The 110,800-nt window shown below is 36.4% G+C and overlaps 3 protein-coding genes across 7 annotated transcripts; 2 read left to right on the plus strand and 1 right to left on the minus strand.

The window, feature by feature from the left end:
* Positions 1-18,935: 18,935 nt before the first annotated feature.
* LOC148944457 (protein lifeguard 1-like) lies at positions 18,936-46,294 on the plus strand. The gene is made up of 3 exons (XM_089099764.1): positions 18,936-19,034; positions 40,934-41,195; positions 44,927-46,294. The coding sequence occupies exons 1-3, from the start codon at positions 18,967-18,969 to the stop codon at positions 45,293-45,295; spliced, it is 699 nt and encodes a 232-aa protein (XP_088955890.1). The 5' UTR covers positions 18,936-18,966; the 3' UTR covers positions 45,296-46,294.
* Positions 46,295-48,979: 2,685 nt separating this feature from the next.
* Positions 48,980-103,738, minus strand: Daao2 (D-amino acid oxidase 2). 5 transcript variants are annotated; one of them, XM_089100236.1, is made up of 7 exons: positions 103,655-103,712; positions 88,109-88,278; positions 83,244-83,444; positions 69,472-69,669; positions 65,351-65,641; positions 59,158-59,374; positions 48,980-49,329 (listed from the first exon to the last, which is right to left on the minus strand). In XM_089100236.1, the coding sequence occupies exons 3-7, from the start codon at positions 83,432-83,434 to the stop codon at positions 49,210-49,212; spliced, it is 1,017 nt and encodes a 338-aa protein (XP_088956362.1). In that variant the 5' UTR covers positions 83,435-83,444; positions 88,109-88,278; positions 103,655-103,712; the 3' UTR covers positions 48,980-49,209. The 5 variants fall into 5 exon arrangements, with proteins under 5 accessions (XP_088956362.1, XP_088956364.1, XP_088956365.1 ...); XM_089100238.1 differs by having other exon boundaries at positions 103,644-103,662; XM_089100239.1 differs by lacking the exon at positions 88,109-88,278 and having other exon boundaries at positions 103,655-103,738.
* On the plus strand, positions 95,481-96,392 carry LOC148944459 (uncharacterized). The gene has a single exon (XM_089099934.1). It carries the CDS (start codon positions 95,481-95,483, stop codon positions 96,390-96,392), a length of 912 nt encoding a protein of 303 aa, XP_088956060.1.
* Positions 103,739-110,800: the final 7,062 nt, after the last annotated feature.

Below are 110,800 nucleotides of genomic sequence, written 5' to 3' on the forward strand. Positions count from 1 at the left end.
TGTTGCTTGTGCTCACCAAAGTTCCATTTATGCAGACACTGATTTGATGAAATAAATTATGTAATATACAGTTTTCATAGGATATTCCATCAGCTCGAACACTCCATTGTCGGATTTCTTTACTATCATATGTAAATCTATAAATGTCGAAGACGTGTCCATAAAGTAATCCTCATTGGAATAAATTTGAAAGTGGATATTATCGGAGAGCACTTGTTGTGGATAAAATTGTTCATTGTATCCATGTTTTACACTCACATCAACATTTTCTGCATTGAAGAGATTTAAAGATGAAGTGATTGAAGGTTGGGAATCCTTATGCGGTAGATATGCCATTGTTCAGTCTATGAAAAGAAATCCAGTTTCGATCTAACAATTCTCTTCCTGGGGCTTCTTCTTCTGTTTATTGTACGTTTCGTCTTTTTCTTTCTTTTCTATGAGAGGGGTGACGTCTTTCGTTTCTGACCTGAGTAGAGACTGATGAGTGGTGCACTGTTTCTCAACATTTTTAAACCTTTTCAATTTTGTTGAGATTTCAATTGTTCGCCAAGGCACTGGACTTAAGATTTTCCGAAGCACTTTTTTTAAAATCCTTGCCCGAGCTCCAATCGTATAGTGTAGAAGATGCAAAATCTGTCGCAGCCAGTACAATATATTTTTTTAGCCAGAGGTAGTGCAGAGCGAGACAGCTTAGCAAACCAACTGCCAAGACCATTGCCAGACATTGATGAACGACCTTTGTAATAGTCCATTCCATTGCCCAGTTGTCTTGGACCAAGAGTATTAACATAGCAGTCAATATCAGGACAAATGAATACCACTTTTCTATTAGACATCTTGTTTGTTTTGAACACCGACAACGATGGGTCGAAAATGGCATGTAACTACAGCCAAACCTTTCGATATTGCTAGAGGGTCACCTAATTCAGTTCTTAGCGTTAACTGGCAGAGTTCCAAATAGGAAGTGTTTACGGGGATATACTGAAGATGCTTTATATTGTAATGATGAATATGATCTTGATTGGTTTTTGTTAAAGAACTCGTAGGAGGTGGATATTACTATTGCCAACTCTGGATGTTTCAAAAAATGAAGCATAGAGAAATATACAAGTGTCCGTGGAGAAGGCTGGCGGGTAGTCAGCAAAAATAAAATTAGTGTTTCCGGCACTTTTACCATTGATTATACAGAGGTTAAAGCCAAGAACATCTTTTTGATTATCATTGAGAATAACCTTTTCACCAGCAATGGGTGAACTAATGTAGATCTTATCCTCTTCCTTTGAATACTTGAAATGAAAGGCTCCTTTTTTACGAGCGGAAACCCTTTTATTGATAAAACGACATAAATCATTCATTCAAGTGAGTTCTTCGTATGGTAATTCAACATATGGATAATCCAACCAATTGGTCATTTGAATTTTATGCTGTTTGCTATCGGGTGGTGGCGGCCAATCATAGGGTCTAATTTTTATATTATATTTGTTATCCTTTCTCAGGGTATCATAAGTATTTTGAGAATACAGGTGACAAGAGCAATTCTATGTTCTCCGTCGAATTTCATAGTGGGAGAGAGTTTCGTGAAAAAATCACTTGTTTTATTCAAATCACTGTAGAGAGGGTCGGAGACATTGGACTTGAATGGCACATAGAAATAATTGGGCATTGTTAATGTCTTCAACTGCAACCCGAGAATCAAAATCAGAGTTGTATCCTAGCCTACGAACAAGCAACTGTCTCTTGTCCCTGCAAGTACGGCTCTTTAATATCTTTTCAATTTGATACATTTCACTATTGTTTCTAATTTTTTGTAGTTCATATTCATAAAAACCATCGAGAATCTCATTATCTTTGGTGTCTCGTAGCCGATATGTCGTGAGTTCGCTGTCTAGGATTTTAGACAATTTAAAAAGTTCAGTGCTCCATAATTAATTCCCCTTTTCAAAAATATTGGTGGTTCTATTAATTCGAACAGTATCGCCAACATTGAACTTCTTCTTCACATTTTTTTTTTTTTTTTTCACTGGGATATTGTCTAAGAAAAGTGTCAAATGTTTTTCACTGCCATGATCTTCCTGAGGGCTAACACTGGACAGATATCGATTTGGTCGTTGGTTATATATTTACATGATTTTATCTAAATCATGAATAAAAGCAGCAGTATTTTTCAGTGTCCAATATCTTGAAAGTAATAGACGAATTGTTCTTATCAATCGTTCAGCCAATGCAGCCTTTATCGGACTGTGACTACGATAGAGTTTTGTATTATATTTCAATAGAACCTTTTCCACATGAGGATTAACAAATTCGCTACCGCGGTCACTTTGAATTTTTCTAGAGCAATCTTGTTCAATAATACTTTCTAAAGCCTGAGCAACTTCAACACCACTCTTTGATCGCAATGGATAGCATATGCATAGCGACTAAAGACACTGATTGCCACTAGAATATATTTGTAGGGTATATTGTGACGTCTTTGAATCACATCTAGAGTTAAAAGATCTGTTTGCATTATATGCAGAGGGAAAAAGGCTTTAGCTTGTCGATATTGTTTGCCACGAAGCCTACGATTCCGATGCAGAATTTTACTCGGTTCATTTTCTAGATACTCTTTTGCATTTTTTTAAGTGCTGCCACCTACATCAGAGGCAACTTTAGAAAGTGTTGTGGGGGAACTTAGACTTCCCACTTCACCAATATTTTCATAGACATGTTTTAAAACTTCATCCATTTTGAATGCAAATATGTACCGTAATGTCCAGTATCCTTTTGTACACTGGAGGGTGGTGCCTGTGACGGTGAGTTGATATCAATACGTCTTTACTTTTGTCTAGCCGTCATCATTGGTGTTGTCAAATCATTGCTGCTGCTGCTACTAGGAGTGCTAGTATTTTCCATGATTGATTTAAAATCTTCTTCTTCTTCTTCTTTTTTAAATGGTGTTGTTAGAGGGCCGACACCTCTACTATATTCCCTTAATTTCTTTAGAATTTATTTCTTTAGAATTTCTTTATTATATTTCCCTTAATTAGCTTATTGCAAATAAGACTTTTGGGAAAGTTTGATGTATTTAGAAAGTTGTATAGATTATTGTCAAATGATAAAAGTCCTTTACAATTTGTAACCATATCACAAATTAAATCGAGTAGATTATAACTTTTTCCCTGAATTATATTTCGTTTCTCAGTGCTATCGACTTGAACTTGATCATCACCACTTTCCAACATGAGATATGTTACTACTCTTTTACTCTGTTCCCGATAGGTCAATGGCAATAAGTTTCCAATTGATGCCACTATTGAATTCAATTCCTTCTCCTTTGATTGTGTTGCTGCTGCAAAATCTTGAGATGTTTCCTGTTTGGGGTGGGGCGGGGAGGGGGATCTTTGACTGCGACGGCAGTGGGTCTCTCGCGATAAGGCCTATGTTTGTCCACGCGACGTAGTGCATCTTGAAGTAAAACTAGCTTTTTATCATCGGCAATATTTTCATCATTAATTAATTTGTTTAGATTGTCCTCAAAGTGTTCAACTGATGAAAGGACAAGTTCTATTGGAGTCAATTTATAGAGTTTGGCCATCTAGAGAAAACTGTTTACAAGTCCTGCGATTATTGGTAGTAAAAGTGTAAAAAAGCTACCGCCCGCCTAAAGGAGATATTTTCTTTTATAATTTTATCCTTTGTTTTTCAAAGCCAAGGCACGTAGAGTGGAACGATGTTGCTTTGTCTGTTGTCTAATGCCTTCTGGCAAGTGTAAAATACCCTCAGTTAAATTTAAACAAAGTTCAGATATTAGATTAAAATTCTTTGTCAACACCATGTTTGAGTATGGCCTTCCTGAGTGGGAGTTTTGAAGTGCTTAGAACGGAAAATAAGTGTCTATTTTCGTGTAGTTTCTTCAGTGTCATGATGGCAAGTAATAACCTTTTCTACTGTTCACCAGAAGATATACAGTAATTTCTTATTCGATAATATCTGTGACTACACGCAGATCGTCGGGTGTATTCTGATTAAGATCTAGCAAAATGTACCCGTAGGGGTTATTTGTCGCCTGACTGTACGCTGGAAGTAGAAATTTGGGGGCACCGGGATATATTTGTTTATTGAGAGTTATTAGAGAACTTTAATCATGAACAACTCGGTAGATAATATAGATGGTCCAGTTCAAAGCAAGGATCCTCATACACTTACTCTGATGAAACAGATTGTGTAGAACTAGGGCTATGGAAATGTGTTCATGATGACAGTGAACTGTAAACAGTTGTAGCATTCCCTGTGAGAACAGTTACATGGATTCAGGTAAATGATCAATAATCAGCCATGAGTTTGGCTCAATACTATTGAAAACGTCAAGTCCCTGTGTTAATTGTATTGGCATGGATGTAGCAGTGGCAATAGCTTATATTTGATCATAGGACTCCTGCCAAATACTAAAGCAATAGTAAATTTTCTTTCGTTTTTCCGAAAACATTTTATTACAATTTTTTATTATTTTAGCTAAAAGTGTCGTTTTCCCCGACATTGACGGGCCACAGAGCGACATTGCCGGGACACATACTGCTACTGCTGTTGACAACAGTTGGAATACAACTAACTGCAAACCATACTTGTCTAATGAATAAATAATAACAATTTTCCCTTAGATCTACCTAGTACGTTATTCAATAGCAACAAGAACAACAAAAACATATTTTTTGCTTTTATTAACAACACTTTTTGTACAACAACAACAGCAACAATAGCAAAAGAACAATTTAATATTTTTCATTTATTGACAAAACAAAAGAAACTTAAAATACAACAAGAACAGCAAGAACAGCAATAGCAGCACAGTTGAACATATTTGTAGATTAATAGAATAAACACTATTTACAACATTTAAAGAAGGAGAATCCCCCCACCTCCAGAGCCAAAGGTTGGGCCGGGGCCGAAGGCCGGCCACGGTGGCACTTATTCGCAAACATCCAACTTATTCGCATAATTTGTCGAATGTCCAACTCTCAAGCTAACGCTTTCAAATTATACACACCAAATAAATCATTTCAAGAGCTAAAGCTTCACTAAATCAAAGTCCAACTGACCGTTTTTGAACAAAAGGAAGCTTTAACCCTCTCAGCATAATTTATGCGCCCAAATCCGTTTGATTCCAAGTATTTAAGGCTCTTTGTCGGGTGATAAGCAATTTGAAACGTTGGTATGTAAAGTATTCAAAGGGACTGCAGTCAGCAAGTGTTTTTTATAAAAATATGCTGCAACTGCTTCAATAGAATATTTTTTGCTGTATTTTTAAGTACCAATTACGACAATATTGACTGCAGCGATCTTGCAGGCAAACCCAAAATAGGTTTTTGAGTTTTTTTGGGATTTCAGGAAAAATAGGTGTCGGATTTAGCATTTTCCTAAATCAAAATGTTCACCTGATTCTATTCTATTAGAAAAGACTGAGACCGCCTAACTGCCTCAACTATTAATGTCAGACAAACTCAAAACGCTTACTATGGGAGAGATAGGAAGGTCGCTTCAAGTATGGTCGCCCCTTAATATACAGATACTGATATTTATTCCTTAAAGTCTTAATATTAGTAGTATCACCACTCTGCTTCCGACCGGGGCCCATCCTCTTCGAATCCCAGTTCGGACACTTTTTTTAAGAAAAAACTTGTAAGAGAGTAAGTATTAGGCTATCCCCTGGGAGCCCTGTTACGTCATGACATCCCTGTCCAGATTCCGACAACGCCCCTGGCAAGATTTCGAGCGCATACCATGGCAAGATTCATGGGATTCCAGATGACGCAATTTTGCTTCAGTATTGGCAAGATTCGGAGCGCAGCCCTACATAGGATTCAGCCCTATAATATTTCCCCTAGCAATTGCCATTTGTCGCAATTTGTAACCATTTTTGGCAGATTATTTTTTCTGGAGGACACCCAGGATTCCAGGTGTCCCATTATTTCTTCAGTATTAAAAAAGAGTTCAGTGTGTCAAAATCAAAATTGATGCTTACACAATACTGGATATTGAAAGCGTTAGTGAGATGGAACCTAGAATGTCTAAAGTAGAAATGGATATTACAAGGGATTGCCGACTAACCCTAGAATGGGACAAGATGTAGGCTGGATATGTTGTATCATTGAGCAAATTATAGTCGGAAGAACAATTATGCTTTGCGGCTAAAGTGAATAGAGTGCATATACACAGACTACAAGACAGATTAAAAACGTTATCGAAATATATTGAAGAAAACAATCTGTTTTAATCCACTACTTAGACGGCCATTTTGTAAGAAATCATGTCTAAACAAGTTTTTTGATTTCACTCCTACTAGAAGACATGTTATTGATCCTGAGTCAATTTCTTTTCTGGAAGTGAGACAGTAAACATCAAAAAATGTTTTACACATGTCCATTATGCTTGTATACTTTGGGCAGCTGGTCATAAGGTGAGAATTGTACTTTTGCTGATGACTTTAATGAAAAGTTTAGATTATGTAATCCATGTAAACTGCATAAAGAATGACATTTATCATAGAAAGCACAATCGCGCTGCCTAAGTAAAGAACGATGTTGGCACAATGTATTCTTTATTATTTTTTTATTCCATACCAGGACACTTCGTATTGAAGGAGTTGTCGTAGAAACTTTGAAAAGGGCTCAGTCGATTGAAAATTGGAGTGACTTGTGCCCTTTTTAATAGTCGAAAGGGATTGGAAGGCAACTAAAACCTCTTCCACGCCCACAATTTCCCAAGACACATCCAATAAAAATTTTGAGATGTCCATTTTGTTCAGCGTAGTTGATTTCCAGATAGAAATTCTGTTTTTGAGGACACTCACCCCAAGCCCTCAGGGGAAGGGTTGTAAGTTATGCCCTGGGGGCTTATAAGGTTTTTGTAGAAAGTGTTGTCGTAGAAACTTTGAAAAAGGCTCATTCGACTGGAAATTCAAAGGCCTAGTGCAATTTTTAATAGTCGAAAGTGATTGGAGGGCAACTAACACCCCTCTCACGCCCACCTTTTACCCAAACGCATCCAATCAAAACTTTAAGATAACCATTTTCTTCAACGTAGTTGAAAGTTCTGTAAGTTAGGTCTTTGAGGATGACAACTCCCACAGCCCTCAGGGCAAGGGTTGTAAGTTATATCCTGGGGGCATATAGGGTTTATATAGAAAGCGTTGCCGTAGAAACTTCAAAAAGAGCTCATTCGATGCTAAATTGAAACGGCTAGTGCACTTTTTAATAGTCGAAATTGATTGGAAGGTAAGTAACACCCCTTCCACGCCCACCATTTCCCCAAACACATCCAACCAAAATTTTGAGATAGCCATTTTGTTCCATGCAGTTTAAAGTTCAGGAAATTATACCTTTGAGCAGGACACTCCCCCTACTTTCTTCAGGGCGAGGGTTATAAGTTACGCCTTGGGGTGTATAAGGTTTTTATCGAAATCTTTGTCGTAGAAACTTGAAAAAGGGTTCCTTCGAATGGAAATTCAAAGGGCTAGTGCCCTTTTTAATGGTCAAAAGTGATTTGAGGGCAACTAATATCCCTCTCTCACCCACATTTTCCCCAAACACATACAATCAAAATTTTTAGATAGCCATTCTATTCAATGTAGTTGAAAGTGTTGGAAATTAGGTCTTTAAGGATGACAACCCCTCCCCCCACAGCCCTCAGGGCAAGGTTTGTAAGTTAAGCATTGGGGGCATATAAAGTTTGGGGGCATATAAAGTTGCAGAAAGCGATGTTGTAGAAACTTCAAAAAAAGCTAATTCAATTGGAAATTGAAAGGGCTAGTGCCCGTTTTAATAGTCGAAGGTGAGTGGAGAGTAATTAACCCCCGTCTCACGCTCACCATTTCTCCAAAAACATTCAATCAAAGTTTAGAGATAGACATTTTGTTCAACGTAGTTGAAAGTTCTTGAAATTATGTATTTAAGGATGACAAAACACCCAGAGCCCCCAGGGCAAAGATTGTAAGTTATGTCCTAGGGGAATATAAGGCTTTTACAGACAGAGTTGTCGTGAAAACTTCAAAAGGGGCTAATTCAATTTGAAATTGAGATGGCTAGTGCCCTTTTTAATATTCGAAAGTGATTGGAAGGTAACTAACGCCCCTCCACTCCCACCATTCCCCCAAACGCATCCAATCAAAATTTTCAGTCATTTTTTACAACGTAGTAGAAAGTTCTGGAAATGAGATCTTTGAGGATGACAGCCCCCAGCCCTCAGGACAAGGGTTATAAGTTATGCCCTGGGAGCATATAAGGTTTTCATTGAAAGCATTGTCGTAGAAATTTCAAAAGGGCTCATTTGATTGGAAAATGAAAGGGTTAGTGCATTTTTTAACAGTTGAAAGTGATTGGAGAGTGACTAACGCCCCTCTCATACCCACCTTTCCCCCAAATACATCCAGTCAAAATTTTGAAATCGAAAGCCCTAGTACCCTTTTTGATAGTCGAAAGTGATTGGAAGGCTTGAAATTTTTATAGTAAAGATCGATGTGGGTATGAAGTGTTATTTTTCTGTTGTTGTTGTTTAGACTAGGGCACTTCGCATCGAAGGAGTTGTAGTAGGAACTTCTAAAAGGGCTCATTCAATTGAAAATAGAAAGGGCTTATTTTCTTTTTAATAGTCGAAAGTGATTGGAGGGCAAGTAATCATCCTCCCAACGCCCAACCTCACATTTGCCCATTATGTTTAAAAACTAAATGCTGCCTTAAGATTAAATCAAAATGCCCTGTGTTAATGCTAATTCCCAATAAGGCTTCTCAGCAGTATCCCAAGAACGACTAAGGGTATTCTATTCAAACTTTCGGAGCTACTTCTTCTGTTGAAATTTAACCAAATCAAAATAACGTAAGTGTATCCAAGCTCTCAAAGAAAGCAAACAGACTTATTTGCGAATGGTATCAAGTTTTCCATTTCAGGTCAATTAGAGGAGGTATGAAACTAAATTAAACACTAATATTTGTGTCCAGATTTTTAAAAGGGTCTATGTTGTTAAAAAATGCTGAACGCTTTTCTCCAGAATACAAATAGCAGGCCAAACTATAAAGTCTTAAAAAAACGAAAAGATTTAAAGTACTATTTTCTTTTTCCCTGAAAAGACTATGTCAATAAAAACCGAACAAAAATTAATTTAGAAAATTTTTTCCACAAAATAAGTTTTTCAAAGAAAACAAAGAACTCCATTAAAAAAAGAGCAAAAATAAAATCAAACAATCCACCAAACGTGACACTACCAGAAATCAGTATCGATTAACAAATGAAACCCAAAACGAATAGAAATTAAAATAAATAACCGAGTCAAACTCAAAACGAGCAGAAATTAACATAAGTTGGGCTCAAAACCCCCTATGCCTTACCAAGGCCAGAATATAGTTTAAACTTTACTGAAAAAAATATAAATGAATGTGCATTGTCATTTTAATATACATATACTGATATTTGGTAACCAAAATGTTAATATTATTTGATTGATTAAAGTTCTGAGAATAAAAACATTTATATTTTTTCACTAAAGTGCAAATTATGATCTGGCCTTGGGAAGGCCTAGGGGTTTTGAGCCATACTTTTGTTAATTTCTGCTCGTTTTGAGTTTGAATCGGTTATTTATTGTAATTTCTGTTCGTTTTAGGTTTCATTTATTTATCGACGCTGATTTGTGGTAGTTTCACGCTTGGTAGGTTATTTCATTTTATTTTTGCTCATTTTTTGTTTAATGAAGTTCTTTACTTATTTTTGAAAAACTTATTTTGTGGAAAGTTTTTTAATTAATTTCTGTCATGAAGAGATTTGTGACTCTCATACTAGAGGAGTCTTATGCTCTAATTGTCACTTTGATAAATTTGATCAACGGAACAATACTCACCCTGGCATGATCGCGAAAACTATAAATATGAGTTCAGTTTATTTTTAAAAGACTGGTATCGTCGCCACTAAGAATTGTTTTGGGAAGAAGAACTCTGTCTACACTTCAAGTGCTGGAATAATAAAAGAGTCTGGTTTTCACGACATCGCAGTGAAGAGACTGGCTAATTTGATTATAAACCTACAGACTTTATTTAGCTATTACAGAAAGGGATTCTTCATATGATAATTTTCTGTGTGACATTGCTTCAAATAAGCAAATTGAAACACGTGAATTTTATAATATGAATCAGAATAGGATATTATTGACTTTACAGAGATTTAATAAAAATGAAGTCATATTATACTGTAGAAAACGTTACCCTGACTTTGCATGCCAAGATGAATACAATTTATACCCTGATGAGTTGCTGCCACTTATTGTTTCTGATGATTACCTATACTTAGAAGAAGAAATCTAACCAACACAGTGTTTTTACATACAAATTTTATTAATAAACAAATGTAAATGCATTTTTAAAGCATTTCACTATTAGGGCACCGAAATTTATATTGTATAGGTAGAAAAGACTATTTTCAACTAGCAAGTCGTTCAATCAAGAATTGTTGCCGTAAATCTTGAGGATTTGACTATAAGTATATCCGCAATATCGGAAAGTAAAATATGACTGAAAAAACCAGTGACTGAAAACCACAATTTTTGGTGATAAATATTGTACCAGCTTCTGATTTTGAATTAGATTTTCCACTCTGCTGAAGAAAATTTTTAATGTGAGGCGTGTAGAATGTATACGGTAGACCAAGAGGATCAAAAAATTATATTTTCTTTCTTGTTTGGAAGGTGCATAACCAATGTCCCGTCTTTACAGTTGGTGGACCGCTATTAACAATGATAAGGGTATTATTAACACTTTGAATATGCTCCAGGAAATCCAAAAGTATGCAATTGGATTTGTATTTGGACATGTAAGGATCCAAATTAAATGCATTAATTATTTGATTTGTTTTCCTGGCACCAAGTCTAATAGAACACTGCCATCAGGGGTATGAGCACTTAACCTAGTCTAAATTAACCTTAAAAATGGAATAAAGCTATGTCCACTTTGCATGTCTCTAACTATGTATGCTTGCGGCTTTAACAAAAGTACTCTATGCTTGCTCTTACATCGGAAGCGGCTTTCCCAGTGGTACTCCATGGTAGGTTATCGAGACTACCTAGTTTATTGCATGTATTAAATCAGTAAATTTCACTCATTGGAGGGATAAACACCGGTATAATATTTAAAAAAAAGAAGGGAAAATGAATTATTCGAGGAAAGTGTGTACATATGATAAAGTCATCGTTGCCTTGAATGCTGATAAAGAGATATATTTTAACTATGACACATGTGGTAGTGGAGATCTCATTGTGAATATATACCTACGTTGTCATGACAGTGAGGAGTTAAATTCATTTGGAGTACCCAAGAATTTCCATTATGCAAATGGTGGATATGTGAAAGTATCATTTCCAGAGGAGTTAGTACTCAAAGAGAATACAGACATAAAAATAATAGTTGATGAAGAGGGGCAACTTCTAGCTAATGGTTCTGGTAACATGTTCCACGTTGATAGATCTGATCGTCATCTTTCCAGTATTAACTTGTGAATGAAAGCAAAGGAAAATAGAAGACATGCATACTGCTGTACCAACATCATAAATCATATCTTGTCAACGTGCCAGAACTGTTACCTCTGTAAAAATAATGTGATAATAAACAATGAAATCGCTGTCAAAATAAAAAAGGTGCATTGGCAGACAAAATCACTAATGAATATACAGATAAATTAATGGAGAATAAAGCAAACGTGAACATTATTACAACCAATGACCATATGGTCAATGAATCAAATAATACCAAGGATGAAACGTGTATTGAACCTGTATGTGACATCCCAGTAAAAATTGTATATGACTCAAAATGGAATAATGATTATTCTAGTGTTTATGAACTAAGAGAAGCGAGTAACTCTAGTATCAAGAGAGAACATGATGATTTTTTTATGGAACAGATTCAAAATTTCTTAAGTTGCTCAATAATATTGATAATGTATAATAATGTATGTAACATATTTTTATGTCAATATTCTGCATGTCGTTATTTCAATAAAATTATTTTATGAATTACTTTGTTATATCTCTATTATTTTTAGGATATGCTAGCATGTCAGACGCTTAGAATGTTTATTATAAAGTCGGAGATTTTTTATTTTAGAAAAAATTAGAATTGGACTGTAACTTTTTTCTTTTCTTTGAGAAAATTCAGAAGAGAACTTGAACTTTTCTTCACTTCGTTGTGAAAACTCAGAATTAAAGTGGAACCTTTTCTCTTCTCTGGGAAAACATTCCGAAGAGAACTTGAACTTTTCTTCACTTCTTTGAAAAAAAATAGAATTAAAGCAGAACTTTTTCTCTTCTTGGAGTAAAAATTCAGAATCGAAGTATAACTTTTTTCTAACTTCTATGGAAAAATTTAGAATTGAACTGTAACTTTTTTTATTTGAGAAAATTCAGAAGAGAACTTGAGTTTTTCTTCACTTCTTCGGGAAAACTCAGAATTAAAAGTGGAACTATTTATCTTCAGAAGAGAGAACTTGTACTTTTCTTCACCTCTCTGAGAAAACTCAAAATTACAGTGAAACTTTTTCTATGTTCATGGAGAATATACAGAATTCAACTGTAACTTCTTTTCTATCTTCTACGGGGAAATTTAGAACAGAAATTTCAAATTTTTTTCATATCTGAGAAAATTCAGAACTGAAGTGGAACTTTTTTCTCTTCTTTGGTAAAATTCGGAATTGAGCTAACTTTTTTCTCTTCTTTAAGAAAATTCAGAAGAGATCTTGAACATTTTTGCAATTCTTTGGGAAAACTCAGAATTAAAGTGGAATTCTTTATCTTCATGGTGAATATTAACAATCATAGTATAACTTTTTTCTATCTTTTAGGAGAAATTCAGAACAGAACTTTAAATTGTTTCACCTCTTTGAAAAAATCAGAACTTAAGTGGAACCTTTTTATTTTCTCTAGAAAATTTAGAATTAATCTGTAACTTATTTTCTTTCTTTGAGAAAATTCAGAAGAGAACTTGAACTTTTATTCACTTTATTGAGAAAACTCAGACTTAAAGTGGAACTTTTTATCTTCAGAAGAGAACTTGAACTTTTTTTCACTTCTTTGAGAAAACTCAGAATTAAAGTGGAACTCTTTATCTTCATGTTAATATTCAAAAGCATAGTATAACTTCTTCTATCTTCAATAAGAAATTTAGAACAGAACTTTAAATTTTTTTTTCACTTCTTTGAGAAAAATTAGAACTGAAGTGGAATCTTTTTATTTCATTTGGAAAAAATAGAGTTGATCTGTAACTTATTTCTTTTCATTGAGAAAATTTATAAGAGAGCTTGAACTTTTCTTCACTTCGTTGAGAAAACTCAGAATTAAAGTGGAACTTTTTATCTTCATGGAGAATATTCACAATCGAAGTATAACTTTTTTCTATCTTCTATGGATAAATTTAGAACAGAACTTAAAATGTTTTATTTCTTTGAGAAAATTAAGAACTGAAGTGGAACCTTTTTTATTTTCTTTGGAAAAAATTATAAATGAAGTGTGACTTTTTTCTTTTCTTTGAGAGATCTTAGAATTAAAGTGGAACTCTTTATGTTCATGGCGATTAATCGCAATCAAAGAATAACTTTTTTCTCTCTTTCACGAGAAATTTAAAACAGAACTTTAAAATTATTTTTCACCTCTTTGTGAAAAATCAGAACTGAAATGGAACATCTTTATTTTCATTGGAAAAAATTAGAATTGATCTGTAACTTATTTTTTGAGAAATTTCAGAAATGAAAAGAGGAACCCTTTTATTTTTGAAAAATTAAAATTGATCCGTAACTTTTTTCATTGAGAAATTTTTCAGAAGAAAACTTGAACTTTTCTTTTCTTTGTGGAGAACCCTAAGATTTGAAGTGGAAATTTTTATCTTGATAGAGAATATTCACAATCATAGTTTGACTTTTTTCTATTTTTAATAGAAAAAATTAGAACAGAACTTTATATTTTTTCACCTCTGAGAAAAATCAGAACTGAAGTGGAAGCTTTTTTTTTGGAGAAAGTTAGAATTGAACTGCAACTTTTTTCTTTTCATTGAGAAATTTTCAGAAGAGAACTTGAACTTTTATTCCCTTCTTTGAGAAAACTGAATTAAAGTGGAACTCTTTATCTTCATGGTGAATATTCGCAATCAAAGTATAACTTTTTTCTGTCTGTTACGAGAAATTTAGAACAAAACTTTAAATTTTTTTAACCTCTTTGAAAAAATTAAAAACTGAAGTGGAACCTTTGTATTTTCTCCAGAACAGTTAGAATTGATCTGTAACTCAATTTTTCTTTGAGAAAATTCAGAAGAGAACTTGAACTTTTCTTCACTTTATTGAGAAAACTCAGAATTAAAGTGGAACTTCTTATATTCAAAAGAGAACTTGAACTTTTGTTCACTTCTTTGAGAAAACTCAGAATTAAAGTGGAACTCTTTATCTTCATGGCGAATATTCACAATCATTGTATAACTTTTTTCTTTTTTTTCTTCGAGAAAATCCAGAAGAGAACTTGAACGTTTTTTCACTTTATTGAGAAAACTCAGAATTAAAGTGGAATTTTTTATCTTCAGAAGACAACTTGAACTTTTCTTCATTTCTTTGAGAAATTTCAGAATTAAAGTGGAACTCTTTATCTTCATTGCGAATATTCTCAATCATAGTATAACTTTTTTCTATCTTTAATAAGAAATTTAGAATAGAACTTTAAATTTTTTTCACCTCTTCGAGGAAAATCAGAACTGAAGTAGAATCTTTTATTTTCTTTGGAAAAAATAGAATTGATCTATAACTTATTTCTTTTCATTGAGAAAATTCCAAAGAGAAATTGAATTTCTATTTACTTCATTGAGAAAACTTAGAATTAATCTGAAAATTTTTTTTCTCTGTAAAAAATAGAATTGATCAGTAATTTACTTCTTTTCATTGAGAAAATTCAGAAGAGAACTTGAACTTTTCATCACTTCATTGAGAAAACTTAAAATTAAAGTGGAACTTTTTATCCTCATGGCGAGTATTCACAATCAAAGTATAACTTTTTTCTATCTTCTATGGATAAATTTAGAACAGAACTTTAAATTTTGTATGTCTTATAGAAAATTAAGAATTTATCTGTAACTTATTTCTTTTCATTGAGAAAATTCAGAAGATATTAATAAAATCACATGTATTTTAAACGGGGTTGGTCATATTTCTGAAAACTAAAACCAAACTTAATTTTAAAAAATCAAATATTATTAATAAAATCAGATGCATTTTAAACGGGGATGTTTGTATTGCTGGAAATTAAAATCCAACTTTATGAAAAAGAATCAAATATTATTAATAACATCTGATGTATTTTGAACCTTGTTTTTCTTATTTCAGAAAACTGAAACCCCACTTTGTTAGAAAATTAAGTATTATTAATAAAACCAGATGTATTTTAAACGTGGACGTTCTCATTTCTGAAAACTAAAACCCAACTTTATTAAAAAAAGGTCGTAAAGTACTGTTGGGAGTGAAAAAAGATGTGTACTTTAACTTGTAAAACAGGTTTATGAGGAATAATAAGAAAAGAACTTGATCTGAAATAATATAATAAAGCCTTTTGAAAAGAATTTCTTGGTGTTGGGGTATGCAAAAAAGTCGTAAGGTAATGTTGGGGTTGAAAAAGGATGAGTACTTATACTTGTAAAACAGGTTTAGAAGGAAAATTAAGAAAAGAACTTGTTCTGAAATAATATAATAAAGTCTTTTGAAAAGTATTGCTTGGTGTTTTAAGGGTTTAAGGGGCCGATACCTCAAATTATATCTTGTATAGGTCCGGGTATGATTTGGAAAACAGTCCGAAGTTTTTAAAAATAGAGAGTAATTATATTTTTTTTAAGTTTTAAACTTGTTCCCTGCTGACGCTGACTTTAGCTGAAAGACCTTTTCTGTTTGTTAATTTCTGTGTTTCAAGCGCGTCGCTTAGAAACAATAAACTATTCAACGTTTTGTAAACGTTTTTCAAACTGTATCTAACCCGTAGACATTTAATTTAGCAGATCGGTCAAAAATGTCTATGAAAATAGATGTTTTAGTTGTGTCTTAATTTTTATATTGACGGTAATTTCTTTTAATATGGATTTTATTGTATGTTAGGCAAAAAGTATCAAAATTGAATGTTCAAAGCATCCGCTTGTCTAAGTCCCGAAACATGAGCTCAGAAATGACATTCTGATAACTTTTTTCTTATACATTTTCAACTCTCAATGAAGCCCCTTTATTGAAAAGTAGGAGGTTACCAAAAAAGTTGGAAGGGAGGAGGGTTCCTTGGATGTTGGGGAGAGGGGACCTTGGAGGTTGAGGTCCTTGGTGGTTGCAGTCCTTGATGGTTCATACTCATAATCGTCTCACTAGTTGATTTCTAAGGCTATTTCTGAATTTCTTTATTAAAATTCTTTTCTTGGCATCTACATCTTTATTAGTAACAACTTTTATATTGACAACGCTGCTTAAATGGTACTTGTGTATTATACAGAACACATTCGAGAACCACACAAATAAAAAATAATATGTACATTTTAAATTCCCATGAAACCTTCCAAATTTATAAACATGTCTCATGGAGAAATTGTGTCAATTAGATATCTTGCCCCGTCAGAATCTCTATCTCCCTGATTAGAATGTTCACGAAGTGAAATTTCCTTATCTGATGATGTCATCTTGTTATCCCAGTATTTCACACCAGTGATCTTGTACTAGCAGCATTCTAGTTCATTGGAGGTCAATGATCTTGTAGTTCAAATGTAAATATTCATCCATACTACTACATTAGTAGCATTTCCGCAGCGGGCAACTATCATACCATATCCCCAACATTCAAGCACCTTAACAAGGCCGTACCCAGAGGGGTACGGGTTAGGGAGGTTTTAACCCCTCTCGAAATGTTTTTTGACACGTAAAAACGTAGCAAAATGGATATAAACCTATTTTGTATGCCTTTTTTTAGGTTTTTTCGTGTAAAACACCCCACGAAAAAAATCCCCTCCAAAAAAATTCTGGGCACGGCCTTGCACCTTAATGCTTCCAAACTTGACGCTTTCAATCACCATAGCTCCAAACTTTACGAAACTTGCTAATATATAATAAAAACTTCATTAGCTGCAATGGGCGATAGTTCCGATGACAAGGCATCGTGTAAAGAAAAAACAACTACTGGACAAAATCGACTCGGTCCCTTTGTCTCAACTTTACACATAGTGGAAAAAGTGTTAGTCATACGACGTCCTAAAATGCAGTAGCCTTCGAATGATCTTATTTCATACAAGGTGAACTTCCCCTGTCTTTCCAAATGGTTGGGAAATAATGCCCTGGGGGGTTTTTACGGTTCCACTTTGTGCTAACAATAATACTAATAATACTAGTTTAAAATACTCATATGATTGCAGTTCAAATAAGGGGCTATATCTACGTTTTTAGAGAAAAATTGCCGGTGGACGTGGTGTTCGAGGGGTTAGTGGCTTCCTTTGGTTCTCTTTTCAAGCAAATTGAAAATTTGCCGATAACTTTCAGTGAATTTGGTTCAAGCATGGTACAGCTTGCTTGCCTTTGATGCTGAAAAGTTATCGGTGGGATGGACGGGGGGACGTTAGAGGGACCACAACCCACTTTGCCTTAAATAATACATATCAACAATGCTTACATAGTTCTGCTTCAAATAAGGTATAACATGTATACTTTACTCCTAAAAATTAAACTAGGAGAGGGGCAGGAATGACAGATGCTATGGGCCTACTATTTGCCTTTTGCTCATTTTATTCACCGAAACAGTACTTCACTCGTGTTTGCGAAGAGTCATTGTCCGATTTTTTATTTTTTCGATATGTACCAGAACAATGAAGTTGTCACCGTCTCAAAATTTTCAAAATTGTGTAACAGTCTGGATCATATTTTTTTACCAAAAAACAGATTTTATGGACTTTCTTCAGCTATTGAAGGATTGTTGATATGCTTTAACATAAACTCTATCCTTCTCAGTTCAAAAGTTAATTGCCTTGCCGTGGGCCAGCATTCTAGCATACCTACTAAGAAAGGAGCAAGGGGTAAGCTCTAATTTCCTTAGCACTGAGAGAATTATTGAAGTTTAGGGAGCAGATGCGATACCCTTCCTCTACCTCGGTGTTAAACGCTAATAATAAAATAACAAACGCAACGAAAATCAGACACACCAATGTCACACTTAGATAGGAACAATTTCGGACTCATGAGAAAATGCTCCTTTTTTGCATCTTTAAATTTTCTGTTTATTATAAAACAAAGTTTCACCAATAGGGCCAGAGAACCAACTCATATCTAAAACACTTTTAGATTTGATTCCTAACTTCAAATTGAAACTAGTGTCTGTTGAGCTTAAAAACATAATGGTTCGAAGAAATAAATGGTAAAAGGAAAAAATTTGGCTAATCGTCTCTGACATACACAATGGAACTTCACTTCCCCTAGCACATTAAATACTATTGCTGGAGGACATGCGACAACCATCCTTTTTACCACAGGCAAGAAGTATATACAGTTTATCAAACCATAATTTCATATTAATCGACCGGACCAGTTTATACTTCCCCTAAAAACTGCCGAGCTTAGAAACTTACCTAAGTCCCGCAATAAACTGAACACGGCGGCAATAATAATAAAAAAAAAAAAAAAAAAAAAAAAATAACCTATTGTAGAAGTGGGGCTTCCACCACAAAACATTGATTTTAAATTGTTGACCCCCTTCTCCTTTTAACAGGTCATATAGCTTCGAGCTTTCAAAAATTTCTGCCGTCTACAGCTTGTTAACGATGCTCTGTATTAGAAAAATACGAGGTGATAACATATACTATAATGAAATTTTGTTTGTTCAAGATAAAAATCGCTAGATAATAAAATAGAGATACAAGAGGATGACAGAAAAAAACACAGAAATCAATATTCAGTGTTTATCGAATAGTAAACATGGATACATTTTCTGAAGAAGAAGTTTTTGAATTTACTGAGAAAAAAATTAGAAATGCTTTTATACGGTAAGCTTCAAATGCATTATGTCATTCTAATTATATTTCATAATCAGAATTCCTTATGTTCCATGACATAAAAACAGATAAGAGGAAATATACAGAAGGTCAACATTAATTCATATATGTTCCGAAGCAAAGTGTAGGGGAAAACCGATAGAAGAAGAAAAAGACAAAGAATAAAAAATATAAATAAGGTGGAACAAATCAAGAGGACAAAAACATTTGTCTTCAAGAAAAAAAGCAACCCACATTAACTAACTTTAGCCAGTAATGTCCTTAAGCAAATTTCAAACTTAAAGACAAATATTCTTTTTTGCTTATCTTATTGATCTAATTTTTCAATTGCTTTACATTGAACCGGAAATAGAAGACGCGCAAAAGCAAAAAAAAAACAACAAGAGAAGTTGTTTTCTTTTAGTATTTTAGTTTCTTAGTTTTTATTTTGGTCTCTACATTTTCGTGTTACTTCGTATGTTGATTAAAATGAAATTTTTAATAAGTCAAAGTCAAATTTAATTGATCAAATTTAAAATATTTGAGTTGGGCTGGGTAGCCCTGAGCTGTCAATGATACTAGAAGCTTTTAATTCATATTATGTTAAAGTGACAAACCTTCCTTTCTGTTCAGTTTCGTATTTACTGTTGTTCTGCTGTAAATTGAACTGGACTTACACTTACTAGTTAACTAAAGCATTTTTCTTTCGTGATTTCAGCACTAAATCTGTGACCTAGGATACAAAAAGATGTTAATTATGAAGTGGGCTAGTGCTCTAGACCAGAAGAGTTGCAAATGCCTTTAATAGTGCCTCACTCATTCAGAGCATTGCCTCCAGTCCACTAATTTGAGAATAAAGTATTTGAGCGCAATAAACTTTTACAAGAATTACAGTAAGGCACAATCTGGAAAGAGTATAAATGAAGTGGAAGTTCTAGGGTAGCTATCGCATTAAGTATACAAGTAAGGTTCAACGACTGTCAAGACAAAGTGGCTGCTCCCTTTAGTTTCAGTTTTACACTCGAAAAAAAAACATAAAAATGAGATGATAAAATAGTCAATTATGAGTTCTAAAAATTTTATGACGTGAAGGTCATTTTTAGAGGCTTGGGAATAATTCTGTTTCTGTCTAAGAAATAATCTAATAATTTCTGTCTCAAAGTATTTTTTTTACATCAAAATAATCACTACCGTCACCATCCCATCGTTCTTCCCCATACCTAGGAAATCGATGCATTTGACCACAGTCGAATTATAGTCCAGGACTTTTAGGGTTTGACCCGGACAAAATTGCAATATAAATGAAAATGGTACCAAAATGATCAAAAAAAATTCTGTACAACATACTAAAAGTCCCCATAAATCCTAGTGGGGCGAGTACCCGGAAAACAGGGGAAAAGGGGGAAATACGGGGGAAATTGGGAAAAATGCCGAAAATGCCCAGAAAATAGTTCAAAGTGAGTTTTCTGGGGCTTTTCCATACGCTGATCACGAAACTGACATCTAAAATTCAGTATAGAATAAAAGTACTACGGGAAACGGGGGGAACAGGGGGAAGAGGGGAAAAAAAATTAAAAATACAGGGTAGGGGTAGAAAGCACTTTGAAATATGTTTTCTGGGGTCTTTCTATCTGCTGATCCCGAAACTGACATCTAAAATGAAATAAAGAACATGAGCCCCACCATAACGGGGGAAAAGGGGAAAAGAGGGGAAGAAAAGGGACAATTGAAGTCAGGGGTAGAAATCAGTTTGAGATGTGTTTTCTGGAATTTTCCTATCTGCTGATCACGAAACTGACACCTAAAATGAAGGAAAGAAAACGAGAACCAAGAAAACCGAACAAAACTGGAGGAAATAACGGAAAAGGGGAAGGGAAGCCTGACTCCTGAACCAGCTGCTAATGGCTAATAAGTAGGCCTATGGACAAAATAACTCGCTTAAGTATCAAACTTTTACTTTCTTGAATCACAGACTTTTCTTACAACCATTTGAATTACTAAACATAAAGAAAACAACCGCTTGGCAGTGATCACAGTATAAAACTTCAGCTATTATAGGTAAAATTTGTACTTTCGAAGGCAATATCGTTGAATAAAAAACAAAAAAAAGAACTTCAGTAACTATAGGTAAAATCTTTTTAAGGCAGTAGAGTTGACTTGAAAAACACAGCATTGATGTCACTAGTCGAGCTCCTCGTCTTCGACAATCTCGTTGTCCCTGTTCAAACAGTTGATACCCTGACATTCTCCGCACGCGAACGTACACGCTAATCCATTTTCTTGCAGCTGCATCGCGAGTTCTCGCAGCCAGTCTTACAGTTGCATCTCACGACACTCAAAAGAGTCTGAGGTGCGGGCAACAAATCGGTCATCACAGGTGAGTATTTATGGTCTCTGAGGACCCAACCCCAGTCAGCTGGGTAAGGTCAGCTGGTTCCCCTTTCCAACGGGATACCTGGAGGCGCACTCGCTGGGAGTGGAATGAAGCTGCAGCTTCGGTTGGCGGAAGCCTTTCAGGCTTAACAAACACCGTAGTATTTGACAAAGAAACTTTTTCCAAGAAAATTCGATGTTGCAGCTTAGTGAGATCTTCGTTTGGTCGTGCTTTATACAAGCTGAGGAGAAGATATTCACCCGCTTTCACAATTTCATCTCTAGACGATGATTCATCCAGAAACACTTCGCATTTTTTTCTGAACACTTCGCTCTTCTTCAAAAGAGGTAGCACAGCTTGCTTTCCAAGTCCGAAAACTCGTGAGGTCGTGTCACATCCCAAGAGTGCGTGCCCTACCAGAAGTAGCCTGGATACTTCTCCCATTTTTTTTAACTTCGTTGAGGCACCAGAACCGTGTTAGTGCTTCTTTTGCGTTCGTTGACGATTCGAAGTAAAGTGTTTTTGTATGAGGCGGGAGGTGATACAAGAGTAGAATCAGAAGGTCAGTGTCGTTGCCAAGAAGTATTGTTTCAGAGTTTTCTGCTTTCGTTACGGCAGTCTTCACGATTAGATAGTCAGCATCGTCCTTCGCATGGACGACTTCAAATCCTTTGGCTCTGAGTTTTTCCCCGATGTAGCTTGTAATTCGCTGTTTATTCTGAGAGTTGCTCAAAAACTCTTCCTTCTTTTTCTGGAGCTTCATCCCTAAACTGAAATCGATCACTTGATGCTGGTTTCCCTTACACCGTCGGTTGTGGGTAGCATCTTTCATGGTTGTACCAGCGCTGTATCCCTCGAAGACAACAGGAGGGGAGGTACAGCGTCAAGTAACGAAACTAACAAAGCTGTCACAGATTGAATCATAAGTATCACCAATCTTCCAAGGTACTTGCTGAAGCAGCCAACCTCCGTCAACTACAGTGGCACGATCTGACACTGGCAGGTGGTGAATCGAGTTCGTTTTCGCTTCTTTCCATATCGCTTTCGCTAGTGCAGGTTTGTCTGGCTGACGCATTATGCCAAAATTCTCAAACAAAGCGGGCGGATAACTGCACAGTTCGTAACGTTGAGTTTCTGCCATGTCATTTTCAGATGTATGGGCAGCAGTCTAAAGACGTTGAAAAAGCAGTGCAGGGTCGATATGCAAAATCTCGCCATCTATACTTATGTTCCCATCGGATGCCAGTGTAACGACTTTGTCTTTCTTCCTGAATGGAAAACTTTCGATAGATTGGTCATACATGCGCTGGAGCATCAGCTCACCTACAGCTTTAGAATCCTCTGCATTGACGCCTTTTTGGGCAATCAGCTCGGAACCTATACTTCTCAGCACTGTGGAACTAGTGAAAGGACAGTTCTCTAGAAGGAATTCAAGAAATATCAGTAGATCCTTAGTATCTCTCTTTACTCGTGCTGCGGTTGCAGTAACGTGCTGTTCACTAGAACTGTATTCTAGGCCCGTCAGTTTCTGCATTAGATCATTCACTGAAGCGAGTACTGGCATAGACATTGTCCATATGTTTCTCTGAAGCTCAGTCATCCCTTTTCCTCTTGTCAGCCCTCCATGTGTTTTTAGGCTCTTCATCAGCACTGTCTTGATGACGAGGTCTGGAGCCAATCCAGCCCAATAACGATCACTTCATCGGGCAATAAACTTGACGCTTGCAAACTGTCCGAAGAGCTGTGGATTCGATGTTTTTTTTTTTGCCTTTTCCGAACCTATGGGGTAGCTGAACCTCAATAGATCTCCTGTATTAACACTTGTAAACACTTCCACATGCTTTCTACCTCTACCCTGTATATTTCCCTTTTTCCCCCCCTTCCCCCCCCCCCCCATTTCCCCGTTTTAGGTTAATCAATTTTTTTATATCATTTTAGTTCTCAATTTCGTAATCACCAGATAGGAATACCCCAGAAAATATCTTGCAAACCGATTTCAACCCCTACCCTGTATTCTTCTCTTTTCTCTCCTCTTTCCCCTGTTCGCCCGTTTTCCGTAGTACTCTTTTTCTATACTGAATTTTAGATGTCAATTTCGTAATCAGCGTATGTGAAAACCTCAGAAAACTCACTTTAAACTATTTTCTGCGCATGTTCGGCATTTGTCCCATTGTCCCCCGCATTTCTCCCTTTTCCCCTGTTTTTCGGGTACTCACTCCACTCGGATTTATGGGGACTTTTGGTATGTTGTAAAGAATTTTTTTCTGATCATTTTGGTACCATTTTCGTTTATATTGCAATTTTGTCCGGGTTCGACACTTTTTTGAGCTAAAAGTCCTGAACTATTAGATTTCACAAACTTAATTTATTTCATTAAAATCTTGAAAAGGGAATCTTGAATATCATTAAACAGTTTATCTCATACTTGACGAAAATCAACACAGCCAAAATTCGATTTTTGAGCCCTTGAAGTATTTTTTTTTTTTGGGGGGGGGGTCCAAAATAGTAAAAAAATTTCACGATGATGTTTAGCAAGAAAGGCCCAAACCAAAACTAATAAATTGAAGGGTGCTAGCGTAGTTTGACACTTTATTGGGGTGTGGATCACTGCTACCAACATCGGTAGGTGTGGGGACATCACTTTGGTATATATCACCATACAACGCTATTAAGGCCACAGGGAAGGAAGCCTCCGCTTAGTACGATAACGAAGACTTCGCCGAAAAACTACCTCTTTTAGCTATCGTTTTTATTGCCTATAATTGCCCGGCCATACATCGCGGAAAGAAAAAGGAATACCCTGATATTCCTCCTCTCTAGAAAATATCTTCAGCAAAGCAGAAGCGATCAGCAGTAGAAGAAGCTTTTATACCACAGGGCGAACACCTGATATGGGCATTGACCTACTAATGGGAGTGACGCAACACGTTCAGTGAATACAGCTGGTACAAGACCACTTGCTTCTTTCTAGGTCAATCACCGGTTAGAATACTGGGATAACAAGGTGACATTACCAGTTATCGGAGAATTTCAACACTGGATTCGCTCAAAAGCTCTAAGAGGTTTTGTCACGCGCAGCTAATATAAGGAAGCATTTTCAGTATAGTTGTTATTATTGTGGAAATAGAATTTGTGAAGAGAACAGTTATACTATACTCCTATATTTATTCATTGAGATATATTTGCAATAATGAGTAGAATGTCTACACTATTAGAAGTTGATAGTGGAGTTGGTAGCAACAGCAATGATACAAGAGCACCAAATATTGCGGTAGAAATCACGAGAGGATCACGGCTTTGTCTTGAATGGAATGAAGTATATGCAAGATAAGTTTTATCTCTGAGTAAATTTAAATTGGAGGACCAATTATGCTTCATTGCAAAAGTTGATATAGCACATATGAATAGACTTAAAAGTGCTTTAAATGCAATAGTGAAGTATATAGAAGACAATACGTTATATCGGCAATTGTATATGTGTAGTATATATTATTGATGTAATTATAGACGCTCAATAAAATTATTTCGACATCGAAAATGTTCCTTTCTATTTTTAGATTTTTTTTATGTTATCGAATATTCTTGAAGAAGAACGAATTACGGTTAGTCTAGAGTCAGCAATGAGAGTGTTAACATTGAAAAATGAATAAATTTGCGAAAGAGAGAATTAAGTCGAATCTTGTGATTATGGAAAAAGATTTGAGTCTGGATGACGATTTTCTCGAGTTATCTCTTCAACGGAAGATATTCTCTCAGGGAACATTTGACAATAAAATGAAAACTGACTCACCTCCATTGGACTTTTGTATGAAGCTTTTACGACGTGACTCAAATGTTTTTACTCATTTTATTGATATATTAATTGAAACAAAGCAGAATAATATCGTGGATACTTTTGAAACAATACCATAGATTGTATGTAGATGGCTCTCTCTTCGAAACAGGTTATGTAACGTCACAGAGTTGCTACTCTCCTATCCCCCTCTGCATTTATCGAACGTGGATCACTGGATCAGTTTCTTTTTATCTGTGAGAGAGTTCACACCGGAAACCAAAAATAATCTATACATGTCCACTATGTATGTACACTCTTGACAGTTGGTCATCATGTGTGAATTGTACAATTATTGATGGATATAATGAAAAGTGCAAATTATGCAATCCATTTAAATTACATAGAGGATATGCAGTACAAATTAAAGGCTGTAATTCATGTCTTGAAGAGATTTGTGAATCTCACCCTATAGGGCAACTATGCTCCGATTGTCACTATGACAAATGTGATCAGTGGGAGAATACTTACCTGGTATGATTGGAAAAATCCTAAACGTGATTTTAGTTTATTTCTACGAGATTGGTATCGTCGTGGCTTTAAATTATTTTGGGAGGAAGAATCAGGTCTACGATTAAACTGTTGGGGTAACAAGACAAATTGGTTTCTGCGTCATCGTTGTGACAACACTGCCTATTATGACTATAAACCTAGTGATTTTTATTTGGCTGTTACCGAATGTGATTCACCACTTGAAAATACTGTATGTGATATTGCTTCAAATAGACAAATTGAATCAAGTTAAATTCACAATATGAATGTAAATAGTATCATTGACTTGAAGTTACATTGTACTGTAGAAAATGTGACCCTGACTTTGCAGTCAATCAAGATCAATATACAGAGAATTCAAATGATCTACCAGCATTAGTGGTTCTCGACAGTTGCCTATACACCGAAGAAGAAGAAATCTAAAGTGTAGAATAAAGACATTGTTGTTGTATACATTTTTTTTATTAATAAACAAATTCACATACATTTTTAAGCACTTTACTCGTAGGCCACTAACATCAATATTATACAGTCTGAGTGGATATTTTCAACGATAAAGTCGTTCAGACGTGGATTGTCTACATAAATATTGAGAAACTGCTTGTAAGTATAGCCGCGACGTCTGAACACGAAATATAGTAGCGCATGGAAACCGCAACTTATAGTCGTTAGATACTGCACTCTCTTCCGATTTTGAATAATAGTTTTCCCACTGCTTTCAATACAGTTGTTGATGTGTGGAGTGTAGAATGTATAGGGTTGGCCGAGAAGATCAAAAAATTCAATCGTCTTCATTGTTTGAAAGATGCACAGCCAATGGCCAGTATTCACAGTCGACAAACTGCTATTAACAATGATCAGGGTATTGTTGGCACTTTGAATTTTTCCAAGAAAGTCTGAGGGTAGACAATATGATATGTATTTGGACATGTAGGAGTCCATATTAAATACATTGATTATTTGACTGGTGTTCATGGTACAAGGTCTAGTAGAACACTGCCTTCGGGAGTGATTTCCCAATAGGTTTCAAATTGTTTTAATGAGACTGGTGCAATACTCTCAGGTAATGGGTTGGCAAATGTACACTCTAAACACACACTCCTCGTTCGTACTATACTCATATCCTGGGTGCAAGACAGGTCTAGTACAATGATACTATGTGTTTTAGCGAACATTTCTTCGGTTTAACAATTTTCAAATAGTTGTGAATCATGATCTAGGGTTCGCATTGTCAACTCATACAAAGTCCTATAGGATTTATCAAAAGATGGATTGTAGAGTGGGATTCCATTTACTTTGCAGACAAGAGATGAAAGCCCAAAGATCTCAAATTTATGTCGGCATCCAGTCCACGTTCCTATTGCACTAGCGCTTTTTACAAATGCCAATGCCAATGCCAATTTCGCCATTGATAAAGGATGAGTCGGTAAAGATGCGTGAGCCTGTGGCAATATGACGTTGATTGGTGATTGTATGAAGAACAAGGAGTTTAATATTCCACTGACTCTCAGTTTTTTCCACTGCCAAAGCAACAGAACTCATAACCTGCTGCTTTCGTACATGTAGTATTGCCGAGGTGAGAGAGAGTAACATAAGGATTGGCAGGAAGTTCCTTTCGTAAAATAAAATTGGATGGAGCAAGCGTCAATTTTATATCCACTTTAATATTTGGTGGTAGCCATTGGGGTATATTCAATATCTCATGATATATTTTCCCAACTAGATGTAATTCACTAGTTGTAGCATTTTTAAGTGCATCTGTACTATTAGTATCTACAATGTATTCATATCCATTGGAGGTGCCTCTCAATTCCTTGTATGACTTGGGTATCATCAACATGAACTGCATATAGCTTGTATAATTTGAGAGATTGTTGCTTGTGCTCACCAAAGTGCCATTTAGGTAGACACTCATTTGACGAAATAAATTATGTAATATACAATTTTCATAGGATAATCCATCAGCTCGAATTGGCATTCCATTGTCAGATTTCTTGACTATCATACGTAAATCTATAAATGTCGAAGACATGTCCATGAAGTAATCCTCAATGGAATAAATTTGAAAGTGGATATTATCGGAGAGCATTTGTTGTGGATAAAATTGTTCATAGTATCCATGTTTTACACTCACATCAACATTTTCTGCATTGAAGAGAATTAAAGATGAAGTGATTGAAGGTTGGGAATCCTTATGCGGTAGATATGCCATTGTTCAGTCTATGAAACAAATCCAGTTTCGATCTAACGATTCTCTTCCTGGGGCTTCTTCTTCTGTTTATTGTACGTGTCGTCTGTTTCTTTCTTTTCTATGAGAGGGGTGACGTCTTTCGTTTTTGATCTGAGTAGAGACTGATGAGTGGTGCACTGTTTCTCAACCTTTTTAAACCTTTTCCATTTTGTTGAAATTTCAATTGTTCACCAAGGGTTCGCGCACTGGACATAAGATTTTCCGAAGCACTTTTTTTAAAATCCTTGCTAGAGCTCCATTCCTATAGTGTAGAGGATGCAAAATCTGTCGCAGCCAGTACAATATATTTTTTAGCAAGAGGTAGTGCAGAGCGAAACAGCTTAGCAAACCAACTGCCAAGACCATAGCCAGACATTGATGAACGACCTTTGTAATAGTCTATTCCATTGCCCACTTGTCTTGGGCAAAGAGTATTAACATAGCAGTCAATATCAGGAAAAAAGAATACCACTTTTCTATTAGACATCTTGTTTGTTTAACGCCGACAACGATAGGATAAAAATGGCATGTAATCACAGCCACACCTTTTCATATTGCTAGGAGTTCACCTGGTTCAGTTCTTAGTGCTAACTGGAAGAATTACAAATTGGAAGTTTTTACGAGAATATACTGAAGACGCTTTATATAGTAATGAAGAATATGATCTTAAATGGTTTTTCATTAAAGAACTTGTAGGAGGGGGATATTGCTATTGCCAACTCTGGATGTTTCAACAAATGAAGCATAGAGAAATATACAAGTGTCCGTGGAGAAGGCTGGCGGGTAGTAAGCAAAAATAAAACTAGTGTTTCCGGCACTTACCATTGATTATATAGAGGTTAAAGCCAAGAATATCTTTTAGATTATCATTGAGAATAACCTTTTCACCGGCAATGGGTGAAACAATGTAGATCTTGTCCCCTTTCTTTGAATAGTTGAAACGAAAGGCTACTTTTTTACGAGCGGAAATTATTTTATTGGTAGAAGGACATAAATCATTCATGCAAGTGATTTCTTCATATGTCAATTCAACACAAGGACAATCTATCCAATTGATCATTTGAACTTTATGCTGCTCACTATCGGGTGGTTGCGGCAAATCATAAGTTCTAATTTTTATATCATATTTGCGATCTTATCTCAGGATATCATAGGTATTTTGAGAATACAGTTGACAAGAGCCTTTTCATATGCGCCATCGAATTTGAAAGTGGGAGATTTTCGTCCACAAATCCCTTGTTTTATTCAAATCATTGTAGAGAGGGTTGGAGACCTTGGACATGAATGGCACATAGAAATCATTGGGCATTGTTAATGTCTTCAACTGCAACCCAAGAATCGAAATCAGAGTTGTATCCTAGCCAACGAGCAAGCAACAGTCTCTTGCCCCTGCAAGTACGGATCTTTAATATCTTTTCAATTTGATAAATTTCACTATTGTTTCTAATTTTCTGTAGTTCATATTCATAAAAACTATCGAGGATCTCATCATCTTTGGTCTCTCACAGCGGATATGTCGTGAGTTCGGTGTCTAGGATTTTAGACACTTTAAAAAGTTCACTACTCCATAAATAATTCCCCTTTTCAAAAATATTGGTGGTTCTATTAATTCGAACAGTAAGGCTAACATTGAATTTCTTCTTCACATTTTTTTTCGTTTTTTTTTCACTGGGATATTGTCTAAGAAAAGTGTCAAATGTTTTTCACTGCAATGAACTTCCCGAGGGCTAATACTGGACAGAGGTCGATGTGGTCGTTGGTTATATATATGCATGATTTTATCTAAATCATGAATAAAAGCAGCAGTATTTTTTAGTGTCCAATATCTTGAAAGTAATAGACGAATCGTTCTTATGAATCGTTCAGCCAATGCAGCCTTTATCGGACTGTGACTAAGATAGTTTTGTATTATATTTCAATAGAACCTTTTCTACATGAGGATTAACAAATTCTCTACCGCGGTCACTTTGAATTTCTCTATAGCAATCTTGTTCAAGAATACTTTCTAAAGCCTGAGCAACTTCAACACCTCTCTTTGATCGCAAGGGAATAGCATATGCATAGCGACTAAAGACACTGATTGCCACTAGAATATATTTGTAGGGTATATTGTGACGTCTTTGAATCACATCTAGAGTTAAAAGATCTGTTTGCATTATATGCAGAGGGAAAAAGGCTTTAGCTTGTCGATATTGTTTGCCACGAAGCCTACGACTCCGATGCAGAATTTTACTCGGTTCATTTTCAAGATAATCTTTTGTATTTTTTAAAGTGCTTCCACCTACGTCAGAGGCAACTTTAGAAAGTGTTGTGTGGGAACTTAGAGTTCCCACTTCACAAATATTTTCATAGACATGTTTTAAAGCTTCATCTATTTTGAACGCAAACACGTAGTGTAATGCCCACTACCCTTTTGCACACTGGAGGGTAGTGCATATGACGGTGAGTTGATATCAATACGTCTTCGCCTTTGTCTAGCCATCATCATTGGTGTTGTCAAATCATTGCTGCTGCTTCTGCTAGGAGTGCTAGTATTTTCCATGATTGATTTAAAATCTTATTCTTCTTCTTCTCTTTTACATGGTGTTGTTGGAGGGCTGACACCTCTATTATATTCCTTTAATTTCTTTAGAATTTGCTTATTGCCAATAAGACTTTTGGGAAAGTTTGATGTATTTAGAAAGTTTTATAGATTATTGTCAAATGATAAAAGTCCTTTACAATTTGTAACCATATCACAAATTAAATCGAGTAGATTACAACTTTTTCCCTGAATTATAATTCGTTTCCCAGTGCTATCAACTTGAACGTGATCATCATCACTTTCCAGCATGAAATATGTTAGTATTGTTTTACTCTGTTCTCGATAGGTCAATGGCAATAGAGATCCAATTGATGCCACTATTGAATTCAAGTCTTTTTTCTTTGATCGTATTGCTGCTGCAATATCTTGAGGAGATGTTTCCTATTTGGGGGGGTAGCGATATGTGACTTCGACGGCGGCGGGTCTCTCGCGATAAGGTCTATGTTTGTCTACGCGACGCCATGCATCTTGAAGTAAAACTAGCTTTTTATCATCGACAATATTTTCATCATTAATGAATTTGTTTAGATTGTCCTCAAAGTGTTCAACTGGTGAAAGGACCAGTTCTATTGGAGTCAATTTGTAGGGTTTAGCCATCTAGAGAAAACTGTTTACAAGTCCTGTGATTATTGGTAGCAAAAGTATAAAAAAGCTACCGCCCGCTTGAAGGAGACGTTTTCTTTTAAAATCCTTTCCTTTGTTTTTGCAAGCCAAGGCACGTAGAGTGGAACGATGTTGCTTTGTCTGTTGTCTAATGCCTTCTGGCAAGTGTAGAATATCCTCAGTTAAATTTAAACAAAGTTCAGATATTAGATTAAAATTCTTTGTCAACACCATGTTTTAGTAGGATCTTCCTAAATGGTAGTTTTGAAGTGCTTATAACGGAAAATGAGCGTCTATTTCTCTGTAGTTTATTCAGTGCTATGATGGCAACTTATCGCCCTTTCTACTGTTTACCAGAGGATATACAATAATTTCATTGTCGAAAATATCTGTGACTACACGCAGATCCTCGGGTGTATTCTGATTAAGATATAGCAAAATGTACCCGTAGGGCTTATTTGTCGCATGACTGTACGCTGAAAAAAGAAATTTGGGGGCACCGGGATATATTTGTTTATTGAGAGTTATTAGAGAACTTGAATTACGAACAACTCGGTAGATAATACAGATGGTCCAGTTCAAAGCAAGGGTCTTCATACACTTACTCTGATGAAACAGATTGTGTAGAACTAGGGCTATGGAAATGTGTTCATGATGAGAGTGTACAGTAAACAGTTGTAGCATTCCCTGTGAGAACTGTTCAATGGATTCAGCTAAATCATCAATAATCAGCCACGAGTTTGGCTCAATACTATTGAAAACGTCAAGTCCCCGTATGAATTGTATTGGCATGGATGTAGCAGTGGCAATAGCTTTTATTTGATCACAGGACTCCTGCCAAATACTAAAGCAATAGTAAATTTTCTTTGGTTTTTTCAAAAAAATTTTATTACAATTTTTTATTATTTTAGCTAAAAGTGTCGTTTTCCCCGACATTGACGGGCCACAGAGAAACGATCTGAATGGTGTTTTAAATTGATACATACTGCTGCTGCTGTTGACAACAGTTGGAATACAACTAACTATAAACCATACTTGTCTAATGAATAAATAATAATAATTTTACCCTAGATCTACCTAGTACGTTATTCAATAGCAACAAGAACAACAAAAACATTTTTTTTATTAACAACACTTTTTGTACAACAACAACAGCAATAATAGCAAAAAAACAATTCAATATTTTTCATTTATTGAAAAAAAAGAAACATAAAATACAACAAGAACAGCAAGAACAGCAATAGTAGTACAGTTGAACATATTTGTAGACTAATAGAATAAACACTATTGACAAGATTTAAAAGAGGAGAATCCCCCCACCTCAGGAGCCAAAGGTCGGGCCGGGGCCGAAGGCCGGCCGCGGGTGAGGCCCCCCAACCCTCTCCGGGGACGAAGGCTGGGGGCCACAGGCGGGGCCAGAAAGGGCGGCCAGCTGCTGCAGTAAAACTAATTCTGTATACAATAGCAGCTGCAGTAAAAGTTAAATGATGACGATGATGGCAATGGAATGAAGATTATATTGAGAAATTGTTGTTGTCCCCCACCCACCAAGTACTATTTTTGAATTTAAATTAATCTATCCAGACCAAGCTGTTTTTGATAGTCCATACATTCAACTCGATCTGAAATTCTATAGTGTCCATGGGGGAGTACCCTTACACCATTCACGAGTACATAGACCATGTCGGATATGCAAGAAATGGCATTTTTTTTTAACTCTAACAGTATGGTTCTTATATTGTAGAGATAGAATTGTCAGTACTTTCGCTTTTGGCACTAGACAACTGTCCACACAGTTTCTATAGACACTCCTGTTGAAATTATTTTTTACAAAGAGTGTAAGCCCTCCTTTGCACGTTTGTTTTACATCTTTCTCGTGTGTTTCCACACAGTATACTTTTGCACCGGGGAACACCCCATTGGATATTAAATCGCTCCCCGTCTCTTACTTTAACATTAATAGTTGATTGGGGGCCTGGCGTTTCACCAACTCTGGATAGATGCTCTCATTCCAATTGCTGTAACCTCTCCACGGGCCAACGTGCACACCATTTTCCAAATCATCCAATAAATTCTCGGTTTTAACTTTTAAAAATAGAGAATCTGTGTCCCTATAGTACACTTGAACCTCCCCCTCCCGTGGCCATTGTACCTTACCACATTGTACAAGAAGGTCAACATGAGTGTCTTGGAAATTTCAAGTACATAACTCCCCCAAGATATTCTTATTCAGATCAACATTTCTCTTTTTTCTGTACAGCAGAACCATATTCGGGTCTATAGTTGTGAATGTTGTAAAGTTAGGATCAGCGACAATTCGTGCACATTCTTGTGGGCAGGTTACAAAGTCGCAACGTGATCTGTTTCGCACGCTTTCAGATATTTTTCCAAAAGCTGAATTTAAAATGAGTTTATAAATTTGTTTTTGAACTATACTTTTTGACTGAGAACGTTTACTGACAAAAGTGTCAATAAACGTTTTCAAGTAGGGTTTCTGATAGAATTGCAGGGCTCTGTGTATCTTTGTGACACTGAAACCATTGGTCACCATCCACCGCAATAGCACATGGTGAACAACAATATTCTGTTTTGGGCCCAAATCCGTAATTAGTTTCTAATTGGAGAGGGTCCAATGCATCCCCAAATCCTTGACCAAAGACCGATTGAATGGACTTAAAGAGTCCTTGGTAACCGGTCTATTTACACACGGAAAAACAAAATCTTTTACAGTGTCGTGGAGTTTCAATGGTATGTGACCGTCAATTTCAAGAAACCATCCTTGGGGACTATTCTCCTCGACAGTGTGAATGTCAGGAAAATCTAGGGCACAAGGATTTTCAAGCCATTTGTAATTGCCACACGGTAAACTATAGTTAGACATCGCCGAGGGGTAAAGTGAATTCATGTCAAGAAAAAGAGTATTGTACTTTACATCATCAACAGAGTTCTGTCCACTTGGATCAGTTGTTAGGATGCGATCCCCGTGAAAAGCATATTCCCACCTCATAGATCTTTCTACAAATAGGTGTTGATCCACATCGGTGATCAAACCTATTTCCTCCCTACTGATTTTTATAATTAAGTCCATGACGAGGTACGGTGTTGAAAAATAATAGCCAATGCCTAGTCAAAATTCTGAATAATTTTGGTATGTGTTCTTCCAGAAAATGTCTAAAACAGTTAACACATCGCTTGCCAAGTAGATTCTAGAATAATCCCAACTATTTTTACAACCACCCTTAGCCCATACTCTCTTGGCAAATTCATAGTCCTTGGCATTGTATTCACTATCGGTAAGTGAATTATAGAACACTTCAATTGGAGGGAGTTTTTCCTAACTCTACGTTGCGCCAGAGTTGTAATATTCAAACGCATATTTTCCTTTAAAAGTAAGTCCGTAATTCATTTATTTTATTATCTGGAAAGCACTGGTTGAACAGAGGGAAACTATTGAAATCGTCACTTTTCTGCACTTGAATTAGTTGACTCACAGCCTTGGGGAAAAAACTATATGAATCTAAAAAACGAATTTTATTCCAGCACGTATGCCCATTATCCATTGCCTGCCATTTGAATTCTACAAGCAACAACTTCTCAACAGATTTGGGTATAATATTGTAGGTAAATGAGTTATTTACCCATGGACCATCTGCACCCCCTCCCTACCTGTGCATACGTGCCAAAGCCAATAAGATAAATTTCAAATCGTAATTTGAATTGTGAATGAAAACTGGTATATGCTAAGCCACGTAAAATAATTACCCCCTGAGGATATTTCCAGCCACAAGTGATCATGATCTCTGACTTTCCCCTTCCCTCCCCCCTCAGTCTTTTTCCTCTATTCTTACCTCCCTTAGCCTCCTTCTCAAAATCCCCCATGATCAACCAGTATCTTTTCTTACTTCTGGCGGTTAGGTGATAGTCAGCTTATAGTGTTATGGGGTAGTTTGTGTGTCTCAAGAGAGAGAAAGCTCCCTTTACAGTGACAATTGATTTATCCTATGCTTTGGTCATAAAATCTTTCTTGTCCAACATCTCAAGTATTTATAAGAGACTCATAGTGTTACTGCAGTCTCTCTGCGCATGGACATAGGAAACTGCAATAGCTTGATGTTCTTAGATACGATTTGGAAATTGTGGGTCACTCTGACCTGTGAGCTTGGCCTTACAGTCTAAACTTATTTTATCACTTTGCATAAGTGTATTCTGAAAATTTCTAAATCGTAAAATTCCCCGGTCACCAGCAACTGTCTCCAATGATTGATAGTCGTGTCTTTTGCAGTGTTTCATGTGATTTTGTTGATTCAATTCCCTACGAAATCAAGACACACACATTGGGCAATAGTAACATACCCCCTTCTTCTTACCCCCCCCCCCCCTCCAATTCTACTAATATCCGTAATGGTATTGAAATGACCGATTGAATTAGGTTCACTAGGCGGTGTGTACAACATCTAAACCCAGTGTTTCACAGATTCAATAGATGGCGCTATTACTGGAAATAATACCCCTTTTTATGAGAACGCACACCCTCTTCAAATTCTGTTTCATATTGCAGCACTGTAACAGCAATAATTTAAATGCGCGTTGGCCCGTTCAAAAATATCTATTCCCCTGAGTGTTACTTGAAATTTTTATGTTAAACAAGAGAAATTTACTCGGGGGAAATCAGACCCTTCTTTTCCATGCACAGCCTAGTGGTCCAAATTTTTCTTTGTAGCTTCATCTTTCAGAGGTGGGAAAGCCGATATGAGAAATGTGTACATGAAACATTTTTGGCCTGTTTTGAAACAGATTTGTTGAAAGCCCTTGCATCCTTCTAAATCAGGATTATATTTTAAAACTATAGACCTCTCCTCTACCCCACCTCCTCTTAAAATATTTTTTTTTTAATTTACATATATTTACACTTAAATTCCCAAACAATAAAACCACTGAACCACTAACATTCTCATTATAATTGTCAAGATGTGAGACAGTATTGTCGACCCATTGCATAAAGACACTCTCATAATTTTCCAAATGAGGGTACACCACCAACGTTTCGGTGTGCATATAGTGATCATATACCTCACCATGATTTTCACATAAATAAAATATTTTTAAAACAATTGAGGCCTTGATGCTGCCCCCCCCCACAGTTGAGTCCGGTTTTCTAGTAGTGCACAAATTTTCTCTGCATATTCATGAATAATATCTATGGGGTCGGTTTTAATATTCCCTGCCATCAGTGTATTAAAGGGATCGCAAATTTCGCAGTGAAGACGTATATTGTATTCAGAATTGAATTTGTTTACTGAAATTCCGGTAGCGGTGAGAATTTTATTTCATCACGTAAACCCCCTCCCTCTTGTATATCATTATTTAAACCCCCTTCCCCACTTTGTTCAACAATAGGGCTGGTGTTTGGAGTAAAATCTCCCAGTTCGCTTAACATAGCCTCTAGTGAGTTACGACTACGAGAGTCAATCCAAGCGATTTCATTTTCTTTTTCAGTTAAATTTGATTGAAAATGAGCAATATTTATTAAATCTGAGGGGGGAAGGATGCTCATTTAACTCGCGATTAAAATTGTCTAAAATTTGCATGGTATTTAGGCTCAACCATGGTAGATCACTCTGTGATATAACTGCATTCCCTCATTCAACTATGCTCTTGTCTACATCTAAAGTATTACAATCAACATTGAAATATTTTCCCAACAAATTATCCGTCCATTGTGTGTCTTTAAAAATATTATCAGGTATATCTTCCAAATCACCACTACCATAACACCCCCCTAAGAATTTACTGTATCCTTCACTGTTATGCGATGGTGTTTTAACAATGTCACGAAATTGTTCTGGTGCATCAATTTGGATCATTTCATCAATGCGATCATATGATACGTGACTTGTTTCTTCGGGTTCGAGTGAAGGTAGCAATGAAACTGTTCTAACCTATAAAGAAAACAGCCACTTAATTTCTATGTACATAAATCACCCTATTTTTTAAGAAGGTTGAAAATTGGATTAAACATTAAGGAGTCAATAGTCCTTTGTTGACACATTGACGGTTATGAGAGGTGACATGGTCTTTCAATCACGGCTACTAATATATTTGCAAAGTGATAGCTTAATCAGTCTATATTGACTCACTAATTAGTTTATTATCTCAAGGTTGAATGGCTGAATGAAAAGTGTAAAAGAGGTATTTCAATTCCATGGTATAAACAATGCCCCCCCCCTCATCTCCCCTACTGCCCCCCCCCCCCAAAAAAAAATGCTTAAATTGCGCCCATGCTCTTTCCAACTATTGCAAAGGGGCGTCTTCCTATTTTCATTATAGCGATAAAATAAAAATGTGTATATATGAAGGTTTCATAGAATATGAAAACCTTACTCGAAAAGTACCTTTTCTGCATCAGAACAGAAACAGTTTTCTAAGAAGCTTAATTACCTGAACGACCAAAAATGATGAAAATATTTGTAAGTCTAGATCAAAATTGCTTAAATTGCGCCCATGCTCTATCCAACTATTGCAAAGGGGCGTCTTCCTATTTTCATTATAGCGATAAAATAAAAGTGCGTATATATCAAGGTTTCATAGAATAACAATTATTGAATATAAATACTCGAAAAGTACCTTGTTCTGCATCAGAGCAGAAACAGTTTTCTAAGAAACTTAATTACCTGAACGACCAAAAATGATGAAAATATTTGTAAGTCTCAAGCAAAATTGAACTACCGACTTTTTAACGTCGTTTTAAATTACATTTTATTTTTTCCAAGTGTCAATTAAATTCATGGCTCATATGTTTTCTTTTGAAACTATGGACTGTAAACTAATCACATTCCACACACATACTAGTTTACGGTTAAGGATGCTGACATCAGACCATGACAGTTCTGAGATAATAGACAGCCTGTTTAATTATCATCTCTAATCTTATTATTAAAATATTACATTCTCCAATTTAAACGGTCATAAGACTTTATCTCAAACCGGATATTAGAATAATGAAATGTGTATTAACCAAGCAAGATGTATTTCCTTTTGGGAGAAAAATCTTTAGTGAAAATATCGATAAAATTTTAAACTTACATTTGTTTTTTGCGAGATTGTCACACCCGTAGCCATTTCACCTTCTTGCATATGGGCTCTCGCGTTCTCTCCTTGCGTATAGGATCTCAAAGAGCCAATGTAGTGAATTACTGTAGGACATAATTGCTTCTCATCCTCAATTCGGGTCCTTTTGATGGCAGGAGGATCCCATTCTTCAATATTATCCTTAGATGGAAACTGAATCAGTTTCCTTAAAAAAAATCATTTTTACAACTTTTGAAGGAATCTTATCTTTGAAACTATTTAAAAGTTGCTAATTCTTATATCATCCCCCCTAATGTGAAAATGTATAAACCAAATTCGTTTCTTAACTATTATATTTTCATCCTATTTTATTTCATATTAGCCGAACTTGACTTCTTTCGCGTGTCATATAATGCATAGTATCATGTTTCCTTAACAAAAGGCCTATAGAACAGAATGGCACAAAAAAGCCATAGTATAGCATACAATCCTGTAAATATCTTAGAAATTATGCTTCTAAAAACCAGGTCTAATGAAAAAACATAGAAGGCTAAAAAGTCTAAAACCCGGAATTGTGGGGGGGGGGGGTAATTGTCAAATTTAGATAGCTAGGTAGGCTACAGACCCATAACTTTCAAAATTTTACAAGCTCTAGAAACAGGGGGTATTTAGATATATAGGATTGATAACAAAGTTCCAGCATATAGGGTTAAAATTAGATAGAAAAATATCGTTAACATACACACTTCATGTAGGCTTAAAATGTATACCAAAACGACATTTTCAAAATCTAGTCTAGTAGAAAATTGATGCGATCAGATAAAAAAATTCTAGCTGGTTTATACTTAACAATGACTTCATGCAACCCCACCCCCTCTAATGTGCAAATATATACCATGAATTTGAATATATTGGTGTGGTGGAGCTAAAATTCATTTCCGACAAAAAAATGATTATATTTAGAAAGAGCAAAAAAGGCATCGAGTGCTATAACCAAATTAGTCATTAATATGTTTTGTTAATAATTCACCTTGTAAATATCTCAATTAATTATTTATATACAGAACTTACATTATGAATTTGCGTTACAATAACTTCTAAATCATCCATTGTTGGTGTTTGCTCCATAATTCTATGAAACGTACTGTCACTTTAGCCTCGAAACGCGAACAATATAAGCAATGTCTCAAGGTGGAATTTTGATATAACAGAAAATTACGTAAATCCATGCTAATGAATTTTCCAGAAGTCTGCTCTGATGTCACCTTGTTATCCCAGTATTTCTAACTGGTGATTGGTCAAGAAAGAGGCACGTGATCTTGTACCAGTTGTATTCAAAGGACATTGCACTCCCCTTCAAAATGACAATTGAATTCTAACGTCCTCACTCTAAGTAGTTCAATGCCCATACATGGTGTTCGCCCTGTGGTATAAGGGCTTCTTCTACTATCAGCTCTGACAAACTTTGCCAATGCGTCTCGGGTAACGAAATAATCACTCGTGGAATAAGAAAGGGACTCACTTTCAATTGTCAGACGACAGTCAGGACAAAATTGAACCCGTATATGACGCTTCTAATACTGGCAAAAATTGGTATAGTTCAATATAAAGAAAAGTGCAACCAAATAAAGAAGAATTGGTCAATTAAACTCACGTAACACAACTGTATCCAAAAGGGTACTCAGCCACATAGTGATTATAGTGACTAAACAACGGAATTGATATGAATCATGCAAAACCTGATTTAAATCCAATTTAACGCTTAAGAAATATTAGATGGAGAACCGAATGTTACTTCTTAAAGTAGAGCCAAAAGACTTTAACATCAAGGCATTTAAAGAGTAACAGAAAAGCGAAAAGGCGAATTGATACGAAATGAGACAAAATTTATCTGATAATAAAATGGATATCATCTATGACATCCAACACACTCCATTCGACGTCTTGACGGAAGGCACTCAGTTCTAATCATTAATTGAGTTTATGTCATCTATTAAACTAGCCTAAGGATTATGAAATAGCAATACCTGCTACTCCCTTAAAATCAGTCCAACCCCACGAGGGGTACCCCTCAAAATTTTAAAAAAAAGGCCATATTGATGGAACATTGCCGCCCGATGTGAGTTCCGGGTAAGCAATATCCATCAAGCTGTTCATGTTCAATTTTGGCAAGGGGCGCCTATAGTCGGTACAAGACGAAGTCCAAGGTAATTAATTACTTGTGCGTCTTACTCCCAATCGTTTGTCTCTGCATGCTTCCATCATTGAGCAGCTTTTCTACAGTTGCCATTAACTTTATATTTTCACATTATTTTATTTGACCTTTATCTTACCCTGCTATGATAATTCAACTTCCAAAAACGTGAAAAAAGAATTTAAATAAATAAAAAGGTCTAAGTAAATACTGCCAATACGATATTCTACACCATACATTTGGGCCTATATTTTGGAATATAGGTAGAACATTCCAAATTTCCTTCTTTTTTTATTATTTCTATTTGTCGCACTTCCTCTTTGACTGCTAAATGGTGAATGTGATAGACATTTTCGAAGGGATAGGGGGATTTCTGGGGACCCCCTCCCCCGTCCGTTCTGCATGCAAAATTCGCCTACCACCGTCAAAAACAATTATGTTAGTTTTTATTCAGTTTGAGCTTATTTTAAGTTTCACCGTAGACAAGCAGATCTCAATAAAGAACTTTACAATTTTACAAATTTCATATTTCAGGAAAGTATTTACCATTCTAACTATCCAACTTGCGATTACCGCTGGGCTTATCGCCGTTTTCATATATTCACCTGGGGTCAAACAATGGACATCTCAACATCCAGGACTAGCCTTAGGTATTATGATTGGGACAATTGTATGTATAATTGTATTGGCATGCTGTGATAATTTTCGAAGAAAAACTCCTTGGAATTACATAGTCCTGTTTATTTTTACTGTCTTAGAAGGAATGATGCTTGGTCTTATGGCTTCAAGTTTTGATGTAAGTAAAACTAATCCGCATATCTGATTTTAATGTTAACATTTCTTATGGCTATGTCTGATTGTATTCAAAATTCTGGATCTTTTTTTGTAATTTAATCAATTATTTCAGAAGAGCAAAAACAGTTTTCAAAAAGAACAAAAAAGAAAAGTTGCTTTTGTTCAATTTATATTTTGGAGCTATTTTACAATTCCTCTCTTACCCTGTTTGGTGCTTGTTTATTAGTGATCATTCCCTGTTTCCTGGTTACTTAAGAGTAATCGCACGAGTGGTTACGTTTAGTTGTTAAATTACAGTGCTATAATTTGTGTTTTAATTATCGTTCATTTTACAAGTATTTTAGCTTTATGGATCTTGCTCTTCGATTCACTCTTCCTGAAATCATGCGGTTTGGATAAATCTTCAATAATTTTAATCTACTCTGTTTTTTAAATCGCTAGTGCGAAAGATTCCTATATACTTATGTTCAGTGGTCTCAACTCATGGAAATGTCGGGAGGGAGGGGGGGGGGGAAATATCTTTCAAAATCTAGGGGGGAGGAAATTTTATTGGTTTTTCAATGAAAAAGTCATTTTCCAATTAAAATACGAAAATAAGTGGGCAACAAAATCTAGGAGAGGGGCAAAAATCTTGGGATGGGAAAACACCCTCCCCCCCCCATTGACGCCATTGACTGGGCTCTAGCCTATACCTCTCTTCTCGGAGGACACTTAACATAGGAGGGGGATAGGGTCCCTATGGTCTAAGTCTGAAAGAGACTCAGTTCGAGATTTTGTGATGCAGAAAATTCAATTAGAATTTGTTTTTTTGTATTGACAAATATATTTTATTTTTAAATTTTACCATTTTTCTACTTAATGAAAAATCATTTAGTATTACAACCAGTCGTTTTCAATTTTTCCGAGTCTTTAGTAATATTCCCATAATTAATCTAGGTTAATTCGGACTTATGATACTGCACCTCTATTGTTAATGGCTCTGGGCATGCGTAATGAATTAGAAATCAAAAGAAATCTTGAGTCAACAAGTTCGAAAAAACACTAGGCCGGAATATAAAACCTACAAAAAATCACCAAGCTTTCTCCTTCCAATCAGCGCTGAAAACTGGAGTACTTTTGCCCAAAAGAGATACTTGACAGCATATTAAAAGCCACGGTTTCGTTTGACGTTTCACGGAGACAGCGGAAAGTATAAAATCACAAGATAATTACATTTCGATGAAAATTATTCTTTTTGTACTTTTAATAATTGATTTCCTTTCCGCTAAATCCGTAAGACACCAACTGAAAACGCTACTAGAAAAACAAATCACTATAGGGAATCCTTCGTTAGATAATTTGCTGAAATCAGAATTAGTTGAAAACAATTTTTATGTTGAAAAGTACATTTTCTCATCAATGGTTTTAAAACATTTTTGTTTTCTAAGCCAGTAAATATACCACAAGTCATTGCATAATCCAAATGTAATCAAAGACATGGCACAGGTGACTAATTGAAATACGAAGAATTTCATTACAGAGGTCAAACTGTTGGCTTGTTTTCTGATCAGCACACCAGAGGGTAGACTAACTGCACTTTAATACAGGGTCCCCATGGCATCATCAAAGTTGATATAATTTTTCATGAAATTGCTCACCATAAGGTTTGTCCCACTCACACAACAACTTCACCTTTTTGATTTTACAGCATTTTTCAGAGCAAATAACTGAATTAAGCGGACATGGAGCTGAGAAAACCGTTTTCTTAATATTTTTTTTTTCCTTTTAATAAGTTAGACTTATTAAATAATAAGTTTATTTTATAAGATAAATAATCTTATAAAATTTAATGTTTATTTTAATAACATTTTAATAAATGTAATAACATTTAATAACTGTTTATTTTAATAAGATAAACAAAATTTTTGTCTAGCCCTTACTGTTTTACCAAGCAAAATACTTAAACAACTATACACCATTATATACGAAGACACCTATTTGTGTGTGGTTTATGTGAACTTTTCCACAAGTCTTCGCCTATTGCCTGAACTTTGCGGACTTTCTTGAAAAAGTTAAATAAAGTTCAACTTTTCCTAACAGCAATAAAGTCAACAAAGCTATGCCAGGAAAATGGCTTATTAACTTTGTGGACAGCTTTATTAACTTTATTTGATGCCGTGGGAGCCCCATATAAAACTTTTTGTGCCCGATAACAATAACATGAGCTTGAAAGTTCATAATACTCAGAACAAGAGGAATGCGACGAAGAATTACATATGGTAACATACCCTTATGGTTCACAGGGTGTGCAGCATTACAATTTTAAACGGAGTGAGATTAAATACTTGGGTAGGCTTCCTAACTGTAACCAGACATTTGCACGAATGAATGCAAATTCCTATAGAAAGTGCTTGAGACACTATTATATTGGCGATAACGCTGACAACCAGGTCCAATGCATACACGAAATGAAAAGTTATTTTTCGAGACAGTATCCTTTTACCTCATAGATGGGACTATATTTAGGGGAAGAAGGGATTGCCTTTCTTTAATCCCAAAATATTTTAAATATTCTCTCAGATTCATTTTACCTGAAAGAGAGCAAAAATACTTTGAATTTAATGTATCAAATGGGATCTTTCCATTTTGATTGTTCCAAACAATTTCAATCCCAGGGTATCTTACGCAGCCTAGATTTTTTTTTTCAGTGTTTTTAGTTGTGATAAGAGGAAAGAAAATTAAAAATATGTAAAGCATGGTAAATATGAAAAAAGATTGTTCTTTTCATCAGGTTTTATTTTTGGATAGGTCGGATGGGCTGTGGCTAGATACTACAATGGTCCTTGAAAACAGAAATTAAGATGGTATATAAACCAAGATTCTGCAATTAGTTTTCATAGAATGTTTGGTTTTTATTCCAACGTTACTGCCTTCATCTCAAAACTCAGGATAAAGCAAAAAGTCGGAGACACTTATTTACTCTTTACTCAAAAAATTTTCAGATTTGCTAGGTTTACGGGTTCCTGAGATATATATTCATTATATCAAGCTACAGTGGTTTTGCTTGCCGTTTCCGGATACTAAAAATAAGCTCATTTTGGATTCACATTAAAGGACCCTTAAATCCTGTTGCATTTGGATGGGACTTGATAAGCTTATTTCAGGGATAATTTTGCTCTTATGCATGTGTTTTACGAGCATTATCACCTTAGAGGAAAGCAAACCCATTTCGCCCCTTTAAGTTTACATTTTATTTGATTACTTTGGTCTACAGTGAACCTTAAACAATAACCAAATTGCAATTTTCATAATTAATTCATGTTGTTATTTAAATGTAATAAAGTCCCATTACGTCTGGGTTTTTTTTTATAACAACAAATGAAATCGTTCAATTTTCATGATTTTAGAGTCAAATGCCCACGCCAACCTCTGCTGGCAACCCTGTAATCCAGCCTTATTTAGTTGTTTCCGGCGACATAAAACAGAAAATTTCTTTGTTAAGAGCGGTCGCGTGCTTTAATAGTTCAAATCGAAAAATAGCAGGTTCTCAGCGTAGATGTTGCAAAACGACCTCTGATGAATTTTGTTACATTTGTGGACGTTTTTTATTAAAACCACAAAGCAGACATTTATTACAAGAAATGAAAAAAACCTTATTTTCTGAATTTCGGGTACAGCTTTTGACCATGATAAAAGCTGGGCCTTCACTGATAATCTCCTCTTCTGATAATTATCAGATATTATTTTTTTCAGGCGGACGACGTCTTGCTGGCAATAGGAATCGTTGCAATAATTACACTGGCACTCACATTATTCTCATTTCAAACTAAAATCGACTTCACTGCAATGGCTGGAGGACTTCTGTGCTTAGGCATTTGCTTACTGATGTTCGGATTATTTGCTCTTATATTTCAGTCAAAAATTTTACAAATTCTTTACGCTTCATTGGGCGCATTAGTTTTCTCATTTTATCTAGTTTTTGACTTACAAATTATGATGGGTGGAAAACACCGGTATTCCATTTCACCAGAAGAATACATATTTGCTGCGCTTAATTTGTACCTTGATATTGTTAACCTATTTATTTATATTCTCAGACTAATTGGTCTACTCGGTGATTAGATTCGACTATCAATGCTAAAAAAAGATGGGGAAAAATCTGGCAAAAAAACTGGTAACTATGGACCCTCAAAAAATTGTATTGAAAGTGATTTTGAAAATATTGATTAAATTTTATTAATGGGTCACACGGTCAGCTTTTGTGAAACGTTCAGCCATAACTTTAGTAGCAAAAGTTTGTCAAAACGCTTAACAAAGAAAGGAACATCTGATACAAAGAAAAAATTGAAAAACAAACTAAAAAATAACCTTTTTATGTACCTTTGGTAGCTTGACGGCTTATAAGATGTTGTGATCCCAGAAGTATCCAGAAGCTTGGTAGCTCCAGTAATTTTATTGGGGGGGAGGGGTCCATATCAAGATAATCAAGGGGCATAGGATATATAATAGTTTTTGTCTCCAAATTACTGGGGGGCAACCACCCCGTTGCCCCCCCCCCCCAAAAAAAAAAAAACGCCCCTAGAAGTACCCTTGAGTTCATTCATAAAAATTAACACTAATTTTTGTTTAGTTTCCTTTACATCTGTTTTAGCAATTTTTGCAACTGTTTCCTTTTCTTTTTGCTTAGGGGAGAGGAAGGGGTTCTAAATACTATTTCTGTAAGCGCTACAATTAACCTCCCTGTTTTATAGACAAAGAGTAGAAGATCAAATACCAAATAAAAATTCACGATAAAAATGAACTTCAGTCTTTAAAGACAAAAGAGAAAAAAATATCAATAAATAAAACTAATGAAATCTTAAATGCTGTTGGATGAACAACGAAATAATGGTTGAATGTTGACTGGTTAGCATCCTCATATATGGAAAAAAAATGTTTAAAAATAAAAAGTAAAATGGGTTTACTAAAAATTACCAGTTAAAATCGAAAATCCTAAATGAAATGATATGAATACGAGTGCAATATTTATGTCGAGTTTTGATAGCATTACTTCTATTGTTGGATAACGTTATATATTTGTGTTGTATTTTATATTTCCAGAATATAATTTTTGGTAGCTTTTCTTGTTTTTTTTTTTTTTGTGTCGTAAAAAGAAACTGGTAGAGGTCATAAATTTGACTGAAATTCATCCATAAAATAGACCCTTAGTATACATCATATTTCTAGAAAGTATTATTGGGCTATATCAACAGGCAGAGGTATCTTGCATTTATCAGATTTAAAATACCACTCGGCCCTATTAGCTTCTTTAAATACTAGCCTACTGGTCCCAATTGCTACCACTAAATAAAATGCGAAAATTTCAACAATAAAAAATTAGATAAGAGAGAATGCTTACTAAATATTGGATGAATGTTTCACTTTTTTCCCTGGCCTTAAACCACTTTTTTCCCTTGCCTTTGTTATCAATTTTGATAATTCATATGAAAAGGGGAAAATTTCCTGAGATAAGTCAGACGATGGTGTACATCAAAGCAGTGACTTCAAGAAGTCCAATGACACTAGATTCAACAGTCACAAGAGCTGTTACCCAGCTGCCCCCCCACTTAGCCGGCTTATTTGATCATAGTCGAAACAACAGTATAGAATACATAAAGAGCGATGTATCCCCAGTGTTTTCTTTTCTTCTGGCGTCGTCGCATGCAACGGATGATCGCAGAAAGTTGGGACAGGGCTTAGACGATTAAAAATGTGGTGATTTCCCTTGTTAATCGAAAACAGACGCTGGGGCAGTCGACCAACCTCTTTATGCCTCAGGGGTCCAATGACTTTGAACTAAACATGGAAAAGAGCCGTTTTCCTCAGAATGGTCGAAAAGTCTTGGAAAAATGCCTCTACAGCTGTAGTACATGCAGTACACAGCAGTATGTAGTACATGCTATCCCAGGGACAAGGAGGCAAAATCAATCCAAACACCATTTAAAAACCAAAGCTTTATAGATTCAATATTATAGAAAGCTGAACACTTTACACCTTTTTGAAATCAAAATCAGGCGAGGATTGATACCTGTATAGCTGGAGGGCTATGTTTAAGACCTAGGGTCTGAGGCTTTTCCTACCTCAGCAAAATGTACCATCGCGCACATTAAACTCTTTGGAATCAAGATCTCCTGGGATTAGTATAGGGAACATTCAACTAAATCCAAAAGGCAACTCGATATCAGATAACTCAACTAAATATACTTAATATAGGGCAACCACAGTCCACAATTTAATATGCATTTAAAACCACGACTATTTATATCGGAAAATTAGGTTTAGGAAACTCGCATGCCGCAAACTCAACCCAAACAGCCCAATGATTCAGACATAGCAAGGTAAATAAGAATAGAAAACTCATCTCATGAAACACAGACAAGAAACTTAAGGGAACAATCAACAATCAACATATTCAATACAGTAGATTCAATATAGACAATCTAATACATCAAAATCTCAATCTAGTCAGTTCAACAAAGGAAATCCATTTTAGAAAATTAAAATCAAGAAACTCAACATAGACGTTACAACACACACAGCTTAAAAGAAGAAAACATCCCGTTCAACTCAACACAGACAACTAAACACATCAACAGCTCCTCGTATGGGCTCAACACATGAAATTCAACGAAGAACAACTCAACACGCCAGAACCTAAAAGTGTAACTTAAACTTACGACACAGTTAATTTCAACACTGGCCGACTCAAAATACCGACCACTATAAATGAACACTATACTAGAAACAGTTTTTGGAAAAAAAGTGAAAAAATAAAAACGAAACAAAACCAACAAACAAAACGAACAAAGGAGACAGTCACCTCTATTTTATAGGTCAGTCTTTCTGGAAGAAAGGTCAGTCAGGAATCAGGAATATGGTAGTTCGTGGCCCACTGCCAATGGTCCTATTCTTTCTGCCAATGGTCCTACATTAGGGTCCATAAGCTCGTCATTACTAATGAACATCGTCGTGAAGGAGCCTTCCAACACAATTGTGGAGACAGAGGAGCAGTTGGTAAGACAGTTTTGGACATATAGTGGCGGGGGATCTAGTCATTTCCGGTTAGGTGGTATATGAAATAGAATTTGATGGTGATAAAGATGATGGTCACGGAGCGGATTTCCTTGAATAAAGAAATAACACCGGTACAACACCATTTACAGATGATAATTATACAGGAATAATAGTTTTTTTGAGACGGGTTATAAATAAAATGACGATGATGATGATGGATACAATGGCTGTGTAAAAAAAAAAATAAGTGAAAGAAAAACTGAGCGTAATCTTACTTAGAGTAGAACCCAATTTCTACAAAGCTCAGGTGCTGAAGCTGATGCGACAGCTTGATTTCATCGTTGCAACAACATTGTCACTATTCTCCATACTCTTCGTGCTGCACATAAACAGAGGTTTCTCCCAGGTAGCCGTCACCAATAATTTTCTTAAAACAATATTGTGAATGATTCAGCAACAGTCCTTGTTTGGAGATACGGTAAATTCCACAATTGTAAATGAAAATCTATTAAACAGTAATATATTGAAACTAATATAGAATGCCTACTTTGAATGACCATTTAATAAAGCTACAAGGGTTCTGGATTTCAAACCAGAACCCTTCATTTGTTGACTTGGTCTTGGTAGACAAAAGCAACCAAGATAATTTATAAGCAGCGACTTCATTTGTTGACCGTTTCCTGCAATCAAACTTGAACTGAAGGATTGATCACGGCAGTAATAAATAAAAATCAATTGATCATCAAAAGGAATTTTTTTGAAAATACGAAAAAAGATAATTTTATTTCAGTAACTGCATCAACAACAAATAAAATCTGACGAATCAACAATGAAAATAAACCCAGTAAACACAAACGACGAAAATAATGCACCCATGGGCAGTGAAAAAAAGGTAAAAATACAAATGAGACTGTTGCACTACACTTTTTTCCCCATAAATATTAAGGCACCGAGAATAATTTTTTGCGTGTACAACAGTTGCCTCAAAGCCTAGACCTGAGAAGTTTTGAGCTCAAAGCTTCACCAACTAAATCAGCAGCTTCTTTGGCACAACCCCAGAAAAGAGTGACACCTGAACCGCCGTGCCCATAGTTGTGAATTACCTGTAAAATGTAGATATATAATTTTCATAAAAGTAAATAGATGAAAATTACCTTAATAGATAAAAAGTCTTTTTCTATTTCTGTCCAAAACAGCCTAAAAGTAACGGGGTCTAGTAGTGTCTTCAAAATGAGTTAATGCACTCCCAAGAGTCTTTAGGCTCATCCTAGACATTTGGAGAGACTTATCTTCTTCCTCGAATGAAGATGACACTCAAAACTTGTACAATAGAAATAAAAGTACTTTCAAGACATACAAAAATATTTACTCGACTGTTCGATTTCTAAACTATATTTCTACATAATTGCTTTCGACTTCAATGGATTTAAAAAACCTATGATTGCGCTGCCAAAGTAAAGAACGATGTTTTCACAATATTTCTTCATAGCTTGCGAGGCTGTTTTCGTTAGATAACAGTTTTTTTTTAGATTTTTTTCTTTAGCCAGTAGACATAATTTATCTACATTAATTTTTGTATCAGACTCGTTGATAGTCAATGTATAATACTTGTTTTCGCCATATTTTTTCCAGTAGTGCTGGATTTTCACATTTTCTGGCGCATTTCTTCCATTTTATTCCAGACCATATTTTGAAGCTTGGGTTCTGGGTTTGTACAGGGAGTCCTTGTCTCATATCCTGTCACAACACATGGACAGAGAGCATCACCTTCACAGTCAAGAATAGCCAAACATTAACTGCGGCGCAAACTCGCAACTGTTTGTCGTTTTCAGAAGAAAAAGCTGGAGCCCCCCTCACACAGACTTTACATAACTTAAGGTTGTCTTTCCATATTGCGGTGATTGAACATCTTTGAACATCAATTCCAAGAGAACATCACCAATAATACACCATCTGTTTCCTATAATATTCTTTTCCACTGCTACAAGTAGTTCTTTTGGTTGTACCTGTTTTAGGTCTTTTTGAGAGTTAATCCCCGTGAATGTTAGAATATCCCTGAATAAAGTTTTCACAACATTGCAGCAACATTTGCACACTCATTCAATTTTCGCCATGTACTGACATTAGGTCCTGATTAATTTGCTTTCCTTTGTAATTTTTTAAAAAAAAAAAACGCATAATTGTGCATAGCTTTGTTTTTAAGAGATGTTTTAAGAGGAGTCTCCAAGATTAGGGAAAAATTTTTCCTACCTCATCGAGAATGGAGCATAAATAGCAATAGTGAATACACGTAAATTCACAGAGCGAATATCACAGATTTGAAGCAGCTCTTAATTGAGTGCATCAAAGTTATACCACCAAATAAATACCATGGTTTAGTCGCAACGCTTATTTAGCTTTGCCATCAAATTTAAGGGCCCAAAATCCTCTTTTTGAAAGTGACCAAAAGAGTGTTCACTTCTGAACAATGGTGAGCCAAAATCATTAACATTTCCCGATAGACTCACAAATGCATACACATATGCAAACAGGTAAATAAGCTTTATAGAGGCTATGTATATTAAAATACCTACCAGCAATTTACAGATTTACAATGTTTTTTTATCACCTTCTAAACAATTCACACTCACTGACAATTACTAATCGATAAAACGGAAATTGCAATTGATAGTACCTTTTTCAAAAGTCGAAAGTAATCAGAGGGCAAGTAGACCCCTTCCCAAGCAATTTTTCTCCTTAAGCTTCTTGCTGCGAAACAAGGTGTCGCGTCAAAATTTTTAGGTAGCCATCTTAAACAGAAAGGTCAAAATACAAAAAAATTACCTCGTCGAGGGTAGGAAGTGTGATCCTAGGATCCCCTAGAAAAGGGCCCAAAGTAGTAAACACTTGCTTATTTCACACAAAACGATTTATAAATAAATTTTCGAAGACAGGTAGTCTGTTATACATCGTTAAACTTAGGACTGAACGTTTTGGTCAAGAGCAATTTAGTTTTTTCCAACGATATTTCTGGGAATCTACCCAAAATTATATGAATGACTAAAGTCAAATTAAAAGTTTTCAAGCGAATTGCTTTGGAAGGATAAGAAGATATACTTAGTTGGAATTTGGATCTTGTTGGATCTAGACCTAAGGGCTAACTGATAACCTTTAGGAGAAAGTTGAGCATACTGTAACATTTTGAATTTAACTTTAAGAGCAAATGTAGTTCTGAGCGACAGAAGGAGCCTACGGCCTCCTTCTCCATATACACCACTAAAACTACGATTACGGGGCAACCTGAATCAAATCTGCGATCGTACAATCTTAGAATAGAAGTCCTTCGAACGGAACTTCTGAGTTATAGTGTGTTTTTTATGAGGTGGAATTAAATAAGGGTAATAAGATCCCTCCCTGCCTTTTCGGCCCAGAATTCCAAATTAGGAAAATATCAAGGGAGATTGAAAGTCAAATAATTATTTCAAAGAGCATTATTCAAATATACTAACTATGTTTCTGGAGGCAAATATCCTGAAAATGATATTAAAAACGAATAAAAATTAAATGTTGTGATTCTTTTAAAAATTAAATTACAAATGAAATGAACATACAATGAAATTACAATTTGTTTTAAGTTTTAATGTTACTTCTTACTTCCAGCAGTAAAAAATTTATTTGTTTAAAATTCATTTCCTGATCGTTTTCAGATCATGCCAGGAAATCCCCTTGCCTCCCCTCCCCCGTGTCAAGACTTCCCAAGGAAAATTCTGCTGTGAAACTTTGCTCTCCATGGAGAATTTTCACTGTGAAAAATCCCCCTCCCCTGCGGAGAATTCCTGCCCAAAAAATTCCTTATGTTTCCCAATAACAAATACTGTATGTGAAAAATGGACAAATTGCATAACTTACAGCCCGTTCCAACAGGACTATGGCGGGTCAAGTGATCCCCAAAGGCATAGTTATTGGACCTTTCCACTATGCTAAATCAAATGGCTGTCTCAGAATTCTGATAGGATATCTTTGGGGAAAAAAGGGGCGTGAGATGAGGCTAGTTGCCCTCCAATCCTTTTGGTCACCTAAAAAGGCACTAAACTTTTGATTTAAGTTCAAATGAGCCCTCTCCCGATCTTTTGGGACCATTAATTTGATATGATTACTGCTGGAAAAGTAAAATAAAAATAAATAAACACACATCCGTGATCTTTCTTCCGGCAAAAAAACACAAAATTCCACATTTTTGTATAAGAGCTTGAAACCTCTACAGTAGGTTTCTCTTAAAGGCTGAACCTGATGGTGTGATTCTCATTAAGTTCGCTTGACTTTCTGGGGTGTTTCCTCCCAAATTTTCGAAGACCAGGCAACTTCTTTTGATGACTCGATTTTTATCAAAATTCACTTTTTAGAGTTTCGGTTAATATTGGGCCGAGTTGCTCCTTACTTACAGTTTGTTACCACGAACAAACTGTGTCATAATTACGAGTAGTCCCAAGCAGTCATAGGTCGCAGTTGCAAATAGGTTTGTAAGAAACCTTTCAAATTTAATTCTGACTGAGCTCACTTTTAGAGGCTGGTGTCAAAGCGCTTAATTGACTCTTAACTTTATATATTCCGAATGATATCCTTTAGAATAAGAATTAATGCTTAGAAGCAACTAAACCCTTTTTGCGATCCAAATACAAAATATTTTTTAGAAGCTAACCAGACGAAGTCCATACTAAATACACTTAAGACTAGGCAAATAACCAAGGATTGCATTAGAACTTTCATCAGGAGCCCAACCATATTGACGATATTATAACAAAGAAGGCATAAAGCTAGGTCTTACGATAAAATGTTATAGAAAGGAAAAAAAAATAACTACCAAGCTCTTTTATTTACAAAGTTCTTGCGAAGAAAGGCGATCCCACTTTTATTTATTTATTTATTTATTTTTTAACCCGTCACTACAAAAAAGCAAAAAGACGGAGTACAACATAATACAAAGAGAAAAAATAAAAAACAATACTGAAAAAATATTTAAAAGCGCTACATCGGCACTACTGCCACAGGGGGGACGACCACTCGCGCGATAACCTTGCGTTAAAGTTGTCAATCTGTTTTCTAACAGCCTGACATCGTTCTGTAACTTTATAATGAATGCTAATATATGAGTTACGCGTCCACAAAGGTAATCTCAACAGATACTTCGCATAACGAAAGTAGCAAGACCGAATTTGCTTAATGTCAGATTTCTGGAGCATTCTCCAGAAAGGTGCCATATATAGAATATGTGGCAGCGCAGTTGCGTTATACAACCTAGCTAAAACCATGCGATTAAAACGAAGTTTATTTGCCACAATGTTGCCATATGACGCTGAAATTCGCTTTTTCAGGTGGCTAACTATGAGCGAGCGGGTTGCTCGCACGGAAGTTCCAACAGGGAGACCCAAATAAGTTAACGAAGTCACTGGCTTAACGGTAATATCACGAAGTCTAATAGATACATCAGTCAAATTATTCCAATTAAAGAGAACAATTTCAGACTTAGCTGCATTGAAACTAAGGCCAGTTTTCCGGTATTCATCATTTAACATTTTAAAATTCTCCTCGAGGCGCGCAATGGTCCGACAAGGCATAAACACGTCATCGGCATAACAAACCGAGAACTATGCATGAACATTCAATTTGCAATTGTGGCTCTATTATTGCATTGTTGAAAAAATCAGGTGAAACAATAGATCCCTGTCTCACTCCCTTATAAACCGGTAAAACAACATAAATATCACTCAGACCAGGAATATAAATATGGACCACGAGATTACCATATAAATCACAATAAGCTCCTATCACCGAAGGGTTGACCCCCCTCTTATATCCGAATACAAAATATATTCGTGGACGAGCGAATCAAATGCACGGTGCACATCGTGGCTACCTGGTAGGATTTTTTTTCCGCTTAGAAGCAGTTTATTTTTTTAGGATAGGCATATCTAAAATATAATAGGGACGAGTCAATTTTTGTCATTAAATAAAAATTTCCGAAAAAGAAGTTTTTCAAAGAAAAGTAAAGAGTCATATTAAACTTAAGACCGTCCGAAACAAATTCCTATAATAATTCCAACTCAAAACGACAAGCAATTACTACTAAATAATAAATGAAACCCAAAACGAACAGAAACTACATTAACAATCAGAGCAAACGTACAGATAACAGGTACTAATATAAATAAATACTAATATAGTAACACTAATTTAAAAAAAACCGCAATCAAAGATTTTACTTCGCCGCAATTTTCATTTTTCAATGTTGTAAATATAAAATAAAATATCTGTAACATACTTCGTTGCGGTATAGCACGTATGATGCAAAGAGCTTTAGACTTTTACGGTTAGGAGAGGGCGAAGGGGGTAGCAGTCAAACTCATGTTATAGTGATTTCTGTTCGTTCTAAGTTCAATTCGAATATCCAACTTAATTTTCACCCGTTTTAAGATTTAGTTATTTATTTATATTGGTATCTGTTATCTGTATGTTTGCCATGATTGTTCATTTAATTTCTATTCATTTTGGGCTTCTTTTATTCTTTAGTAGTAATTTCTGGTCGTTTTGAGTTTGAATTATTGTAGGAATTTATTTATGCTGTTTTTAAGTTTATTATGGCTCTTTAGTTTTCTTTGAGAAATTTCTTTTTGGAAAGTTTGTATAAATAATTTATGTTGGTTTTTGATTACCAAAATTTTGTTATTCGTTAACATAGTGAATATTTTCAGTTTTTCACGTCTCCGGCATAAGATGTAAAATATCTGATTCTAAATGCGTTTCTGACAACCAAGATGGACATGACATCTTTTAATTGAGCACAATATCCCCCTCAACATTCTCTGAAAGTTTCAAATTAATATCGTTAACTGTTCCAGAGATATTGCACACACCATTTAAACAAGGCGAGTGTACATAATATCTTTTGATTTATTTCAATCCTCTGAAAGTTTCAGCTAAATACCATCAGCCAGCCAATCCTAAGATATTGCACACGCGCAATTTTGACAGCCGGAATGCACATATTTTATTTTAAGAATACCCAACATACCCCTCACTATCCTCTGAAAGTTTCAACTTAATACCCTTACCTATTCCTGGGATATTGCAGACTTGCAATTTTGACAACCAGAAGGCATAAGGTGTCTTTTGATTTAGTTTAACATCCCATTCAACATTTCCTGAAATTTTCAACTTAGTAATTGCAGCTACGCTCAGTAAAAAGTGGGATGCACATAGTGTCCTGAATTTCAACATTCCTCTCAACAATCTCTCAGTGTTTTAGCTTGATATTCTTTCCTAACTACTCTTGAAATATTGAAGATATTCTGCTTCGACAAACTGGATACATATAATGTTTTTTAACTTTATTCAAAATACCCCTTAGCATATTAAAACTTTTTCATTTTAATACCCATAACCGTTCCTGAGATCAAAACATATATCCTCAGATACGTTCTTTTGACAACTTGGATGCACCTGGAGTCTTTTGGTTTAATAAAATACATTTAGTTGTAACAGTAGAAGTTGTAGTAGTATTTGCAGTCACAATCGCAGTAGCAGTTCTAATAGTAGTAGTCAAAGTCGCCAGCGATACCAGTTGCATTCACAGTCGTAAGTTTTCAGAATCGCAGATAGTGTCAGTTCCAAGTATTTGTAGGCTTAAGTACTCGCAGTCAATAATAGCCATAGTTGGAAGTAACCACGTGTCGCAAGTCATGACAGTTGCAAATATTCTCAGTTTCAAGCAGTCGTAGTCACAGTTGCAATCACAAGTAATCTTAGCCACGGTCGAAAGTAATCGCATTCACTAGTATACGCAGTCACAAGTAGTTATAGTCAATACAAATAGTCACAGCCACAGTCATAAGTAGTCACGCTTGCAAGCGGTCCCAAGCAGTGATAATCGCAGTTGTAGTCACAGTAGTAGTAGCAATAGTGGTTCTGAAAGTGTAAAGTTATTACCCTTTGGCGCTCCTAAGATATTGCAGATATACCCTTTTAATAGCCTGGATGCATATAGTGGACACAATACCGGTCTCAAGCAGAGGTAGTCGAAGTCGCAAGTAGTCACACTTACGAGTAGTCCCAAGTAGTCATAGGTCGCAGTTGCAAATAGTCAAAGTTGCAGCCACAGTACTAGAAGCAATAGTGGTCCTGAAAGTGTAAAGTTAATACCCTTAGCCACTTCTAAGATACTGCAGATATACCCTTTTAACAACCTGGATCCACATAATAGACACAATACCGGTCTCAAGTAGAGGTAGTCAAATTCGGAAGTAGTCACACTTACGAGTAGTCCCAAGTAGTCCTAGGTCACAGTTGCAAATAGTCAAAGTTGCAGCCACAGTACTAGAAGCAATAGTGGTCCTGAAAGTTTGAAATACCCTTAGCCACTTCTAAAATATTGCAGATGTACCCTTTTAATCACCTGGAAGCACATAGTGGACACAATACCGGTCTCAAGTTGAGACAGTCAAAGTATCAAGTAGTCACACTTACGAGTAGTCCGAAGTAGTCATAGGTCGCAGTTGCAAATAGTCATAGTGGCAGCCACAGTACCAGAGGCAATAGTGGTCCTGAAAGTGTAAAGTTAATACCCTTAGCCACTTCTAAGATACTGCTGATATACCCTTTTAACAGCTTGGCTCCACATAATAGACACAATACCGGTCTCAAGTAGAGGTATTCGAAGTTGCAAGCAGTCATAATTACGAGTAGTCCCAAGTAGTCATAGGTCGCAGTTGCAAATATTTAAAGTGGCAGGCACAGTACTAGAAGCAATAGTGGTCCTGAAAGTGTGAAATACCCTTAGCCACTTCTAAAATATTGCAGATGTACTCTTTTAATAACCTGGATGCATATAGTGGACACAATACCGGTCTCAAGTAGAGGTAGTCAAATTTTCAAGTAGTCACACTTACGAGTAGTCCCAAGTAGTCATAGGTCGCAGTTGCAAATAGTCAAAGTGGCAGCCACAGTACTAGAAGCAATAGTGGTCCTGAAAGTGTAAAGTTAATACACTTAGCCACTTCTAAGATACTGCAGATATACCCTTTTAACAGCTTGGCTCCACATAATAGACACAATACCGGTCTCAAGTAGAGGTAGTCGAAGTTTCAAGTAGTCACACTTACGAGTAGTCCCAAGTAGTCATAGGTCGCAGTTGCAAATAGTCAAAGTGGCAGCCACAGTACTAGAAGCAATAGTGGTCTTGAAAGTGTAAAGTTAATACCCTTAGCCACTTCTAAGATATTGCTGATATACCCTTTTAATAACCTAGATGCACATAGTGGACACAATACCGGTCTCAAGTTGAGGTAGTCGAAGTCGCAAGTAGTCACACTTACGAGTAGTCCCAAGTAGTCATAGGTCGCAGTTGCAAATAGTCAAAGTGGCAGCCACAGTACTAGAAGCAATAGTGGTCCTGAAAGTGTAAAGTTAATACCCTTAGCCACTTCTAAGATATTGCTGATATACCCTTATGATAGCCTAGCTGCACATAGTGGACACAATACCGGTCTCAAGTAGAGGTAGTCAAAGTTTCAAGTAGTCACATACGAGTAGTCCCAAGTAGTCATAGGTCGCCGTTGCAAATAGTCAAAGTTGCAGCCACAGTACTAGAAGCAATAGTGGTCCTGAAAGTGTAAAGTTAATACCCTTAGCCACTTCTAAGATATTGCTGATATACCCTTTTAATAGCCTAGCTGCACATAGTGGACACAATACCGGTCTCAAGTAGAGGCAGTCGAAGTCGCAAGTAGTCACACTTACGAGTAGTCCCAAGTAGTCATAGGTCGCAGTTGCAAATAGTCAAAGTGGCAGCCACAGTACTAGAAGCAATAGTGGTCTTGAAAGTGTAAAGTTAATACCCTTAGCCACTTCTAAGATATTGCAGAAACACCCTTTTGATAACCTGGTTGCATATAGTGAACACAATCCTGGTCTCAAGTAGAGGTATTCGAAGTCGCAAGCAGTCATAATTACGAGTAGTCCCAAGTAGTCATAGGTCGCAGTTGCAAATAGTTAAAGTTGCAGCCACAGCAGTTTGCAGACACTTGTAAGAATGTAAGAGTTTTTACCTTTAGTTCCGTTTGAGAGTTCCGTTTTTGAGTCTGATATATGTGGTTGTGAATACAGATAAGAAATCTTTCTTTATATCTTTGACCTATTTTACTTGGCCTAGGTAGGGTCGGCAACCTACAGCGAGACTGAGATTAGATTAGCTTAGTATAGAAAAAGAATCGTATACTAAGCCAGAGATCTTTCCTTGGGGGGGGGGGAATTGGGGAGTTGGATCTTTATGGTATCTGAGGCCAAATAGTGTGGCACACTGAAACCACGGGTAGAGTATACTTGCCAGAGAACCCTGACGTTTGTTTAAGCCACCAGAGACGGGAAAAGCAGAAATCCGTCGCGCGTAGAAGTTACACTGGCTTTTGGGGTACCGCCAGATTACTCTGGTGGCATTAGAGGTTTTTCCCCCAATTTCAGTGGCGAAGAACAGTCGTCATCACCCTCCCCCAATAGTTATAATTTCCCTCAAATCTTTCTTTACGACATCCTCCTAAGCCACTGAGGGACGACCTGCTTTTCGTCTGGCCCTAGATGGTTGGTTGAAAAGGACAATCTTTGACAATTGGTGATCTGTAGCAATCGGTCCTAAAAATAATAGTCTAAATTTCTGGATTTGTAGCAAAATAACAAGCCAAAATCGTTATTTTTTCCGTCAAGAGATCCAATTCTGTATAAAAGAGCAGTCATCAGTGGATAGGATTCTGAACCTAACTTGTCCGAATCATGCTTAATATGTTTTCGAGAGGATATTAAATATTTTTCTTGAAGAGACTTTAACTGGTAACAGCTATGCCAACAGGGAATGATCGACACCGCAATCACATAGGAATTTCTTAATGGCAAGAAAAAAAACTTACAGTAACTTTTCGGTTTTTTACTCTGACTACCTCTCTATCCAGCCGCACAGAGGGTCTTCCCGGCCTAAGTCCAACCCATTCACGCTGGACTGGGACATGTTCAAGTGCTGGAACTAGTCTTTTACAACCGTCTAATATAAACTGGGTATCCTCAGGATATATGTTCATATTCCAGTCTCCTTCTTGGTGGGTTCCTCCGAGTACTACAGAATCCATGCTAAAAAAGGAAAAATTGTTTTAGATTTTTTTTTTTTTTAGAAGATCTGACTCCGTTATGGTAGTCCAAGCACAAAAAAATCCATGCTCAAAGGGGAAAGATAGTTTAGAAAAGAATATAAGATCTGTCGCAGCAACCCATCGTCGTAGCGACGGTGAGCTGGATTATGATGATGGGCGTCACCTGTCTTCATTGACACCGAGAGCATCACTAAGAATTTCAATCACCAAGCTGTGTTTCCACGCAATAACAAAAGTTTGAAGCGATGCACTGCTGGTACATATCAATTTCAAAAAAATAAATCGTTGGTTAGATATTTCGGTCGATTTTTAATCAAAATCCAAAGTATGAGGAAATAAACCAGCGTAGTACATCATTTGATAAGTTATAATAAGTTACTTCCGTAATTATTTTTTTTAGTTTATACATGTCGTTGCGTTTTAAACATACCTTTGTGCAGTTTAAAATTTCTCTGCAATTTCTAGAAACGTCACCTTTATCATTTGAAAATACTTTTTCCGCTAAGTTTTCGTTTCTCCGAGCTAAATTTCTGCTTTCGAATAGAAAGCTTAATTCAAGCAGGTAGGGCCCAATTTCAATTGGAAGGCAGACTAAAATCTAAAAGTGCTTAAAATGTTCAAGGGGTGCCTGGCTCCATCGTTATAATATCATCTCATAATAAAAACAGGAAAATTTAGAGATCCAAAGAAGGAGCAGTTTCTCATGGATTCAAAAGCGCTACCATCTACAGTTACTAGTCATTTTTTTCATGATTTCGGCTAAGCTTGTCATTTCATTTTCCAACCCTGGGACTGAAGCTGTGAAATGTTATCACAAGCCTCTTCTAAAGTTTAATAGTTCTCGTATAGGTAAAAGAATTGGGGCTTTACCTTCACTCCTTTTCCGAAAGTGTTACAAGAAATTAGCCCATGATGAAAAATAAAATTTTACCCAAAAAGTTTTTTTTTTGCAGTAGACAACAACCCTTGATAAGCTGACTAAAGTATACGGCATAAATTTTTTCGTATAAGAATTTGCCCAACATTTTCGAGAATTAAGAGGAGTTGACAGCATCAACGTTGAGGTACATGTTAGAAAAAGTAGTATGGGATAATGTAAATAAGGTAAGCAATGGTTCGGTTCAAAAATGAGCTAAGGCTAAGGTTTGAAGCTTGTAAAACGTGGACCCATGTCCCCTCCAACATCCCTTCACAAATCTTTTAGTAGAAAGGAAGGCATGTTGCCACTTTTTTGAGCTAGAATCACGCAGTGATTTCAATCCGTATGATTGGAACAAAAAAATAGGCCAGTGGCCCCTCCGATTCCTCCCAATCTTTTCCTCATTTACCAATAAGGAGAAAAGTAGGCATAATACACCTTGTTTGAACCCAAATTGTGCCAAGGCTTTCAATCTGTGTGACCATGGAACAAATATAAGCTCTTGGTCCCTTCAACATCTCTCCCCCGACACAGTTCGGGTCGAAAGGCAGAAACACGTATTATTAGAAGATATTTATAGAACGCGTCACCATTTCTCTTTAAAAAAAAATCTCAGATTTATTATTTTAAGATTTTCGAGGGATCCACAATTACAGAGTTGAAATAAAATCGATGGCAAAGAAACATAAGCAAAGTTTAGCTTGCGCAACAATTTGCCCGACCAAGGGTGCTACAGCTCTTCACACTACCCAGGTAACGTATTTCATTTCATCCGTGTGATAATAAACACTACGAATTAATTGTTTAGAAATGATAAGCAATTAAATCAAAGAGAAACAACAAACGAACTTTCCCAAAAACAAAGAACATTTGCGAGAACAAACTAAAAAGGATCCTTAGACAGGTTTTCTAGACGGGGTTTTAGACAGGTTTTCTAGTCATGGGACCATCCTTGTTCCCAATATACGCCGAAAAACCAAGATTCTCAGGCATTTAAATTTGTCCACGGGGATGGGGGTCTTACCACCAATTAGAGGATGAACAGGCATTATCCCATTTCAAACAGAGGGTAGGCACACCTATAGGTACTATACCTTCTTGTGACTGTTTTTCGCGATCCATGGAACAAATTTATTTGCCGATTACTTTAGAATATTTGAAAAGGTACTTGTTAATTATACGGAACACACCCAAGAAGTGGAGTTACGTTAAACCTAATGAAAAATAACCTTTAGTTTATATAATAATATAATTCGGGCTATATATTTGCACATTTGGGTGGGTATGTGGGGGGTTGGTCTTATGTAAATGGACATCGCCCCTAGCCTAACCCCGACCCCCTAATGTGCAAATATATAGCCCAAATTACAGAAGTCCAATGCATTCTGTCTAAGTCCAATGCATTGTATCACCCGTCACTTGTCTTTGTGGCTATGAAACCGGTTTTCTGAGATCTAACCTAAGCGTAATTCTTGAGTGTGTTCTGCACAATTAACAAGTACCTTTGAAAAAGAAACCTAATGAAACTCAAACTCAAGATTTGATATTCAGTCTCTCTTAATTTCCATCAAAAGAGTAATTCCAATGTCGCTTATAAACTCAATTTAAAGAATAAGTAACTTGAGAATGATGAATTCAATTGATAATTTTGAAGTTGCTTAGACATTCTCGCAAAAACCATGCTTCGACAGCCTCCCAAAATGTCTTTTAGCGTAATTTTCTTAAGATTTGAAATAGCTTAAACAAAGGGTACTCTTTAACTCCTACAACTGGTCAAGATAGATTGCCGATTTTAACTGTTGAAGAAAACAAGACAAGTGAACGTAGTTTTGCAAGTGGCATTCCGTCCAAATAATCAGAAACAAATTGACTTGGATTACAACATTATCCGCTACGTCAACCGTGGCTGAATAAATGACACTACACCTAACCTAACTGCTGTATTGAACTTCATTTTGAAAAGACGGAAAAAAGAAACAAGATTCGGTATTGCCCATCGGATCAACTTTTAGTTATAAAGAAAAAACATAGCCCTTGCGTCTTTATTGAGCATATACTTTTGGATGAAGAGTTTAGAGCACATGGAAGCTTATAGTAAATTTAATTTCTAATGTACTCAGTTTCTAACTTTAATTTATCTGCTATTACACAGAATCTAAAATCTTCGCAGCTAATATGGTTCAAAGACCCTCCATAACTACAGATAATGTAGTCTATAGTGATCGTGTAACTACTCCCTAAAGAAAAGTATGTATCTGACAGTTTAATAATTTAAAGGATACTGAAACATTTCCTCTCGGGCACTCCTTTTTAAAATACCGATAGTAACAATTGAAATTGGAGTCTCTAAATTGGTTAAGTGGAAATTGTTAAATATAATAAATATATAATTGTAATTGTTAAATATTGGTTAAATATAAACGTCTTAAAAAATTGGAAAAATCCGGAACTTAATTTTTAATGAAAAATTTTTAATGTTTACTATTTTCAAATTTAGGGAGGGAAATCTGCAGTTTTTTATTTTATTTGAATAAAAATGCCAAAAATGTATTTTTTTTAAATCAAGAAGGAACCATAGAAATGTTTCTAGGCGGAAAAGGCAATTCTAATAAATTTCCAGGAAGGAGCGGAAATTTCCAGGAAGAACCTCCGTAGGTACAGATAATGTAGTCTATAGTGATCGCGTAACTGATGTTGTCAAAACTAATGTGGTTGATCAGGTTAAGTATCTAAATCAGGTCAGGTTAATGTGGATTAGAGAGTTTGTATATATCTTGGTTTAATTAGAAATCTGTTACTCCCTAAATAAAAGTATGTATCTGACAGTTTAATAATTTAAAGAGGAGCGAAACGATTTTTTTTGCACTGTAATAAAGGAAATTTGTAAACATTACTGTGTAAATATGAACAAAATATGGTTTCATTCGGATATAGGGTAACATGTCGCCTTTAGGACAGACAACTTTCAACTCTTTAACTCCATAGAAAATGACTAGAACATAAAATTATTGATAAAAAGCATATGGTGCAGCAACTTTTATCCTTTTGACTATCCAATGAAACAGCATAAACCTATTAATTGTTTCAATTTACCGCAAAATATGTAAGTTGTTAGCTACCCTGGTTTGCTTTCCTACAAACAACACAGTAATCAGAGGTATTCCTAAAAGAAATTTTCCATGGCTGCAAGAATCGTAAACGCTGGCACCTAAAGAAATAAGTTATGTCAAGTGGCAAACGTAGCACAAAACTAATGTGCTATGATCAAACAGTTCGTGGTAACGAACTGTAAGTAAGGAGCGACGCAGCTCAGTAGAAACGAAAACTCTATGCTGATTCCAAATATATAATATTCATTAAGCTTAGTGTTACACATCAAAGGTTATGAGCCTTAGAAAATTTGCCTATTTTCGAAAAAGGGGAGAAAAACCCCCTAAATGTCAATGAATCTTAATAAAAATCACACTTTCAGATTCAATTTATCAGAGAACCTCACATTAGAAGTTTCAAGCTCCAATCTGCAAAAATGTAGAATTTTGTATTTTTTGCTAGAAGAAAGTAAGTGTTTATTGCACGGATGCGTGTTTATTTGCTTCTTTTTCCAGGGGTGATCAAATCGAACCAATGGTCCTAAAATATCGCAAAAGGGCTCATTCGAACAGAAATTAAAAGTTCTAGTCATTTTTTAAAATGACCAAAAAAAAATTGGACGGCAACTAGCCCCCTCCCACGCCCTTGTTTTCCTGAAAGTAGTCTGATCGAAATTTTAGATAGCCATTTTGTTCAGTATAGTTGAAAGGTGCAATAACTATGTCTTTGGGGATAAAATAATCCCCCAGAGCCACCGGAGGAAGGGCCGTAAATTATGAAATTTGCCCATTGTTTACATATATAATATTTGTTCTAGGGAAGCATACCGACATTTTTTAGGGGGGGGGGAATTTTCTGGAGATAGATTTTTTACGGGAAAAATTTCCCATTGGGATGGAGGTTTCCGGGAGTGAACTTTCCAGGAAAATTTTACACGGGGGAATTTGCCAGAACTCGTATACGAAATTCTTTTTATTTGTCTTAGCTTCACGTTGGCGACTTTATTTTGCATGCGGAGGTGCTTTGGGGGAATTGTCCGGAAAAATTCTCAGCGGATATGGAATTCTCTGGCAAAATTTTACGTGGCGGGGAGATTTCCCATGGGAAGAAATCTCCACGGGGGAATTATCATCGGGAGAAATTATCCATGGGGAAATTTTCTGTGGGAGAGACTTTCCATTGGGGGGGCAGGGATTTCCAAGAAATATTTTCCACGCCGGAGGATTCCCCATGACCTTAGAAAGAATCAGAAATTAAATAAAAACAAGTCTCTCTTCAAATGAGAGTTAGTATTTTTAGCCGAAATCATAAGCAAGAAATTTTTTGGGAGGAATTTGCAGCGAGGATGGAATTGTCCGGGGGTAATTTCCCGGCAGAAGAATTTTACGAAGGAGGAATTCTCTATGCGGGAATTTATCGTGCAGTATTTTCCACGGAGGGAGGGGGGTGGATTTCCTAGGTTCATTTGAAATCCAATCAGAAATTAAATAAAAAATGATTAAAACCGAATAAACAATGATTAAATAAATAAGAAAATTAAAAAGCATTAAAAATTTGTTGATATGCATTTTTGTTAAGTTTCTAGAAGTCGGGAAAAAATTTGGGGAGGGGGGGGGGTCAAACCCAGTACCTCCTCGCCCCTGGATACGGCCTTGCGTGGAACGTCTACCCTGCTTCGTAAGTAGCAAATACCCGTCTGCATGCACGAGCAATGCATAAAAAAGAACTAAAACAAAAAATGTTTAGAAGTTGCCTAGAGTTCAGCCTAAGATAAAGTGGCAGATACACCCTTTGGCTTATGGTGAGAAGATATGCAATCCATAAAACTAAGTATTATGTGCTGTTTATAAATTCTATGTAAATGTTTATATAAAATATTTATAATAAATTTTATAAGTATTATATACTGTTTATAAATGCTTTAAAAACAACTATTTGTCTACTTACTTAGGGATCACATAATTGCCATCGTCAGAATCATCTAAAATAACAGCTTTGATCCAGGGAGCTGTTACACGCATTACCTGGCCTCTTTTTGGAGCCACTGACCGATCACCAGCCAAGTCTCGAGCCCTTATTCCGCTACAGTCAACTATAATATCGTAGGTATCAACGAGCTGAGCCCAGTTTTTGATTGTCTGCTCAACCACATTGCCGCGATTTTTCCGGAACTCCTCAAGAAGATACGGTAAAAACTTGGAGCATTCACAGATGTATGTCACAAAACTGATTCCTTGCCTACAATTAACACATATTTTATAGATGGATTCGAAACCATATTTACAGGACTAGCACGGGGAAGGGGAAAAAGAGAGGGAGAGGTGAAGCCTTAATAAATAGTCTCAAAGGGTCAATCTTTTTACTAAAGCTTAAGCATTTCTATTTCAGACCTAAGAGCTGGTACATTATTTCACTCTTTAACTCCATATTCATTTTTCTATTCGTATTTACACCTCCATCTATTTCTGAAATTAAGTTTCAGTTACAAACGGATGCTGAAAACGGCAAAACACACACAGTTAAGTATAAGTAGTGGAATATAAAGTTATTCCATGAGTACACGTAGATTTAAATAAGAAGTACAGCATAATGTTGAAAAATTACTAGAGCTAAAACTTCAATAAATATTAAGCACCACATTGATCCATACCAAGGGTGGCATCTAAGCCAAACCATCTCTCTTCAAGTTCTCATTATTCTTTTAAGTTTCCACACAACGCTGACATCTCCAGATACTTTCACAAATGCATCCCTCATCCCCCCCCTTGTCCCAAAATAGATTTCCATACATGCAAGTATTAAATTACTTCTAGACTTTGATGTTAAGCGACTTTACAGGGAATTTAATATAGTTTTTCAATTTATTCGAATGAATAAGGATTATAAAATAGCCACAAAGACAGCAAGTTGGTTGAGTAATCTTTAATAATGAATAATGTTTATCATTGCTACTCCTGTCTCAAAGGTAAATACCATCATGCTTAGTTTTATTTTATTTGCTGCAATTTCAGAGCAATAGCCTTCCTTGTGTCAAGCTCTGGGCTAATTTTTCCATTACAGATGCTTTGCGTGGAAAGCCTAAAGAGCTGAAATCCAAACAAAATATAGTGGTTTGAGCTTTATTTGAGTTACTTATTTTTTGTTGTCTTTTTTTAGGCTTAATTTCTCTGATGGAGATCATGCACAAGTTTACATATTACAAAAGGTATAGACATTTTACAAAGGTGTTATTAAAATAAAGCTTTGAAGGATAGGTTAATTTCTGTTGATCCACTTTTCCGGTCACCCTCACAAGGGAATTTTGGCGTCCCCCAGGGATCAGTTTTAGGGCCTGTGTTGTTTTTTATTTATGCAAATGATCTTTATTATGTTGTAAAAAAGCAGAAACTTATTAATTGCTGTAGACTTTGTCATCCTAAACCTTCCCTTGCCCATAGTGGCAACTATAGTTTGCCTTCTTCTGATGTCCTTGTTTGTTTTGCTGATGACAGCACACTTGGCACTTCGAGAAACTGCGAATCAGAGCTTCAATTAAATTTGGAAAATTTGTTTGAGACGGTAATTTTGTGGCTTGATGCTAATTATCTTACCCTATATTTTTCGAACTCCAGTTTTTTGATTTTTTCACGTGTTTCTCAGGTTTATCCCCAGTTATCAGAAATTCACCAACCAAATGGGATAATTCATAGATCTAAAGACCAATATGTTCGTTTTTTGGGCATTCTTGTTGATGAAAACATATCTTTCAAACGTCAGATTGATTTTATTAAAATGAAGATATGCAGGAGTCTCGGTATTTTAAGGAAACTTAAACATACTTTTCCTGGATCAGTTTTGAAAATCCTTTTTCACTGTTTGATCCAATCTTACGTTTCTTATTGTCCAATAGTGTGGATGTCAAAAGTGGATGTCAACCTTTCCTTCACTGTTAAAACCACTTTCTAAGGTTCACAATAAAGCTAGAAACCTCATTCAGGAATCTAATCGTTCATTAGTTATCCCATTACTTGATCTTGAGTCACTATACATTCTTTCATGTGCATGCTTTACTTTTTCTCAGCTCCATGGTGACCTCCCCTGGCCCCTAAGTGTTCCGCTATCTTTCTGATCAAAATAATTATAATCTTCGCAATATGACAAATCATGTTCAACTTCCATTTACTCCTTGCATAGGGTCAGATTTTAATCTTCTAATGGCGTATCATATTTTTTTTTTTGAGTCTATTTAATCTACTTAATTAATTTAGTCTATTTATTCTATTATTTTTTTCTATAGTTTTTATTTTATTCATATTTTCTTTTCTTCTCCTTTTGCTCTTCTGTCTGTGAGTAAGTGACCATTTTAAATTTTCTTTTGTTTTTCATCTCTGAGTAAGTGACTCACCTGTCTTCCCCCTTCTTTACAGGTCAATGAGCCTTTGGGGGAATAGTAACATGTAATATTGTATGTGTATTTAATGAAGAATAAACCTTATCTTATCTTATCTATGCATTTGACTTACGAAAAATCACTCAGCCCCAGTGTGCTTCTTTCCTGACGCTACACTAATTGAGCGAACAATTTATTTGCTGCATACATCGGTAAATGGGTCCATAGGGATTGTCAAGGGTGATCTTTACATTTTACGCTGGAAATTTAACTATCTTGGGTAAAATTACTTCAGAGCATTGCTAAGAAATATGATTACCCGAAAATCGTAAATCTTGCTCCATTTTCAATTAGAGAGCAGAAGCAAGAAATTTGAGAATTTCTTTTCCAATGTTTTAAGTTGTTTCTTGGGTAGTCAGAATATTGATAGCCTGTTAAACAACGTCGACGCAGTATGAGAAATGTATTAATGCCCTCGACATTGCAACTACATAAAGAAAATATTCCTAGTCACAGATTACAGTTTAAAAATAAAAACCTCAGTATGCAGAAAAGATACTGCCGTTTATACTTGACTACCCCGAGACCTAATCACGATTTCGCACTGGTAATGGTCCATTAATAATTTACACCCGATTTTGAAAATAAACTCGTATTAATTATAAAAAATCGTTTTATTATTTATACTTTTCTTCAAAATTCATAGTTGAATAAGCATAGAATCGCCCCCTGCATAGGTTAAGATATAGGGGTATACTCATTCCTTTGTAATTTTCGGAGTATTTTACTGTTACCAACTGCAAAATTGTAAGACCCTACCATCAGCCTCCCTGATCATATACAAATACTTAAAAGAGAACCATTGGCAAATCTAAATTCACTAGAAAACAAGTTTTGAATAATTGCATCTTGAATTTACTAGGTTGAGTCTACATCATGAGATCAAATATTAGAATTCGAACAAGTATAAATCAGAAAGGAGGTATCTTACCAGCGTCGCCTATCGAAATAACACCAGTGCCGCTTACCGAACACCGCATGGTGATATGACGCATTTAACTAAAAGTGTTCTTTTTTTTTGTAGAGATTTTGTTTTGATTTTAGACAGGGGCATCAATTTCCGATATATAGAGGGGAACGGTAAAATGTCTTTTTCAAGATCAAACAATTAATACGATTTTTTTTTTCAGTGAAAACACTAAAAAAGGTATTTTTCAATAAAAACACAAAAGAGACATTATATCGAAATCTAAAATGGGAGGGAGTATTTTCTCTATTCTATAGTAAAGTTGAGTAAAACATGGCATTTACTACGCCTCCAAATGAGCAAAAAATAGCCACAGCCTTGCCACAAAATTAAGGCGAATATTATGTATTTATAGAATATGATAACAATATGTACGCCTTGGGATTCATTTAAAATAGATGTAAACACAAAAGGAAAACAGAACTAACAAAAAGTCAATTATTGAGTTAATTGTTTCCTGGTCTAAGGATGGATTGGCACAGAGGATCGGTCCTCATTTCCTTTTCAAGAGCTAGCAAAAAGTCTTCGTAAAGCATTAAAACAATACAGGATGTTTGCAGGCCAAGACGGAGGCATTTCTCCTTTTTCATTATTTGTTATACTTTTTGGGAATCAAACTATGGACGCATACAGTGTATATAATCAATAAAGCTATCCAAGAGACACACGTACCTTAATCCAGGCCTTCCTATTTTCTGTATCTCTTCATTGGGTATTTCCCTAAATCCATAAACAGTATTCTTCCACGCTGGAAGAGGTTCGACTTCAACATTGACTCGATAACACGGAATTAAACTTATCCCTAATCTCCCAGCATCTTCACTTTTCCAGAGCGATTCAAGGAGATCATGTGTGGCCTCTGACCAAATCCTAAAAAAGCTCAGTAAAGATTCAGTCATTTTGTTTAGAGGAAAAAGATAGCTTAACTTGTGTTCAACACAGCTTTTTAATAAACTTTTGCATGCTCACAACACTCTAAAAATGACAAAAATCCAGATATTCAAATGCCAATTACAGCGCACCATCGATTAGGGCAAACAAAATTATGGTAAAGAACTCGTCCTTACTCCATAAAGAAGCGCACTTCTCATCTTTTTAAAGGAACAACAAAGAACTAAAGCTGAAAACTTATAATGAACGAAATTTGGAAAAAAGAATCAAGAAAAAGAAAGAAGGAAAAGCTTTTAACTGTGTGTTTAATGCTTTTGACAACAAGGCCATGCCGGAATAAATGTCGATTTTGTACCTTCACCAGATCTTAAGCACTCCAGTAAAGGGACACATTACTTTTACGTATCCAATTCCTTTAAGTCCTCCCTAATCATCTCTTCCCGCCCCATTCGGGGATTACCAGCTTTTTGTTTGGCCTAAGATGGATGCCTAAAAATAACAAGCTTTGGCAATTTGTCATCCTTCATTCGTAAAATGTGTGCTAGCCATTTCAACCTTTCGTTCATTACAGCTCTATAAAGTGGGATATAACTGCATTTTTCGTCGAACTTTTAGTTTGACATATGGTCAGTCAAACGGGTACCTAAAATTATCCGTAGACAATTACTCTGGGAAACATTTAGCAAACGTTCCTCTGCCTTTTAAAGCGCCATACAGCATTGCACTGGATTTTACATTATTTCCTTACAGAAAAAAAATCCCCATGTTAAATTCCGTCAAATTATTTTAAAGTGAACAATTTATTAATGGTTTAAATTGAAAACGTGCAGATTTTCAACCTGTATGATTTCAGACGGGAAATGGACTCATGGCAACTCCAACAACCCCTCCACAAGCTTTTCAGAAAGGTAGATATGTTGCAATTTGTATGAGGTGAAATTACGCAAGGATCTTCATTCTGCATTGACGGGGACGCAAACTGGGTCTCGGTCTAGGACATCTTCAAACTCCCCTAACGGCCCTTACAATGGAAAATCTTTAGCAGAGCAGTAGAGCAGAGCAATTTGTTGCCTCTTGTTGGCATCAAAGAGGTGCAATGACTTTCAATTTGTATGATAGAAGTACAAAGCAGGCATGCGGCCCGTCGAACACCCCTTCCACTCTCACCACCAGGTTTTAAGTGGAAAAGTATGTGCACTCCGCTCTGCATACTGCAGAGTCGTGCCAGAATATTTAAACATTACGATCAAAGGCACGAAGGTTTAGTCCTTCCAGACCCCTTCCCAGGCTCCCATCACAAACTTTTCAGCGGACAAGCAGGCAGAAATTTTTCTCAGTAATCGGTTAGAAATTTATGGAGAAAAATACCCTGAGCCAATGAAACATCAGAATGATGATTTTCAGAGCCAAATTTCCCCTCCTACCTCCGATTCACTTGATTTTTATAGGGTAAGTATTTTTGGGCCAAGAGAACAGAGCAGGCGGATACTGAGAGGCGTCAACCACTTCTGAGGCCAACTTAACGTCCAGACTAAAGTGCCCACATTGAGTTGAAATTTGGTAGGGTACCTACAGCCAAGGAGACGTAAATCAAGAAATTTTTCACCGTTGAGTTCGGCAGCTCAAACACTAGCAGGCTTCAAAAATTCCTTGTTTGAAGATTCTTCCTCTGCCACAAAACTTGATTTGTATGTAAGAATCGTAGGCCTTGTTCATCCTATCCTAAGGGATGAGGGATCATATACTTATGCTAATTGGTTTACCTTGTTTTTGTTTCTGATACAGTTTAGTGTACAACAATTTGTCTTCATGCAAGTGGTTACACAATGATTATAGATAATAATGAAACTATGTAGATGTGCAACGCGTCTTAATTTTTTTTCTTTTTTTAAGAAAAATCTTCTTGGGACATACAATATTTAATTTTGAGGGATTGAAAACTATGGTGCTTAATCGATGATGAAGAAACGAAATTAAAATGTTAATCCCGCGACACATTTTTCACCGATGGTGACCAACAGTTGTTGCAACATTGCACGTCGCCATAGCAACCTAAGCCTGGTTTTCATCCAGATTTAACTCAACACTAATGTGTTATTATAAAAGTAGTTTTTACGAATTCGAAAAAAGAGCTGGGAACCCCTCAAAAACGAAAACAGAAGTTAGACTAAAATAAAAAAGTACACCAATGAAGCCATCAATGTCAAAAATCCATAACTGGAGGTTTACAGTTTCTCAGATTAAACGACAAGGAAAATCACATACCCTTTTTTTAGTATTATAACGGAACTTGGCCATTTAGTTGGATTTGTTATTTTGAGTTTGTTATTTTATGTTGATATGATTCGAATTTTTTTTTACAAGCAATACGCAATCTTTGTATTTATGAGGAAAATAAAAATTATTACACCTGAATGTTAGCGGACTGCAGGAGTTTCTGGATGTAAAACTATTTGAATAATTTACCACATTTTATATCGATTTTTTGAAAAGAAAAACTTAAAAAAATCTAGAAGAAAATATAGAAAATCTAAACAATATGCTTCATTAAGTTAGACTACGATGAGTCAAAAGAACATGACATAAATTAATGATAAATTGAAAATAAAAGACGAGACTTTGATCAGAAGTAAGACATCAATCTGACATTTTCTTATCTAATTTTTAAAATAACGTCATTTATTTTAATCCATATCACCACAGCTATTAACACATACGTGATAAAGACCATGACACACAAATATCAAACGGAATTCCGTCTATTCTATGTTTTTTTCCTTTTTTTCCTTTTGGTTGTGAGTCTGATAACAGAAAATATTGTTTAACTAGAATTTAGTGAGGAGTTAGCCATACACAATTCTTAACTAAATAATATTAGCGATAATAATTCAGCTTTCGATGATTATAAGGCTTTTCCCCACTTCTGGGTATCAATTCTTCATTTTAGAGAATTTCTTAAGATCATTTGAAGCTAAGGGTCAGTCAGATGTACTGATACTAACACATAAGAAACTTAAAACAGGAAGTCAATCGATTTGGGTTTAGAACACCTAATATACAGGCCAGATGGGATGACTTAATTCAACCCATGATGACAAAATAGTCACAGTAGCAGCGATAGCTTCAACTAAGTAAAGATCAAACCTTTAAAGCCTACTTTGTCGCCTACTCCAAAAACTTTATAGTCTACAGGTAATTACAGTCCCCGACCTTGAACAATAAGAGGAATCCCTTTTTTACACGCATAGCATTGATTTGTCATCGTTTTTCTTCTCTGCTTTTTTTTCCTTCACCGGTAACGGGGCCTTGGAACAGCACAGAGAACTGTTTAAGGACTCTTTTAAAACAAGTTTCTTTATATCTAATCGCTTGTTATAAATCTGACTATGTAAACCCATCATAAAGTTTAATATGGCACCCTAAATGTGCACGTTGGGTGTCAATACCGGAATGGAAAGGCTGAGAAGAATGAAAAAGGGCACTATCATAATTTCCATGGTTGAAAACCATAGGCCTGGGGTATAAAATTCTTCCTCTTTTATATCCCCACCTCCTAGCCTCCTTTTTTTTAAATCACCTTAATAAACATCGTCATAAAATGCAATATGGCACCAAAAAAGACACTTCTAGGGCCATATCTGGAGAGAAAATGCTAGGAAGCATGAAAGGGGCACTGCCATAATCTCCATGGTCGAAAATCTTTTTGCTGTGTTTTACAATCTTCCCTCTTGTATACTTTCTCTCCCATCACCTTGTAAGTTCCATAAATCGTGGGCTGACTAGCAGAAATACCAGGCTGCTGTAACATTGTGGAGACATGTTTAATAGAACATTTTATAGCTCGCCTCATTAAGTACGTCTCGATAACTCAACCATAAAGTGCTATAGAACAAAACATAGTATTTTTGGGTGCAGCTTCTGGAATATAAATGCTGGGAAGTGTGAAAATGGCCCCAAACAAATCTACATGGTTGAAAACCAATAAGAAGAGGTTTATGATTCCTCCTTTTTAGTGCTACTTCTCTCAGAACCTTTAGAGAGCTAGTATAGAGCAAACCACAGTCCATAGCAATCGTAAGTTTAAAAACGTGATTTAGAAAAGAAAATGTCAAGCGAGAAAAATTGCCTTTTGAAGCTTATTCCGAAAAAGTAAATATTTAATTTGATTAATTTAAACAGTAAAAATTTATTAAGATTTATTTTCTCCTCTCTTTATCTCTTGTTCAACATTCCAATAGGCTCAGTTAGGGTAAAAATTTGAATTGATTTGATAGCGTAAAGATAAGAATCTTTTTTGGATTTCACTTTCCGGCTCGTAAATCAAGCCCTTATGTTTTAGCTTGCAATTATTAAATCTTAAACTTTTTGCTCACTTCTGCTTTCTGTTTTTAAAAACACTTCTTGCCAAACGATTTTAGTTCTCCTAAAATGTTGAAGTCCAAGAAGAAAAAAATAACGAGAGTATACTTTCTTATTAGAAGCTCCAAATTTTCTGCAGCAGAAAAATTGCAAAAGTAATGACAAATTTTCGTAAATTATATTAACTATGCATTAAAAATTTGTTTAATGATCTTTACTTTTTTACTGAAGGTTTTTACTGAATTGAGTTTTTTACTTATTTTTTTCAGGTTACTTTCAGGTTTTCAGGTTACTTTTTTCAATAAGTTATGGTGTTACATGACCTTTTTTTATACGTCGCGGTTTTTTGGGCATTAATTTGTGTTCTATATTTTTTTTGGGGGGGGGGTAGGTTGAAGTGTGTACGATGAGTTTGCCGATAGTGCGTTTTCCAGTATTGACTCGAGAGGGTTAAAATTCCTTATAATGAGCTTTCAATGTGTATTTTAAGTTTCGCTTTTTGTAAAACGAGTGTGTTTTCAGATTACTTTTTTCAATTATTTGCGTCATTTTCTAATTTTTTTGGTTCAGCAGGTTTTTTTGTGGCTTAATTTGAAACTTATAGGTTTTTTTCTATGTAGGTTACAATGAGTGTGTGTTGAATTTCCAATGGTTAGTTTTCCTGTATTGACTTGCCCTCTATTAGTCCTACAAGAATAACTAATTCTAATTAACATTGAAAAAGACTTCTTTTTTCAACTTTCCTTCTGCTATTCCAGGTTTAATAATAAATAATAATAATAATTTATTTATTACCCAATATAAAAAAGGAGTAGAGTACATCAAGAACAATAACAAAAAAAAGCAAACTCGCACACTTAACAATTATTTACATAAAACGACGTAAATTATGGTGCGCATTAAGACCTGCAGATAACGACAGCTTTCCTGCAAGCACAGTCACTTTTTCCCGTAAATCAGGGAGGCCGAATCGCGGTATAAGATGCCGGTTCCCGAACCACGGAGGGACGCACAAAAGGTACCGAGAAAATTTAAAATAATAAGTCCGGATAGATTTCAGATCTTTAGGCTTCAGAATTGGAAGAAAACCAGATAAAAAAAGAACAGAATGATCGCAAAATGAAGAATATAATTTCTCAAGCGCTTTCCTATTGTACCTCCCTCTATTTGCAACAATTTTTGAATGTCCTATCTGAATTTTTTTTTTTTTTTTTTTTGCATTAGAAACTGTCAGAGCTCGAAGTGTTTGAGACTTCGATAGAGGGCTCAAATAGAGCCCTCTATTTGCAACAATTTTTGAATGTCCTATCTGAATTTTTTTTTTTTTTTTTTTTTTTTTTTGCATTAGAAACTGTCAGAGCTCGAAGTGTTTTGAGATTATTAGTAATGTGAAGACCAAGTCACCAAACAGAAGAGACACAGAGAATAGAGAGAAAAAACCACAGTTAAGAGGGAGACTCGCACTCGAACTAAATGAAGTATATTCGCACTTGTCAACGTTCAACATAAGCCCAATCCGTCTGAACTGGTCTGAGATCCAGCTGACAGAATGTGAGAGCCCTAGAACGACTGACAAGGAGAACACCGTCCGCATAAGCAAGATGCGAGACATCAATTCCATCAGAAATGAAAGTCGAAGGCAAAGATGAAAGGATAGGAGCAATACATAACTTAAAAATACTTGGAGAAAGCACACAACCTTGACGGACCCCACGCGGAAGAAACATCTTTAAATCAGAAACTACTCCATTACATTTTACCCGAATAAAAGAGTTAGAATACCAGTACCGTAACAAAACAACAATAGAAAGGTTAATATTATTGGAAAAAAGTGAATAGAGTGCGTGTGAGTGGACTATACTATCGAAAGCTTTCTAAAGATCAAGAGCACAGATATGAAGAGGAGATTTATTATTAACAGCTTGCAACAGGAGGGAAGCTAGAACCCGATGTGCGTGCTGACATCCTAGCCTTTTTTAAAGCCAAATTAGTTTTCACCAAAATTAACATTTTCTGAAATGAAAGGGAGAAGAATATATTCAAAAATTTTGCTAAGATTGCACGAAACAGTAATTGGTCGATAAGAACTACACCCTGACGAAATTTTTCCCCGCTTCAAAACCGAGATGGTGGTACCACTAAGAAAGTGATCAGGGACCTTAAAGGTAGATAGATATATCTGAAAAAGTAGCTAAAGATGATCAATAGAACCCGAGCAAACTACTTTTGGATTATTAGAAGTAATTCCGTCTTGACCAGTAGAACTAGGTTTCATGTTCTCAATAGCTTAAACAATATCAACAGTAGAAACTGCTAATACATTACTCTGAGAAATACGATTCGGAAAACACGACTCAAAAAGATTACTAAAAAGCTTTTCAACTTCCCGGTTCACCTTGCCGAAAATATCATTATAATACGACACCCAAGTATGAACTGCTATAGGACTTTCACAAAACTCCCTACTAAGCTTATCCGAATTCAGAACATGAGACCACTCCTTTCTCGACGCAGGAAAATCAAAACCAGATACCCTAGACTGCCGTAAACGTTTTTGATAAGCACGCTTGGTACTTTGCTTCAGATCGAAGACAACTCCTCGATTTGGCCGACTTCAAGACGCCTATTTTCGTAGCCAAAAACTTAGCTTTATTCTTTATAACTTTTAATCTTGGGCCCAGCACCCGTCCTGATGTTCTAGTTTAAACTTTAGCCTTGTCCAGTGATACAGCAGTTACCTCTGCCTGTTTTAAGCGCCTGACTAATGCATCGAAATAATCATTGATATATTAAAGATCATTTAAGTAACGGTCAGTAACTTTAAGCAAATTGTAAAAAACCTTTATTGAACTCAATAACGCAGACAACGTAGTAATATAAAATGCAAAATTAGCTCTACTCCAGTTATTCCTGTAAAACCACTTAGAACTTTTTGTCAACGGTCAAGTAGAACGAAAAGTAACTAGTGAAGCAGAAAACGAAATTGGGAGGGGGTCAATATCACGATCGTCTTCATGACCAAGAACAGTCGATACATTAATATTTGGCGAAGAAACTACATGGTCAATATTAGACAAACTTCCAGATTGGTGAATATATGAATAATAAACACTTTTCTCGACTATTTTATAAGCAGAAAAAGCATCAAGGACTATATCGGATCGAACTGACTGACTTGTAATATTTGTGTTGAAGTCACCAACCACTACGAAATCATAACCAGTCGATACAACAGACGCAAGAATAGCCTTAAGACTTGCTGAGGCTTTCATATACGCGTTTAAAGCGGAAATAGTTTCTTTGTTACACGGGAGACACACATTTATCAGCACAATATTACCAAACCGAACCGCAAGGATGAATTTATCACTGTGAAAACACACTGGAGACAGCAAACTCAGGTTATCCTTAACAATGCACACGAGGCCTCCAGAAGGTCTACCAAAAGTGACCTCAGCATTAGTTGTAAAAACGGAATGATTACGACTTACGAACGGAGGTGTTCTTGAAGACATACTATGTCAAACCGGTCACACAATTCATCAATCATATGCTTCATTAAACGAGTACCATTTATATTAAGCGAAACAATCGAAACAGGCACAATCATTTCTTCTTGGCAATGATATCTCTCAGCAGTTTGCATCTAAGACTAAAGGAGGCATGATTTTCACCACAATTGGCACATCTTGCATCAAGCTGACTGGGAGAATCCTTGGTGGAAATATGAGGGCCCGCACAGCGTGCACACTTTGCAACCAAACTTGTACAATCAGCTACTCTATGGTCTGGCGGACGACATTCGAGACAGCACCGAGGTGCCGACAGATGTTCTTTCACAGATAAGTTGTCATATACAAGTTTAACACCATTCTGCATAGCCTTGGCTTTTGACATGGAGTCACAAAACTCAAGCTTAACCGTGCTTTTGTCACCGAGCCGCATTGCTTCCACCACACCTGGATATCCTTGAAAGAATGAGAGGTCTAAGTCCTTCGATATTCCTCTGACTATCCCGAAAAACCACTTAGTGATCACCTTGGATGAAGATTCCTGCTAAAATCACTGAAATTGAGTCTTTGAATTCTACAGCAGCAGATTTTTCAACCATTTGTCACCTCGCGAACTCAGCTTGGTAATTGTATCATGACAGCTTACTTTATCGAGCACTTTTTTGCGTTTTTTCGGATCATTTAATGTTTGTGGCACTTTAGAGACAATAACAGTGGCGTGAGTCAGTTGACGGCGTCGCACGGGCAGGCAGTGGTGGAAGTGATTATCATACGAATCGAACATACTGAAAACAGTCCTTATGAAGTGTTCCATTTTATTCAATTTTGCATTCAAACTCGAATAAACCAAAACACGGATGACAGGGGCATCACTTGGAGAATGAATTACAAACGTTGGTAGGTCTATGTCTTTATCATCACTTTTCACGAATATGCTTAACTTATCCTTCAGATGGCTTTCCAAAGCCTCGGCCCTGTCTTCTTGGAAGCTCAGTCCCAGGTACGGCCGCATCGTAGAGGAGTTTTTTAGCTTCGATTACACTCGGCAAGTCCAGACAAAACTCCTTTCCAAACTTCAGTATTTCGTTTTCATTCATTCAATTATCACGGTTCAGTTGCAAAAAATTTGAAACCGGCGACAAAATAAGTCCATAATTCATTATTCACTGTACATATCAGATAAGAACCAGATACCAATAGAGCCAGATACCAATAAGCGAAGGAAGCGTAGTTTCTTACTACCAGATCCCCGCAGTTTAAGGGAGTAACACTCCCGGCAGGTACAACGACCCTTGGGACAAGAAACTCCCCTCTTCTGCTCGCTTATTAGCAAAATTGAATTATAATCAGATTATCAAATCAAATTAAAAAGATAGTAAAATAATAGAGGACCTTATATGAGTGAGTAAATATATCCAATGGTAAAATAGTCCGTAAATATCAATTTATTATTTCACTTATTGCGAAACTGACGGTCACTGCAATCCACTGTAATTTATTCCAAATTCAATCCGGCTTAAATATCAATAGATGTTCATATGTCAAATGCTAAATGATAATACGTTTCCGGTGTTTTTGGTCTCCTCCAGCCTCATTTAGTCCCATCCAACTTCTTTTACTGCCTTCCAAATTGCTCTAATCCTTTTCCAACGTACTTGGTCTCTTCTAGCTGCTTTAAGGTTATTCCGACTTTCATAGGTGAAAGAGCCGTAAAAGAACATTTTTTTAACCTTTTAGTAATGTCACTAATTCTTCCTTACAAAACATACCTGTCCTCACATCCCAAGTGTCACATAGTTTTTCATTTTCCTCGATATCTTTTCCTGTAACTCTATCATGGTTTAGCAAATTCTCAAAATGTTCTGCCCATCTCTCAATAACTTTTTCCTTGTCACTAATTGCTCCTAAAACTGATGTAAATTATATTCGCTTCTCAATTGGTGACTCTCTTAAAGCTACCAGAAAGCTCCTCATCTGTCATTTTCAGGACCGAACGTTTAGTACCGGGAGCCGGCGTTTACCCTCCTTTCGGGAAATACCCTCGGAGTTGGTAGGTCTCCAATCACTATTGACTTATAATGTTACTCTTTAGTTTAATAATAAGAGGGTGGACCAGAAATATTCCCAGAAATCAAGAGGGATTAAATATCGATTTCACATTTTGATGTGTTGTTACCCCCCACCCCCCCCGAAAAAAATAACCCCGCAAACAAAAGTCCTGGATAAAGTCCTGGGGAGTATATATCCATTTCTACCTCCACCCTCCCCTTGTCTCTCCCTTAGAACTAATTAAGTATTTATCTAACATTCTAAAGGCTCAATGAAAGTTGGAATGTTTTGCTATTAAAATGCACCCTTTGAGATACTTCCACTTTGGGACCTGTCCTATCCAGGGATGGGACACTTCTTTCTGATGAAAGTTCCTGTCTTGAGCAGTGGAAGGTCCGCTTCTGCTTGCTCCTAAATAATACCAGCCATCTGTCCCTCCAAATGTTAGTCTCAGCCAGTCTAGCAGTCAAAGGCTTAAAGCAGATGTTCCTCCAGATGAGCCCTTCAGCCCCTCAGAAATCGAAAATCAATTAAAAGGTTCAAGAATAATAAAGCTACTGGTATCTGTGGCTTAAGCTCCAAAATGCTGAAATATGCAGGCCTTATAATGCTTCTACTCTTCCACACCCTATTCTCCATAATCTGGAAAGCTAAGATAATCTCCGAAGATTGGCGGAAGGCTGTCATTATCCCCTTATGGAAGAGGTAAGCCTCGAGAAGTAACTGCTCAAATTACCGTGGAATAGCTCTGCTGTCAGTCCCCGGAGAACTTCTCTCAATTGTACTGCTGGATTGATGTCGGAATGTTGTTCGTAGGGTTCGGCGACCAGAGCAAGCTGCTTTTATTTCGGACCGCATAACCATCAAACAGATTTTTACAATTGGACAGATAATAGAAAAAAACACGGAGTTCCGATGGAAAGCTTTTTTTTACCTTCGTCGACTTCTGCGCTGTGTTCGACTCAGTGGGCCGAGAAGCTCTTTGGCGGATTTTAGAATCGACAGCCCTCCCTGAGCAATACTGCAGACTCTTCAAAGCTATATACCATGGTACAGAGGGTTGTATTCAAGTCAACGGCCGGCGCAGCCCGTTCTTTCAAATTACGACAGGATTGCATCATGGATGTGCAGTGGCTCCAGAGCTCTTCAATGACATCATAGACAACATTATAACAAAGACAACTTCACGTCTCACTTTTGGGCTCAAGTTTGGAGACTGCGTCATCTCAGATGCTAATTTTGTTGACAACTTGGCCATCCTAGTGGACTCCGTGGATCAGTTGCTGGAAGTGCTTCGGATAAAACAAAAATTATGGATATAGACCCGTCTTCTCCTGCCATCAATTCTCTAGTTAGTCTAGAAAGAAAAATTAGCAGTAAGGTTTTCCAAAGGCTCACATAAATAGGCTCTGCAATTTCTTAAGATGGCTCGCATCACCCCAAACTGCAAGTACGCATATTCAAAAAGTCTTCTGCCATGAGCAAGCTGAACCGCCATCTTTGGTGAAAACCGAACGTCAGTCGTTCAACTAAACTACGGGTTTTCTACGCCCTCGTCAGTTCTGTAATGTTTTACGGAGCTGAAACATGACATGCATCAACCGCAACACTAAAGGCCATCAATGTGTCCCAGACGAAAAGCCTGAGAAGAATCGAAAGTTTACGGTGGTTTTAATTTTCTGAGTAATGAGAAGCTGCTGCAGCTCACTAAGCAGTCTTGGTTTTCTACCCAAGCAGCTGAGCATACATTACGATGGTTTGGACACCTACTTCGAATACCCCTGCACTTACCCACAAAGACTATCTTTGACCCTACGAAAGCCGGTTAGAAGCAGCCCCGCAGTCAACCGAAGTTCCTGGCAATGGCAAACATCCGACCGAGCAAAATACAAACGCTTGCACTGGACCGAAGCGCGTGGAGGAGGCAAATGCCACTCTCTACGCCAAACAGTGCCCGGCAGAAGACTCAAGTAAAGTCAGTTAAGTCTTAGACACATCTCCCTCACTCCCTGACTACAAAACAATTATAGAACCCCATTGTAAAGGCTTAAAACCCTTATATGCGAATATTTGAAATCATAAAACAACAGGAAATTTACCTAAAACAGTGAAATTTGTTTAGACCTTAAAAATATTTTGGCTAGCTGCCGCAGAGGGGAGGGAGGGTGGGAGATGCCTTAAAGAGTACATTTTAATGCCAAAGCATCCCAAGTTTCATCGAGGCTTCAGATAAGTACAGAATTAGTTCTAAGAAAGAGACAAAGGGAGGGTTGATGCAGATATTGATTTATAGTCCCTAGAGTCATGTTCAGGACTTTTGTTTGGGGGGGTTATTCTTCGGGGGGAGGGGGGAGTGTAAAAAAAAATTAAAAACGCATCAAAATGTGAAGTTGATATTTAATTCCTAGAATTTCTGGGAGTATTTCTGGTCTACAATGTTATCATGAAAGTAGAGAGTAACATTAACCCCCAAAATTTATTCTGTATAGGCAGGGGACTGCTCCTTCATTATCCCCACCTCTGTCTCATGGTCATAGAAACTTCAGAGGATGCTCATTTGATCAGAAACTAGTACCAAAGCAAATAGTACCAATGGCAGTAAAGTATTCAATAGACCATTTTTGTCATCAGCAACAGGCTAAACTATGTAATGCTTGCAGACTTTCAAATTTCCAGTGTTTTGCACCTTTTCGGCGTACTTTTTTGACAATGGAAACAAAATAACTTCAGTAAATTTACTACCAGTATTCAAAGTATCTCCTCTGAGTCCCAAATTGGGTAAATAATTATTGGACCTATAGTATATACGGCATCATAGACCCTAATGCTGCCATAAGCAGATGCTTTGAAGCATATAACAATAAAACAAAAAGACACTAATGTTGTTCCAATTTAAAACAACAAAAGTATCGCCTTTGTTTTTTCTCATTATGTACCTTTACTATGTTATGAAATTTATTGTATTTATCATTTCTTGCACAGTGTTATTGAAGGAAGATGAGAAATAAACAGGTCTAACACAACAAACTTACCCTGCAAAGATTGTATGTCCAGAGCTTTGTTTGATTCTAGCTTCGTCTGTCTACCATGACAATAGGTGAGAGAAAGCAACAATAGAGAGCAAAAGTACATATGTATTGCATCTTATTGTTATGTAATGTGATTTATATGATACATGCTAAAAGGTACGTATCCAATTATCAACACAGATATCATACAACCAAAGGGCAGAGGGGTAAAAATACAAAAGAAGTTCATTTTAATAGAGTATTTTTCCAATTCTCCTAGGAGGACCCACATGGCAAATCTAGGAAGGTGGTTACATTTATGGTTCATAATTTTAAACAAGCCAAATGAAACGTTTATTGTTTTATGACTGCCCCTAGACTTTGTAAACAAGTCAATTAACAAAAGCAAGATTTACTGTAAACCCAATTTAAGTCTTAAACCACCATAAACTTTCTGTCAATCTTTCTTAAGATGGGTAAAAAAAACATGTATACACGCTAATATATTAGGACAACAATAATCTTTAATTTATTATTATTATTATTATAACTTAAGTGAAAAAGGGATGGCTTAATGTAACCCCGATTCCCCACCTGCTTCTGGTACAGTAATTTTGGAACATACCTTATTTTTTCATGTGGAGTGTCACCAAGTAAATATGGTCCCCATAAGCCTGCAGCACCATCGCCAGTCGTATTGGGAGAAAACTTATCAGCAATTAGAGTAACCGAAACAGAAGATCCATACCGTTGCTGTATAACAACTGCTGTGCTCAATCCAATTATCCCAGCACCAACCACACAAATATTAGTCATTTGTAAAGATCTAAAAGAATCATGACATATTTTTTTTTGTTTATTGTTATAAAACAGTTTAATATACATATAGTGATATTTAGTAATCAAAATGTTAGTATTATTTGATTTATTAAAGTTATAAAAGTAAAAACAGTTATATTTTTTCAGTAAAGTGCAAATTTTGTTCTGGCCTTGGGAAGGCCTAGGGGTTTTGCACCCAACTTGTGTTAATTTCTGCTCGTTTTGAGTTTGACTCGGTTATTTATCGTAATTTATGTTCGTTTTGGGTCTCATTTATTTATCGATGCTGATTTGTGGATGTTTCAAGCTTGGTAGATTATTTGATTTTATTTTTGCTCATTTTTTGTTTAATGGAGTTCTTTACTTTTCTTAGAAAAACTTATTTTCTGGAAAAAGTTTTTTTTAATTAATTTCTGTTCGTTTTATATTGACATTGTCTTTTCTGGGAAAAAGAAAATAATACTTTAAACCTTTTCGTTTTTTTAGACTTTATAGTTTGGCCTGCTATTTGTATGCTGGACAAAAATTTTGAGCAATTTTTAACAACACACACCCTTTTAACTAGACACAAATGGTCCTGTTTAATTTAGTTTCATACCTCCTTTAGTTGACCTGAAATGGAAAACTTGATACCATTGAGCCCTTTTTCAAGTTTCTATGACAAAGACTTCAATAAAGACCTTATATGCCCCCAGGGCATAACTTATAATCCTTGTCCTGAGGGTTGTGGGGGAGTGTCCTCCTCAAAAATATGTTTTCTATCTGGAAATCAACTACCCTGAACAAAATGGCTATCTCAAAATTTTGATTGGATGTGTTGGGGGGACTGACGGGTGTGGGGGGGGGCTAGGTGCCCTCCAATCACTTTCGACTATTAAAAAGGATACAATCCTTTTGAATTTTCAATCGATTGAGCCTATTTTGAGTTTCTATGACAATGCTTTCTATAAAAACTTTATATACCCCCAGGGCGTAGATGAAACCCCTTGCCCTGAGGGTAGTGAGGGAGTGTCCTCCTCAAAAAGATATTTTCTATCTGGAAATCAACTACGCTGAACAAAATGGCTATCTCAAAATTTTGATTGGCTGTGTTCGGGGGAATGAAGGGCGTGGAGGGGGGGGGGGGCTAGTTGCCCACCAATCAATTTCGACTATTAAAAAGGGTACTAGCCCTTTGAATTTACAATAGAATGAGCCTGTTTTGAAGTTTCTACGACAACACCTTCTATAAAAACCTTATATGCCCCCAGGGCATAACTTAAAACCCTTGCCCTGCGGGTTGTGAGGGATTGCCCTCCTCAAAAACATATTTTCTACGTGGAAAACAACTACGCTGAACAAAATGGTTATCTCAAAATTTTAATTGGATGTGTTTAGGGGAATGATGGGCGTGGGGGGTGGGGGGGGGCTAGTTGCCCTCCAATCACTGTCGACTATTAAAAAGGGCACTAGCCCGTTGAATTTCCAATCAAATGAGCCTTTTTTGAAGTTTCTACGAAAGCGCCTTCTATAAAAACCAAATATGCTCCCACGGCATAACTGAAAACCCTTGCCCTGAGGGTTGTGGGGGAGTGTCCTCCTCAAAAACATATTTTCTATCTGGAAATCCACTACTCTGAACAAAATGGCTATCTCAAAATTTTGATTGGATGCATTTGGGGGAATGCTGGGCCTGGGGGGGGGGCTAGATGCCCTCCAATCACTTTCGACTATTAAAAAGGGCACTAGCCCTTTGAATTTCCAATTGAATGAGCCTGTTTTGAAGTTTCTACGACAACGCCTTCTATAAAAACCTTATATGCCCCCAGGGCATAACTTAACACCCTTGCCATGAGGGTTGTGGGGGAGTTCCCTCCTAAGAAAAATATTTTCTATGTGGATATCGACTACGCTGAACAAAATGGCTATCTCAAAATATTGATTGGATGTGTTTGGGAAAACTATGGACGTGGGGGGGGCTAGTTGCCTTCAACTCACTTTTCACGATTAAAAAGGGCACCAGCCACTGGAATTTCCTATTGAATGAGCCCTTTTGAAGTTTCTAAGACAACGATTTCAATAGAAACTTTATTTGTCCCCAGGGTAAAACTTACCACTCTTTTACTGAGGGCTCTGAAGAGGTTATCATAGTAAGAGAATTAATATCCCGAACTTTCAACTACGTTGAAGACAATGGAAATTTACTATTATTAATTCGATGTGTTTGGGAAAATGGTGGGCGTGAGAGGGGTTTTAGTCGCTATCCAGTCACTTTCAACTATTAACAAAGGCGGTTACCCTTTCAGTTTTCCACTGAATGAACCCTCTTTAAGTTTCTACAACAACATTTTCTATAAAAAACCTGATATGCCCCAAGGGCAAAACTGACTTCTCTTGCCCTGTGGGCTGTGAGGGGGAGGGGTTGTCATCCTTAAGCACATAATTTCCAAAACTGTCAAATACGTTGAATAAAATGGAAATCTTAAAATTTTTATTGAACATGTTTGGGTAAATGGTGGGCGTGAGAGGGTGGTTAGTTGCCCTCAAATCAATTTTGACTATTAAAAAGGGTACTAGTCCTTTGAAGTTCAAATCGAATGAGCCCTTTTTCAAGTTTCTACGACAAAGATTTCAATAAAAACCTTATATGCCCCAAGAGCATAACTTATAATCCTTGCCCTGAGGGTTGTGGGGGAGTGTCCTCCTGAAAAATATATTTTCTATCTGAAAAACAACTACCCTGAACAAAATGGCTATCTCAAAATTTTTATTGGATGTTTTTGGGGGAATGATGGGTGGGGGGGGGGGGGGCTAGTTGCCCTCCAATCACTTTCAACTATTAAAAAGGGCACTAGCCCTTTGAATTTTCAGTCGAATGAGCTTTTATTGAAGTTTCTACGACAACGCCTTCTTTAGAAACCTTATATACCCCCAGGGCATAACTTAAAACCCAGCCCTGAGGGATGTGGGGGAGTGTCCTCCTCAAAAAATATTTTCTATTTGGAAATCAACTACGCTGAACAAAACGGTTATCTCAAAATTTTGATTGGATGTGTTTGGGGGAATGATGGGCGTGGGGGGGGGGGGCTAGTTGCCCACCCATCACTTTCGACTATTAAAAAGGGTACTAGCACTTTGAATTTCCAATCGAATGAGACTGTTTTGAAGTTTCTACGACAATGCCTTCTATAAAAACCTTATATGCCCCCAGGGCATAACTTAAAACCCTTGCCCTGAGGGTTGTGTACTCCTCAAAACATATTTTCTACCTGGAAATCAGCTATGCTGAACAAAATGGCTATCTCAAAATTTGGATTGGATGTGTTTGGGGGGAGGATGGGCGTGGGGAGGGGGGCTAGTTGCCCCCCAATCACTTTCGACTATTAAAAAGGGCAATAGCCCTTTGAATTTCCAATCGAATGAGCCTGTTTTGAATTTTCTACGACAACGCCTTCTATAAAAACCTTATATGCCCCCAGGGCATAACTTAAAACCCTTGCCCTGAGGGTTGTGGGGGATTGTCGTCCTCAAAAGCATATTTTCTATCTGGAAATCAACTATGCTGAAAAAAATGGCCATCTCACAATTTTTAAGGGACGTGTTTGGGAGAATGATGGGTGTGGGAGGGGGGCTAGTTGCCCTCCAATTACTTCCAACTACTAAACAGGTTAATAGCCCTATGAATTTCCAATAGAATGAGCCTGTTTTGAAGTTTCTGCAACAATGCCTTCTATAAAAAAGTTATATGCCCCCAGGGCATAACGTAAAACCCTTGCCCTGAGGGTTGTGAGGGTGTGTCCTCCTCAAAAACATATTTTTATCTGGAAATCATCTCCGTTTAAGAAAATAACTATCTCAAAAATTTTATGCGATTTGTTTGTTGATCCGATGGGCGTGGGGGGGCTAGCTTCCCCTCAATAACTTGTGATTATTGAAAAGAGCACTAGACTTTTAATTTTCACATCGAATGAGTCTGTTTTGAAGTTTCTACGGCAACTTCTTCTATAAAACCATGAGTGCCCCCAGGTAATAACTTAAAACCCTTGCCCTGAGGGTTGTGGGGGAGTGGCCTCCTAAAAACATATTTTCTATCAGGAAATCAACTACGCTGAACAAAATGGCTATCTCAAAATTTTGTTTGGTTGTTTTGGGGGGAATGATGGGCGTGGGGGGGGCTAGTTGCCCTCTAATCACTTTTGACTATTAAAAAGGGCACTAGCCACTCCAATTTCCAATTGAATGAGCCCTTTTCGAAGTTTCTACGACAACTTCTTGGATACGAAGTGCCCAGGTATGGAGAAAAAAAAACAAAAACACATTTTGCCCACATTGTTCTTTACTTAGGCAGCGCTAGCGTGCTACCTATGATTTAAAGATCGGAAACTGTGTACTTTCAGTTGAGGGTTTTAAAGGTAAGGAATCATTCCTTAGTAGCGCAGAAAAGTTGGCCTATTCCTCCTTAGTTAACAAAAGTTAAAACCATTCCTTAATAAATACTAAAACTGAAGAATGACATGGAATGATGCTTTCTCAATAAAACTCGCCTTATCATACCATTGTTGAGTTGCAGATGTGTTGATTCATATGAGCACATATGAATATGCGTTAATTTGAATACCCATAATTACATTTTAGATAGAAAACAGCTGTTACAAATCCCTTAGTATAAAGCTTTCTTGTCCTTGTACTTACCCTCCTGCAATAGACACAACAGCATAATCTCAGGTTTACATATTGCTTTTTCCTATCAGTGAGAAAGTTTTCCTTTTCTTAAAGTTATGTTACACACAAAACAATCTGGCTTCACACTTTGCACAATTCCTTAATCTCAGCTTTTGGACTGATGTGCATGATACATTTCTCTGTAAAGAGAAATGAATTTTTTTTAGAAAGTAGAGAATAGAATGTAATAGAAAGCAAAATCACTTTCAATTTGCTTATTCATTTTTGAAACCTCCATTAGCCTTGCTCAACAGCTTCTTGAGATAAAATTCTAGATTATCTGCTTTTTGTTATCTCAGAAACTTACTTGTTGAGCTAGGTGATTGAATCTTTCAGGAATGGATATATAGCCCAAATAAGCAACTGTGAAGTGCTTTTGTTCCAATTTTCACCCTTTCCCTACCTCTAAGGCAAAAAAACTTCAGCAGAACCAGTTTTTTTTTCTTAAATTGAAAAGAATCCAAATTTGGTGCAAAGACTGGACATAAGAGAAACCTATTATGTTTCTCTTGGACATAATAGGTTTGGCAAGGACATTTTTAGGATTTGAGCTAGATTCTAGGCCATTTAATTTAATCTTTTTGTCATGTTTTTTGAAGTTAGGGCCTTTTTTTACAGAATTTTGCAAAATCTTTTTCCACCCTGTATTAGGGCTATGGATCTATTTCTATAGGTTTTGTTTATCTACACGAAACTCTTGGAAAGACAGTACATTAGAGGAGGGGAAATAGCCCCAGAGCTGTGCATCTATTCCAGGAAGTTTAATCACCTAGCTCAGAACATACCAAGAACAAAACTTCCAGAAATCAATTCAGATCTTAAACTATACCCCAAGAGTTTTCTAAGGTATCTACTCTCATCTCTTTTTTTTCCTCCAAAGGACCTGACTTTTGGTGAACATGGACAGGCTTTGTTTTAGAAAACCTTTAAAAATAGACCTGCAGCACAAGTGAAACCCAGTGACCATGATTACATAATTATACCTTTGCTAGATCCTTATTTATAGTGTTCTGGAGGATTTTTCAAAAATAGGTCTTGAATACAAAAATGAGTAATAATATGGCTTAAGCGTGTGCTCAAATCACTCAAAGCCTGTCTTTAAAACCCAGGAGTTAAAGAAGAGTTGGCTCAAAAAAAAAATAAGGGAAGAAGTTTGTTTACCAAGTGTAAAACTTATATTCTAAGCTGTACAGTCTTGGAAATAGGAAAGGATTAGAGATAAAAGCATAAAAACCTTTTCTGAGGGCTTATTCCAGGGCCTGAAATGGTATTTCACTAGCTTTGCTTTTATCCAAGATAGTGAAAAAATAATAGTGAAATTCTAGATAAGGAGCAGTATTAAGCCTAGGATTCTAGCTATATATAAGGAAACATGTTAAGAAAACAATTCTTTCTTCATAATATGCAGAATAATCCTAGTTAACACATTTTGCATGGAGAGAACCTTTATCTTTCCTTCTTTGATTGTTGTACAATTTTTTAAAACAAATTTCTGAAAAATAAACATGGATTGAATTGAATGATTTCTTCTCTCTTCCTGCAAGGACTCAGAAGGCTTCTTATACAATAATCACTATATCACTTGGTTTATATAGAATTTATCCAATTAATATCCTTTAAAAACTTGCATATCTGCTTAAGTCCATCAGCAGAGTTACTGTCCAAGCCTGCTCTACTCAGTAGTCACTACTCTGTAGAATTCTTTACTCTCTAATAAACTGTCTAAGATCATTCCTCTTAATCTTCTCTTCTCACATATTCAAATAACAGGTGTTTTACTGTTTCCTTGTTTCTACAAAATCTACACCTTGGATCTTTATTATAAAAATGGGCGCTACATGTCTTAGTTTCTGCATGACCTGCCCTTAATCTTAATATTACTCAGGCCTCAGATTTGCATAGCATTCCACATAATTTCTTTTCAAATTGCCTTTCTTTCTTCTGCATCATTAATATATTTGTTAAGAATGCCCAGCTATCCTTGAATGCCCTTATTCTCAGTTTCTTTATCACTTCCCCAATCTGGTTAACCATCCTGGGAGTATTAGTTACACAAGTTTTCCTGTCTGCTATGGATGTTTGTTTTGCTGCAGTGTCAGCCATTTCAGTTCAAATAAAATTTGCACATCCCAATACCCAGTCCAATATGATGGTTACTCCTTTTCCCAGTAGTTTCTGCATTTTTTCATGGCAAAAAATCACTTTGGAAGCTGCTTTATTTTCTAGATAGATATTCTTGATTGGCTCTAAACCACTTTTTGAATCAGAACAGATTCTTTATTTTTCACCTGTTGATGCACAATCTATTAGGCATCTCACTACTTTTGCTTGAAACACTGTAATCAGGTTAACAATATTCTCTGAGAGAATTACAAAAGCAGCCCCCGTTTTATTATCAACTTTTTATGCACCTGTCAATATATCCACAGTGTCAAGGTAATACATTTCTTTTGTCATCTTGAATGATTGATCATCCCACTTTTCAAATTCAGTAATCAACATGGATTCTACCTCATTTCTTACAAAAACATGTCAACAGACAAACAGTGATAAATTAGGTTAGATGGCATTTGTTTAAAAGCTCTTTGAGACTTAGAGAATAAACACAAAGATTTAGAAATGTAATAGAAAAACTGGAAATACAAGGAAAGAAGTGAAGAAGTACAAGGAGAAAGAAGAAATACAAGGAAAGAAGTGAAAGAGTCTCCCCCACCAAAAGGTGTTAACTAGGATTGTCTTCTATATTATGCAGTGGGAATTGTTTTCTTAATATGTTTCCTTATGTATAGCTGGAATCCTAAGCTTATACCTTAGGAGCTTCTATTCATCTTGGAAAGCAGTTGATTTAAGCGAAACTCCAAGGAATGGATCCAAAGATACCTTTACTCAATCCTGATTTAGGATAAGGTTTTAAAAATTCATAAATGTCATCTCAAATTTAGAAGGGAAAGCTTGATATTGCTTAAAATTGTATTGCAATAAAGCTTTTGACAAAGTGTGTCACAATCAACTTGTAATTAAATTGCCTGCAGTTAAGCTTGAAGAGAAATCCCTGCTCTGGATCCTTGATTTTCTTTACTCACAAAACCAATGTGTTCAGTTGTTTGATGACTCTGGAGGTAGTATTCTTTCTTACTCAACATGTGTTTTTCTGAGTGGAGTTTTTCAGGGAAGTGTCATGGGTCGAAAGAGTCTCCCCCACCAAAAGGTGTTAACTAGGATTGTCTTCTATATTATGCAGTGGGAATTGTTTTCTTAATATGTTTCCTTATGTATAGCTGGAATCCTAAGCTTATACCTTAGGAGCTTCTATTCATCTTGGAAAGCAGTTGATTTAAGCGAAACTCCAAGGAATGGATCCAAAGATACCTTTACTCAATCCTGATTTAGGATAAGGTTTTAAAAATTCATAAATGTCATCTCAAATTTAGAAGGGAAAGCTTGATATTGCTTAAAATTGTATTGCAATAAAGCATTTGACAAAGTGTGTCACAATCAACTTGTAATTGCCTGCAGTTAAGCTTGAAGAGAAATCCCTGCTCTGGATCCTTGATTTTCTTTACTCACAAAACCAATGTGTTCAGTTGTTTGATGACTCTGGAGGTAGTATTCTTTCTTACTCAACATGTGTTTTCTGAGTGGAGTTTTTCAGGGAAGTGTCATGGGTCCTACATTATTTAATATTTTCATCAATGATATTCCTTCCATTATCAGCAGTAATTCAACTCTTTATGCAGATGACATGAAGCTTTTTGGGCCAGCTTTGTCCTTTGAAGATCATACCCTTCTACAAATTAACCTTCAACAACTGGGTCACTGGGCTGAGGCCTGGCTTCTTGAATTCAATGTTGGCAAGTGCCATATCATTCACTTTGGCGAACAGAATCCATGCTGCTCTTATTTTTCTCAGACCACCCACTCTCCTCTGTAAATAATGTGCAAGATCTTGATGTCACTATTGACAATGAATTAAAATTCAGCACACATGCTAAGAGGTCTGCTGCTGGGGCTAATCCAACTTTGGGTTTGATTAAGCATACCATCTCCACTCGTTCTTCTAAAGTCATCAGTCTTCTTTATAAGGGACTTGTGTATCCTAAGCTTGAATTTGAAATGTCACTTGTCTCTCCATATTTCAAAAAAAGATATAAAAGTTCTTGAAGATGTGCAGAGACATGCCGGTAAAAAGATATCTGGCATGCAAGATCTTTCTCATCCAGTAAGACTATCATTGTTGGATCCCCCTTCACTTTTATGCAGGAAAAATAGAGGGGATGCAATTTTAGCCTTGAAGTTGCTGAGGGCTAAAATTCTCTCAGCATTATTCCCAACTGTTAGTACCAATTCAAGAACTAGAGAAACTTGTGAAGCAGTCTACAACATCTAGAGTCTGTACTCAATTCTTCTCAACATGTATTGTCAACAATTAGAACAAATTATCTAATGAAAATGTTACTGCTGAATCCATTGATGTTTTTAAACAAAGGATAGATGCTGAGTGGTCTTCCAAAGAATGTAAATTCAATTGGGATGCTATTGAAGATGGAGCAGCACCTGGTCACCAGTGATTCTTGCATACAACATGTCATCATTCCAGAGCTCTACAAGGAGAAATCCTTAGATTGCTCTTAGCTGCAATTTAAGGTAATAATATGCCTAGGAATCATTTATAAAAACTCGAGTCAATGAAAAAGAGATTGAAAACTCAAAATTAAGGTAAATTATTTTTTTGTCTGAATTTACATAGGTACATACCTGTCATGTATTTAATCTTCTGATCCCTAGAAATAAGAAACATGTAGAATTACTGGTAAATTTATAGGTGGCACCAAATAAACTTTACTCTAACCCCTAAATATATCCAAATCAGGGTATATATTTGGACATCATGGGGGTGGGAGTCACATTCATTTGTGATGCAAATGAAGGTTATATTTAGATTCAGAATGCAATTTTGGGTATATATTTTTGCATTAGGAAGGTGGGGTTATATACTCTGTTAATATATAGGTTCTAAGATATTCGTGAATGTCTTAGAACTGTATTTTATTTCTTTTTTAAACATTTTTAGACTGGCTGAGACAAATGCCATCTATAAAAAACAATTTATAGCACAAATTTCAAACTAAACGTTTTATTGGATACATGGCATGAGCAGCAACCCAGATGTAAACGCATGGTAGCAATTTATATATTTACTAAATATATTATTGTTGGAACACCCAAAGGATTAACTTTCATCAAGTATTATCTTTGTTATATTTACTAGGTTTAGTGCCTTTTAGATATATTGCTTTTTTGTGACTGATGTCAAAACAAGATCCACCTGACCTCTCTATGGAAGGGAACCAGGCTATTCCCTGGAGTGATGCAGCTATTTCTCCTCCCCATACTCCATACCCTACAAACATTGAGAATCGAAAAATTGTAATAGGCTAACCACCTCTAGACTGCCATCAAGTACATCTACTTCTAGTGATGGTACAATGATCTCTGTAGGATCACCCCAGCAGAGTGACCCAAATTGTCTACTACCAGGTAGTGTAAGCCATCTGGCATGGGATGATTTCCAAGTTGTCCAAAAACATAAGAAAAAGAATACCAAAAAACGTAAGGTTGATGGCTTTAAACTATCCGAAACTTCAGATGATTCAACAGCCCCAACCCTTGGTAATGAAATATCCATCCCAATCTTTGCTGTAGTAATTTCACCAGCTAAGACAAATACAAATACCCCACTCCCAAAGTTTGAACCCAAAAACACATTGATTTTCGTAGAATGAATATTTTTAAGAACTTGAGAAAGGAATTTGACCTATTCATTAATAGAAATGGAGAAGCTGAGTGATGCAGCTTGTCTGACCCCTTTGCTGGATCTGAAACTGATTGGTAACATGGCAGTAACCTGCAAACCAAAAGAACAAATTCTTCAAAAAGAAACTAGGCTAGTCATTTATAATGTATCAAATCTATATGGAGATACTGATATCCAAGAAGGCCTTACTGATAATGCCCTTTTGAACTACCAATTAAAGTCAACAACAAGACTTAATAAAAGAAATGATAAAAATGAACTAGTATCTAGCAACTCAGTTCTGTGTGTATTTGAAGGAGAATATTCACCAGAAAAGTTATTCTTATTTGGGGGAAGAGTTGCCTTTAGACACTATACTGAAAAACCAATCCAATGTAAGCATTGCTTAAAACTAGGGCACACACAAAAATTTTGCCCATTTGCCACAACTGATGTTTGTAAAAATTGCACTTTGAGGGGTCATTTGGAAACCATTTGCCAAAACCCTACAAAATGCACAAACTGTGGTGGCGCACACTTTTCTGAAAACAGAACTCTATGTGCCAAATACAAACAAAGAAGTCAGATTATAAAAATAGCTCAGGAGAAAAATATACCCGTACCTATAATTGCAAATGCTATTAGAAAAGAGACTAGACAACCTCAGCTAAACTTTTCCAACACACCCTCCAGAAGAACAACTCCTGCCCAAGATCAGAGAAGACATCCACAGCAAGTATGGAAAAAAATACCTTCTACTAGCTTTAATGAGACTTACTCCCTGTCAACTACTGAATTTCCCATAAGTTTGGCTAGCCCTTCTTTCCCCAGACTTGACCAAAAAGTAGGAAGACTTTCAACAGGTCCATCCTCTATGCAACCAATAAGACCAACCTCCTTATCTATTAGAGGCACTGAACCTCCCAGAAGAAATATAAAATCCCCAACACCCACAATTTTAGTTGGTAACCAACTTAGAAATTTGTCAAAATTCATTATTACCCAGGAACTTATTCGAATATCAAATTATGACATACAGATGAAATGCTTATTAAGTGAGAAAGCACTAGAGAAGCACTTTCCAGAGTCCTTGCTGAAAGAAGTGACACATGAATTTATGGAAACTAGTTGCTATAGTTGCTGCCCAAAATATTCAAATCCCCCAATGATTAAAAAAATGCCCACCCAACTGACTAACAAGATTAATATCAAAGATAAACTGATTGTACTGCAGTGGAACTGCGATTGTACTGCATTCTCACTTAATAAAATGAAAATAATGGAACTCTGCTCATATTTAAATAAAGAGAAAGTGGATATAATTTGCCTCCAAGAAACAAATTTGAATAACCTTAAAAGAGTGGCCATACCAGGATATAAATGCTACCGCAAAGATAGAGATTCTGGCAGAAAAGGAGGGGGGTGATCATTTTTATAGATGAGAGTTTAGTTCATTCACCATTACCATTAATGCAACATGATCACGAAGTCAATGTGGTGGGAGTATCAATTACTTTAAAATCAGGTGATACACTAAGAATTAAATCAATGTACAACCCAAAGTGTGACGTAGATGTGTTTAATATTTTGTCTACTCAAGCAGAGGGGCAAAACCTCTTTATTTTTGGTGACCTAAATGCACATAGCCCACATTGGGAAGATGTTGAGCAGTCAAATCGAGCTGGGAAAAATGTGGAAAGACTGTTATTGGAAAATAATCACATAGTAGTTCTAACACCATATAATTTACCAACATATTACATTTCCAAAAATAACAAACAATCAACCATAGACATCCAACTAGGTCCTGCTTCTGCTATTGATCAGGTGTCAATTAGTAGAGTAACAGACCTACATAGTGATCACTGTGCTGTAAAGACAATTATCTCACACATGTCTTGTGAAACAAAACCTCGTAAAAGGAAATTTATTAACAAGAAAGGTAAATGGCCAGTGTTCAAGCAAATGCTGCAAGAAGCTGATTATACTCTGATGGAAGACTCTTTCCTAATTGACGATAAAGTGAAAATCCTTACAAAAATTATCATGGATGCAGCCCAAAAAACAATCCCTAAGACAAACAATAATGATTGGACCTCCCCTGGCAATAAAAGAACTAAAGACTGGTGGAATGATCTATGCACTGCTGCAGTGGAAGCTAAACACATAGCAAGAAAGGCATTCCAAAGACATCCATCAATGAGCACAGCAATTGAATATAAACGCAGCTCGGCAATAGTGAAAAAAACATGTCTACAGGCTAAAAAGGAGGCATGGGATAAATTTATGACTAGAGTAGACCATTGCACTGCAGTATCTAAGTTTCACCAATATATAACCAAGATGAATGGCAAAGGAATGGCACTTGATGATTGCAAATATGAAATAATACACGAGGGTCAGCTAGTAACTTCTGATAATTTAACAACTGAGATTTTTGCAAAACTTCATGAAGAATGATGTAGAAGCTATTTTGCCAAACCCACCTGTATGTGTCCTCTCTTCAGTAGCACAACATAAAAAGTCTTTAATTTTACCTTTTGCATTACCTGAGTTAGACACAGCCATTGAAGAATGTAATCAAAACTCAGCATGAGGGTATGATGAGGTACACATCAAATGGCTTATTGAATCACCCCATACCTTTCGAAAAAAACTTCTTGAAGTATGTAATATGGCATGGAGAGAAGGGAATTTCCCTAATTTCTGGAAAATTGCCCTTATTCACCCAATCCTCAAACCTGGGAAACCACCCGATAACCCAATATCTTACAAACCAATATCAGTCCTCCCCACCATGGGCAAGATATTTGAACGTATGATTTTAAAGAGATTAGAATGGTTTGCAGAGGTCAATCAAATGATACCCCAATCCCAAACAGGTTTCAGAAAGGGTCACAATACAATGGACAACATAACCAGAATTGAAGTAGACATAGCAGAGGCTCTGCAAAATGGTGAATTTGGAATTGCTGTGATGTTTGATTGGAGAGATGCTTATGGAAATGTCAAACACAAAAAGTTACTAGAAGTTATGAATAATAAAAATTTTCTATCTATAGTGGTATCAATGATAGATGATCTACTTTGTGATTGTTCTTTTCAAGTTCAGATAAATGACACTCTGTTTCAAGAAAACAAGTTAAAGATGGTCTCCCACAAGGAACTTTCATAAGTTCTCTTTTATTCACACTTTGTATTTCTGAATTAATACTTAGAAGTCAGTCAAAAAATAAAGTACTTGTTGATGATCTCCTGGTATGGAATAAACACAAAAGTATTAACTTATTCCAAAGCATAATTCCGGAAGACATAGATGATGTGTCTCTGTTTTTTAAAGCTTTTGGTCCGCCCATTTCGGTTCCAAAAACAAAGGCAATAGTGTTTTATAACCGACAAACAACCCTCCCTAAACCCTTAGTGATAGAAGGGAGTACAATAGCTTATCAGCCATCTGTCTGTCTACTGGGTATGACCCTTGACTGCCGTTTAAAATGGCAACCACTTGTTGAGATGTTGAGAATGTCAATTTTAAAGCGACTCATCATCTTAAAGCGACTCGCAGGATCTAAATGGGGATCTTCACCAAAATTGATTATTGATTTTAATAAGCTGTATATTTGATCTAAAATAGAATATGGCATTCATTTCCTTGTAAATGTTCCAGTAACACTATTTAAAACCCTTGAGACACTCCGAAATTCAGCCATAAGAATTGCATTGGGATTGCATAAACATACTGCAGTAGATAAGCTAAAAGAGCTCTCTGGACTACCTGCTCTGAAAGATGGATCTACTATGCAGAGAAACCATTACTTTACAAAAATACAATATTATGGTGATAAACATGCAGTCTTTCCAGCCACTTTTGCAAACCCTAGCAAGCCTCAACACCATAAGTCTTCTTGGTGTCAGTACCAGAAAGATCATCCAAATTGGAAAAATGAACATGCAGATAGCTACCCTTTTCCAAATTCCCCGCCTTGGGAACTGGAGGCCCCTGAGTGCCATCTCCAACTGCTCCCTAAGGATAAATCTTTTTATACTGATCAGTTTGTTTGTCAGCTTTTTGCCAATAAAATTTCCTCATTATTTCCTGAACATACTCAAGTTTATACTGATGGCTGAGTAAAAGGAACAAATGCAGGAGCAGGGGTAGCATTCCGTATGTTTCCTTGAATATTTCAGTAACCCTCCCATCCAACACTTCAATTTTGTCAGCAAAGTTGTTTGCCATTCTAAAAGCACTGGAAGTTATGGTCAACCTTAGACCAGCTTCAAAAAAAGTGTTAATCCTCACAGATTCTAAGTCTGCCATCCAACTAATCAAAAAAATAAATTATGAGGCTGCTGATCAAACAGTTCATGGTAACGAACTGTAAGTAAGGAGCGACCCGGCTCAATGGTAACCAAAACTCTAAAAAACGGGATTTTGATACCAATAGATACATCAAAAGAATCAGATTTTAATTCTGATTTCAAATATATAAGTTTGATCAAGTTTAATTTGACCGATCAAAAGTTACGTGCCTGAGAAAATTTGGCTTATTTTCGAAAAAAGGGAGAAAGACCCCCTAAAAGTTATAGAACCTTAATGAAAATCACACCATCATATTCAGCGTATCAGAGAACCCTACTGTAGAGGTTTCAAGCTCCTATCTACAAAAATGTGGAATTTTCCATTTTTTGCCAGAAGAAAGATCATGGATGTGTGTTTATTTGTTTGTTTGTTTGTTTTTTTTCCCCAGGAGTGATCGTATCGACCCAGTGGTCCTAGAATATCGTAGGAGGGCTGATTGGAGCCGAAATTAAAAGTTCTAGGGCCCTTTTTAAGTGACCAAAAAAAATGGAGGGCAACAAGGCCCCCTCCCATCCTCATTTTTTTCCCAAAGTCACCCGATCAAAATTTTGAGATAGCCATTTTGTTCAGCATAGTAGAAAATATGATAAATATGTCTTTTAGGATGACTTGATCCCCCAAAGTCCCCGGGGGGAGGGCTGAAAGTTATGAACTTTACTCAATTTTAACATATTGTTTTGGTTTTTGGGAAGTATACAGACCTTTTCAGTGGATATTTTTTCTGGTTGATGGGGTGTGGGGTGGGTCGGGGGCTATATGGGAGGATATTTCCATGAAGGAAGTTTTCATGGGGGAAGGGACATTGCTATGAAGGGGGCGCCGGATTTCCCAGCATTATTAAAGAAAAAGATCAGGAATTAAATAAAAAAAAACAAGTTTTTCAACTGATCAACTGATTGTGATTAAGAGGTTATTTTTAAAGAACTGGAAAAAAAAATTCGAACTATAGTTTAAAGAGCAGGGTATTGAATAGGGGGCGAACCCCCTAATATACGTGTTAAAAATTTATGAATATAGAAGTTTGTTACGTAAGTTAATTCTTAGTTATGTATATTTATTACTAATAAAAACGTTCGTAAATAAAATTAAACAAGTTTCGAGAAAGCCATTTAACCAAATATAATATGCAATTTTTGTTTTATTTATTCATGTACGGTGAGCAAAAATCAAAACCTGCATTAATTTAAAAACGTTCAAAAATTAAATAAAAAAAACAAGTTTTTTTAACTGAAAGTAAGGAACGACGTTAAAACTTAAAACGAACAGAAATTATTCCGTATATGAAGGGGCTGTCCCCTCCTCAACGCCTCGCTCTTTACGCTAAAGTTTGACTTTCTCACAACTCTATTTTTTTAAACAATACAAAAAACTTTAGCGTAAAGAGCGAGGCGTTGAGGAGGGGACAGCCCCCTTCATATATGGAATAATTTCTGTTCGTTTTAAGTTACGTCGTTCCTTACTTTCAGTTAAAAAAACTTGTTTTTTTTATTTAATTCAGATTTAAAATCCATTAGAGATTCTCTCCTAAGCCTTAAGAATGTGGACACTTCAGTTTGCTTCCACCATATCCCTAGCCATAAAGGACTGACCCACAATATGACAGCCGATAGACTAGCTAATGAAGGAGCAAATGCTTGCGCCCCTCCAGACTCAAAACTTGGGAACCTTCGAGACATTATAAAACACCATGGAATAACAAAGTGCACCCCATTCCTGAATTCCCCATTTCAATCAAGGGAAGATTCGGTGTGGTATTACAGGTTAAAATCTGGATACCCGTTGCTGAATTCTCTTCGATTCCAATGGAATCTCCATCATTCACCACTCTGTAGGTGGTGTAAAACATCAGTGGAAACCCCCCAACATATCTTTTTTGAGTGTTTGGTACTGGCACCACAAATCACAAAGATTAAGTTAAGCTGCCAGAAAATGGGTGTTCCAGAAACATTTGATACCATCATCAATTTAAAACAACATCCTAACACTGAAAGACCAATCTATAAATTGATGATTCAGATCATGAAGACAACAATGGAACATTGATAGAATTCTACAGCGCAGAAGAGAGCAAGAATGAGTAGGAAGCACTGTACTGGTACTGGCCGGCCTATTGGCCTTAAATGCTGGGAACAGGTAGCTCAGGTACTCATGCTTCCCACAACCCATCATCAAAATTATGGCTTCAATTGACATGCTTAGTCGAGTGTATTTTTAATTTTCAGGTGCTGCTTTTACAAAGATTAAATAAAAAAAAACAAGTTTTTTAAACTGAAAGTAAGGAGCGACATTAAAACTTAAAACGAACAGAAATTATTCCGTATATGAAAGGGGCTGTCCCCTCCTCAACGCCTCGCTCTTTACGCTAAAGTTTCACTCTGTCTCACAACTTTAATTTTTAAAACAATAAAAAAATTTAGCGTAAAGAGCGAGGCATTGAGGAGGGGACAGCCCCTTTCATATACGGAATAATTTCTGTTCGTTTTAAGTTTTAATGTCGCTCCTTACTTTCAGTTTAAAAAACTTATTTTTTTTTTATTTAATTTCTGATCGTTTTTTAGTTAATGCAGGGGATGTTTCCCCCCTCTGTAAAAAATCGAGTAAATTTTCTCAGGCTTGTAGCCTTTGATGAGTAATACTAAACTTAATAAAATCTATCTATTTAGAATCAGCATTATAAACACATTCTTTTGATACATTTATTGACATCAAAATTCCGTTTTTAAAAGTTTCGATTACTATTGAGCCGTATCGCTTGTTTTTTTTATTGTTTTTTTTACTACGTATATGTTATTACGTATATGAGGGGGTTCTTTCGTTAGTCAATACGAAGCTCTTTACGTTAAAAGTTAAAAAAAAATTTGATTCATAAACCCCTGAATCACAAAGGCCGTTTAATTAGAATAGAGAGCTCTTTTGAAAGCAATAAAAAAAAACTGTAGCTTAAAGAGCGAGGTATTGACTTGGGGGAGAACCCCCTCACATACGTTATAATTTCTGTTTGTTTTAAGTTCTAATATTCCTTCTTACATTTCAGTTGAAAAAACTTGTTTTTTTTTTATTTAATTTCTGATCATTTTTTAAATAATACTTGGAAATCCGGCGCCCCCTTCATAGAAATGTCCCTTACCCCAAAGAAACCTCCTCCATGGACATCTTCTCCAGATTAACCCCCTCGTCTAGCCCCCCCTCCAGAAAAAATCCTTCCTGAAAATGGTTGTATACTTCCCAATAACCAATAAATAATGCTGGCAAGTCCGGCACCCCCTTCATGGCAATTTCCCTTCCTTCATGAACAGATCCTCCAACATAACCACCGACCCACCCTTCCCTCCCACAACCAGAAAAAAAACCACCTGAAAACTTCTGTATACTTCCCAATAACCAATACTATATGTTAACATTGGGTAAAGTTCATAACTTTTAGCCCTCCCTCTGGAAACTTCTGGGGATTAAGTCATCCTAAAAGACATATTTATCATATTTTCGAACATGCTGAACAAAATGGCTATCTCAAAATTTTGATCGGGTGACTTTGGGAAAAAAATAAGCGTGGGAGGGGGCCTAGTTGCCCTCCATTTTTTTTGGTCACTTAAAAAGGGCACTAGAACTTTTAATTTCCGTTCCAATGAGCCCTCCCACGATATTCTAGGACCACTGGGTTGATACGATCACCCCTGGGGAAAAACAAACAAACAAACAAACAAATAAACATGCATCTGTGATCTTTCTTCTGGCAAAAAATGTAAAATTCCACATTTTTGTAGATAGGAGCCTCTACAGTAGGGTTATCTGATACGCTGAATATTATGGTATGATTTTCATTAAAGTTCTAGAACTTTTAGAGGGTGGTTCGCCCTTTTCTTGAAAATGAGACGAACGTTCTCATGTGCGTAACTTTTGATGGATGGCACTAAACTTGATGAAAGTTATATATTTGAAATCAGCATTGAAATCTGATTCTTTTGATATATCTATTGGTATCAAAACCCGTTTTCTAGAGTTTTGGTTACCATTGAGCCGGGTTGCTCCTTACTTACAGATCATTACCATGAACTGTTTGATATAGTTTTACTGCTGACCATTTCTGAAAACATAACTGAGCTGAAGAAAAAGAAGGATTGAAGATACAAAATCAAAGGGGTGAAAGGACTGCATGGTAGTCTGTATACCCTCATACAAATTCTGGAACTGGAGCATGGCTTTTTCCTTTTTTTTTAAGTTGGAAAAAGTAGGAAAAAACAGGAAAGAAGTGAGGATAAAGGTTCTCTCCTTGGATAATATGTTGAATAGGATCATTATACATTTTATTAAGTAAGAATTATTTTCTCAGCATGTCTGCTTATGACTAGGACTAGTTGTAAGTTTAGGCCTATACCAAACTTGAAATGGTAGGAAAATGATTTGAATTGAAAATTAAGTATTTTGCAGGTTAGGCTATAACTTATTTGTGTGGTTACAAAAATGAAATACCTTTTGGCCCCCTTTAAGGACTGAAGATACAATTTGCAACAGAAGCAATTATTGAATTGCGGAAGAGCATAAAAAAGGCATCAAATGACATTTTTACTTTCATCCTAGCTAAATTATAGTGCCAACTACAAATTTACCAAATTACTACCTTGATAACACCTTCCCATGATACACTTATAGGCCCTAGGTTATTTTCCTGAAAGCTTTATTTACCTGCATAAACTATTTACAGGAAAGTAAGGTAAAATTTGAGATGACAGACTTTTTGGTATCTTGAAAAGTAGGCTAGTCAATAGATTTTAGTCATATAGAATGAAGTCAATAGGGTAAATTTTTACCAAATCATATTATTGACTTACAAATAAAGTGAATATAGCACTCAATGCCTTTTTTATGCTCTTCATGAATATAATAATCATTTTTGTTGGAAATGAATTTTAGCCCCCACCCCCATATATACCAATTCAGGGTATATATTTGCACATTCGGGGGGGGGGGGTTTAAGCTTACCTCTCATTTAAATAAGAAATAAAATTTATCCCTACCCCCTAATGTGCAAATATATACCCTGAAATGGTATAAATAGGGGTGGGGGTAAAATTCATTTCCAACAAAAATCATTATTATATTTGGAAAGAGCATAAAAAAAGGCATCGAGTGGTATGTTTACTTTATCCATAAGTCAATAATATGATTTGGTAAAAATTTACCATCAATAGATTGATATAGATTGAGAGTCAATATAGGCTAGAAGTCAATAGATTGAAACTTTCAGGAGTAAATTCAGAGTTTATATTATTCTATTGAAGATGCTTTTCAAGCTTTACTCTATTCTTCCTTTATTTACAAGGCTTCGGAAACTTTATAGAAGACAGTTATACCCTGTACTAACTCTGGAGAAAAAGTTAGTCACTATGTTCCTGCTGATTAGGTCACGTTCAGCAGATTCAAATAAATTGCCAATTTTGGAATTATACAAAACACACTGCTTACACACCATAAAATGAAAAATTAAGAAATCTGAACTCTTTCCTGGCAAGAACAAGCCGTTTAGATTTTGTTCCCGGGTAATATATAAGGCCGTCTCTATTGGGGGATTCAAACCTCCCTCACTAAATTTCGAAAGACTTAAGTAAGTAAGTAAGTTTATTTATAACCCGCAATATAAAATAAATGCGAAGTAAAAAAGAAAAAAAAAATTATTATCCACAAGGAAATAATAAGAAAAACACAACATAAATTAAATAAGTTATATGATTCAGTATTGATTCAGAGTTCAAAGTGAATGTACCTGTCATAAATTGGATATTTTATTAATATTATCAAACCAGTAAAACCTTTGCTTAATCTACTAACCTAGTTCTGGATATTTATTTATATTTTGTAAAAGTGGTCTAACTTCAAATTTTTTCACTGATAATATTGGAGATTAAACATCAAGCAGTGTGATTTTAAATAAATAGGACATCTGGTACTTAGAGGCATTTACGCTACAATTGAGGTGGGGAAAGAAAAGTAAGCACGGGGGTGGAGAGTTGTTAGCAAGAGCCGTGGTACCCCCTGGGCTTGCCCCTTAAATTACGGGGACAAGGTGGACAGCCTTCAACACTTCACTTACTTTTCTCGTAAGGTAACCACCAGAAAAAATATTGAATATATAGTTCAACCCTTAAATATCTGTCTAGAATTCGATATTTTTAATTATCAAAGAAATTGGTGAATGTATTTTGGACTTAATCCAGATTAACGAAATGAAAACTGTGCTGGTATTGAATCCAGTTTTAAACTTTGTCTCTCGACGCATGACAAAGGGTATTAAGACTGATATGTTCGTTAACAAAGGAATAGAGTTTTTTGATCATGCCAGTATTATGGAAGCCAAAAAACTTCTGTGAACTTACTATGAGGTTGAACTCGGATATGACGAACCATTACGCAAATGCAAAAAAGACTGTGATAACTTGACGGATATTGCGAAAGCCATATGGCGCTGTGCTAAGGACGGTAAAAAGCTTTCGACTTTCGTTATTCTAGGAGCGGAGTCTGTTCCCACGTGCGGTGACGAAATTGCAGTCTGTATTATTACCAAAGTGAACGAAATGACGAGAAAAATGGACAGTGAGCTGCAACAGTTTTCCCGCAAGTTAGATACTCTGAACAATGGTTTGAAAGTTATTGCTGATTCCAAGAATCAGCCTACAGCCTCCTCGTCAGTACCTAAAACGCCAAATGTGGAAAAACAGCTGTCCTCGGTTGTCGTGAAGAATGTGCCTCCTGAGTTAGACGATCCAGGAAAGCGTAAGGACTTTATAACGAGCTTGGCACCGGGTGATACAACATTAGCGGATGCAGTGCTTAGGCAGAGAAATAGGGAATGGCAACTGTCAGTCTCTTAGAAGCAGGCAGCAGAAAAAGTCTCGGCTGCCCTCAAAAGTGCCCATAAAATTGACAATCAACTTGTTAATTCCCAGTTCATCGGTATAGTGAAACGTCTCCCCAGCAACGTGACGGACGACTTTCTAAAAAGTCTGTCAAAAGACTGTGAAAAAGCAATCAAGTGCGGCAATTCGCAAGCGTTTAGAATGTATTACCCCTCTAGAAGTATATTGTCCGCTGCCTTAACGAACCCGATTAAAATTGGTTTCGAACTATTCCGTATAGAAGAATTCTGATTTTTGCCTCGAAGGTGTTATCGGTGTCATCATATGGGGCACATAGCGGCGGACTGTAAGGAAGCTGAAACTTGTAGCCGCCGTGGAGAAACTGGCCACACAAGTTCCCCTGAGAACCCTTGTCAAAATCCTACTCGGAGCCTGAATTGTAATTCGACTAGCCACACATGTTACTACTATGTCTGTCTTGATAACAGAAAAAACTTGAAAGATGGATCACGCTCCCAAAATGTGTAGTATTCAGTCTTGGAATATAAATTGGAGAGCACTTGAGAAAACAGTTCTGCTTGATACTATGAGCCTAACAAATGAAGTAATTTGTATACAAGAGCACCTGCTTTCCGAGGACAATACTAACCTGCTCAAGTTCACTCCAGTGTTTTATTCGGCCAGCTGAACGTGTGAAATCCAGAGGTCGGCCATCTGGTGGTTTAGCTACTTAGGTGAGAAAGTCTCTTCAGGCTGAACTTTTAGCATCAAGTAGACACTTCCTCGCTGTTAAAGTTCGCGATACTGTGATAATAGACGTCTATCTTCCTACTAATTATAGATCTAGCCTCTCGGATTTGCAAGTTCACGGCTGCAGTTACTCAGCTACGCCGTTTCATGAAGGCTAGAATTCCTGGGAATACAAAAGTTCTATTAATAGGGGACTTCAACTGTGACCTACTTAATACCGAATCTGAAAGGACTCAAATCGTTATAGGTTCCCTTCCTGATCAGCTAAATGTCGTTGATAAGGACGAAGCTTATACATTTATCAGTGTTGCCAACACCGTCTCAAATCTTGACCATGTGTTAACAAACTTTTCGGTTAGTGACGAAGTAAAAGTTGCAGCTGATGGTTCACACTCTGACCATTTGCCTTTGTCATTGTCAATAACACTGGACGGTCCAAAGTTGTTGGGTCTGTGCAAATCCCAATGGAGAGTATACTGTGACTGGAGACAAGTGTCAAATGATCTCTTTGCGGCTACTTCTGGCAATATCCTGAGTAAAATAAAAGTTCTCTTCCATCTGCTGCAGAGAAATGCAAACTCGTATTGCAGTGAAAGTGAAATACGTCTGCAGATAAACATGTACTGTGCAGAAATATCGCATGCTCTGAGTATCGCGGAGAGTGTAGCAGTTCCTGTGAAGCGTATCCGTAATAGATCGCAGGTGAAAGGGTGGTCTAGAAATCCGGAGCTAGTGGCGGCTTGTGCGTCGGCGAAGCTATGGCTGAAAGTTTGGCATGATAGCGGGAAGCCACGAAGTGGAATAGTGAACGAGATTCGAATCCATACTAAATGAAAGTTTAATAAAGCGTTAGATGTCCACCGTGCAACCCTCAAAGAAAATTTTGTGCAAAAGCTCAGTAAGAATCCGAACCTTATTTGGTCGCTTCGGTCTAAGCCTGAAGAAGCTAGGCCTACGTCTAATATTTCTGCTAATCAGTGGAGTGCTTACTTTGAGTCCGAGTTCAAAGGGCCTGATCCAGTTCTGCAGTCTAATTACGAGAATGAGCTGGTTTCTATTCTTACCGACACCTTCGACGATTTCCCAGTGTCACCGGTCTTAATTTGGCAGGCCGTTAAAAAGCTGAAAAAGCTATACTCAAAAGGCTGCGATAGTATTTGTGCTCTACATGTTTCTTTAGGAGGTTATGTTCTTTATCATCACACTGCCCTTCTGTTTCAGATGATTTTGACACAAGGGATAGTCCCGAGTTGCTTTAGTGTGGGTATGGTTATCTCGATTTTAAAGAAGGGGAAGCCAGCCGAGCAGCCTTCTTCGTATCGGCCAGTAACGATATCTTCAGTATTTTGTAAACTATTCGAGATTGTTTTGTTTTATGAGATTTATGATAAGTGTGAGATGCCTCCACACCAGTTTGGTTTTCGAAAAGGCCTCGGGTGCACCCATGTAATTTATCTTCTTGCTAACATATTACTTGATGCTCATCTCTCGCGAGAAACCTTGATCTTAGGTCAGTATGATGTCAGGAGAGCTTTTGACTCTGGGATTCATGCCCAGATTTTGGTCTTGCTGTATAAGCGAGGCGTGCGTTCTTCTATTGTAAGGTCACTACGTGATATGTATAGGAACCTCAAGCTTCGTGTTCGTTTACAAGATGGTGAGCTTAGTGGGGAGATATCCGTACATAAGAGAATTAAGCAAGGGGCTATAACGTCTCCTACTTTGTATAATAACAGTGTTAATGATGCACAACAGGTTATCTCTCCGAGTTATATTTGCAAGCATATTGACTTGTCACTTCTGGGTTTTGCAGATGATCTTTTAAATCTGTCTCCGTTGCTTTCTTCATTAGAAAATAATTTCTCGCGTCTTGAAAAAGGTTATGATGATATTGGTTTGCAGTTTAATGTAGAAAAGTCTGCTGTTTGTTTTTTAATTGCACTGAAGATAATGCTACAGTCAGGCTTGATGGAATTACCGTAACACCGTCTAGTCACATTACGTACCTTTGCCTCCCGATTGGTCGTAATCTTCGAGAGACCCAGTCTTTGCTTATTGAACACCTTTCTAAAAAAGTGCGCATTGCCTTTGCGGGTGTTGTCACTAGCCGTCGCAATTCAAACCGTAAATATTTGTCTCGTCTGTATAATACAGTAGCTTTGCCTCATGTCTTATACCTCTCTTCTTTCTGGAAGCTCCTGAGTGCACGAAACAAGAAAGACATAAGGTCGGTATTTTTCAAGTATGCCCGAAATCTTCTTCAAGTGCCGCCTTTTGTTAGAAACCGCCATATTGTTGCGAAATATGGAATTGTTGAGTCTCTGAGTGCCATGGAGGAGGTTATTCAGAATTACGTGAAAAAACTAGAGCTTCTGGATCACGAGTGGGCCCACCTTCTCAAATAGTTATGTTATTATGTAGTTCTTTCTGTTTGTATTTCTTTTTCTTGCCAGTTCTGCTTTTTCTTTCTTTTCTTGTTTGTGCTCTGTCTTTTTCTGTTGATTGTAAGACAGGTTATTAATACAATTCATTCATTCATTCATAACAATATTTATAAATCTCTAATCTGGAAAAAATAAGTGAGGGGGTCACTGGCACATATCTTCCTTGGAGTATTGGTCCTCAGGTCCTTAGCGATGTTGTCAAGCAGCACTAGAGGGTCGATAAGTCCAAAATGAGAAATAATCTTGTGATTTCTGTACCGCCTTGGTAAGTATAGCAGGAATTTATAATATTTAAAATAGCCTTTCCTTAGCTGAAGCCGGTCTTTTTTGCGCATTAAAGGCTGCAAACCGGAAAGAAAAAGAATTGTAGGAGAACAAAACTATGGTAAAGTTTACATAAGCCTCGGCGGCTGTACCTCCCTCTATTAGGCGAGATTTTAGCATATGAGAAGCGAATACACTGCATAGCACTAGCAACCAGAGACGAGCATGTAGTCGAAAGTGTGTCAGAAAAAGTAATCCCAAGCAATTTCAACTTTGAGACACACTTGAGTAGTATTGTACCCACATGTAAAGGAGGGGCTCGTTTAGAAATATTAAAACACAGGAACTCACATTTTTAAGCATTTATAGAAAGCCCAATCATACTCAAAGCATTAATGATAACATTTAGATTTTTTGTGAGGCCTGACCTAGTATGACTAACTAGCAGAACATCATCAGCATAGGCAATGTGACTAACAGCAGCATTTTCTAAAAAAAACAGTGGGAGACAGCATTCGCAAACAGTCCGCAAGCACAGAATTAAAAATATATGGAGACAGCACACCACCTTGCCTGACACCCTTCTTTACTGAGATAGGTTCGATATATCTGACATCCATTTTAACCGAACCAACGAATTGGAATACCAATATTGTAGAACTTTTACAATGGAAGAATTAACTCCTGCTTTAGCTAAGCAGTAAAGCGCTTGCGAATGTAAGTGCCTGAGATATCAACCGAGCAAAAATAAAGTGGCCTTTTTTGCATTTTTGCCGAGACTAGCAACGACCAAGTATATGATGGGCTTGAGAACTACCAAAAACCGGCTCTGAACTCAACTTGATAATCAGAAAAATCACATTTAGTCAAAACTTAAGGCAATATGGCATACTCGAACAGCTTGCTCATGAAGCAGGACACTGTAATTGGTCGATAAGTGGAACACTGGTCTGCGTCTTTTTTCTTTTTAAAAACTGAAGTCACAAACCCTTAAAGAAAACTGTCTAGAACTAACACCTGATCTAAAGATCTCTGGGACGGGAGCCGAATGTGTTTTAACAATAATGGACACTTAATGCTGAAGTGATTGTAACACAGACCATCCATATCAGGAGCACTTGATTTCTTAACACTCTTAAAAGTGGTGATAGATATCACCACTAGATATTGACAATATATGGACTTGCCGAAGAACTCTAGGAACAGTATTATGCAATAAGGAAGAAAACATGAACTGGATAGAATGATTAAATGTAGAAGAAACACGAGTAAAATGAGCAAAAAATCACTGATTTTGATAATCAAAACGGTGGCAGGCACACACTTACTGCTAATAATTACATTGGACCAAGACTTCCAATCCGAGGGGCCATCCAAACCATTCAGGCGGGCTTGACGCAAAGAAGATCTAAACTGACGCTTCGAATTTTGCTTAATTTTAAATGCTTCACCAGACTTGGGTCGATCACAAGCAATCCAAAGGCGAAGCCAAAACTTCGCGCGTTTTTTAGCTTTTTTCACTTCTGGGCACACATTCCATAATGGTTTTCTGATGCCAAATCTAACACGTTCAACAGGAACTGAAACTGAAGCAGCTGCCTTCAAACAATGTACAATCTGGTAATAGTAACAACTTAAATCGATCTTAGCTGTCGATGACCTTACAGAGGTTTGTAAAAGGTGAAAAGGCACTTTCAGGCTTGATAATAATGAGCAAAGAATATACACATAAACTTAAAAATTTACTCTTTTCCAATTTGGATTAACAAACCATTTATTATGATAAGAAAAATGGTTATAAGCCCGTAGAACAGACAACTCAATTTCGCAAGGTAAATGCAAGTGATCATCCTCAATTTTACCATCCAAAACAATAACAGGAGGACTCACGAGTGATCCACTTGAAACTATAATACGATCTGGGTTTGATCTAGAACTATCACGGTTATAAATGTAGGTAAACTGTTTATCTTTATTGACTAACTGATAGCCGCTAGGAAAAGCATAAAAAAAAACAGGTCGCTTCTTTCAGATTGGGACAGAAGATTGGCATTGATATCACCAGCCGCAATCCAATTTAATCCCTGATTCGTCACTCTTAGCAGAAGAGTCCTGAGTCGATAAATCCCCCCCCCATGCCCCCTGAACAAAATCCCCGCTATGATCTTGGTAAAATATGCTCGTTTTTCAATTTTGTCT

This window comes from Artemia sp. Qi Xiang Cuo, chromosome 14 (assembly GCF_049724085.1).
Source record: "Artemia sp. Qi Xiang Cuo chromosome 14, ASM4972408v1, whole genome shotgun sequence".
NCBI classification, from domain to species: domain Eukaryota; kingdom Metazoa; phylum Arthropoda; class Branchiopoda; order Anostraca; family Artemiidae; genus Artemia; species Artemia sp. Qi Xiang Cuo.

Excerpts from the sequence above, each read along its gene's own strand:
- LOC148944457 (XM_089099764.1), top strand. The coding sequence starts at position 18,967 with ATGGATACATTTTCTGAAGAAGAAGTTTTTGAATTTACTGAGAAAAAA. Across the intron at positions 19,035-40,933 it reads ATTAGAAATGCTTTTATACG|GAAAGTATTTACCATTCTAA; the intron begins GTAAGCTTCAAA and ends TTCATATTTCAG. Across the intron at positions 41,196-44,926 it reads TTATGGCTTCAAGTTTTGAT|GCGGACGACGTCTTGCTGGC; the intron begins GTAAGTAAAACT and ends TATTTTTTTCAG.
- Daao2 (XM_089100239.1), bottom strand. The coding sequence starts at position 83,434 with ATGACTAATATTTGTGTGGTTGGTGCTGGGATAATTGGATTGAGCACA. Across the intron at positions 65,642-69,471 it reads ATAGGAAGGCCTGGATTAAG|GCAAGGAATCAGTTTTGTGA; the intron begins GTACGTGTGTCT and ends TGTTAATTGTAG. Across the intron at positions 59,375-65,350 it reads GGCAATTATGTGATCCCTAA|CATGGATTCTGTAGTACTCG; the intron begins GTAAGTAGACAA and ends TTCCTTTTTTAG.
- LOC148944459 (XM_089099934.1), top strand. The coding sequence starts at position 95,481 with ATGTACAACCCAAAGTGTGACGTAGATGTGTTTAATATTTTGTCTACT.